The following is a 134,374-nucleotide window of genomic DNA, read 5'->3' as shown; positions in this document are numbered from 1 at the left end:
TTACAAATGTGGGCTGCTTTTTCCACCCATCTCTTGGTGGGTTGGATTTTTGTCTTTTTCTGAGATGTGTTTTTTAATGATTAAACATGATTACTTTGTACACTTGAACAAAGTTTCTGTTGTACTGTACAGCAAAAATCAAGAAAAGGGCACATTACTATGCCATGAGGTTTGGTGTACTTGCAACTTTTTTTGTTCTGTGGTTTTATATCACTGAACTTAATTATTGAAGAAAGTTCCAACTGTGTTGCAACATCTTCAGTTTGAGTATGGGCTGCATCTGACATGACAGATCAGCTGACTTCAACATTTTGCTGCTGTCCAGTAACTGGTTGCAATACCCTGCTTCGTTATTACTTGATGGCATCTGATAAATTCTCGGAATAACTGGTCAAGAGTAATTATCCCTGGAGCAATACTTGTTTTGATTTCAGTCTTGGATGAGTTTGAGGTTGGTATATTGTGACTTTGTGGGTACTTGGTTAGTAGCTGAGCTCATAAGTGAGTTGACAAGTGCAGTTCGCCCATTGGAAAAGTTGATTTTAACACGGTGGTTTCCTAAGATGGACAGTGATGAAAATTTGGTGACTCTCCTTGTAAGTTGGGGTCTTGGACTTTTTTTAAACTGTAGAAGATAGCTTTGCAGTTACTAAGCAAACTGGCTGTTCTCTGCTGATTGTTCATTCTTTAACTTTGATGGGGAGAAATGCTCTAATTAGAGCTCTGAGAGTTGACTCAGGGCCTCTATGGCTCCCACTTGCTCCAATGGTAATCCCCCGTCTTTCTTTAATGATAAGGGACTTGATTGAACTGAAGATCCATATTTGGGTTCTTGGTATATTCTCTGGAGTTTTTGGCTCATCACCTTCATTGTGTATACTAGCATGACAGCTTAGGTTGGAGTGTGAAGAATGTGGGATGGAATTGCAGTTAAAGCCAGGCTACTGGAACACTAAACCATTATATCTGCCCTTGATCACAACTCCTATCTGTAGCAAAGGAGCTTGTAGTGTTAGTTTGCAGTGTCTTTTAGAAATTTACAAGAGTAATATCTTGCAGAAATACTCAATATTGAATTTTTTAAATGACATGTTTCAGTTGGTAAGTGTATATTTAATGCCATTTCTTAGTATGAACAATTTTGGAGGATTGGTTCATTTCTTTTTCAATATTTTAGTTTCTGGGACATTAGCACTGAACTGTCCTTTGATGTGATAAGTTAAATGTGACTTGTTTTATGTCCACATCTCCACCTCAATGCCTGTCGTGCTCTCTTCATTCTTAGTTACATTATCAACAGGATGTGGGTTCAATTCCAATTTTTGTTCTGTCCCAAGAGTACATCTGTAGCCCCTGGATTCTGACTTGGGGCCATTTAAGGAAGATTTTTGACAAGTAAAACTTTGGGCTGCTCTTCCTTCTGGGGCCTCTTGTTTTCCTTTATAACCTCCAGATGCCTCTTGGCAAGCTCAAAACAAGTGACCCCAGGTGTTAAACCAGATCATCAAGAGACCATTCCAATCTGAAAATAGGAATTTGGGTAACACCCAGTAAAGCATGGAAGAGTCCTCTCAGAACCTAATGGAAACCCTTGAGTGTTAGCTGTCAGGAAGCTTATATGAACCTGCTTCTCACTTTCTACATTGCTTATAGCCATCACTGGAGATAGTGAATTTTTGAGTTTGACTGAGTATGTAATGAACTGACCCAAAAGTGTAGATACGTATAGCACCCTGGACTGCAAGTCCATGTTGGGCAGTGCTTTAGGGCTCAGGCCCTTTGGAAGAAGCATTAAAGGTAGCAATGGGATTTGAAGGAACAGAAAAGACAGGCAAGTCTGGGACAACACTCCCACTCATGCCAAGAATTTCTCTTTGCTCTAAGAGTACCAAAGACCTCTCCTTGAACTAGAATAACACCAGGAATCTTGGGTGGATCTGGGATCTCACCCAGGGCCTCACCATGACCTCAGTCAGCCCCAGGATATTCCCATTCAAATGGGATACTACCAAAGGCCTGTCCTAGGATAGAGGTGGTATCAAACTTCCTGTTAATTTGTGGCAGCTTTGGAGGTCTCTGATGTGGTTTTAGCACCAAGGGTCACTTGTTTTGAACTTCCCAAGAAAAATTTCATTACAGTAGTAGATACAGACCCACCAAGAGCCAAGGAGTTCTAAAGTTAAATTCAGGTATAACCTTAAGACTGAACGTGACTGCTGTTCCACATCCACTTTTAACAGGATCCAGACAAGAATTGGATTGACTTGAGAGTCTACTTGTGAACATAACTCTAACTGAATGCTGGGGGTTTCCTTGAGATGTAACTTTGGGGCTTGCTCTTTGAGGCAAAGCACCGGACTGTGTCCTGAGCAAATATTTTTGGGGAACCACTGGTATTATGTAATGTCTCTTCAGAGAATAGTTCTTCACAGCATGTCCCTTTCAGTGGCCCAGGAAGGATCTCAGCTGTAGTGCCACTGTGATTAGGGATACCGATTTTCGGAATGCTCACCGCTTTGGGACAAATACTGAGTTGTCCCTTGGCTCTCACCTTTAATTAAAAAGGGATTTCGTATACCAGTTACCTTCTCTGGAAATTCTGGAAGGACTTGGTTGTCTTGGGTTGGGACCAAATTATTTTGTGTGCTTTAACTCCCAAATCAAGGAGTATCTTAGTCACAATCATGTTTTCCTAAACCCCTCAAAAGTGGAACCATTTGGTTTCCAAAAAAATTCTTCAATATTTAAAAATTTGGCTATTACCTATGGGGGTAGGGAGAGTCACCTGCTACGAGGTGCTTCCTAGTGCCATTGTAAACCCATTACAGGTTAAGGACTCTGGGCTCTGAAACTCTTGGTCCCACCCAAATTCACGCATGCTGCTTCAACTCTTGTCAGAAGGCTTCTGACTGGCATGGGCGGTTTAAATTGAAAAGAAAAATCGATGTTGAATGAATTGCTTTAATTTTCCAGGGCTTGGTCTTGACCGATGCCACACTTCTGTTGGCTGTCTTGGTGGTCTTTAGTAGTTGGCCATTTTTCTTTGGTTTACATATTTATTCCTGACAAACTTGGAAGGCCTTGCATGGTGGGATCAATACATAGCTGCAGAGTAGGAAAACAAGGCACAGGAAACGGTCATTGTTCCTTTGGAAAGTCACTTCTGAAAATAATCTGGATGCGCTGCTCTTGAGCTCAGTCACAAGGTTTTGTTCGCTGGCCAGAACACACTCCCAGGGCAGCGCACTGCCTCCAGCTCCAAGCCTGCACCAGTTCTCAGGCAAGTTTTCCAACTCAGGCTCCTCTATGCAACTTTGGAGGAAAGGGCCTCTTGACAGCAATGGAAAGGCACGTGGGCAGGTCTGGCAGGATGCTTACCTGCTCCTAGCAGAGTCAAGGCACGAGCCCCATAGGTGGGAGTCACTTCCCAAGGATGCACAGTGGAGAAAAGCAGATAAGCCGCATTACTTGGGCGAGACGGGGTGTGCCAAAGGGGCAGACTCAGGAGTTAGAGGTTAGGGGCTGCTCGCACAGAGCGGTGCAGGAGCAGACTGCACAGCCACTCCCCACCGGGTCAGCCCCACCTGCCCCGCACCAAGCAGCACTGTCTCCCCAGGACAGACCTCGGGGAATCTCTTTATTCCTTAAATGCCTTTGACAGAAGTCTTCCAAAAGAGATCTAAAAGGACTCTATTCATAAAATGTATTGGTTCTTCCCAGGGACTGACTACTGCGGGGTGAAAAAGTTAGACTTTGCTGTGGGACTTCCCAAGAACAGATAAAGATGGAACTAGATATCTCAGAGGCTTATTGAAGGGGGCTGGAGGGGGAAATGGCCATAGAGGAAGATAGAGGCATCTCAAAGGCTAGTACCCATGAGGTCACAATGCAAGTCTCATCTTTTGAGAGGGTGGAAGGAAAATAAGCAGGGCCTTAAATGTCTGTGCATCTCTAAGAATGCTTTGGAAAGGCTAATGGAGACCTAAAACAAGGGCACCTATGAAGAGTCCAGTATCACACAAGATTAGGCCTGTCTTAATAGCTCTGTGAACATTCATTGGTCAGGAACAACTGAAGGGAAGGGAGCTTAGACAATGCCATGTATTTCTAGAGCATGGAGTGCAGTAACGGAGGCCATTCAATATTCTGTCCACATTCAGATCTGAAAGGCATGTTTTCATGGCCACCACAGTCGATTCTTGCACTGCATGGATCTCCTTGAAACAGATGTGGGGAGCATCTCCTTCATAGCTCCAGTGGGCCTCCCTTTCTGAAGGGAAACTTAAGGTTAGAACAAATGATAGGTCATTTTCCATGAAGCTTTAGGCCAGTTCTTCCCCTCATTCCTTTGCTAGTCAATTCATCTCACCCTCGACTATCACCATTGCAAATCTTGGTGGCTTCCCTAGTGGGGTGATGCCAATCCTTTATTCCTGAGGGGACTGATATTTTAATCATACCCTTATCCAGGGAATGATCCACATGTATGCCCATAGTCACAATGGGTCAAGGAAGTACCAGAAAACGCCCAAGTGGATCACCTGGCTTCATATATTTTACGTATCTCTTCCTTCATACATTGTATAAAGGCAACATGCCCTTGTTCATCAAGATCAATTACTTTTGCCATTATGGCAACTCCTCACCTGTGATCCCTGAGCGTAACAGTCCAAGGTATACAGATGGCAGCTGTGAGTTGTAACTCAATGGGACCTTCAGTCTCTCACCCAGAGTGAACTGGCTTTGGGAACCAGAATCTCCTCAGGAAGTTCTCAATGAAGTGGGATACCACCAGAGGCCTCTCCTAGGACAGAGGTGATATCAGAAACTTGATTTTCAGTAGCTTCAAAGGTCTCTGGTTTAGCACCAAGGGTCACTTATTTTGAGCCTACCAAAAGGAATTTTGTTACAGAAGAGACCTAGAACTTGCCAAGAGTAAAGCATTTCATAAGGTGGTTATACCTGAATTGAACCTTCAGAAAGATTGGAGGTGGAAGAGCCATCAGGTTCACTCTTAGTGGGATCTAGATAAGAATCGGATAACTTAAGAGATTCTACTTGTGAATCCAACCCAACTCTTCTAACTGAATGCTGGGGTTTCCTTGAGAGGTAACTTTGGGGCTTGTTCTTTGGGGCAAAAGACCACAGTGTCCTGAGCAAATATTTTTGGGAAATCCCTGGTATCATTCAATGTCTCTTCAGAGAATAGTTCTTCACCATAGCATTTCCCTTCAAGTGACCCAGGAAGGATCTCAGCTGCAGGCTCACTGGGTAAGGGATACTGCCTCTTGAATCCTCAGGTCTTTGGGACCAAGACTGAGTTGTCTCTTGGCTCTTAACTTTTTAATTAGGGATTTTGCACACCAATTAGTCTCTACATCGAGAAGGACTTGGTTCTAATGCAAGATACCCAAACCATTCCTTGAGGGCTTTACTCGCAAATCAGGGAGTATCTTATAATCACATTCATGTTGCTTTTTCCAAACCCTCAAACTGGAAGCTTTGTGGATTTGGCTATGACCAGTGGGGACTGGGAGGGTTGACTGCTAAGAGGCACTTCACAGTGCCATTGTAAATCTATTGTATGTTATAGACCCTGGGTTCTGACAAAGAACCTCAGTGCTATCCAAACTCATACATGCTGCTCCAGCTGTTTCAGAAGGTTTCTGACTGGATGGGTGGTTCAGGTTGTTTTGTTCTCATCTTTCTTGAATGAATAGCTTTAATTTTCCAGGGCTTCAAGTCTTGACCAATGCCACATTTTTGTTGGCTGCCTTGGTGGTCTTTTATAGCTGGTAATTTTTGGTTTACATCTTCCTTCCTCAATCTAAAAGGCCCTGCATGGTGTGAATGAGACATAGCTATAGAGTAGGAAAAAAATAACCACAGGAAACAGTCATTGGTTCTCTGGAAATTCTCACTTCTGAGAATTTGGATGCACTGCTCTTGAGCTCAGTCACACGAGGTTCTGGTTGCTAGCTGGGTCACACTCCCAGGTCAATGCATGGCTTCCAGCTCCAAGCCTGCACAAGCCCTCCTGCAAACATTCCAACTCGTGCTCATCCCCACAACTTAGGAGCCCAGGCCTTAGAGGGTGTGAGGGGTGTGGGCTCATGCAGTCAAGGCCCATGTCCCCGAGGTGGGGAGCTGCTTTCCAAAGGTCCACAGTGGAGAGGCAGTTAGGGCTGCATGCCTTGGGTGGGCCGGGAGAGGGGCAGACCCTGGAGCAGAGGGGCCAGTGGCTGCCTACATAAAGCTGCACAGGAGCAAACTGCAGCCACTCCATGTCAGGTTAGCACCCTGGAGTAGCAGTGTGTCCCCAGGACAGACATCAGGGAGTCCCTTTTCTTCCTAACTCCTTTGAAGTCTTTGGAAACAGATCTCAAAGTACTCTAACCTTCCAAGGGACTGACTGCTGTGGGTGTAAATTTGAAGTCTTCTCTGTGGGACTTAGTATAACTGTTAGAATGGGTCTCCCCAAGAATAGATAACAATGGAAATCTGTATCTCAGAGGCCTATCGAAGGGGACTGGATGGAAAATATACATAAAGGAGGAATGCAGAGGGAATCTCAAGAGAGGCGAGGAGCCATGAGGTGTAACAATGCCAGTCTCATCTTAGGGAGGCTGCAAAACTAAACTCGAGGAGACGTTAAGAAAAAAACATGAGATGTCTGCATCTCTAAATGATTTTTTGGAAAGGTTAATGGAGACCTTGAACAAGGGCACCTATGAAGATTCCAGTATCTCACAAGACCAGGCCTGTATTAATAGCTCTGTGCTCATTGACTGGTCAAACAACTGAAGGGAAGGGAGCTTAGACAATGCAATGTATTTCTAAATCGGAGTGCAGTAACTGAGGCCATTCAATATGCTGTCTGCATTCAAATCTGAAAGGCATGTTTTCATGGCCACTACAGTCCATTCTTGCATAGCAGGGATCTCCCTGAAACAGATGTGGGGAGCATCTTGATAGCTCTAGTGGGCCTCCCTTTCCAAAGGGAAACTTAAGGTTAGTAGAACAAACAATGGGCTATTTTCTGTAGTTTCAGACCACAGCTCTTCCCCTCAGTCCTTTGCTACTCAATTCTTCTCACCCTCAACTATCACCATAGCAAATCTTGGTGGCTTCCCTAGTGGGGTGACCCCAACCCTTTACTCCTGGGGAACTGACACTTGAATTACACCCTTATCCGGTGAATGATCCACATGGTATGCCCATAGTCAGTGGGTCGAGGAAGTACCAGAAGAGGTACACAAGGATCACCTGGCTTCATATCTTACATGGCTTTTCCATCAAACATTGCAACCCTCTCTTCCTGCTGATCAAGTTCAATTGCTTTTTCCAGTACGGCAACTTGTCCACAAGTGTTGACCCCTGGGCATACATAAGTAGTCCAAGGTATCCTGATAGCAGCTGTTAGAGCTCAATGGGACCTTGAGTCCCTTGCCCAGAGCAAATCTGCTTTGGGAACCAGAATCTCCAACCCTGCAGAGCCAAGACTTGCAGAGATGGGAAGTGAGTCTCCCAGTGTACTATTAAGAATGACTATATATAGGATAATTCCTGTTTTTACCCAGTGGCTGCTGGCATATGGTACTTCTATTGGAATAAAGAGGGTCAATATAGTTCTGAACTGCCACTAAAGTGGCCTCCTTGAGGAGAAATATATGTGGGCTTCAGGAACCATACATAGGGGCGTCTGCTTCCCCTGATGCCATTCTGTAACCCCTAATTCTAGTTCTGAGCTGAACAGTGAAGGCTAGCTAACGTCAACTGGAAGAATCACTTCATCTATTTGATTCAGTGCCTCCTCTGATAGATATCTTTTAAAGATCAAGAATCTTCTAATCTGGTCTTTCTAATCCCCTGAGCACATGAAGGCCATAAGCCACTGCCCAAGAATTTAGAAAAATTCTCATCTTGGTCCACATTTTCTTCCACAGAAATGGGATAACCAGGTTTAACAAGTTTCACTGAGACGGCTTCTCCATTCTCCTGAAACATCCTGGATACAGCTGTAATGCACATGCCGTGCATCTTAGATCACAGCTTGCCAACCCATCTGTAAATGGGCTCTAACTTCAGTTGGTCATGTGGCACTACTCCATAGGGCCACTGACCAGATGTGAGGAAGGAGGACTAGTTACAAACGTTGTGGGTGCCCTGAGTCTGGGCTACCTGCTCATGCAGCTTATGCATGCCAGTTCTGTCAGGCTTGGTCCCAAATGAACGGCTTCCATCTTACAGACCTGGACACGTCCAGTGGTAGTCTACGGTATGGTAGGTCAGAAAAACTTTCATATTAAGCTGTTTAGAATGGATGACCTCTTGGTACCTAGGATCAGAGCCCAGTAAAATACCAGAAGCTATTTCTCAAAAGATGTACAATCATTTTGCTGTGGACAATACTAATTACAAAATACCAGGAATTTCTATAGCGACAATTCCATAAGCTGCATCTTGCATCTCCTCCTACCACTGACACTACCAACACTTGTGTCAGTTCCTAAGGCTTAAGTGGCAGTGACGCTGGCACCACAGCCTGGACCTGCTGTACGGTTCATTCCTGCTCTGGGCCCTCTTAAAGTTGGAGGCCTTCTATGACTTGTCATGTATGGGCCAGGGCAGGATTCAAAGGTGACAAATGTTATCTGCAGAATCCAAAGAGGACCACTCATTGTGCCCTCTCTGGGAAAGCAGATGCAAGATGAAGGCTGCTGCTTTCCTCTAGAGATGTTCAGTGTAACCCTGGACCTAGTGAGATACGTAGGACATGATGGGTCCTAAAAATTCTTTAGATTTGTCTCTACCCTTGGAGCATGTATCTTACGAAGGCCTTTACGAAGTACCTCTCATTCTTTTGGCACAATCAACATGATACCATTGGATCACTAATGTTTTCTGGGATGTACAGGCAGTCCAGGTCTTGGGACTATACTACGGCACAGGACAGAGTTCATTTGCCCCAGGCAAACTGTATGAGTCCTATTTTCTATCCCTATGAATATGAACTTTCTGATTATCTTAACTGGAATAAAGCAATACAACTGCCAAGTTCTATCACACATTCAGAAAACTTTATTTTGGTGGGGAGGGCAGTTTCAGAACAAAGTCTGTGGTAGTTATTTAACCTGGCATAGTAATTTTAAATGACTAGAAAAATCAGTGAGTGGGTCTGGAACCAGGAGACAGACATTTTAAAGTTGGGGACTGTATTCTAGATATTAGTCTACATAGTAGAAGAATCATGATTATACTTCCAAATTCTGAATATCATCAATGCTGCCTCAAACTGTTGAGTAATCCTCAGTGTCTAGTTATTTCCCTGAAGTACAGTTACCTGAGTAAATTATCCCAGGTACCATTGAAGACCTGGGAAAATCATGGTATATGAAAGATTTCTCATGCTTTTCTACTTACAGATTCAGGTATCTCTCAATGAGTTCTTGATCTAGAAACTGACACAAGGTTGGGAATTGAGCATGACATTGAGACTTCTAGTGATTATCTCAGCCTTCTGACCCTCCATTTTTGTCTTGTTAAAGTGGTGAGCAGAGCCTTTCTGGCTGCATATCTAATTAGGTCCTTGGGGACAATACTTAAGTCTCCACAAGTCTCTGGGTCAAGCCCCCTTAGGTGTCCCCTGTGACCCTGCCAGATCTCACTGAACTGCAGCCTGACTTATCAGAGTTAAATGTTACCACCTGGCCTCACTATAGCCCCCTTTATCACCATGGATATTGATAAGCTTATGTCTGACTGCTGCCATGTGTTCTGATCTGAAGAAAGCCATCACTGCACAACTTAATAGTGTTGGTGTCCACGTCATCAAATCATTTGTGATGGCCTTAGTGAACACTTCATTCTGGGTTCTCCCATTGAACAAAATCCTCTGGACCTTCTACAAACTATGTCATATGTCATTTCTCCCTTCTTCCTCTACCTTCTTCCAGGGCAATCTAAGTCTTTGGTTTTGCTGAGCACTAGCCATCACTACTTGGCAGGCTTACAAGAGCTGCCCTATTGAAACGGAATTCCCCAGCCCCCATCGCAGGACAGATGACAAGCGTGTGGCTCCTCTTTTCAACTGTCATGCACATGTAAATAGCTTGCAGGAGGGGAAGCATACAGACATGCAGCCACAGGGCACAGTGCTCCAGCCCCACAGCAGCATGCAGGGCAGGAACCTGTGACTCCCAAAGCCCAAGTGGACATGTTACACTGCATTCTTTTAGTCTTGCCATCTGCAGATGGCTTAAGCATTAAACAGCTCAGTGAACCCTCTGCCTTTCTGCAAGGGCAGAGGGCCAGTGTGACAGCTTCCTGTGTCCTGAGCCTCTTGTCTGGCTTCCAAGAAAAATTGGGTTACACAGGAATTTGAAAGACCAATGTGGGGGTTTTGAGTGGTGGATGTGGCTCTTAGTGGGATGGGTGGGGAGCTGGACAGGAAACACAGTGAGAAAATCTTCCCCTGCAGTTTTGCCAGGCAGTTGCCAATCCTCTGACCAACCCCAGCAAAATTCCTCCCAGTTCATATACTCCTTGTCTCTTTGCCATGCTGTTCTGTTCTTCAGCTTTTCTGTTCATCTTGTCAGCTCATCTGCTCATTGGCTCATATGTTTGTAGAGCCTGGGGTCTGGGGCTTATATGGGTACCGGAAGCACATCTGCCATTAGCACATCTGCCATTAGCACATCTGCCATTAGCACATCTGCCTCAAGCACATCTGCCTCAAGCACATCTGCCTCAAGCACATCTGCCTCAAGCACATCTGCCTCAAGCACATCTGCCATGAGAATATGGATAATGACCAATCTTAACTACTTTCTACTGACAAGTGGTGGTGGTAGTTAAGGGAAAATGGCAGTTAGATTCCTCTCAGAGGCTTACTAAAGGGTCCTTGGTAAAAAGGAGCCATTATCTGAGGCTCCAGTTGCCTGACCATTCGAAGTTTGACAGCCAAGCAAGAGAAAGTTAAGTATGCATGAATTAAATATGTTACACAAGGAAATCATGCCAAAGATCGTGGAAACAAAGTGAAATACACTAACATTGTACCCTGAGCTGTTTCACCCTGGAGAAAGTAATTAAACTTCATAAGGAGTGTTTAAACTTCAGAAGAGGTAACTGTTCTTGGCATATCTGTAACCATTAATGAGTGTACCCTAGGCATTTTGGGGGTTGTAGGCTTGCACAGTGGCCATAAAATCGGCTTGGTTTTTTTCTTTATTGTTGAAGACTTAGGGTAGACACGTTCCAGAGGATCTCTAAAGTACTGTCTGGTCCCAAGTCCTATTTCTGCAGTGTCTTCCTGATATCGGAGGCTGCCTAAGTAATAAATGTATTCTTCATAATTAGTAGTTTCTCCACTGAATCAGGAGGTAGATAGGTGTGCTTTCCCAAGTGCCCATTTGCCTTTCCAAGTGGGCAGTGAGATTTTTATTTAATTCCTGGTCTATCTTATTAAATCCTGGTCTACCAACAGTTGAGACTTGGTCCTAGTTTTACAAAAGCCCTCCATTATGCACACCTGAAAATATCTCCTTTTCCAGTCTCTAGTCTCATCATTGGAATTCTATGCAGAGACTTTTGCTGGTGTCACTTTTCTTCCATTTGGATAAAGTTTTTCCCACTCCCTGATGCTATGTGATACAAAGCTCATCCCCAAATTTTCCTGCCTGGCAGAGCAGCTTGCTTCTCAGTGTCCATCAGGGTTTTATTTTAAGGTAACATTTTTTTCAGGAGTGCTTAAATGCTTGGGTTAAATTCCAAAAAGCCTGTCAGGGTTGTCTGAATATTTGCCAAGATCCCCTTAATTTACTTTAAGTTCTGTAGAGAGGAAGACCTGGACCTTAATGGAGCCAAATTCACCAGGCATCTGTTGGAGGGGCAAGAGTGAGACTGGGGCTTGTCTAATGTGAGGATTTCTAGGAGGGGGCAGGAGGGACTGAAGCTGGATAAGGAAGGTGGGCATGGAGCTGGCTCCTCTGCTGGTGGTGCCCCGAATGTGTGTTTTGGGATGGCCCCTTGTGGCCTTTCCTTAGATGGCACACAGGAGGGCTGCATTAACCCTACATGGTTGGCAAAGCTCTACATTACCCTGCAACACATAGAAAGGCTGTACATGTGGAGCCTCAGACCATCTGTCCTCATTCCTATATAAAAAGGTCCAACTTCCTGATAGTATAACTACAGAGGCCAAGCCAGCCCTTTATAATTTGGCCAAACCTTTATGCAGAGGGGTATGAGGCATATTTCCTCCAGATACTGAGGGTTAAAGCAGTCTGCATGGTTCAGGATACACTCCAGAGGAGTATGAGCTGGGGTGGTAAAGAACTGCTTGCCCATTCTGGAATAAAAGGAAATAGAGGCCTTCCTCATTCCCCTTCTTTCAGCAAAAACTGGAGGTGTGAGGAAGAAAGACATTCCTCTTGTCACCAAGTCCCAGTGACGCTTGACAAAGGCCTCCATGGGTGCTATTTCAACCTACAACAGTGAAGCAGGGAGCACCAAGAGAATAGAAATTATCCACCCTTACCTGTGCCTCTACTTTCCCTCCTGTCTGTGACCTTTGTTTTCTGAGCCTTGTCTGTCATGGATCATGGTCTCCTTTCATGAAGCAGGTGTTTAGTCATCAGGCATTTGTTCTGCCTATTTACATTGCCTGTCACCTGGCTTTGGATTCCTCAGATCAGGTTTCCTTTCTAGAGCTTCAGCCTGAAGCCTGGAATTGAGTTTGGGACAAAAGATTTTGGGGGCTTCCATGTGGGTCCCAAATGGGCCCTGCCAAATTTGCAATTAGCCAGCCGAGGTCACTCCTGCATTTTTAAATCATAAGCAGAGTGCTAGGGAAAGGAATCTTCACTTGGAGAAAGAGGGGGAATGGGGAAGGGAGAAAAACACAGCTTAAGAGGCAAAAAGGGGCAGTCTGGGGAAAGAACCTCCATGCAGGGTCCCAGTGACAGCTGCAGTTTTCTCTTGCCCTTGTGGGCGTTGGGCATGGCTTGAGTGTGCTGCCAGACAGAGGCACCTGAACTGGGAGGGAAGGTATCATGCACCATGTGCACCTGCAGCTGTTTTGATGAGGCTGGGGATGGCACCTCTGAGGAGAGACCACTTGGTTCTGAACTGAACGTTTTGGCTGAGTCAAATGCCATCATTTATCATTGCTGTAGTCTGAGACAAAACAATTAACATTAAAGAAGAAATCGCCATTTCAAACTGTGAAATAAAAGATAGTATAACAAAGTCTAGGTCTTGACCAGTGAAGTTCCGTCTTGGAGTCTTGCAGCAAAAGAATAACTTTGGCTGCCCCAGGGCTTTACTCCAGTCCCCTGTGACAGCTAGACCACTGAAGGGAAAGGAAGCCAATATTCCCTTAACTTACAAGGAAAGAGTTGGCAGGGTATGAAAAGGATCTGACAGTTCTGTTTCAGCTTGCTATTTTTGTAATCCAGACAAGCCTCCAGAGGAAACAGTTCCCTGACCCCATGTCAGGTTGTGTGACAAGAGTGTGGCTCATGTGTTTGGAGGCTGTGTGTGCTTAACCCCCTTGTGGGAGTGGGAGCACCCCTGGGCTCCAGCCCCATAGCAGTGCCTGGAACTCCCAAAGTCCACGTGAGCATGTGTTAAAATGTGCTCAGTGGAATGGGTGGGACACTGGAAAGGGGACCACAATTTACTGGATGAGCTGAAGTATCTAACTTACAGGTCAGTCACAAGGGAAAGTCTTAGACTGCTAAAAATGAAACCTCCAGAGGGGGAACGGACCTTCCAGAGGGTGGCAACAATGATTTTTGAGAAGTGAAAGCTGACCAAAGCTCAGTTTATGTGTATGTGAAGCCTAAATCAAGACAGGAGCTTTTTCTGTTTGGCCGACTTGGCCCCTCTCTCCTTCACTTATTTAATTTCAAACAAATTTTTCCTGGCTTCATGAGAAAGCATTCTAAAAGCATTGTAGCTAGCAACATTCACAATGCTGCAGAACATTGAATCAGCTTTTCAAAAATCTCAGGGCAGAGAAATAAGAAGGTAAATTGCTAGAATTAGAGTCCAACAAAGTAGGAACCCAGTTTTGTTCCCACAGTGAGGTAATTACTTTAGGACGTCCATTCATGATACTTACAATGATGTAATGGAAATATTCCAGGTGATATTTTCATACTTGATTTGGAAAACTGCAACAAACATCACAAATCCCAGTAGTCCAAAAAACTGATGTTGCAAATTGAGATTGCTAAGAAACCTATAGAGACAGATCAATTTGAATTGCTGCATACGTTACCATGGATTATTCTGAAGGTAATTTGCTATTTAAAAAACTCCTGAGGGTAGTTTTTATTCAAATTTACTATGTCATAGGTGGTGATTCAAAGAAAAACAGCTGACAGATTTTGCAGGCATTCAGTAAGTGTAGACTCAATGAATAGATGAGTGGATGCATAAAGACCCATGAAACTGTATCCATTAAATTTGGCGAAGAAATTTCTAGAGGAAGCTAAGGCCTAAAATCTTAATCTCACAAGGGCGTATCTGATAGTCTTATAGTATTAAACAACTTACTGAAGCAGCTGAACTATAAACACTTACTTACATACTTAACTGTATAAGAAACCTTAGGCTCACAAATTGTACGTTTAAAAAAAATCTAAGTCACACAATAAAACAAGTCAATGAATTACCCTATTTTACATTTCCACAAGCAGAAATCTACTTGTACACGATGATCTATCGGTGAACATTTTGTTGACAATCCCTTATTCCTTAAATTGGTCAAAAGCTCAAAAGAGATTTTGCACCACATATTTTAAGTTACAATGAGTCTTTCTCTAGAGAGCCTGCTGGAACTCTACTTTTGAAACAAAATTGTAAATGTTAGCAGTTGTGGGCTTTCTATGGCATTTCCAAGGGAGAAGCACGGTTAGGTTTTCCATACTCCCCAGGAATCTGACACTTGGAATGTTACAGCACCTCTGCACCTTAACAGAACCAAGTGTTTCATTGAAAGTTCTCCTTGTTCTAAACAGGTTTGGGTGGTCCTCTGTTATGCAATGCAATGAGTCAGTAAAGGAATAGGGGGGGAAAAAGGGAAGACTAAACTTGATGCCTGTTTTCCTGTTACCTAGAACATATGCAATTATCAGAACAGCCAAATTATTTTCCCAACTCTAATATGCTATAAGGAAATAGCTCTTAATGGACAGAGGCATGTTATAGTACCATTCCTCTTGTATGACTTGGGCTTGGGGAGGCATCTGATGGTAGTAGGAAATTTGTTTTCACAATACTTTGACAAGAGTTTTTTGTAATCCTGTATCAGCCTTCAGTACAAATATCTGTCCACTCAATTTTTGTATTTTATCACCTTGAGACATGAGAAGCATTAGACTCTGCTGAAACCTCTCCCGTCCCATCATCTCCTTTTGGAAATACCTCTCATGGGTTATAGTGAGAATCGTGGGATGAAACTAAACTGAGGTGGTTCAAGTCAGAAGAGACCACTCTTCTCTAGTTCCAAAGGAAATGTTAATATTGGTGATATACTTCCTAGTATCATAATTGACAACTATTCACAACCTATTTTATATACTGCAAGTTTCCAATACATGAATATGAAAGGACAGGTAAAACCATATGATTAGAATACATACTGCAGTTAAAATGGAACTCTATACAGCAAGGATAAATAACTTCTGTATGCAAATATGCATCTTAGACTACATCATTTCAAGTTACCTTTAAAAACAATGTGCTTTTAAAAATATTTACAATTTATGAACAGCCTCCAACCATTACTAACAATGATTTATTTTACAAGAAATACTTAAACATTTTAAGTCCAAAAGAGTGTGCCGATTCTCTAGCAATGATTGGAAGATGTTGGAACAATGGCACCACAAAATAGTTCAGCTTATTTTTAGTGGGTGCATGTGGTTAAACACCAGAAGCTGTGTAGAGTTAATACTGTCTTGATTTTACTAGGTTCATATTCTATGATGTAAAATCTTAAAGACTTTTCATAGTAAACAGACCTAACTGAATGATTCTCTCAAGGTTAATGCCTAACTGAAACATTTACGTATCGAAAAATGATGAAACTCTTATTTTGCTTAAAATATGTGCCTAACAATTGTCAAAATACAGCCAGTTAAGAATACCCACTCCATTTGTTAATATTTTTACATCAAGTGAAACGGATGAGAGGAAGACATGGTAAATGACAACATGCCTTTGTTAGTGCAGTGGTTTTCTTTCCCCAAGTGCTGTTAGTCATTAAGGGGAGAGAAGCCTTCAGACCCAATGGATATAGGGCCCTGCAACGTGTGTGAGAGCATAAGGGGACATGGTGACAACATTGTCATGGGTTAATGTTAATGCTTTATGAGAAGAAACTTGGTTGAATTCCTTCACTGGACAGCTCCATATCTTTATGAGCTGCCTGGTACTTCTGCTGAGGTCTTCATTTTCTTAGCTTCTTTAACCCCAAACTTAATCTTGTTTAGTTCAAAACAGTGTTGGGGCTTACTCAGGTTTTTGTGCTGCAAGAAAGGTAGGTTGCATAATTGATTGGATTATTCAAAGAGTGGTAACCTGCAGCTCTTACCAAGTTGACTAAATCAAGATCGAGCTGTGAACAGGTGCAATGGTCACTCCACCAATATTTGCATACAAAAATATGTGCTCACTGACCAATACTCAGCAATGTGGGGCAATTTCTCCGCAGGTGACAAGTGGTCATCAGCTAGGGGCTCCTCTGCTTCAGGATGCTGCTCCTCTTGCATTGGAGAACAGGCAAGGTCTTGAAGTTAGAAAAGAGGGCTGCTAGTTTGGCTGATGAGACCTTAGTGGCTCAGTCACACCAGTAGGAGGCCCAGAATTAATGAGGGGCTCTGTCAGAGGCAGAGGGGGTGGGGAGAGGAGTGACTTCAAGCTCTGAAATGAGGGCCTTCTGTGGCAGCTGCACTGGCACTGCTGAGTGTTCCCAAGGGTATCCTGCAGTGGGGAGTGCTGCTGCTGCTTAAAACACACACGAGGCCGTGGCATTATTCTGCAATGGAGTTGGTGTGGCTGAAGCAGTCTTCGGGGACTAGGAGAAGCCTGGAGATGCCTCTTCAACTGGGTGAAAAGCAGATGGCATCAGCGAATAGGTTTTGGTGTTGTCTGAACCTTTTAAGGTAAAGTGGGGATCACTATCACTTTGTGCTTCAGGTTGTGTGGTCTGTTTTACTCCCTAAGGTGGGTGGTGACGAAGCCTTACTGTTGAGTTATTCTGCTTGATTTGGGGAACAGGTTTCTTCTCCACTGCCCTTCTGTGCAAGAACCTCTGTGACCACAGCACACTTCGTACAAGAATGGGTAACAGGCTGACAAACACATTCCATTTTTGTGGCAGGTTGCCAGGACCTCAATGGCCCCAGATTTGATCTCAGCTTCCATTCATTCCTTGGAGCCAAACTCATCTGTGTCTGAAAGTTGATAAAGAGGTAGCACATGGAGCTGCTCTTCTTGAGGAATAACACCCAAAGATCAGTTATCTTCACGAGTTAAAGTACAAACCACTGTGCTTCCATTAATCATGTTGTGAATGTCCCTGTGGGGATGGGCACAGAAGTCCAGGCAAGGGGTGACCCCAGAGAAGGGATGACCTTCCTTGCTGCCAAGCTGACATTCTCTGGCAACATTTTGATATTCCACCTGATTCTGGAAGATTTAGGTAAGCTACTGGAGCCCCCTGCTTGTAAATTGGGGCTAACCATGTAGCCAAACTAGAAGTTTGGTAGAAGCCCAAGCCCCAGAAGATTGAGAATTGTTGCAAGTTCTCCCTTAAACACACAAACCCTTGAAGACAACTTACAGCCATCCGAGTACATTCTCCATGAACAGCCAAAAGAGAATAAAACTCCACAAGTCTCGAGCTTGTCCCTTCTTTACCAGTGTAAACTGTTTCTATCCTTACTGTATTGCCTTTTTGAGCATACCTAATCTCCGTGACTTCCCTGACAGCAGAAATGCATGGTCCTGCCCCAAGGTAGATATAATACGGGCCTCTGTCTTGATCGAGTAATATGAAAAGACAGTTGCAGGTGGGTGGTTCAGAATCCTTAGATATAGACACTAGGTTTTTGCAGTGTTAAAGTTTATGGCATAATTACTGAAATTTTTCTGTGCATTGCCCACTGTGGACAACTCTGATGTTCCAACACTGAACAGACTTCCTCTTCACTTTTGGTAGAAACCAATGTAATTCCACCTGAACACACTACATTTACATTCCCGAGTTAGTGCTGACTCCAGTAAGGGTGTTGGATGAGAGATACTAGGCAATGATGGCAATTGCTGATGCATGAGTTGCTCCTTAACCTGCTGAAACCGTATTTGGTCATTGCCAGCCATCACGTTAGCACACTGGCTAGGTGCAGAGGAGGGCTGGGTCAAAGGATGGGCTTTCTGGTTGGCATTCACCATTAACTGTATCTAAGAATTAGAAGCTTTCAGTGAATGCCTTCCTGTTGGATTCTGTTCTAAGGTATAATAAGCCGAGTGAATCCAATGGTTCACCATTTCCTCTGCTGTTTCAGGATATCTAATTTTATCTGAGTAGAGGAAATTCTGTTTTGGGTTGTATAATGAACCTAATTTGAGCCACTGCTTCCTATATTTTGATTCAGGAAGAAACTTTCCCAAATACAGTAGGAAAATCATGTGGACAAAATAGCCCACAATTATGTGACATTTGGATAATGTTGGAAGATCAAATTGCCATAAGTATTGGACAAGGTTGCCCACTTCTGATTTTCTTGATTACAACTGTGGACTCTTTTCCCAATCTCCTGATGGGGTGGATTTTTTCTTCTCTGGGCTGTGTTCTTCTGCTTTAATGAAGTACGATTTTGTAGTCTTAAAGGTGGTTTCTGTTGTATTGTGCTCTTCTCCTGACGGTGGTTTTGCTCTTACATTGCAACAAGGCTGTTGGTATACTTGTAAAACCACAGGATAAAATTTGCATGATTGAACTCTTATGGAAGCAAGCTGTTAGAACTGTGTTGCAAAGTCTTCAATGGAAGTATGGGCTGCATCCTGATGGGGTACATCATCTGAGTCCAGATTTTTGCTGCTGTCCAGTGACTGGTTACAGGAACTTCATTATTTCTTGGTGTCAACATGCAAATTCTCAGAACAACTGTCAAGAGTAATTATCCCTGGACCCACACTTATATTGGTGTCAGTCTTGGATAAGTTTGATATAAAAAAATGAATTTGACTTTTGAATATTCTTGTGACTTTATGGATGCCTGTGTTAGTAGCTAAGCTGACAGGTGATTTAGATAGCATAGTTTGCCCATTGGGAACCATGGTGCGTGAACTTTGTTTTCCCAAAGATGGACGGTGATGGTTTGACCCTCCATGTAAATTTTGGTCTTGGGAGTCTTAGTATAGAGGATAGCTTTGAAGTTATTAAGCAAACTGGCTGTTGTCTCCTCTGAACTGACTTAATTGGTATTCTTCATCCTTGTGACTTTGGCTACCACTTGCTCCAGTGTTAATCTCCTATCCATTAATGATAAGAGACTTGGTTGAACTGGATATCCATATTTTGGTTGTTTACTTGGCATATCCTCGGTTTTTGGTTGAGCACCTTCATTGTGTATCCTAGCATGACACCTTCTGTTGGAGTGTGAAGAATGTGGGATGGAATTGCAGTTAGAGCCAGGCTACTGTAATGCTAAAACATGACTTCTCCCCTTGAGATGATCACAATTCGTATCAGTAGCAACTGACCTCACAGCGTTGTTAGTCTGCAGTGTCTTTTAGGAATTTATAAGAATTGTTTTTAATGTCCTGCCTAATTCTTCAATAGTGAATTTTTAAATGACACATTTGTTTCGGTGGGTAAATAGTGTACTGTTTAATGCTATTTCTTAGTTTGTACAATTTTGGAGGTTTGGTTCATTTGTCAACCTCAGTTTTTTGATGTTTCAGCTTCTGGGACATTAGCACTGAAATCTTTGACATGGTCAGTTAAATTGATTTTTCTTGTGTGTCCACTTCTCCACCTCAAGGCCTGTCATGCTTGCTTTACTAGTTTCCTTTTCAAAAGGATGCGGGTTCCATTCCGATTTTTGTTCTTCCCCATGTCACATCTAATCTAGTTCATGCGTTCTGACTTGGGGCCATTTACTGATTTGTCATCAAAATCTGCCTTTAAAATCTTGGGCTGCTTTTCCCTCTGGCCACTTGTTTTCCTTGATAATCTCCAGATTCCTCCTGACAAGCTAAAAGCAAGTGACCCTTGGTGCTAAATCAGATCATCAAGAGACCCTTCAAAGCTGTAAATAGGAAGTTGAGCAACACCCAGTGAAGCATGGAAGAGTCCTCTCTTGGGGGGTAATGGGAACCCCTTAGTTTTAGCTGGCAGGAAGCTTATATGAACCTGCTTCTCAGTTTCTACATGGCTTATAGCCATTACTGGAGGTGATGAATTTGAGTTTGACTGAGGAGTGTAATGAGCAAAAAGGCAAAACTATGTATAGCACTCTGGACTGCAAGTCCATATGAGGCAGTGCTTTGGGGACCAGGCCATTGGGAAGGTGCATTAAGGTAGCAATTGGATTTGAGGAACAGAAAGGAAGACAGGCACATCTAGGACAACACTCCTACTCATACAAAGTTTCTTGTTGCTCTAAAATAGTATCAAAGGCCTCTCCTTGGACTGGAATAGCACCAGAAATCTCTGGAGGATCTGGAGTCTCACTCTGGGCCTCACCATGACCTGGATCAGCCCCTAAAATTTCCAATTGATGTGGGATATGACCAAACACCTGTCCTAGGACCGAGGTGGTATCAGCAACTTCATGTTGATTTGCCGTAACTCTGAAGGTCACTTGATCTGGTTTAGGACCAAGGGTCACTTGTTTTGAGCCTTCTAAGAAGAATTTTATTAGAGCTAGAAGTTGCCCCACAACGAGCTAAGCAGTTAATAAGGTTACATATGAATTAAACCTTAGACTGAAGGTGAGGTAGCAATCACATTCATTATTACTGGGATTTAGGTAAGAGTCAGATAACTTAGATTCTACTCGTGAGCCCAAGTCTTCTAACCGAATGCTGGGATTTTCTTGAGAGGTAACTTTGGAGCTTGTTCTTTGGGGCAAAGGAGCACACAGTCACAAGCAGACATTTTGGGAGAACCACTGGTATCATTCAATGTCTCTTCAGAAACAGTCCTTCAACATGACATGTCCCTTCTAGTAGCCCCTGAAGGATCTCAGCTGCAGGGTCACTGTGGGTTGGGATACTGATTTTGGAATCCTCTACTCTTTGTGACCAAGTCTTGTCTCTTGGCTCTTGCCTTTTAAAGAGGGATTTTGCACACCAATATTAGTCTCTATATTGGGAAGGACTAGGTTCCAATGCGAGACACCCAAATCATTGAGTGCTTTACTCGCAAATCGTGGAGTATCTTACAATCACAATCATGTTGCTTTTCTAAAATCTTAGGAAGTGGAACATTTTTGGTTTTGGCTATGACCAGTGGTAGTTGGGAGAGACCTGCTAAGAGGTGCTTTGTTAGCACCATTGTAAACCCATTTCAAGTTAAGGACTCTGAGTTCTGCCAAAGAACCTCAGTCCTACCCAAATTTATGCATGCTGCTCCAGCTCTTTCAGAAGGCTTCTCTGGCATAGGTGGTTTAGGTTATGGTTTTTTCCTCACCTTTCTTGAATTGTTTTAATTTTCCCGGCCTTACAGTATTGACTGATGCCATATTTTTGTTGGCTGCCTTGGTAGTCTACAATATAGCTGCCTGTTTTTCTTTGTTTACATCTTCCTGACTAATCTGGATGGCCTTGTTTGGTGAGATTGAGACATAGCTACAGAGTAAGAATGAAAAAGCAGAGAAGTCATTGGTCCTTTGGAAAGTCTCACTTCTGAGGAGAATCTGGATGCACTGCTCTTGCCCTCAGTCACCAAACGTTTTGGTCACTGGCCAGGTCACACGTGTAGGGCAGCACGTGCAAGACCCCCAGCTCCAAGCCTGCAGCAGCCCGAACCAGCCCTTAGGCAAACCTTCCGACTGGTGCTCATCCCCACAACTTTGGAGCTGGGAGTCCCCACAGGCAGGAGGATAGTGGGCAGTTCAGGGAGAAGCCTATGTACTCCAAGCACAGTCAAGGCCCAAGCCTCAGAGGTGGGGAGTTGCTTCCCAAAGGTCCACAGTAGAGAGGCTGGTAGGGCTGCAAGACTTTGTTGGGAAGAGCTGTGCGTTGTGGGGGAAGCCTATGCACAAAAAAGCGCAGGAGCAGATTGTGCGGCCACTCCCTGCCAGGTCAGCCTCAGAGCAGCATAGTCTCCCCAGGACAGACCTCAGGGGGTCCCTTATTCCTCCTCAATTGGCTTTGAGAGAAGTCTTTGAAAAGAGATCTAAAATGACTCTATTCCTAAAAGGTATTGATTCTTTCCAGGGATCCACTGCTGTGGGAAAAATCTCAACTTTTCTGAGACTTGCCATAATTGTGTTAGCATGGGTCTTACCAAGAACAGATAAAGAATGGAATTAGATATCTCAGAGGCTTATTTAAAGGAGGCTGGAGGGAAAATACCCATAAAAAGATGGAAAGGAAGGTCAAGAGAGGCTAGGAGCCATGAGGTCACAATATAACTCATCTTTGGGAAGGTGGAAGGAAAACAAGGAGGGTCTTGGATATCTGCATCTCTAAAAGTTTTGGAAATATTAATAAAGACCTTGAACAAGGGCGCCTCTAGAGTCCAGTATCTCAAAAGATTAGGCCTGTCTTAATAGCTGTGCTCATTCACTGGTCAGAAACAGAAGTGGAGCCTGACAATGCCATGTATTTCTAGAGCACAGAGCACAGTGACAGGCCATCCAATGTGGTGCCTGCATTCAAATCTGAAAAGCATGTTTTCACGGCCAACACAGTCCAGTCTTGGACTGCATGGATCTCCTTGAAACATGTGGGGGGAGCATCTCCTTCATAGCTCCAGTGGGCTTCCCTTCTTGAAGGGAAACTTAAGATTAGTAGAACAAACTACAGGCCATTTTCTATGAAGTTATAGGCCACAGCTCTTCCCCTCATTCCTTTGCTACTCAATTCTTCTCTCCCTCAACTATCACCATGGCAAATCTTAGTGGCATACCTAGTGGGGTGACCCCAGTTTATTCCTGAGGGGACTGGGACTGACACTTTAATCATAACCTTATCTGGGGAATGATTCACATGTGTGTCCATAGTCACAATGGGTCAAGGAAGTGCCAGAAAATGCCCAAGTGGATCACCTGGCTTCACGTATTTTCCACCTCTTTCATGCATTGTATAAAGGCAACACTCTTCCTGCTAATCGAGATCAATTTTGCCAGTATGGCAACTCCTCACCTGTTGGTCCCTGGGCATAGTAATCCAAGGTATCCTGATGGCAACTGAGTTGTAGCTCAGAGGGACCTTGAGTCCCTCCCCCAGAGTGAACCGGCTTTGGAAACCAGAATCTCCCCAGGAAGTTCCCTTTGAAGTACGATAGCACCAGAGACCTGTCCTAGGACAGAGGTGGTATCAGAAATTTCCTGCTGATTTTTTTTTTTCAGCTTTGAAGTTCTCTTGATCTGCTTTGCACCAAAGATCACGTGTTTTGAGGCTGCCAAGAGGAATTTTATTACAGAAGTAAGAGACCTAGAACCCATCAACAGCCAAGCAGGTGATAAGATTATACCTGAATTGAACCTTAAACTGGAGGTTGGGTAGTGATCATGTTCACTCTTAATGGGATCTAGGGAAGAATGAGATAGCTTAAGAGATTCTACTCTTCTAATTGAATGCTGGGATTTCCTTGAGAGGTAACTTTGGGACTTGTTCTATAGAGCAAAGGAACACAGACTGTCCTGAGCAAACAGACATCATTCGATGTCTCTTCAGTGAACAGTCCTTCATAGCGTTTCCCTTCCAGTGGCCCAGGAATGATTTCAGCTGCAGGGCCAATATGGGTATGGACACTGATTCTTGAATCCTCAGCTGTCTGGGACCAAGACTGAGTTTGTCTCTTGGCTCTTCTTACCTTTGAATTAAAAAGGATTTTGCACACCAATTAGTCTCTATCAGGAGGGCTTGGTTTCAATGAAGACACAATAATCTTTTGAGTGCTTATTGCCAAATCAGGGAGTATCTTATCGCAATCACGTTGCTTTTCTAAACACTTAGAAAGTGGAAACTTTTTGGATTTGGCTATGACCAGTTGAGGGGTTTGGAGAGTCACCAGCTAAGACAGGCTCTTCATAATGCCATTGTAAACCCATTGTGGGTTACAGATTCTGGGTTCTGACACAGAACCTCAGTCCTATCCAAACTCTTGACAGAAGAAGGCTTCTGACTGGCATGGGTAGTTTAGGTAAAGTTTGGTTTTTTTTTCTCATCTTTCTTGAATTAATTGCTTTAATTTACCAGGGATTAAAGTCTTGACAGGTGCCACATTTTTGTTGGCTGCCTTGGTGGGCTTCCATAGTTGGTCGTTTTCTTTAACATCTTCCTTCCTGACTAATCTGGAAGGTCTTACATGCTGGGATTGAGACATAGCTACAGAGTAGGAAAAAATGAAAGCAAGGAAAGTCACTGGTCCTTTGGAAAGTCTCACATCTGAGGAGAATCTGGATGCACTGTTCTTGAGCTCAGTCACACAAGATTTTGGTTGCTGGCCAGGTCACACTCCCAGGGCAGTGCATGGCTTCAGCTCCAAGCCTGCACCAACCCTTGGGCAAACTTTCCAACTGGTGCTCATCACCACAACTTTGGAACCTGGGGACCCAGAGGGTGTGAGGGGTGCAGGCAGGTCGTTAGGAAGCCTACTGGCTCCCAGCACAGTCAAGGCCCATGCCCCTGAGGTGGGGAGCCGCATCCCAAAGGTCCACAGTGGAGAGATGCAAGTAGGGTTGCATGTCTTGGGTGGACCAGGAGTGTATCCTAGGGTGGCAAACCCGGGAGTAGAGGGGGCCAGTGGCTGCCTGCACAAGGCTGTGCAAGAGCAGACTGCACAGCCACTCCATGCCAGGTCAGCCCCCTAGAGCAGCAGCTGTGTCCCCGGACAGACCTCAGGGAGTCCCTTCATTTAAGTCCTTTAACAGAAATCTTGAAAAATATCTCAAAAGACACTACTTATAACATGTGTTACCTCTTCCCAAGGACTGACTGCTGTCGGCATGAAATTGAATACTTCTCTGTGGGACTTAACATAATTGTGTTAGAGTGGGTCTTCCCAAGAACAGATAAAGATGGATTTAGTTATATCAGAAGCTTATTGAATTGGGCTGGAGGGAAAATGTCCATAAAGGAAGATGGAGAGGAGGATCTCAAAGGCTAGGACCTGTGAGTTCACAATACAAGTCTCCTTTTTGGGATGCTGGAAAATAAAAGCAGTTAATTCAAGGACATGTGAAGAAAAACAGATGCCTGCATTTCTAAATGTTTTGGAATGCTTAATGGAGACCTCGAACAAGGGAACCTATATGGAGTCCAGTATCTCGCAAGTTTAGGCCTGTTCTAATAGGTCTGTATTTTCATTGGTCAGAAACAACCAAAGGGAACTGGAGCCTAGACAATGCCATGTATTCCTAGAGCTCAGTGACTGACACCATCAAATATGCTGTCTGCATTCAAATCTGAAAGGCATGTTTTCATGGCCACCACAGTCCATTCTTGCATTGCATGGATCTCCTTGAAACAGATGTTGGGAGCATCTCCCTCATAGCTCCAGTGGGCCTCCCTTGCTGAAGGGAAAACTGACAGGAAGGTTAGTAGAACTCTACAGTGTTTTTCTCTGAAGTTTTGGGCTACAACTCGTCCCCTCACTTCTTGGCTACTCAATTCTTCTCACCCTCAACTATCACCATTGCAAATCTTGGTGGCTTCCTTCATGGGGTGACCCCAATTCTTTATTCCTGAGGGGACTGACACTTTAATGATATGCTTATCTGGGCAATGAATCAAATGTATGCCCAAGGTTACAATGGGTCAAAAGAAGGCACCAAAAAATATCTGAGTGAATCAACTGGCTTCACATGTTTTACCCATCTCTCCCTTCAGACATTGTATAAAGGCAAGATTCTCTTCCTGCTAATCACAATAATTACTTTTGCCAGTATGGCGACTCCTCTTCACCTGATGATCTCTGGGTGTAGTAGACCAAGGTATCTGAATGACAGCCTTTAGCTGTAGTTTAATGGAACGTTGAGTCTTTTATCCAGAGGAAACTTGATTTGGGAACCTGAATCTCAAACCCTGAAGACCCAAGACTTCCAGAGATGGGAAGTCAGTCTTATAGTGAACTACTAGAAATAACTATACATAGGATATTCTGTTTATATCCCTGGCTTCTAGAATATGGTACTTCTATTGGAGACCCAGCTCAATAGAGATACCTAATTAAACACACAATGTATTCTGAAGGGTGACATTCTGCTTCTGTGAAGTGTTTGAGATGCTGCTCTAGTTGTGTTCTTAGAAGGTATGCTCAATAGTCTAAGGAAAGCTGCTTCTGGTAGTTGAGATAATGTTATACCAGTGAATCCCATGGTCATTAGCCCCATTCTACCCTGCACATGCTTTGCTGTGAAACATGTCAGCTCCTTGGCTCCTCTGCTGTGTCGGGTCGCTTGCCTGCAGATAAGGAATTCTGGAAGCCATCAAATCACTAATGGCCAAGGCTCTGTGGACAAGAAAAGCAAACACATGGCCAAAACAAATACATAACTGCAAGTAGAAACCACAGGCCATCCTAGAATAGAGGCTCAATGTAGTTCTGAACTGCCACTAAGTGGCCTCCTTGAGGAGCAATACATCTGGGCTTCAAGAACTATACATAGGATCTTCTGCCACTGATGCCATTCTATAACCCATCATTCTGAGCTGAACAATGAATGCTAGCTAACTCCAACTGGCAGAATCACTTCATCTACTTGAATGTTCAGTGCCTCCTCTTGTAGGTCTTTTAAAGAGACTAAAATTGTAACTTTGCTGTGACTCCCATGTACTCATATTTAGGCCCCTCTCCCAGTCCTTGCTTCTAATCATCTAGTCCCTTTCTAAGCCCCTGACCACATAAGAGGCCATTGGCCACTGACAAGGCATTTAGAGAAATTCACATCTTGGGCCACTTTTCTTCCACAGGAAGTAGATAAGCATGTATAACAGGTCTTAAAGACTGTTTCTCCACTCTTGAAACTGCCCCCGATACAGCTATAATGCACAAGCCATGCATCTTAGACCATAGCTTGCCAACCCATCTGTAAACAGGCTCTAGCTTCAGTTGGTCATATGGCTGTACTCTACAGGGCCACTGATGGGATATGAGGAAGGAAGACTGGTGCAAATACTGTGGGTGCCCTGAGTCTGAGCCACCTGCTCGTGCAGCTTACACTCTGGTTCTGTCAGGCTTGGTCTCAGATTAACGTCTTCCATCTTAAACCTGGACAGGTCCAGTGGAAGTCTATGGAGTTGTAGATCAGACAAACCCATTTTATAATAGGCTGTTTTGAATACATGATTACTTGATACCCCATAACCACAGCCCAGTAAAATGCCAGGAGCTATTTCTCAAAAGATCTACAATCACTGTAGTCAGGACTAACTGTAAAATACCAGGGATCTCTATAGTGATAATTCCATAAGCTTTATTCTGCATCTCTTCCTACCACTGGCACCTCTAACACTTGTCTGTCAGTTCCTATGTTTTAAGTAGCAGTGATGCTTGCACCAAAGCCTGGCCCTGCTGTAGCAATCATTCCTGCTCTGGGACCTATTAAAGTTGGAAGCCTTCTATGAGTCGTGATATATGGACCATGGCAGGATACAAAGATGACAGATGTCAGCTCCAGAATCCAAAGAGGCCTACTATTAAGTGTGCCCTCCTCTTTGAGATAGCGGATGCAAGATGAAGTTGTCTTTACTCTGGATGTTGATTGTAACTCTGGACCTAATTAAATACTTCTGACATGATGGGTGCTAAAAATTCTTTGTATTTGTGTCTACACTCTGGAGCATGTGTTTTACTAACACCTTACAAAGCATTCTTTTGGCAGAATCAACTTACCATTGGATAACCATGATCTCTGAGATGTTCAGGCAGTCCAAGTCTTTTAGGACTATGGCAGATGAGAGTAAATGTGCCCAAGGCAAACTGTATGAGTCTTTTTATCCCATGTGAATATGAACTTTCTGATCCTTACACTTAGAACAGAACGCGATACAACTGCCACGTTCTCTATCATGCATTCAAAAAGCTTTCTATTTTAGTGGGGAGGGCGGTTTCAGAACAAAGTCCCTATGGCAGTTAAGCAACCTGGAATAGTAATTTAAGGGACTAGAAAAACAACCAGTCAGTGGGTCTGTGCATCCAGGATACTGGACTGTTGAAAGCAAGAGGCTCTATTCTAGATACTTGACTATGTAGTTATAGAGGAACCATGACTATACTTCCAATTTCTGGATATCAGTGTTGACTCAAACTGTTTAGTAATTCTATTTCCCCAATGTACAGTTGTCTGAGGGAATTCACATGTGCCTCACGGGGACCTGAGATAATTGTGGTACATAATGAGGGCTTTTACAGGGCTCTTCTAAGGATTCAGGTATCTCTTCAAAAAGTTCTTAATGTAGAAATTGACAAGAGTTTGGGAACTGGCCCTAACATTGACATTATCTCAGCCTTCTGATCCTCCATTTTTGTCTTACTCATAAGTGGTGAGCAGAGCCTTGCTGGCTGCAAATCTAATTTGGTCCTTGGGGGACAATATGTAATCTCCACAGCTCTCCGGGCAAGCCCCCTTAGTGTCCCCTCTGACCTTTCTGGCTCTTAGAGAACTGCGGCTTTGACTTCTTGATGTTAAATGTTACCACCTGGTCTCACTATAGCTTCCTTATCCCCATAGGTAGTGATAAGCCTACATCTGTGACTAGCTCTGCTGCCATGTGTGTGGCCTAAGGAAAACCACTGCACAACTTAGTAGTGTTGGTGTTCATGTCATGAGATCATTTCATGGCCTTGGTGAATACTGTCTTCTGGTTTCTCCCATTGGACATAATCTTGATTTTTTGCCCTTATGTCTATTAAAATACCTTCCCTTCCCTCTTTCTTCCAGGACAATTTAAGTATATAGCTTTGCTGAGCACTGGCCATCAATACTTCTCAGGCTTATAAGCACCACCCTAGTGAGAGTTTCCCTGCCCCATCACAGGTCATGTGACGGGTGTGGCTCATGTGTTAAACTATCATGCACTTAAACACCTTACAGGATGAGGAGCATGCAGATGGGCAGGGAGGACCCTGTGCTCCAGCCCACAGCAGCATGCAGGGCTGCCTTTTGGCAAAGGCAGAGAGGGCCAGTGTGACAGCTTGCTGTATCCTGAGCTCTTGTCTGGCATCTAGAAAGAAAGTTATAAACTTGAAAGATGAATGTGGGATGTTTGAGTGGTGGATGAGGCTCCCAGTGGGATGGGTGAGGAGCTGGAAAAGGAATGGTGTGAGAAGATGGCCTCACCCTGGAGTTTGGCCATCCAGTGATCAATCTCTTCTGACTGCCCCTGCCAAACTGTATTCATATGCTCCTTTTCTCTTTGCCACTCTGTTCATCTCCTTGTCTGTTGATCTGTTCATCTCCTCTGTGGAGCCTGGGGTCTGGGGCTGGTGGGTACAAGATAGAGGAGTATGGCAGGCCAAAAGGCAACTTTGAGGCATGAAAATGGGAATACCTGTTCCCACTTTATGGCCACAGGTTTCCAGGTTGAGAGAGGGGCCTTTGCTGAGAAACTGCCCTCTTCTAGCCAGTATTTCACTGATTATGGGATGAATATCCACGCAGGGCCCCAAAGCAGCTGCAGTTTTTCCCTGCCCTTTGTGGACATTGTGCATGGCTTCTGCATGCCACTGGACACAGGCACCTGAGCTGAGGGAAGGCACCATGCACCACATGCACCTGCGACTGTTGGGATGGGGCTGGGGATGGCACCTCTGAGACCACATGGTTCTGAACTGTACCTTTTGGCTGAACTAAAGCCATCATTTAATTTCATTGCTGCAGTGTGTAGCAAAACCATTAACATTTAAAAGAAATGTGAGCCACTGCGAACTGTGAAAGAGATACCATAAGAAAGTCTAGTCTTGGCCAATGGAGTTCAGTCTTGGAGTCTTCCAGCAAAAGATGCCTTTGGTTGCCCCAGGGCTTTACTCCAGTCCCATGTGACAGCTAGACCTCTGAAGGGAAACAAAGCCAACATTCCTTTAACTTACAAGAAAGTTGGCAGGGTATGGAAAAGAGATCTGACAGTTCTGTTTTAACTTGCTGTTTTTTGTAGAGCAGACAAGCCCCCAGAAGAAAGAGTTCCCTGACCCCCATTGCGAGACATGTGACAAAGCTGTGGCTCGTGTTTGGATACTGTGTGTGCTCAAACCCCTTATGGGAGTAGGAGCAACCCTGGGCTCCAGCCCCACAGCAGTGGGCAAGGTGGGAGCCTGCAACTCCTGAAGCCCAAGTGAGCATGTGTTAGTGTGCCCAGTGGGGTGGGTGGGAAGCTGGAAAGAGGACAGATCAGAATTGACTACTAGATGAGCTGAAGTGTCTAATTTGCAGGCCAAAGTCATCAGGGAGAGACTTGATGTGGTAAAGATGGGACCTTCAGAGGGTGAATGGTACCTTCCAGATGGTGGAAAGTGATTTTTGAAAAACAAAAGCTGACTAAAGCTCAGTTTGTATGTGGTGCCCAAAGGCATAGACAGGAGCTGTTTCTATTTGGCCATCTTGGCCCCCACTCCTTCATTTTTTTTAGAACACATTCCACTTAAGATGGAACTCTGTACAAAAGGATGAATTTCTCTTGTATGCAATTAGGCACAAATAGACATGATTCTTAAAATTTCAAGTTACTTTTAAAAACAAAGTGCTTTAAAACACGTTTACAACTTAGGAATAGCCTCAAGATTACTAACAACTTATTTTACACAGGAGAAATATTTTAAGAGAAAACATTTCATAAGTGTATTTCAAAAGAATATGCCGATTTCTAGCAGTGACTAAAAGATGTTGGAGCAATGTCACCATGAAATAATTCAGCTTACTTTTAACTGGGTATGTGTGGTTAAGCCCCAGAAGCTGTGTAGTTAACACTGTCTTGATTTTACATCATAGAACATGAACCTGTTGAAAACCCTCTAAAAATGCTTGTTTCTTAGTAAACAGACTTAATTTAAAGCTCCAAACTGAGTGATTCTGTCAGTTAATGCCTAATTGAAATGTTTCTTTATGTACTTAAAATTATAAAACTTACTTTGCTTAATGTGTACCTTCTACCAATTTTGAAAATGCAGTTGGGAATAAGCACTCTGTTTATTTCATCTCAGACTTGAAACAGGTGAGATGAAGATATAGTAAACAACAGGACTTTATTTTTTGTGTGTATATACATCTTTTTTACTGCATTTTAGGTTTTGGGGGTACATGTAAGAACATGCAAGATTGTTGCATAGGTACACACATGGCAGTGTGGTTTGCTGCCTTCCTTCCCCTCACCTGTATCTGTCATTTCTCCCCATGCTATCTCTTCCCACCTCCCCACCCCCCGTCCCTCCATTTCCCCCTAACGGACCCCAGTGTTTAGTGCTCCCCTCCCTGTGTCCATGTGTTCTCATTGTTCTACACCCGCCTGAGTGAGAACATGCGGTGTTTGATTTTCTGCTCTTGTGAACATGACTTTCTTTAAACAGCACCTTGAAAAAATGCACTGCACTAGCCAAAGGCATTACGAGGGGGAGAAAAGCCTTCAGACACAACAGTTGCAGGACCTTGCAACGTGTGAGCATAAGGGGAGTTGGTGACAACTTTGTCATGGGTTAATGTTAATGCCTTATGGGTAGAAATTTGGTTTAATTCATTTGCCTCAGAACAGTTCTGGACCTTCATTAGCTGCCAGGTCTTTCTGCTCTGAGGCCTTCATTTTCTTCTTAGCTTCTTTAGCCTCAACCTTAATCTTGTTTAGTTCAACACCGTGTTGGGGCTTATTCGGGTTTTCAAGCTGCTAACAAGACAAGGGGGAGAGGCAGATTGGATTACTATGGTTGAGATGATCAGTGGGAGTGGTAGAGTGCAGCTCTCCTCGGGCATGTATAATCAAAAACAAGCCCTGAGCAGGTGCAATGCCCAATCCAATATTTGCATTCAAAAAGATGTGCTCATTGACCAATAGTCTTCAATGTGGGGCAGTTTCTCCTCGGCAGGTGACAAGGGGTCATCAGATAGGGGCTCCTCTGATAGAGGCTCATCTGCTTCAGAATGCTGCTCATCTTCCTTTGGAGAAGAGGCAAGGTCTTGAGCAGAGGTGAGGAAGGAGGGCTGCTGGTTTGGCTGATGAGACATTAGTGGCTCAGTCATGCAAGTGGGAGGCTCAGAATTAACAAGGGGGGCTCCACAGGAGCATACAGGGCAGGGAGAGGAGCAACTTTGACAAGCTGTGAAATGCCTGCTGCATTGGCACTGAGTCTTTCCGAAGGTGTTGTGCAGTGGAGAGTGCTGCTGCTTAAAATCCACACGAGGCTGTTGGATTATTCAATGGAGTTGGTGTGGCTGAAGCAGTCTTAGGGGACCAGCAGAATCCTGGAGATGGTTTTGCTGGGTGAGAAGATGGCATCAGCAAATAACTTTTAGAGTTGTCTGAACTTTTTCAGGTAAAATTGGGATTGACTTTACTGCAGGTGGCATGGTCTGTTTTACTCCCTAAGGTTGGCAGGGGCAAAGCCTTACTTTTGAGTTACTTTTCTCCTTCATTTGGGGAACAGGTTTCTTCTCCACTGCCCTTATGTTACATGCAAGAACCTCCATCATGATAGCCCTCTTGTTCCCAGAAGGGGGAACAGGCTGAAACACTTTTTTCAGCAGGGTGCCAGGACCTCGATGACCCCACATTTGATCTTGGCCTCCATTCCTTCTTTTAAGCCAAATTCACCTGTGTCTGAAAGTTTAGAAACAGGGTAGCACCTGGAGCTGCTCATCTTGAGGAATAAGAGTGGTTATCTCCTTGAGTTAAAGCATAAGCCACCGTGCTTCCATTCATGTTAATGTCCCTGTCGGGGTGGGCACCATAATTTGAGGCAAGTGATGATCCCAGAGAAGGGATAACCTTTTTTGCTGCCAAGCCAACATTCTGGGGCAACATTATCGTATTTCACCTGATTCTGGTAAGCTGCTGGAGCATACTGCTTATAAATTGGAGCTAATTATGTGGTCAAACTCTAAGTTTAATCTTCAAGGTTTTTTCATGTAAGGAAGAGCTTGGATCAATTCCAACTCTTCTGGCACTTGGGTGTCTACCAAACTTACCAAGCCATTAAAGAACACACTCCATGAATGGACAAAATGAAGCTCCACAAGTCTCTGGATCAATTCCTTGAAATGTACCCTCAAAAGTAGTACCTGTACATCTTCCATCAGTAGGATGCCCATTGTATGACATTAGACTTTTCTCTGAATGGCTGCTCTTCTCTCTGTCCTCAATTCTATATCCCTCCTCCTCTGTACTTCCTTAGCCCATTTCCAATAAGGCACTGAATATGCCACAGATTCATGAACTCTTAAGATTTCCATATTCTAGTCCTAGAAGCTGTGAACATGTCTTGGCCATGAGAAGGGGGAAGTCAGGGGACAGATGGAATTAACCTTGCCAGTATCAGCTAAGACGCAGAGCTATTTCTGAATTACACAGGAGGTCCTTGGTCATCCAAAGCTGATTCAATTGAGAAAGATGGAGGAAGCAGAATGAGAATCAGATTTCAAGACACAGAGCAGCTGCCCAAGCTTCTGAAGTCAAAAACAGAGCCAAAAGCCAAGAATCATGGGATGCTGAAAAGTGGGGAAGGGTCAAGGTTTGCAGTCTTTTAGGAATTTACAAGAGTAATATCTTGCAGAAATACTCAACATTGAATTTTTAAAATGACATGTTTCAGTTGGTAAATAGTGTGTATATTTAATGCCATTTCTTAGTATGAACAATTTTGGAGGATTGGTTCATTTGAGTTTTTCAACTTATCAGCTTCTGGGACATTAGCACTGAAGTGTCCTTTGATGTGATAAGTTAAATGTGACTTGTTTTATGTCCACTTCACCTCAATGCCTGTCATGCTCTCTTCATTCTTAGTTACACTATCAACAGGATGTGGGTTCAATTCCAATTTTTGTTCTTCCCCATGAGCACATCTGTAGTCCATGGACTCTGACTTGGGGCAATTTAAGGCAGATTTTGACAACAAACAGGTAAAACTTTGGGCTGCTTTTCCATCTGGGGCCTCTTGTTTTCCTTTATAACCTCCAGATGCCTCTTGGCAAGCTCAAAACAAGTGACCTTTGGTGTTAAACCAGATCATCAAGAGACCCTTCAAACCTGAAAATCAATAGGAATTTGGGCAACACCCAGTAAAGTATGGAAGAGTCCTCTCGGAACCTAATGGGAACCCTTGAGTGTTAGCTGTCAGGAAGCTTATATGAACCTGCTTCTCATTTTCTGTATTTATAGCCATTACTGGAGATAGTGAATTTTTCTGAATTTGACTGAGAAGTGTGTCATGAGCCAAAAAGCTAGATATATATACCATCCTGGACTGCAAGTCCATGTGGGACAGTGCTTTGGGGCTCAGGCCATTCAGAAGAAGCATCAAAGGTAGCAATGAGATTTGAAGGAACAGAGAAGACGGGCAAGTCTGGGACAACACTCCCACTCATGCTAAGAATTTCTCTTTGCTCTAAAAGAGTACCAAAGACCTCTCCTTGAACTGGAATAACACCAGGAATCTTGGGTGGATCTGGGATCTCACCCAGGGCCTCACCATGACCTCAGTCAGCCCCAGGATGTTCCCATTCGAATGGGATACTACCAAAGGCCTGTCCTAGGATAGAGGTGGTATCAAACTTCCTGTTAATTTGTGGTAGCTTTGGAGGTCTCTGTGATGTGGTTTTAGCACCAAGGGTCACTTGTTTTAAACCTCCCAAGAAAAACTTCATTACAGTAGTAGATGTAGACCAACCAAGAGCCAAGCAGTTCTAACGTTAAATTCAGGTACAACCTTAAGACTGAATGTGACTGCTGTTCCACATCCACTTTTAACAGGATCCAGACAAGAATTGGATTGACTTGAGAGTCTACTTGTGAACACAACTCTAACTGAATGCTGGGGGTTTCCTTGAGATGTAACTTTGGGGCTTGCTCTTTGAGGCAAAGCACCACAGACTGGGTCCTGAGCAAACATTTTTGGGGAACCACTGGTATTATGTAATCTCTTCAGAGTAGTTCTTCACAGCATGTCCCTTTAAATGGCCCAGGAAGGATCTCAGCTGTAGTGCCACTGTGATTAGGGATACTGATTTTTGGAATGCTCACCTCTTTGGGACAAATACTGAATTATGCCTTGGCTCTCACCTTTAATTAAAAAGGGATTTTGTATACCGGTTACCATCTCTGGATCAGGAAGGGGGAGTTGAAGACTTTCTTGTGGGACTAGCCATAATTGTGAGAATGGGTCTTCCGAAGAACAAATAACGATGGAATTAGGTATCTCGGGCTTATTGAAGGGGGCTGGAGGGGAAAATGGCCATAAAGGAAGATGGAGGCATCTCAAAGTCTAGTAGCCATGAGCTCACAATGCAAGTCTCATCTTTGAGAGGGTGGAAGGAAAATAAGCAGGGTCTTAGATATCTGTGCATCTCTAAGAATGCTTTGGAAAGGCTAATGGAGACCTAAAACAAGGACACCTATGAAGAGTCCAGTATCACACAAGATTAGGCCTGTCTTAATAGCTCTGTGAACATTCATTGGTCAGGAACAACTGAAAGGAAGGGAGCTTAGACAATGCCATGTATTTCTAGAGCACAGTGCAGTAACGGAGGCCATTCAATATACTGTCCGCATTCAAATCTGAAAGGAATGTTTTCATGGCCACCAGTCGATTCTTGCACTGCATGGATCTCCTTGAAACAGATGTGGGGAGCATCTCCTTCATAGCTCCAGTGGGCCTCCCTTTCTGAAGGGAAACTTAAGTTTAGAGCAAATGATAGGCCATTTTCCATGAAGCTTTAGGCCACAGTTCTTCCCCTCATTCCTTTGCTAGTCAATTCATCTCATCCTCAACTATCACCATTGCAAATCTTGTTGGCTTCCCTAGTGGGGTGATGCCAATCCTTTATTCCTGAGGGGGCTAACACTTTAATCATACCCTTATTTGGGGAATGATCCACATGTATGCCCATAGTCACAATGGGTCAAGAAAGTACCACAAGAGGTACACAAGGATCGCCAAGCTTCATATATTTTACATATCTCTTCCTTCATACATTGTATAAAGGCAACATGCCCTTCTTGCTCATCAAGATCAATTACTTTTGCCATTATGGCAACTCCTCACCTGTAATCCCTGGGCGTAACAGTCCAAGGTATACAGATGGCAGCTGTGAGTTGTAACTCAATGGGACCTTCAGTCCCTCACCCAGAGTGAACTGGCTTTGGGAACCAGAATCTCCTCAGGAAGTTCTCAATGAAATGGGATACCACCAGAGGCCTCTCCTAGGACAGAGGTGATATCAGAAACCACCTGAGCTGGGAGGGGGGCTTGCATGTGGATCCCAAATGGGCCCTGCCAAATTTGCAATTAGCCAGCAGGGGTCACTTCATTTTTAAATCATAAGCGGAGTGCTGGGGAAAGGAATCTTCACTTAGAGAAGTGTGGTTGGGGAATGGGGGAGAAAAACACAGCTTAAGGGGCAAAAAGGGGTGGTCTGGGGAAAGAACCTCCATGCAGGGTCCCAGTGACAGCTGCAGTTTTCTCTTGCCCTTGTGGGCATTGGGCGTGGCTTGAGTGTGCTGCCAGACAGAGGCACCTGAGCTGGGAGGGAAGGTATCATGCACCATGTGCACCTGCAGCTGTTTTGATGAGGCTGGGGATGGCACCTCTGAGGAGAGACCACTTGGTTCTGAACTGCACGTTTTGGCTGAGTCAAATGCCATCATTTATCATTGCTGCAGTCTGAAGCAAAACCATTAACATTATAAAAGAGAAAGAAAAAGAAGATGGCTGATCACTAACAGCTCGGGATTGTAGCTCCCACTGAAAGCGCAAAGAATGAGAGGACGCCACACCTTCACATGAATTCTTGTTGCTCACGCACCAGGAGATTCCCAGCGGAGGAGCCCCACGGGTCGCCAGCGCGACTCTTGTGACCGGCGAGGCGGTTTTGCCGGCGCCTTGGAGCCACGGTTGTTGGTGCAGAGTCGGAAAAGCACCATCAATCTTAATGCCGCTGATTTGGTCGGTGCAGTGGGTTGCTCAGATTTCGGCGCTGAGAATCAGTAAGTTGGACGTCCACTCAGAAACCTAATTACAAAGACGGTGAACTCAAAGACCACAGATGGATAAATTTATAACGAAGGGAGGAAAACGGCCAAAAAAGGCTGAGAATGCCCAAGATCAGAACGCCTCTCCCTCAGCAGGGGATCACAGTTCCTCATCAGCAATGGAACAATGCTTGATGGAGAACGAGTGTGTTCCAATTAAAGAAGCAGGCTTCAAAATGTGGATAATGAGAAACTTCTGTGAATTAAAAGAACTTGTTTTAACCCAATCTAAAGCAACTAAGAACTTCGAAAAAAGATTTGATGAAATGTTAATAAGAATACACAATTTAGAGAGGAATATAAGTGAATTGATGGAGCTGAAAAACACAATAGGAGAACTTCGTGAAGTATGCACAAGTTTTAACAGCCAAATTGATCAAGCAGAAGAAAGGATATCAGAGGTCAAAGACCAACTCAATGAAATAAAACAAGACAAGATTAGAGGAAAAAGGATAAAAAGGAACGAGCAAAGTCTCCAAGAAATATGGGACTATGTGAAAAGACCTAATCTACGCTTGATAGGTGTACCTGAATGTGACGAAGAGAATGAATCCAAGCTGGAAAATACGCTTCAGGACATTATTCAGGAAAATTTTCCCAGCCATTCAAACTGTGAAATAAGATACTATAACAAAGTCTAGGGGTCTTGGCCAGTGAAGTTCCGTCTTGGAGTCTTGCAGCAAAAGAATAACTTTGGCTGCCCCAGGGCTTTACTCCAGTCCCCTGTGACAGCTAGACCACTGAAGGGAAAGGAAGCCAATATTCCTTTAACTTACACGAAAGAGTTGGCAGGGTATGAAAAGGATCTGACAGTTCTGTGCTTCAGCTTGCTATTTTTTGTAACCCAGACAAGCCCCCAGAGGAAACGGTTCCCTGACCCCCATGTCAGGATATGTGACAATGATGTGGCTCATCTGCTTGGAGGCTGTGTGTGCTTAACCCCCTTTTGGGAGTGTGTTAACTCCCTTTTGGGAGCACCCCTGGGCTCCAGCCCCATAGCAGTATCTGAGGTTGGAAGCCTGCAACTCCCAAAGCCCACATGAGCATGTGTTAAAATGTGCTCAGTGGAATGGGTGGGACGCTGGAAGGAGACCACAATTTACTGGATGAGCTGAAGTGTCTAATTTACAGGTCAGTCACAAGACAAAGTCTTAGACTGTTCAAGAGGGAACTTCTGGAGGGGGAACGGACCTTCCAGAGGGTGACAACAATGTGATTTTTGAAAAGTGAAAGCTGACAAAAGCTCAGTTTATGTGTATGTGAAGCCTAAATCAAGACAGGAGCTTTTTCTATTCGGCCAACTTGGCCCCTCTCTCCTTCACTCCTTTTTTTTAAATTTCAAACAAATTTTTCCCTGCTTCATGAAAGAGCATTCTAAAAGCATTGTAGCTAGCAACATTCACAATGCTGCAGAACATTGAATCGGCTTTTCAAAAATCTCAGGGCAGAGAAATAAGAAGGTAAATTGCTAGAATTAGAGTCCAACAAAGTAGGAACCCAGTTTTGTTCCCACAGTGGGGTAATTACTTTAGGGTAATTACTTTAGGATGTCCATTCATGATACTTACAATGATGTAATGGAAATATTCCAGGTGATATTTTCATACACTTGTTTTGGCAAACTGCAACAAGCATCACAAATCCCAGTAGTCCCAAAAACTAACACTGATGTTGCAAATTGAGATTGCTAAGAAACCTATAGAGACGGATCAATTTGAATTGCTGCGTATGTTACCATGGATTATTTTGAAGGTGATTTACTATTTTAAAAATTTCCTGAGGGTAGTTTTTATTCAAGTTTACTATGTCACAGGTGGTGATTCAAAGAAAAACGGGTGACAGATTTTTGTAGGTGTTCAACAGCTGTAGATTCAAAGAATGAATAGATGAGTGGATGCATAAAGACCCATGAAGCTTTATCCATTAAATTTGGTGAAATTATTTCTAGTGAAAGCTAAAGCCTAAAATCTAAATCTCTCAAGGGCATATCTGATAGTCTCATAGCATTAAATAACTTATGAAGCAGTTGAACCACAATCATTTATATACTTATCTGTATAAGAAACCTTAGATTTTTTTAAACATGCATATTTTGTGAGCCTAAGTCACACAAAATAAAACAAGTCAATGAATTACCCTATTTTACATTTTCACAAGCAGAAATCTTGTACACAATGGTCTATCAATGAACATTTTTACAATTCCTTCTTACTCCTTAGATTGGTCAAAAGCTCAAAAGAGATTTTGCACCATATATTTTAATAAGTTACAACGAGTCTTTCTGTAGAGAGCCTACTGGAACTGTTTGCTTTTGAAACAAAATTGTAAATGTTAGCAGTTGTGGGCTTTCTATGGCAGTTCCAACGGAGAAGCACAGTTAGGTTTTCCATACTCCCCAGGAATCTGACACTTGGAATGTTACAGCACCTCTGCACCTTAACAGAACCAAGTGTTTCATTGAAAGTTCTCCTTGTTCTAAACAGGTTTGGGTGGTCCTCTGTTATGCAATGCAATGAGTCAGTAAAGTAATAGGGGGAAAAAAAGGGAAGACTAAACTTGATGCCTGTTTTCCTGTTACCTAGAACTTACGCAGTTATCAGAACAGGTGAGTTATTTTCCCAACTCTAATATGCTATAAGGAAATAGCTCTTAATGGACAGAGGCATATTATAGTACCATTCCTCTTGTATGACTTGGGCTTGGGGAGGCATTTGATGGTAGTAGAAAATTTGTTTCCACAATATTTCGGCAAGAATTTTCTTGTAAACCTGTATCAGCCTTCAGTACAAATATCTGTCCACTCAATCTTTGTACTTTATCACCTTGAGACATGAGAAGCATTAGACTCTGCTGAAACCTCTCCCGTCCCATCATCTCCTTTTGGAAATACCTCTCATGGGTTATAGTGAGAATCGTGGGATGAAACTAAACGGAGGTGGCTCAACAAGTCAGAAAAGACCACTCTTCTCTAGTTCCAAAGGAAATGTTAATATTGGTGATACGCTTCCTAGTATCATACCTGACAACTACTCACAATCTATTTTATATACTGCAAATTTCTAACACTTGAATGTGAAAGGACACAGTAAAAACACAAACCATGTGATTAGAATACATACTGCAGTTAAAATGGAACTCTATACAGCAAAGATAAATAACTTCTGTATGCAAATATGCATCTTAGGCTACATCATTTCAAGTTACCTTTAAAAACAGTGTCCTTTTAAAATATTCACAATTTATGAACAGCCTCCAACCGTTACTAGCAATGATTTATTTTACAAGAAATACTTCAAGAGAAAGCATTTTAAGTTCAAAAGTGTGCCAATTCTCTAGCAATGATTGGAAGATGTTGGAACAATGGCACCACAAAATAGTTCACCTTATTTTTAGTAGGTGCATGTAGTTAAACACCAGAAGCTGTGTAGAGTTAATACTGTCTTGATTTTACCAGGTTCATGTTCTATTATGTAAAATCTTAAAAATTTGTTTCATAGTAAACAGACCTAAAAAACTGATTCTCTCAACGTTAATACCTAACTGAAACATTTACATATTTAAAATGATGAAACTCTTATTTTTCTTAGAATATGTGCCTAGCAATTGTCAAAGCAGTCAGTTAAGAATACCCACTCCACTTGTTAACATTTTTACCTCAGGCGAAACAGACGAGAGGAAGACATAGTAAATGACAACATGCCTTTGCTAGTGCAGTGGCTTTTTCCCCAAGTGCTGTTAAAGTCATTAAAGGGAGAGAAGCCTTCGGACCCAATGGATATAGGGCCCTGCAACGTGTGTGAGCATAAGGGACACGGTGACATTGTCATGGTTTAATGTTAGAAGAAATTTGGTTGAATGCCTTCACTGGACAGTTCCATATCTTCATGAGCTGAGCTGCCTGGTATTTCTGCTGAGGTCTTCATTTTCATCTTAGCTTCTTTAACTCCAAACTTTTTTCTTACTGCATTTTAGGTTTGGGGGTACATTTGAAGAACATGCAAGATAGTTGCATAGGTACATACGCCAAACTTAATCTCGTTTAATTCAAAACAGTGTTGGGGCTTATTCAGGTTTTTGTGGCTGCAAAAAAAAGGCAGGTTGGATAATTATGATTGAGGTATTCAAAGAGTGGTAGCCTGCAGCTCTTACCAAGTTCACTAAATCAAGATTGAGCTGTGAACAGGTGCAATGGTCACTCCACCAATATTTGCATCCAAAAAGATGTGCTCACTGACCAATACTCATCAATGAGGGGCAATTTCTCCTCAGCAGGTGACAAGTGGTCATCAGCTAGGGGCTCCTTTGCTTCAGGATGCTGCTACTCTTGCATTGGAGAACAGGCAAGGTCTTGAGAGGTTAGGAAATAGGGCTGCTAGTTTGGCTGATGAGACCTTAGTGGCTCAGTCACACCAGTAGGAGGCCCAGAATTAATGAGGGTCTCTGTGACAGAGGCAGAGGGGGTGGGGAGAGGAGTGACTTCAAGCTGTGAAATATGAGAGCCTTCTGCAGCAGCTGCACTGGCACTGCTGAGTGTTCCCAAGGGTATCCTGCAATGGGGAGTGCTGCTGCTGCTTAAAACGCACATGAGGCCATGGCATTATTCTGCAATGGAGTTGGTGTGGCTGAAGCAGTCTTCGGGGACTAGGAGAAGCCTGGAGATGCCTCTTCAACTGGGTGAAAAGGCAGATGGCATCAGCGAATAGGTTTTGCTGTTGTCTGAACCTTTTAAGGTAAAGTGGGGATCACTATCACTTTGTGCTTCAGGTTGTGTGGTCTGTTTTACTCCCTAAGGTGGGTGGTGACCAAGCCTTACTGTTTGAGTTATTCTGCTTGATTTGGGGAACAGGTTTCTTCTCCACTGCCCTTCTGTGCAAGAACCTCTGTGACCACAGCACACTTCGTACAAGAATGGGTAACAGGCTGACAAACACATTCCATTTTTGTGGCAGGGTGCCAGGACCTCAATGGCCCCAGATTTGATCTTAGCTTCCATTCATTCCTTGGAGCCAAACTCATCTGTGTCTGAAAGTTGATAAAGAGGTAGCACATGGAGCTGCTCTTCTTGATGAATAACAACCAAAGATCAGTTATCTTCACAAGTTAAAGTACAAACCACTGTGCTTCCATTAATCATGTTGTGAGTGTCCCTGTGGGGATGGGCACAGAAGTCCAGGCAAGGGGTGACCCCAGAGAAGGGATGACCTTCCTTGCTGCCAAGCTGACATTCTCTGGCAACATTTTGATATTCCACCTGATTCTGAAAAATTTAGGTAAGCTACTGGAGCACCCTGCTTGTAAATTGGAGCTGACCATGTAGCCAAATTATAAGTTTGGTAGAAACCCAAGCCCTAAAAGATTTAGAATTGTTGCAAGTTCTCCCTTTAAACACACAAAAGAAACCCTTGACGATAACTTACAGCCATCCAAGTTCATTCTCTTTTGGCTGTTCATGGAGAATGTAACTCCACAAGTCTCTGGATCATATTCTTTGATATGTACAGGTACGATTTTCATTGAGGGTACATCTTTAGTCAGTAGAATGCCCATTGTATGACTTGAGATTCTCTGAGCTCTGTAAAGCAGTCAGCCATTGGAAAAGGAATGCCATCTCATACCATGAGTACAACCATCACAGCAGTCAGTGATGGCCTGTATGCTGCTGGACCAAACAAAGAATTCTTAATCACTGCTTCTTAAAACTCAGCAACTAGACACCCATGACAGCTTGTCCCTTCTTTACCAGTGTAAACTGTTTCTATCCATACTGTTTCCTTTTTGAGCATACCTAATCTCCGTGACTTCCCTGACAGCAGAAATGCATGGTCCTGCCCCAAGGTAGATATAATATGGGCCTTTGTCTTGATCGAGTAATACCAAAAGACAGTTGCAGGTGGGTGGTTCAGAATCCTTAGATATAGACACTAGGTTTTTGTAGTGCTAAAATTTATGGCATAATTACCGAAATTTTTCTGTGCATTGCCCACTGTGGACAACTCTGATGTTCCAACACTGAACAGACTTCCTCTTCACTTTTGGTAGAAACCAATGTAATTCCACCTGAACACACTACATTTACATTCCCGAGTTAGTGCTGACTCCAGTAAGGGTGTTGGATGAGAGATACCAGGCAATGTTGGCAATTGCTGATGCATGAGTTGCTCCTTAACCTGCTGAAACCGTATTTGGTCATTGCCAGCCATCACGTTAGCACACTGGCTAGGTGCAGAGGAGGGCTGGGTCAAAGGATGGGCTTTCTGGTTGGCATTCACCATTAACTGTATCTAAGAATTAGAAGCTTTCAGTGAATGCCTTCCTGTTGGATTCTGTTCTAAGGTATAATAAGCCGAGTGAATCCAATGGTTCACCATTTCCTCTGCTGTTTCAGGATATCTAATTTTATCTGAGTAGAGGAAATTCTGTTTTGGGTTGTATAATGAACCTAATTTGAGCCACTGCTTCCTATATTTTGATTCAGGAAGAAACTTTCCCAAATACAGTAGGAAAATCATGTGGACAAAATAGCCCACAATTATGTGACATTTGGATAATGTTGGAAGATCAAATTGCCATAAGTATTGGACAACGTTGCCCACTTCTGATTTTCTTGATTACAACTGTGGACTCTTTTCCCAATCTCCTGATGGGGTGGATTTTTTCTTCTCTGGGCTGTGTTCTTCTGCTTTAATGAAGTACGATTTTGTAGTCTTAAAGGTGGTTTCTGTTGTATTGTGCTCTTCTCCTGACGGTGGTTTTGCTCTATTACATTGCAACAAGGCTGTTGGTATACTTGTAAAACCACAGGATAAAATTTGCATGATTGAACTCTTATGGAAGCAAGCTGTTAGAACTGTGTTGCAAAGTCTTCAATGGAAGTATGGGCTGCATCCTGATGGGGTACATCATCTGAGTCCAGATTTTTGCTGCTGTTCAGTGACTGGTTATAGGAACTTGCTTCATTATTTCTTGGTGTCAACATGCAAATTCTCAGAACAACTGTCAAGAGTAATTATCCCTGGACCCACACTTATATTGGTGTCAGTCTTGGATAAGTTTGGTGTTGATATAAAAAATGAATTTGACTTTTGAATATTCTTGTGACTTTATGGATGCCTGTGTTAGTAGCTAAGCTGACAGGTGATTTAGATAGCATAGTTTGCCCATTGGGAACCATGGTGTGTGAACTTTGTTTTCCCAAAGATGGACGGTGATGGTTTGACCCTCCATGTAAATTTTGGTCTTGGGAGTCTTAGTATAGAGGATAGCTTTGAAGTTATTAAGCAAACTGGCTGTTGTCTCCTCTGAACTGACTTAGTTGGTATTCTTCATCCTTGTGACTTTGGCTACCACTTGCTCCAGTGTTAATCTCCTATCCATTAATGATAAGAGACTTGGTTGAACTGGATATCCATATTTTGGTTGTTTACTTGGCATATCCTCGGTTTTTGGTTGAGCACTTTCATTGTGTATCCTAGCATGACAACTTCTGTTGGAGTGTGAAGAATGTGGGATGGAATTGCAGTTAGAGCCAGCCTACTGCAATGCTAAAACATGACTTCTCCCCTTGAGATGATCAAAATTCGTATCGGTAGTAACTGACCTCACAGCATTGTTAGTCTGCAGTGTCTTTTAGGAATTTATAAGAATTTTTAATGTCCTGCCTAATTCTTCAGTATTGAATTTTTTAAATGACACACTTGTTTCGGTGGGAAAATAGTGTACATGTTTAATGCTATTTCTTAGTTTGTACAATTTTGGAGGTTTGGTTCATTTGTCAACCTCAGTTTTTTGGTGTTTCAGCTTCTGGGACATTAGCACTGAAATCTTTGACATGGTCAGTTAAATTGATTTTTCTTGTGTGTCCACTTCTCCACCTCAAGGCCTGTCATGCTTGCTTTACTAGTTTCCTTTTCAAAAGGATGCGGGTTCCATTCCGATTTTTGTTCTTCCCCATGTCACATCTAATCTAGTTCATGCGTTCTGACTTGGAGCCATTTACTGATTTGTCATCAAAATCTGCCTTTAAAATCTTGGGCTGCTTTTCCCTCTGGGGCCACTTGTTTTCCTTGATAATCTCCAGATTCCTCCTGACAAGCTAAAAGCAAGTGACCCTTGGTGCTAAATCAGATCATCAAGAGACCCTTCAAAGCTGTAAATAGGAAGTTGAGCAACACCCAGTGAAGCATGGAAGAGTCCTCTCTTGGGTAATGGGAACCCCTTAGTTTTAGCTGGCCGGGAGCTTATATGAACCTGCTTCTCAGTTTCTATATGGCTTATAGCCATTACTGGAGGTGATGAATTTGTCCGAGTTTGAGGAGTATAATGAGCAAAAAGGCAAAACTACGTATAGCACTCTGGACTGCAAGTCCATATGAGGCAGTGCTTTGGGGACCGGGCCATTGGGAAGGTGCATTAAGGTAGCAATTGGATTTGAAGGAATAAAAAGGAAGATGGGCACATCTAGGACAACACTCCCACTCATACAAAGTTTCTTGTTGCTCTAAAATAGTATCAAAGGCCTCTCCTTGGACTGGAATAGCACCAGAAATCTCTGGAGGATCTGGAGTCTCACTCTGGGCCTCGCCATGACCTGGATCAGCCCCTAAAATTTCCAATTGATGTGGGATATCACCAAACACCTGTCCTAGGACCGAGGTGGTATCAGCAACTTCATGTTGATTTGCCGTAACTCTGAAGGTCCGTTGATCTGGTTTAGGACCAAGGGTCACTTGTTTTGAGCCTTCCAAGAAGAATTTTATTAGAGCTAGAAGTTGCTCCACAACGAGCCAAGCAGTTAATAAGGTTACATATGAATTAAACCTTAGAAAGACTGAAGGTGAGGTAGCAATCACATTCATTATTACTGGGATTTAGGTAAGAGTCAGATAACTTGGATTCTATTCATGAGCCCAAGTCTTCTGAGCGCTGGGACTTTCTTGAGAGGTAACTTTGGGGCTTGTTCTTTGGGGCAAAGGAGCACACAGTCACAAGCAGACATTTTGGGAGAACCACTGGTACATTCAATGTCTCTTCAGAAACAGTCCTTCAACATGACATGTCCCTTCCAGTAGCCCCTGAAGGATCTCAGCTACAGGGTCACTGTGGGGGTGGGGATACTGATTTTGGAAACTTCTACTCCTTGGGACCAAGACTGAGTTGTCTCTTGGCTCTTAACTTTTAAAGAGGGATTTTGCACACCAATATTAGTCTCTATATTGGGAAGGATTTGGTTCCAATACAAGACACCCGAATCATTGAGTGCTGTACTCACAAATCAGTATTGTATAAGAACAATCATGTTGCTTTTCTAAACCCTTAGGAAGTGGAACATTTTTGGATTTGGCTATGACCAGTGGGGGTTGGGAGAGTGACCTGCTAAGAGGTGCTTTGTAGCACCATTGTAAACCCAGTTCAGGTTAAGAACTCTGAGTTCTGACAACCTCAGTCCTACCCAAATTCATGCGTGATGCTCCAGCTTTCCAAAGGCTTCTGACGGGCATAGGTGGTTTAGGTTCTGTTTTTTTTCCCCTCACTTTTCTTGGATTGTTCTAATTTTCCCGGCGATACAGTATTGACTGATGGCACATTTTCGTTGGCTGCCTTGGTAGTCTATCATACAGTTGGCTGTTTTTCTTTGTTTTCATCTTCCTGACTAATCTGGACGGCCTTGCTTGGTGAGATTGAGACATAGCTACAGAGTAAGAAAAAATGAAAAAACAGAAGTCACTGGTCCTTTGGAAAGTCTCACTTCTGAGGAGAATCTGGATGCACTGCTCTTGCCCTCAGTCACCAAAGGTTTTGGTCACTGGCCGGGTCACACGTGCAGGGCAGCATGTGCAAGGCCCCCAGCTCCAATCCTGCAGCAGCCCGAACCAGCCCTTAGGCAAACCTTCCAACTGGTGCTCATCTCCACAACTTTGGAGCTTGGGTTCCCCACAGGCAGGAGTGTGGGCAGTTCAGGGAGAAGCCTATGTACTCCAAGCACAGTCAAGGCCCAAGCCTCAGAGGTGGGGAGTTGCTTCCCAAAGGTCCACAGTAGAGAGGCTGGTAGGGTTGCAAGACTTGGTTGGGAAGGGCTTTGTGTTGTGGGGGAAGGCTATGCACATAAAGAAGCTCAGGAGCAGATTGTGCGGCCACTCCATGCCAGGTCAGCCCCAGAGCATCAGTCTCCCCAGGACAGACCTCAGGGGGTCCCTTATTCCTCCTCAATTGGCTTTGAGAGAAGTATTTGAAAAGTGATGTAAAATGACTCTACTCTTAAAAAGTATCAGTTCTTTCCAGGGATCCACTGCTGTGGGAAAAATATCGACTTTCCTGTGAGACTTGCCATAATTGTGTTAGCATGGATCTTCCCAAGAAAAGATAGATGGGATTAGATATCTCAGAGGCTTATTTAAAGGGGGCTGGAGGGGAAAAGGCCATAAAAGATGTAAAGGAATGTGAAGAGAGGCTAGGAGCCATGAGGTCACAACGTACCTCTCATCTTTGGGAGGGTGGAAGGAAAACAAGGAGGGTCTTAGATGTCTGTGCGTCTCTAAGAAAGTTTTGGAAATACTAAGAGACCTTGAACAAGGGCACCTATAGAGTCCAGTATCTCAAAAGATTAGGCCTGTCTTAATAGCTGTGCTCGTTCACTGGTCAGAAACAGGAGTGGAGCCTGACAATGCCATGTATTTCTAGAGCACAGAGCACAGTGACTGAGGCCATCCAATGTGCTGCCTGCATTCAAATCTGAAAGGCATGTTTTCACGGCCAACACAGTCCAGTCTTGGACTGCATGGATCTCCTTGAAACGTGGGGGGAGCATCTCCTTCGTAGCTCCCTCTTTGAAGGGAAACTTAAGGTTAGTAGAACAAACTACAGGCCACTTTCTATGAAGTTATAGGCCACAGCTCTTCCCCCTCATTCCTTCGCTACTCAATTCTTCTCTCCCTCAACTATCACCATGGCAAATCTTAGTGGCATACCTAGTGGGGTGACCCCAGTTGTTTATTCCTGAGGGGACTGACACTTTAATCATAACCTTATCTGGGGAATGATTCACATGTGTGTCCATAGTCACAATGGGTCAAGGACGTGCCAGAAAATGCCCAACTGGATCACCTGGCTTCACGTATTTTCTATCTTTCATACATTGTATCGAGGCAACACTCTTCCTGCTAATCAAGATCAATTAATTTTGCCAGTATGGCAACTCCTCACCTGTTGGTCCCTGGGCATAGTAGTCCAAGGTATCCTGGTGGCAACTGAGTTGTAGCTCAGAGGGACCTTGAGTCCCTCCCCCAGAGTGAACCGGCTTTGGAAACCAGAATCTCCCAGCAAGTTCCCTTTGAAGTGTGATAGCACCAGAGACCTGTCCTAGGACAGAAGTGGTATCAAACTTCCTGTTGATTTTTTTTCAGCCTTGAAGTTCTCTTGATGATCTGCTTTGCACCAAAGATCACTTGTTTTGAGGTTGCCAAGAGGAATTTTATTACAGAAGTAAGAGACCTAGAACCCATCAACAGCCAAGCAGGTGATAAGATTATACCCGAATTGAACCTTAGAAAGACTGGACGTTGGGTAGTGATCATGTTCACTCTTCATGGGATCTAGGGAAGAATAAGATAGCTTAAGAGATTCTACTCGTGAACCCAACTCTTCTAACTGAATGCTGGGATTTCCTTGAGAGGTAACTTTGGGGCTTATTCTATGGGGCAAAGGACCACAGACTGTCCTGAACAAACATTTTCAGGGAACCTCTGGTATCATTCAATGTCTCTTCAAAGAACAGTCCTTCACCACAGCATGTCCCTTCCAGTGGTCCAGGAAGGATCTCAGCTGCAGGGCCAATTTGGGTAGGGATGCTGATTCTTGAATCCTCAGCTGTCTGGGACCAAGACTGAGTTTGTCTCTTGGCTCTTCTTACCTTTGAATTAAAAAGGATTTTGCACACCAATTAGTCTCTATCAGGAGGGCTTGGTTTCAATGAAGACACAATAATCTTTTGAGTGCTTATTGCCAAATCAGGGAGTATCTTATCGCAATCACGTTGCTTTTCCAAACACTTAGAAATTTGAAACTTTTTGGATTTGGCTATGACCAGTGGGGGGTTTGGAGAGTCACCAGCTAAGACAGGCTCTTCATAATGCCATTGTAAACCCATTGTGGGTTATAGATTCTGCGTTCTGACACAGAACCTCGGTCCTATCCAAACTCTTGACAGAAGGCTTCTGACTGGCATGGGTGGTTTAGGTAAAGTTTGTTTTTTTTCCTCATCTTTCTTGAATTAATTGCTTTAATTTACCAGGGATTAAAGTCTTGACAGGTGCCACATTTTTGTTGGCTGCCTTGGTGGTCTTCCATAGTTGGTCGTTTTCTTTAACATCTTCCTTCCTGACTAATCTGGAAGGTCTTACATGCTGGGATTGAGACATAGCCACAGAGTAGGAAAAAATGAAAGCACAGGAAAGTTACTGGTCCTTTGGAAAGTCTCACATCTGAGGAGAATCTGGATGCACTGTTCTTGAGCTCAGTCGCACAAGATTTTGGTTGCTGGCCAGGTCACACTCCCAGGGCAGTGCATGGCTTCAGCTCCAAGCCTGCACCAACCCTTGGGCAAACTTTCCAACTGGTGCTCATCACCACAACTTTGGAACCTGGGGCCCCAGAGGGTGTGAGGTGTGCGGGCAGGTCGTTAGGAAGCCTACTGGCTCCCAGCACAGTCAAGGCCCATGACCCTGAGGTGGGGAGCCGCATCCCATAGGTCCACAGTGGAGAGATGCAGGTAGGGTTGAATGTCTTGGGTGGACCCAGGGGGGTATCCTAGGGTGGCAAACCCAGCAGTAGAGGGGCCAACGGCTGCCTGCACAGCCACCCCATGCCTGGTCACCCCCCTAGAGCAACAGCTGTGTCCCCAGGACAGACCTCTGGGAGTCTTCATTTTTTTTAGTCCTTTAACAAATTTTGAAAAAGATACCTCAAAAGACACTACTTACAACAGGTATTAACTCTTCCCAAGGATGCTGTCAGCATAAAATTGAAGACTTCTCTGTGGGACTTAACATAATTGTGTTAGAGTGGGTCTTCCCAAGAACAGATAAAGATGGAATTAGTTCTATCAGAAGCTCGTTGAATTGAGCTGAAGGGAAAATGTCCATAAAGGAAGATGGAGAGAGGGATCTCAAAGGCTAGGATCTGTGAGTTAACATTGCAAGTCTCCTTTTTGGGAGGCTGGAAAATTAAAGCAGTTAATTCAAGGACATGTGAAGAAAAACAGATGCCTGCATTTCTAAATGTTTTGGAATGCTTAATGGAGACCTCGAACAAGGGAACCTATGTGGAGTCCAGTATCTCGCAAGTTTAGGCCTGTTCTAATAGGTCTGTATTTTCATTGGTCAGAAACAACCAAAGAGAACTGGAGCCTAGACAATGCCATGTATTCCTAGAGCTCAGTGACTGACACCATCAAATATGCTGTCTGTATTCAAATCTGAAAGGCATGTTTTCATGGCCACCACAGTCCATTCTTGCATTGCATGGATCTCCTTGAAACAGATGTTGGGAGCATCTCCCTCATAGCTCCAGTGGGCCTCCCTTGCTGAAGGGAAAACTGACAGGAAGGTTAGTAGAACTCTACAGTGTTTTTCTCTGAAGTTTTGGGCTACAACTCTTCCCCTCACTTCTTGGCTACTCAATTCTTCTCACCCTCAACTATCACCATTGCAAATCTTGGTGGCTTCCTTCATGGGGTGACCCCAATTCTTTATTCCTGAGGGGACTGACACTTTAATGATATGCTTATCTGGGCAATGAATCAAATGTATGCCCAAGGTTACAATGGGTCAAAAGAAGGCACCAAAAAATATCTGAGTGAATCAACTGGCTTCACATGTTTTACCCATCTCTCCCTTCAGACATTGTATAAAGGCAAGATTCTCTTCCTGCTAATCACAATAATTACTTTTGCCAGTATGGCGACTCCTCTTCACCTGATGATCTCTGGGTGTAGTAGACCAAGGTATCTGAATGACAGCCTTTAGCTGTAGTTTAATGGAACGTTGAGTCTTTTATCCAGAGGAAACTTGATTTGGGAACCTGAATCTCAAACCCTGAAGACCCAAGACTTCCAGAGATGGGAAGTCAGTCTTATAGTGAACTACTAGAAATAACTATACATAGGATATTCTGTTTATATCCCTGGCTTCTAGAATATGGTACTTCTATTGGAGACCCAGCTCAATAGAGATACCTAATTAAACACACAATGTATTCTGAAGGGTGACATTCTGCTTCTGTGAAGTGTTTGAGATGCTGCTCTAGTTGTGTTCTTAGAAGGTATGCTCAATAGTCTAAGGAAAGCTGCTTCTGGTAGTTGAGATAATGTTATACCAGTGAATCCCATGGTCATTAGCCCCATTCTACCCTGCACATGCTTTGCTGTGAAACATGTCAGCTCCTTGGCTCCTCTGCTGTGTCGGGTCGCTTGCCTGCAGATAAGGAATTCTGGAAGCCATCAAATCACTAATGGCCAAGGCTCTGGACAAGAAAAGCAAACACATGGCCAAAACAAATACATAACTGCAAGTAGAAACCACAGGCCATCCTAGAATAGAGGCTCAATGTAGTTCTGAACTGCCACTAAGTGGCCTCCTTGAGGAGCAATACATCTGGGCTTCAAGAACTATACATAGGATCTTCTGCCACTGATGCCATTCTATAACCCATCATTCTGAGCTGAACAATGAAGGCTAGCTAACTCCAACTGGCAGAATCACTTCATCTACTTGAATGTTCAGTGCCTCCTCTTGTAGGTCTTTTAAAGAGACTAAAATTGTAACTTTGCTGTGACTCCCATGTACTCATATTTAGGCCCCTCTCCCAGTCCTTGCTTCTAATCATCTAGTCCCTTTCTAAGCCCCTGACCACATAAGAGGCCATTGGCCACTGACAAGGCATTTAGAGAAATTCACATCTTGGGCCACTTTTCTTCCACAGGAAGTAGATAAGCATGTATAACAGGTCTTAAAGACTGTTTCTCCACTCTTGAAACTGCCCCCGATACAGCTATAATGCACAAGCCATGCATCTTAGACCATAGCTTGCCAACCCATCTGTAAACAGGCTCTAGCTTCAGTTGGTCATATGGCTGTACTCTGCAGGGCCACTGATGGGATATGAGGAAGGAAGACTGGTGCAAATACTGTGGGTGCCCTGAGTCTGAGCCACCTGCTCGTGCAGCTTACACTCTGGTTCTGTCAGGCTTGGTCTCAGATTAACCTCTTCCATGTTATAAACCTGGACAGGTCCAGTGGAAGTCTATGGAGTTGTAGATCAGACAAACCCATTTTATAATAGGCTGTTTTGAATACATGATTACTTGGTACCCCATAACCACAGCCCAGTAAAATGCCAGGAGCTATTTCTCAAAAGATCGACAATTACTGTAGTCAAGACTAACTGCAAAATACCAGGGATCTCTATAGTGATAATTCCATAAGCTTTATTCTGCGTCTCTTCCTACCACTGGCACCTCCAACACTTTTCTGTCAGTTCCTAAGGTTTAAGTAGCAGTGATGCTTGCACCAAAGCCTGCTGTAGCATTTATTCCTGTTCTGGGCCCTCTTAAAGTTGGAAGCCTTCTGACTTTTCATATATGGACCTGGGCAGGATTCAAAGATGACAAATGTTATCTCCAGAATCCAAAGAGGCCTATCCATTGTGCCCTCTTTGAGATAGCAGATGCAAGATGAAGGCTTTTTCTTTAATCTGGAGATGTTGATTGTAACTCTGGACCTAATTAAATACTTCTGACATGATGGGTCCTAAAAATTCTTTGCATTTGTCTACTCTCTGGAGCATGTACCTTACTAAGACCTTACAAAGCACCTCGTGTCATTTTGGCACAATCAACATGATACTGTTGGATCACTGATGTGCTCTGGGATGATCAGGTAGTCCATGTCTTTTTGGACTATACTGTGGCACACAACAAAGTAAATGTGCCCAAGGAAAACTGTATGAGTCTTAATTTCTATCCCATATGAACATGAACATTCTGATCATCTTACACTTGGAATAGAAAGCAATACAACTGCCAACTTTATCATGCATTCAAAAAGCTTTTTATTTTAGGTGGAGAGACCAGTTTCAGAACAGTCGATATGTCAGTTAAACAACCCAGAATAGTAATTTAAGGGACTAGAAAAATAACCAGTGAGTAGGTCTGTGGATCCAGGATACTGGAGACTGTTTAAAGCAGGGCTCTATTCTAGGTTTTAGTCTATGTAATAAATAAAGGAACGATAATTACACTTCCAGTTTCTGCATATCAATGTTGACTCAGACTGTTGAGTAATCTTCAGTCTGGTTATTCCTTCCCCAATGTACAGTTGCCTGAGTAAGTTATTACAGGTTCCTTGAACTGAGATAATTAAGGTATATAATGGGGGCTCTTTCACAGCTATTCTGCTTAAGGATTCAGGTACCTCTTCAATGAGTTCTTGATCTGGAAACTGACACAAGTTTGGGAATTGAGACTGACATTGACTTCACTAGTGATTATCTCAGGCTCCTGACCATCCATTTTTTGTCTTGCTCCTAAGTGGTGAGCAGAGCCTTGCTGGCTGCATATCTAATATCAGTCTTTGGTGAACAATACTTAACAATCTCCACAAGTCTCTCTGGGTCAAGCCCCCCTCTGACCTTTCTGGCTCTTAGAGAACTACAGACTTCTGAATTCTTGATGTTAAATGTTACTGCCTGGCCTCACTAAAGCTTCCTTATCCCATAGGTAGTGATAAGCCTATGTCTGTGACTACCTCTGTGACTTTCCTCTGGCCTGAGGAAAACCATCACTGCACTACTTAGTGTTGGTGTTCATGTCATCAGATCATTTATGATGGCCTTGGTGAATATTGTCTTCTGGTTTCTCCCACTGGAAATGATGTACTCCCCTTATGTCTATTACAATATGTTCCCTTCACCCTTCTATCCTCCAGGGAAAGTATTTTGCTTTGCTGAGCAGTGGCCATCACTACTTCTCAGGCTTACAAGAGCTACCCTAGTTGAAGAGTTCCCCGGCCCTCATCACAAGACATGTGATGGGTGTGGCTCATGTGTTCAACTGTCATATATAAACACCTTACACTGTGAAGACAATGCAGATGGGCAGGGAGGACCCTGTGCTCCAGCCCCACAGCAGCATGCAGGGCAGGAATCTGTGACTCCCAAAGCTCAAGTGGACATGCTACAATGTGTTATTTTATCCTTGCCATCTGCAGACAGCTTAGGTGTTAAACAACTTGGTGGACCCTGTGCCTTTTTGCAAGGGCAGAGGGCCAGTGTGACGGCTTGCTTGTATCCTGAGCTCTTGTCTGGCATCCAGACAAATAGTTAGACACAAACTGGAAGGATAAATGTGGGAGGTTTGAGTGGTGGATGTGGCTCTCAGCAGGATGGCTGGGGAGCTGGAAAGGGGATGGAGTAGAAAATCTTCCCACAGAGTTTGGCCATCCAGTTGCCAACTCTTCCCTAACTGCCCCCGCCAAGCTCATGAGTTCATATGCTCCTTTTCTCTTTGCCACACTGTTCTGTTCTTCTGTACATCATCTGCTCATCTGTTTGTGGAGTCTGGGATCTGGGGCTTATATGGGCACAGGATAGGGAAGCATGGCAGGATGAAAAGCAACTTTGAGGCATGAAAATGGGAATAGGCATTCCCATTTAGGGACACAGGTATTCAGGCTGCAGAGAGTGGGACCTTTGCTGAGGAACTGCCTTCTAGCCACTATCTCCCAGTCTGTATTCCCCTCTGAAGAGGCATATTAGAATATGGATAATGATCAGTCTTAGCTACTTCCTGTTTGATAGGTTGTGGTGGAATTTAAGGGAAAACAGATTCCTCTCAGGTTTATTTAAGGGTCTCTGGCAAAAGAAAGCCATTGTTTGAGACTCCAGTTGCCTCACCATTTGGAGTGAGGTGTGCTGAAACCCCTTATGGGAGTGGGAGAACCCCTGGGCTCCAGTCCCACAGCAGGGAGGTGAGAGTCTGCATCTCCCGAAGCCTATGTAAGCATGTGTCACAATGTGCTCAGTCAGATGGATGGGAAGATGGAAAGAGGATGATCCAGAATTGACTACTAGATGAGCTGAAGTGTCTAATTTGCAGGCCAAAGTCACCAGGGAGAGACTTGATGTGGTAAAGATATGGGGCCTTCAGAGGGTGAATGGTACCTTCCAGAGGGTGGAAACAGTGATTTTTGAAAAACAAAAGCTGACTAAAGCTGTTTGTGTATGTGGTGCCCAAAGGCAAACACCAGAGCTGTTTCCATCAGGCCATCTTGGCCTCTCCCTCCTTTACTCCTTTTCTCAGAACACATATTCCAGTTAATAAGATGGAACTCTATACAAAAGGATAAATGATTTCTTGTACACAAATATGCACATACAATACACAATAGGATTCTTATATTTCAAGTTCATTTTAAAAATAAAGGGCTTCTAAAATACACATTTACAGTTAGCCTCCAACAATTGACTACTAGCAACAATGATATTTTACACAGGAGAAATATTTTAGGAGAAAACCTTTCATAAGTTTATTTCAAAAGAATATGCCAACTTTCTAGTAATGACTGGAAGATGTCGGAGCACTAGCACCATGAAATAATAACTCTGCTTATTTTTAACTGGGTGCATGTGGTTAAACACCAGAAGCTGTGTAGAGTTAACACTGCCTTAATTTTACATCACAGAATGTGAACCTGATAAAACCCTCTAAAAATGACTTGTTTCTTAGTAAACAGACTTAATTTGAAGCACCAAACCAAGTGATCAAGGTTAATGCCTCACTGAAACATTTCTTTATGTATTTAAAACTATAAAACTCTTATGTTGCTTAAAATGTGCGCCTTCTACCAATTGTCAAAATAGTCAGTTAGGAATAACCACCTCATATCTTTGTATCTCAGGCTTTAAACTGGTGAGATGAAGATACAGTAAATGACGTGACTTTCTTTAAACAGCACCTTGAAAAACACTGTACTAGCAAAGGCATTAAGAAGGGGAAATGCCTTCAGACACAATAGTTACAGGACCCTGGAATGTGAGCATAAAGGGACACAGTGACAACTGTCATGGTTAATAATGCTTTATGTGAATTGAACCAAATTTCTCTTCAGAGGATAGTTCTGGACCTTCATTAGCTGCCTGATCTTTCTGTTCTGAGGCCTTCATTTTCTTCTTAGCTTCTTTAGCCTCAAACTTAATCTTGTTTAGTTCCAAACCATGTTGGGGCTTATTCAGGTTTTTATGCTGTTAACAAGACGAGGGGGAGAGGTGGGTTGGGATGCTCAATGGCAGTGATGGAGCACAGCTCTCCCCAGACACACACAATCAAAACCAAGCCCTGAGCAGGTGCAATGGCCACACCACCAATATTTGCATCCAAAAAGCTGTGCTCACTGTCTGACCAATACTTAGCAATGTGGGGCAATATATACTCAGCAGGTGAAAAGGGGTCAGTCATCAGATACGGGCTTCTCTGATAAAAGCTCATCTGCTTCAGAATGCTACTCATCCTCTTCCATTGGAGAAGAGGCAAGGTCTTGGAGAGGTGAGGAAGGAGGGCTGCTGGTTTGGCTGATAAGTTAGTGGTTCAGTCACACACACCACTGGCAGGCTCAATTAACAAAGGGCTCTGCCCCACAGAGTGGGGAAAGGAGCGACTTTGCCAAGCGAGGAAATGCCAGGGCCTTCTGCAGCAGCTGCATTGACACTGAGTCTTCCCAAAGCATTGTGCAGTGGGGGAAGTGCTGCTGCTTAAAACCCACACGAGGCTGTTGGATTATCTAATGTAGTTGGTGTGGTTGAAGCAGTCTCTGGGGGAAAAGGAGGGGCCTGGAGAGATGGATCTTTACTGGGTGAGAAGATGGCATCAGCGAATAGGTTTTACTGATGTCTTAACTTCAGGTAAAATGGGGATCAGTTTTACTGTTTCCTTCAGGTTGCATGGTCTCAGCTTTATCCACAGACCTTATGTGCGAGAACTTCCGTCATGATTGCAGCTGCCTTCTTCCCAGAATGGGGAACAGGCTGAGTGAAACACGTTTTGTTTTTTTGTTTTGTGGTGGGTGCCAGGACCTCGATGGCCCCAGATTTAATTCTGGCTTCCACTCCTTCCTTGGAGCTAAACTCATCAGTATCTGAAAGTGTATAAAGAGGTAGCACATGGAGCTGCTCATCTTGAGGAATAACACCCAAAGAGCCTTTATCTCTTTGAGTTAAAATACAAACCACCGTGCTTCCACTATTTGTGTTGTGAATGTCCCTGTGGGGGTGGGCACAGAAGTTGAGGCAAGTGGTGACCCAGAGAAGGGACAACATTTCTTGCCCTTTCTTGGCCTTCTTGTCCTTTTTTGACCAAGCCAACATTCTTGGGCAACATTTTCATATTCCACCAGATTCTGATAAGCTGGAGCATACTGCTTATAAATTGGAACTAATTTAGTGGCCAAACTCTGCAAGTTATCTTCAAGGTTTTGTGTAAGGGAGTGCTTGGATTAATTACAAATCTTCTGGGGCTTGGGCTTCTACCAAACTTGATTAAAGTACATTCTCCATGAACAGGCGAGAGAATGAAGCTCTGCAAGTCTCTGGATCAATTCTTAAGCTTGTACAGGTACAACTTTCATTGCAGGTGCATCTTCCATCGGGTAGGATGCCGACTGTATGACATCAGATTTTCTGTGAGCTCTGTATAGCTAATCCTCTTTTGGAAGAGGGATGCCATCCCATACCCTGATGAGCACCACCAACCCAGCAGTTGGACAGTGGTGACCTGTATGCTGCTAGACCAAATAGAACTATTATCACTGCTGCTGCTTAAAACCCACTTAACAATTGGAAACCGATGAGAGCTTGTCCCTTCTTTACCAGTGTACACTATTTCTGTCTTTATTGCATTTCCTTTTTGACCATGCCTATTCTTCATGACTTCCCTGACAGCAGCAACACTCGGTACTGCCCCAAGGTATTTATAATCTGGGCCTCTTTTTGTATAACCTGATCAAGACAGTTGAAGGTGAGCAGTTGAAAATCTTAAGTTATAGACACTAGGGTTTTTGTATGGTTAACAAAGTTCATGGCATATCAAAATTTTCCCGGGTACTGTCTACTGTGGACAACTGATGTTTCAACACTGGATGAACAGACTTCCTCTTCTCTTTTGGTAGAAACCAATGTAAATTCCACCTGAACACACTACATTTACATTCCTGAGAGTTACTTCTGACTTCAGTAAAGGGTGTTCAATGAGAGATACCAGGCAGTGTTGGCAGTCTCTGATGCATGAGTTCCTCCTTAACCTGCTGAAACTGAATTTGGTCATTACCAGCCAACACATTAGCACAGTGGTTAGGTGAAGAGGTCTGGATCAAAAGATGGACTTTCTGATTGGCATTCACTGTTAACTACCTGAGAATTACAAGCTTTACCAGTGAATGCCTTCCCATTTGATTCTGTTTCAAAATGAAATAAGCTGAGTGAATTGAATGGTTAAACCTTAATCTTTTCCTGTGTTGATTCAGGATATCTCTAATTTTATCTAAGTGAGTAGGGGGAATAGTTTTTTGGGCTGTACAATAGACCCCATTTGAGCCAGTACTATATTTTGGTTGGAAAATAAATTTTCCCAAATGCAGTAGGAAAATCATGTGGACAAAATTGCTTAATCTTGAATTTCGTTGCTATCCAAATGTTGCCTATTGTGCCACACATAAGACAACTTTTTCCACTTCTGATCGTCATCTTGATACCTTACAACTGTAGGCTTTTTTGGCCGACCTCTCGATGGGATGGGTTTTGTCTTTTTCTGGGATGTGGTCTTTTGCTTTGTTAATGATGAACCATGATTTTACACACTTGAAAGTGGTTTGTTGTACTGTACACCAGAAATACACTTGCGAGAAGAGCACATTACATGCCACAAGCCTTGTTGGTATACTTACAACTCTTTTGTCCTGTGGTTTTATATAATCGAACTTAGTTATTGAAGCAAGTTCTGTCAACTGTTGCAATGTCTGCTTCCATTTGGGTGTGGGCTGCTTCCTGACATACATCAGCAGAGTCCAAATTTTTGCTGCTAAGTGTCTGGTTACAATGACCCACTTCATTATTTCGTGGTGGCAACTGATGAAAATTCTTGGAAGAACTTTATAGAGAATTATCCCTGGAGCAATTGATGTCAGTCTTGGATGAGTTTGATTTGGTATAAAAAGGGAAGAATGAATTTTTGACTTCTAAATATTCATGTGACTTTGTGGATGCTTGGTTAGTAGCTGAGCTCATAGGTGAGTTGGAAAGTGGAGTTTTCCCATTAAAAACCACTGTGTTGCATGAACTTTGTTTTTCCAAATATGGATAGAGTGATCAAGGTTTGATGACTCCTTGTAAGTTTGGGTCTTGGAGGTCTTTTTTTTAAACAGTGTAGAGGATAGCTTTGCAGCTATGAAGCAAACTTGCTGTTGACTGCTATAATTCTTCACCCTTCTGACTTTGGGGAAAAATTCTCTGAAGGAAGAAACTTGGTTGAACTGGAGATCTATCTTTTGGATTTTTACCTGGAATACACTCAGGAGTTTTTGGTTGATTGCCTTCATTGTATATACTAGCATGATGACTAATGTTGGAGTGTAAAAAATGTGGAATGGAATTTCAGTTAAAGCCAGGCTGCTGGAACACTAAAACATGACTTCTCCCCTTGATGATCACAACTCATATCAGTAGCAATGGAGTTTATAGCATTGTTAGGCTTTTCAGTGCTTTTAGGAATTTGTAAGACTTGTTTTCCAATGTGGTGTTGAATTCTTCAATACTGAATTTTTAAATGACACATTTGTTTCAGTTAGTAAATAGTGTACATGCTTATTGCCATTTTTTAGTTTGTACAAACAATTTTGCAGGTTTGGGTCATTTCTTTTCAACCTCAGCTTTTCTATTTGTTGGCTTCTGAAACATTAACACTGAAAACTCCATTGATGTGATCAGTTAAGTGTGACTTCTTGTTTTCTGTCCACTTCACCTTGATGCTGTCATACTTTCTTCATTCTTAGATTTTCAGGATGCAGGTTCTGTTCCAATTTTTGTACGACCTGACCACATTTACTGTAGTCCATGGATTCTGACCTAGGGCCATTTACTGGTTCGTTGTCAAAATGTGCCTTTAAAACTTGGGGCTTCTTTTCCCTCTGGAGCCTCTTGTCTTCCTTTGTAACTTCCAGATTCCTCTTTGCAGGCTCAACACGAGCAACACGTGGTGCTAAACCAGATCAAGAGATCCTTCAAAGCTACTGCAAATCAGCGGGAAGTTGGGCAACAACCAGTGAAGCATGGAAGAGTCCTCACTCTGGGGCTAATGGGAACCCCTCAGTGTTAGCTGGCAGAAAGCTTGTATGAACCTTTCTATATTCTACATTTTCTACGTTGCTTATATGTACCCATTACTGGAGTTAGTAAATTTGTCTCTAAGTTAGATGGAGTATTAAAGATAGCAATTGGATTTGAAGAAACAGGAATGAAGACAGGCAAGTCTGGGATAACAGCCCCACTAATACCAAGAGTTTCTTGTTGCTCTAAAAGAGTACAGAAGACCCCTCCTCGGACTGAAATAGCACCAGGAATCTCAGATCTGGGGTCTTGCCCAGGGCTTCAGCATGACCTGGGTCAGCCCCAGGAAGTTCCCATTGAAGTGAGATAGCATCAAAGGCCTGTCCTAGGACAGAGGTGATACCAGAAACTTCCTGTTGATTAGCAGTAACCTCTTGGCTCTTACATTTAAAGAGATTTTGTTATACCACTTAGTCTCTAGATCAGGAAGGACATGAGTGTCTTGTCTTGGAACCAGATCATTATCTGAGTGCTTTACTCCCAAATCAGGATCTTATAATCACAATCACGTGGCTTTTCTAAACCCTTAGAAAGTGGAACCTTTTTGGATTTGGCTATGACCAGTGGGGCTGGGAGAGTTGCCTGCAATAGGTGCTTCATAGCGCCATTGTAAGCCCATTGCAGGTTAAGGACTCTGGGCTTTGACATTCTCAGTCCTATTAAAATTCATACGTGCTGCTGCAGCTCTTGTCAGAAGGCTTCTGACTGGCATGGTTGGTTTGCATTCTGGCTTTTTTCTTAACATCTCCTCAATTATTTGCTTTAATTTTCCAGGGCTTAAAACCTTGACCAATGCCACATTTTTGTTGGCTGCTTAGGTGTCTTTCATAGTTGACTATTTTGCTTTTTGCTTACATCTTCCTGACTAATCTGGAAGGACTTGCATGGCTGGATCGACACATAGGTACGGAGCAGGAAAAGATTAAAGCACAGAAAAGTCATTGGTCCTTTGGAAAGTCACACTCCTGAGGAGACTCTGGATGCACTGCCTTTGAGCCCAGTCACACAAGGTTTTGGTCGCTGGCCAGGTCATGCTCCCAGGGCAGTGCATGGCTTCCAGCTCCAAGCCTGCACCAGCTCTCAGGGAAAATTTCCAACTCACTCATGCCAACAACGTTGGAGCCCGGGGCCCCACAGGGCTTGAATGGCACAGGCAGGTCATGAGAAAGCCTACTGGTTCCCAGCACAGTCAAGGCCCAAGCCCCCGAATAGGCAGCTGCTTCCCAAAGGTCCAGAGTAGAGAGATGCAGGGAGGGCTGTATGTCTTGGGTGGGGCAAGAGGGTACCCCATGGGGGCAGACCTGGGAGTAGAGGGGCCAGTGTCTGTCTGCACAAAGTTGCACAGGAGCAGCCTGTGGGGTCATTCCCTTCCAAGCCACCGGAGCAGCAGTGTGTCCCCAGAACAGATCTCAGGGAGTCTTTATTCCTTAGGTTCTTTAACAGAAGTCTTTGAAAAGAAGTCTTAAAGGACACTAATCATAACAGGTTTTAGTTCTTCCCAAAGACAGACTGCTGTGGGCATAAAGTTGAAAATTTCTGTGGGACTTAACAGAAGTGTGTTAGAATAGGTCATCCCAGAACAAAAAAAATGGAATTAGATATGAGGCTTATTAAAGGGGGCTGGAAGGCAAATGCCCACAAAGGAAGAGGGAGAAGAATCTCGAGAGAGGCTAGGAGCCATGAGATCACAATGCAAGTCCCATCTTTGGGAGGCTGGAAAATTAAAACAATTTCAAGGAGATATTAAAGAAAATCATAGATGTCTCTGCATCTCCAAGAATGTTTTTGGAAAGGTTATTGGAGACCTTGAACAAGGGCACCTATAAGAAATCCAGTATCTGACAAGACTAGGGTTATCTTAATGGCTCTGTACTCATTCATTGGTCAGAAACGAAGGAAATGGAGGCTAGACAATGCCATGTATTTCCAGAGCAGTGACTGAGACCATCAAATATGCTGTATGCTTTCAAATCTGAAAGGCATCTCTTTGTGGCTACCACAGTCCATTCTTGCACTGCATGGAACTCCTAACAGATGATGGGATCATCTACTTCATAGCTTCAGTGGGCTCACTTTGCTGAAGGGGGAAACTTGGAGGAAGCATAGAACAAACTACTGTCCTTTTCTCTGAAGTTTTAGGCCACAGCTCTACCCCTCATTCCTTTGATACTCAATTCTTCTCACCCTCAACTATCACCATTGCAAATCTTGGTGACTTTCCCAGTGGGGTGACCGCAATCCTTTATTCCTGAGGGACTGACACTTTAATCATACCCTTCTCTGGGGAATGATCCACATGTATGCCAATAGTCACAATGGGTCAAGGAAGCACCAGAAAATGTCCAAGTGGATCACCTGGCTCCACATATTTTACCCATCTCTTCCTTCATACATTGTATGAAGGGAAGATTCTCTTCCTGCTAATCATGATCAATTACTTTTGACAGTATGGCAACTCCTCATTTGATGTCTGGGTATAGTAGACCAAGGTATCTGAATGACAGCCATTAGTTGTAGTTTAATGGAACCTTGAGAATTTTACCCAGAGTAAACCTGCTTTGGGACAAGAATCTCCAGCCCTGAATAGCTAAGACTTTCAGAGATGGGACGTCAGTCTCCTAGTGGACTATTAGAAATGGCTATACTTAAGATGTTCCTGTTTGTTACCCCTTGACTTCTAGTATATGGTACTTCTCCTACTGGAGACCCAGCTCAATAGAGATCTCTATTTTGAAGGCTGACATTCTGCTTCTTTGAAGTGTTTCTGAGATGCTGCTTTAGTTACATTTTTAGAAGGTATTCTCAATATTCTGAGGACAGCTGCTTCTGGTAGTTGAGATAATGTTATGCTACTAATGAATCCCATGATCAGCACTATTCTATCCTGCACATGTTTTGCCATGTAACATATCTTCTCCATTGATCCTGTGCTGTTTCGGGTCTCTTGCCTGTGGATAAGGAATTCTGGACACCAACGAAGTAGTCCCAGTGGCCAAGGCTCTGTGGACAGGAAAAGCAAACCCATGCCCAAAATGAAAACATAACTGGAAGTAGAAACCACTGGCCCTCCCAGAATAAAGAAGCTTAATGTTCTGAAGTGCCACTAAGTTCTGAATTGCTCCTTGAGCAATACTTGAGGGCTTCAGGAACCATACATGGGATCTTCTGCCACTGATGCCATTCCATAACCCATCATTCTAGTTGTGAGCTGAACAATGAAGACTAGCTAACTTCAACTGGCAGAATCACTTCATCTACTTGAATGTTCAGTGCTTCTTTCGGTAGATGTCTTTTAACAATACAAGCATCTTCACAATTTGGGCATGATTCCCTTATACTCAGTTATGCTCCTTTCCCAGTCCCTCTTGCTTCTAATCACCTAGTCCCTTTCTAAACCCCAGATCACACAGAAGGCCATTGGCCACTGCCCAGGGATTTAGAGAAATTCTCACCTTGGCCTACTTTTCTTCCATAGGAAGTGGATGACCAGGTATAACAAGTTCACTAAAGACTCCTTCACCACTCTCTTGAAACTGCCCGGATATGGCTGTAATGCACAGGTCATACATCTTAATTCATAGCTTGCCAACCCATCTGTAAACAGGATCTAGCTTCAGTCATATGAACCTATTCCATAGGGCCACTGATGGGATGAGAGGAAGGAGGACTGCTGCAAATATTGTGGGTGCCCCGAGTCTGAGCTACCAGTTCATGCAACTTATGCTCTCTGGTTCTGTCGGGCTTGGTCCCACAATAACCACTTCCACTTTACAAACCTGGACGAGTCCAGTGGGAAGGCTATGGTATTGTAGGTCAGACAAACACGTTTCAGAATAGGCTATTTTGAATGCATGATCACTTTGTACCCCATGAACACAGCCCAGCAAAATGCCAGGAGCTATTTCTCAAAAGATCTACAATCGTTTTGCTATAGATGTGACTCATCTCAAAATGCCAGGGATCTCTATAGTGATAATTCCAGAAGCTTTATTCTGCATCTCTTCCTGCCACTGGTAACTCCAACCCTTGTCTGTCAGTTCCTAAGGCTTGAGTGGCAGTGACGCTGGCACCACAGCCTGGACCTGCTGTAGCACTCATTCCTGCTCTGGGTCCTCTTAAAGTTGGGAGCCTTCTATGACTCTTCATATTGGCCAGGCCAGGATTCCTAGGTGACAAAGGTTATCTCAAGAATTCAAAGAGGCCTACTATTCCTTGTGCCCTCCTCTTTGAGATAGAAGACACCAGATGAAGTGCCTTCTTTATTCTGGAAATGTTCAATGTAACCTTGGACCTAATTAAATACTTCTGACATGAGTCCTAAAATTCTTTGGATTTGTCTCTACCCTCTGGAGCACGTGTCTTACTAAGGACTTTACAAAGTATCTCGTGTTCTTTTGGCACAATCAACATGATACCATTGGATCACTGATGTTCTCTGGGATGTTTAGGCAGTCCAATGTCCCGACCTGCAGGACAACAACAGGAGCCCGAAGGGAGGGAGTGGGGATGGATGGGCAGGAGACCCGAAGAATGGAGACAAGACAGGAGTCTGATCAAGTCTCGTTTATTGTTGCTGAGCTCACAGCTTAAATAGGCCAGGCAGGGAGGCGGGGCAAAGGAAGCTTGCAGTTGGGAAATTCCGGCCTTATGAGCAGGAAACAGAAACTGAAACATTCAGCCGACAAACAGAAACTGAAACTGAAACATTCAGCGGAGAAAACAAAGACTGAAACTTGTCAACAGGAAAACAGGAACTGAAACTTAACTTGTGCAAACCTCAACAGATCACAAAATAGCGGCTATTGCTGCCCACAGTCCAAGTCTAGTAGGACTATTTGGCAGATGACAGTTAATGTGCCTCAGGCAAACTGAGTCTTATTTTCTATCCTGTATGAATATGAACTTTCTGATCATATAACTGAAATAGAAAGCAAGAAACTTGGCAAGTTCTCTCTCATGCATTCAAAAAGCTTTCTATTTGGGTGGAGAGGGCAGGTTCAGAACAAAATCCCCATATGATAGTTTTAAACAACCTGGAATAGTAATTTAAATGACAAAAATAATCAGTGTGGGTCTCTGCATCCAGGATACATGGAAACTGTTTAAAGCAGAGACTCTATTCTAGATAATTAGTCTTTGTAGTAAATAGAGGAACCATGACTATACTTCCAATTTCTGGATATCAATGTTGACTCAAACTGTTTAGTAACCCTCAAAGTCTAGTTATTCCCTCCCCAGTGTACAGTTGCCTGAGTAGATTTATCACAGGTGCCTTGAGGAGGAACTGAGATAATCATGGTATATGATGGGGGCCTTTTCAGGGCTTTTCTACTTAAGGATTCAGGTACCTCTTCAAGGAGTTCTAGATATAGAAACTGACACGAGTTTGGGAATTGAACCTAACATTGACTTCACTAGTGATAATCTCAACCTCCTGATCCACCATCTTGTCTTGCTCATAAGTGGTGAGCAGAGCCTTGCTGGCTGCATATCTAATCTGGTCCTTGGGGGACAATACTTAGCAATCTCCACAACTCTCTCTGGGCAAGCCCCCTTAGTGTCCCCTCTGACCTTTCTGGCTCTTAGAGAACTGCAGCCTTCTAACTTCTTGATGTTAAATGTTACCACCTGACCTCAGTATAGCTTTTTATCCCTATAGGTATTGATCAGCCTATGTCTGACTACCTCTGCTGCCATGTGTTCTGACCTGAGGAAAACCATCACTGCATTACTTAGTAGTGTTGGTGTTCATGTCATCAGATCATTTGGCCTTGGTGAATAATGTCTTCTGGCTTCTCCCATTGGACATATTCTTGATTTTCTTTCCTTCTCTCTACTATAATATGTTCCCTTCCCTCTTTCTGTCTTCCAGGGAAATCTAAGTTTACTTGCTGAGCAGTGGCCATCACTATTTCTCAGGTTTACAAGAGCCACCCTAGTGAAAGAGTTCCCCTGCCCTCACCACAGGATATGTGATGGGCGTGGCTCATCTGTTCAACTATCATGCACACTTAAACACCTTACAGGAGGAAGGGAGCATGCTGATGGGTAGGCCAGGATCCTTGCTCCAGCCCAATAGCAGAATCCTATGCTCCAGCCCCACAGCAGCATGCAGGGCAGAAACCTGACGCCCAAAGCTCAAGTGGACTTGTTACAATGCATTATTTTACCCTTGCCAGCTGCAGACAGTTTAAGCATTAAACAGCTCAGTGGACCCTCTGCCTTTTTTGCAAGCACAGAGGGATAGTGTGACAGCTTGCCATAACCTGAGCTCTTGTCGGGCATCCAGAAAATGGTTGCACACAACTTGAAGGAATGGGAGGTCCGAGTGGTGGATGTGGCTCCCAGTAGTATGGCTACGGAGCTGGAAAGGGGATGCAGTGGGAAAGTAATCCTCCCCTGGAATCTGGCCATCCAGTGGCCAATCTCTTCTCTGACTGCCCCCTCCAAACTCTTGAGTTCATATGCTCCTTTTCTCTTTGCCATGCTCTTCTGTTCTTTTCTGTACATCTTGTCTGCTCATCTGCTGATCTGTTTGTGGAGTCTGGGATCTGGGGCTTATGGGTACAGGATAGGGAAGCATGGCAGGCCAAAAAGCAACTTTGAGGCATGAAAATGAAAATGACTTTTCTCGTTTAGGAACACTGGTATTCAGGCTGGAGAGTGGGACACTTGCTGAGGAACTATCCTCTTCTAGCCACTAGTTCCCTGTCTCTTGTCTGCATTATATTCCTTTCTGAAGAGATACATCTAACTGCCATTAGAATATGGATAACGACCGATCTTAGCTACTCCGTTTGACAGCTGGTGGAATTTAAGGAAAAGCATATTCCTCAGAGGTTTATTTAAGGGTCTCTGGCAAAAGAAAGCCATTGTCTGAGACTCCAGTTGCCTTACCATTAGGAGTTTGGCCATCAGGCAAGAGAAAGTTTTATAAGGTTAAGTATGCATGGATTAAACGTGTGTATTATACAAGAAAAATTCTAGTGCCAAAGATGATGGCAGAAAGTGAAACATACTAACATTGTACCCTGAGCTGTTTCACCCTTGTGAAAGAAATTAAACCTCATACAGGAGTGGTTAAACTTGAGAAGAGGTAACTGTTCTATTGGGAGCACATCTGCCAGGAGCTCTCAACCTGCAAGAGGATTCCAACTTGGTTAGCGGGGTGCGTGGAAGACAAAGAATGACAGACAGATGGGGTCTGGAGGGTTGAAAAGCATATGCTTTACCAGGGAGTTTATTCATGCTCAGGGTCAGTATATATACATTTCTTAGGTATGTGCCTATGTGAGACAAAGGGGTACAGAAAGTCTTAAAACAAGTTACAACATCATAAGAACAATGGAAAGGTCACATACACAATTAACCAGAACAGGTAGTCACACTATCTCGGGGCAAGTCATTTAACCAGAACAGGTGGTCACACTATCTCATCCAGGGGTAAGTCTTTTGTCTTCTGGAAAAAGTCGGCAAAGTCGTAGGCATGTCTTTGAAGAAAACTCAATTATCGTACACAATGCATCTCATGACTGCATGGCCATCTGGTGATTGCCCACAAGTTTAACTTCGGTTAAAGTTTAAAAAAAAAAAAAAAAAAAAGACTTGGGTTAAAGTCTTTCTGTTCCTGCTTTCCGAATAGCTCGACTCCCTCAACTGGAGACACTGTCTGGGCTCAAGCTCTGTATTGTGGGACCCATTTTCTGGGGTCCTCACACCAGAGCGTTCCCCACACTGTTCTTGCCACATATATAGCAATTAATAGATGCACCTTGGGAATTCTGGGGTTTGTGGACTCTCATCGTGGCCATAAAAGCTGCTTCTGCTTTTATGTGTCTCCCTGTCTTGTAAAAGACTAAGGTAGCCACTTTGAAAATGTCCTCTACTGTCTGGTCCCGGGGTCCATTTCTGCAATGTCCTCCTGATACCAGGGGCTGTCTGAGTAACAAATTTATCCTTCATAACTCCTCAACTGAATCAGATTGCTGTGCTTTACCAAGGGCCCTTGTAGCCTTTCCAGAAAGTTTTATTAAATTCCTGGTCTATCATGGTCTATTTCATTAGATTCATGGTCTATCTATAACTAAGTCTTGGTCTTAGTTCTGCATAAGTCCTCCATTATGCACACTTAAAAATATCTGCTCTTCCAGTCTCCTCTCTAGTTATTGGAATCCAATCCAGGGTCATCTGTTGGTACTGCTTTCCTTCCAGTTGGATAGTTTGCCTTTCTATCTGATGCTAAAATACAAAGCTCATCCCCAAATTTTTCTGCCACTGGCAGAGCAGCTTGCTTCTCGCTGTCCATCAGGGTTTGATTTCAGAGTAACATTTTTTGGGGGGAAAGCTTAAATATTTGGCTTACATTCTAAAAAGCCTCTTCCTCTTTCACTCCCCCACCCCCATTAATCTATAAAGAATGTCAGGGTTATCTGAAAACTTGCCAGGATCCCCTTAATTTGCCTTAATTTCTGTAGAGAGAAAATAGGACCTGGACCTTAGTGGAGCCAAATTCACCAGCCATCTGTTGGAGGGGCAAGAGTGAGCCTGGGGCTTGTCTAATGTGAGGATTTCTAGGAGGGGGCAGGAGAGACTGAAGCTGGATAGGGAGGTTGGCATGGACCTGCAGGAGCAGGACTGGAGGGAGCTGGCTTCTCTGTTGGGGGTGCCTCTGGAATTCATTTCCTTAGTTTTTTGGGACTGCCCCTTTATGACCTATCCTTAGATGGCAAACAGGAGGGCTGCATTAGCCCTACATTGTTGGCAAAGCTCTACATTACCTGCAAGGTATACAAAAGCTGTGCATATGGATCCTCAGATCATCTGTCCTCATGCCTATATAAAAAGGTCCAACTGCCCAATAGTATTGAAATAAATGACCCCTGAGGCCAAGCCAGTCCTTTATAATTTGGCCAATCCTTTGTGCAGAGGGTTATGAGGCATTTTGTTCTCCAAATACTGAGGGTTAAAGCAGTCTCCATGGTTGAGGATACACACCAGAGGGAGTGTAAGCTGGGGGTGGTGAAGAGAGCTGGTTGCCCATTCTGAAAGTAAGGGAAATAGAGGTATTGCTCATTTCCCTTCTTTCAGCAAAAATGGGGTAAAGAAAATAGAAATGCCTTTCTTCTTCACACCCAAAGTCCCAGTTACCCTAGACAGATGCCACCCATGGGTACCCCTGCAACCATGAAGCAGGGAGCACCTAGGGAATAGGAATTATCCATTCTTACCTGTGTCTTTATTTTCCCTGCTGTCAGCAACCTTTGAGTTTCCTGGGCCTTATCTATGCCATGGAGCACGTCCTCCTTCCCTGAAGCAGGGGTTTAGTTGGCAGGCATTTGTTCTACCTATTTACCTGGTGCCTGTCACCTAGGTTTATATTCCTCAGATCTGGTTTTCCTTTCTAGGGCCTCAGCCTGAAGCCTGGAATTGTTTGAGACAAAATATTTCAGGGGCCTGCATGTGTCTAAGTTTCAAATGAGCCCTACCATATTTGCAATTACTACCTAGCAAGGGCCAGTATACTTTTTTTCTATCATAAGCAGAGTGTTGGGGAAAGGAACCCTCTCTTAAGTAGGAAGAGAAAGAAAATGGGGAAGGGAAAGAAGCACAGCTTAAGGGGCAAAAGGGGGAGGTCTGGGGGAAGAACCTCCACGCAGGGCCCCAGAGGCAGCTGCAGTTTTCTCCTGGCCTTTGTGAGCATTGTGTGTGCCTTGCACTTGCTGCTGGATACACAGAGGCCTCTGAGCTGGGAGGGAAGGTACCACGCACCACATGTACCTGCAGCTGTTGGGATGAGGCTGGGGATGGCACCTCTAAGATACCACATGGTTCAGAACTGTACCTTTTGGCTGAACTAAAGCCATCATTTAGTATCATTGCTGCATTCTGTAGCAAAACCACTAAAAGATGAAATAGCCATTTCAAACCATGAAAGAAGAGATAGTCTGGGGGTCTTGGCCAATGGAGTTCAGTCTTGGAGTCTTCCAGCAAAAGATGCCCTTGGTTTTCCCAAGGCTTTACTCCAGTGCCATGTGACAGCTAGACCTCTGCGAAGGGGAAGCAAAGCCAATATTCCTTAACTTACAAGAACGAGTTGGCAGGGTCACAAAAACCCAGTTCTGTGTTTCAACTTGATCTTTTTTGTACAGCAGACAAGCCCTCAGAGGAAAGTTTCCTGACCCCCATTGCAGGACATGTGACAAGGGTGTGGCCCATCTGTTTGGATGCTGTGTGCTCAAACCCCTTATGGGAGTGGGAGCACCCCTGGGCTCCAGCCCCATAGAGGGTCCAAGGTGGGAAACTGCAACTCCCGAAGCCCAAGTGAGCATGTGTTAGTGTGCTCAGTAGGATGGGTGGGAAGCTGGAAAGAGGATTGACCAGAATTGACTACTGGATGAGCTGAAGTGTCTAACTTGCAGGCCAAAGTCACCAGGGAGAGACTTGATGTGGTAAAGATAGGGGGCCTTCAGAGGGTGAATAGTACCTTCCAGAGGGTGGAAACGGTGATTTTTGGAAAACGAAAGCTGACTAAAGCTCAGTTTATGTGTTTGTGGTGCCCAAAGGCAAACACCAGAGCTGTTTCCATCAGGCCAACTTGGCCTCTCCCTCCTTTACTCCTTTTTTCAGAACACATATTCCAGTTAATAAGATGGGGTTGTATACAAATGGATAAATGATTTCTTGTATGCAAATATGCACAAACAATACACAATAGGATTCTTTCAAGTTCATTTTAAAAGTAAAATGCTTCTAAAATAGTTAAGTCTCCAATAATCACTAACAACAATGATTTTACACAGGAGAAATATTTTGGGAGAAAACATTTCATGGGTTTATTTCAAAAGAACATGCCAACTTTCTAGTAATGATTAGAAGATGTTGGAACATGCCGGGCGCGGTGGCTCAAGCCTGTAATCCCAGCACTTTGGGAGGCCGAGGCGGGTGGATCACAAGGTCGAGAGATCGAGACCATCCTGGTCAACATGGTGAAACCCCGTCTCTAAAAAAAAAAAGTGCAAAAAATTAGCTGGGCATGGTGGCACGTGCCTGTAATCCCAGCTACTCAGGAGGCTGAGGCAGGAGAATTGCCTGAGCCCAGGAGGCAGAGGTTGCGGTGAGCCGAGATCGCGCCATTGCACTCCAGCCTGGGTAACAAGGGCGAAACTCCGTCCCAAAAAAAAAAAAAAGATGTTGGAACAATGGCACCATGAAATAATAATTCAGCTTATTTTTAACTGGGTGCATGTGGTTAAACACCAGAAGCTGTGTAGAGTTAGCACTGTGTCTTAATTTTACATCACACAGCACGAACCTGATAAAATCCTCTAAAAATGGCTCTTGCCTCACATTAAGTCTGTTTACTAAGAAACACCCAAACTGAGTGATTCTATCAAAGCTAATGCCTCATTGAAACATTTCTTTATATCTTTAAGACTATAAAACTATTAGGTTGCTTAAAATGTGACTATTTTGACAATTGGTAGAAGGTACATAGTTGGGAATAACCACCCCATTTATTTGTATCTCAGACTTGAACCTGGTGAGATGAAGATATGGTAAACGACAACAGGACTTTCTTTAAACAGCACCTTGAAAAAATGCACTGCACTAGCAAAGGCATTAAAAGGGGGGACAAAAACCTTCAGACACAATAGTTACAGGACCCCACAATGTGGGAGAGCATAAGAGGACACGGTGACATTATAATGGGTTAATGTTAATGCTTTATAAGAAGAAATTTGATTCAATTTATTCACTTCAGAGAACCATTCTCAACCTCCATTAGCTGCCGGGTCTTTCTGCTGTGAGGCCTTCATTTTCTTCCTCTTAGCTTTTGTTAACCTCAACCTTAATCTTGCTTAGTTCAACACCATGTTGGGGCTTATTCAGGTTTTTGTTCTGGTAACAGACAAGGGAGAGGTGGGTTGGATGATTACGGTTGGGATGCTCAATGGCAGTGGTAGAGTGCAGCTCTCCCCAGACACATAAAATCAAAAGCAAGCCCTGAGCAGGTGCAATGGCCACACCACCAATATTTGCATCCAAAAAGCTGTGTTCACTGTCTGACTGATACTTATCAATGTGGGGCAATTTCTACTCAGCAGGTGACAAGGGTCATTAGATATGGGCTTCTCTGACAGAAGCTCATTTGCTTCAAAATGCTGCTCATCTTCCATTGGAGAAGACCCAAGGACCTGGAGAGGTGAGGAAGGAGGGCTGCTGGTTTGGCTGATAAATAAGTGGTTCAGTCACACCACTGGCAGGCTCAGAATTAACAAAGGGCTCTGTCACAGACACAGAGGGTGGAGAGAGGAGAGACTGCCAAGCTATGAAATGCTAGGGCCTTCTACAGCAGCTGCATTGACACCACTGAGTCTTCCCAAAGCATTGTGCAGTAGAGAGTGTGGCTTCTGAACCCACATGAGGCTGTTGGATTAGATAATGTAGTTGGTGTGGCTGAAGCAGTCTTTGGGGACAAGGAGAAGCCTGGAGATGGCTCTTTACTGGGTGAGAAAATGGCATCAGTAAATAGGTTTTAGTTTTGTCTGAACTTTTTCAGGTAAAATGGGGATCAGTTTTACTGTTTCCTTCAGGTTGCATGGTCTCACCTTTACTCCCTAAGGTTGGCAATGGCAAAGCCTTAGTGTTTGTTGTTGAGTTAATCTTCTGCTTGATTAGGGGAAAAGGTTTCTTCTCCACTGACCTTAGGTGCAAGAACTTCCATCATGATCATAGCTTTCTACTTTCCAGAATGGGGAACAGGCTGAGTGAAACACGTTTTTGTTAGAGTGGGGTGCTAGGACCTTGACCCCAGATTTAATCCTGGCTTCCATTCCTTTCTTGGAGCTAAATTCATCTGTGACTGAAAGTGTGTAAAGAGGTAGCACATGGAGCTGCTCATCTTAAGGAATAACACCCAAAGAGCCTTTACCTCTTTGAGTTAAAATACAAACCACCGTGCTTCCATTATTCATGTTGTGAATGTCCCTTTGGGGGTGGGCACAGAAGTTAAGTTCAGGCAAATGGTGACCCAGAGAAAGGACAACATTTTTTGCCCTTTCTTGGCCTTTTTGCCCTTTTTTGCCCAAGCCAACATTCTTGGACAACATTTTCATATTCCACCAGATTCTGATAAGCTACTGGAGCATACTGCTTATAAATCGGAGCTAATTTTGTGGCCAAACTCTGCAAGTTATCTTCAAGGTTTTGTGTAAGGGAGTGCTTCGATTAATTATAAGCCTTCTGGGGCTTGGGCTACTACCAAACCCAATTAAAGTACATTCTCCATGAACAGATGAGAGAATGAAGCTCCACAGTCTCTGGATGAATTCTTTGACATGTACAGGTACAATTTTCATTGCAGGTGCATCTTCCATCAGGTAGGATGCCAACTGTATGACATTAGATTTTCTGTGAGCTCTGTATAGCTGATTGGCTTTTGGAAGAGGGGTGCCATCCCAAACCATGATGAGCCACCACCAACACAGCAGTTGGACAGTGGTGACCTGTATGCTGTGGGACCAAATACAGAACTACTATTACTGCTTCTGCTTAAAACCCATGTAACAATTGGAAACTGATGAGAGCTTGTCCCTTCTTTACTGGTGTACACTATTTCTACCTTTATTCCATTTCCTTTTTGACCATGCCCATTCTCCATGATTTCCCTGACAGCAGCAACACTGGGTCCTGCCCCAATGTGTAGAATATGGGCCTGTGTCTTTTTGCATAACTTTATCAAGACAATTGAAGGTGAGCAGTTAAAAATTGTAAGTTATAGACACTAGGGTTTTGTATGGTTAGTAAAGAAGTTCATGGCATAATTTTCCTTTGTACTGTATACTATGGACAACTCTGATGTTTCAACAGTGGATGAACAGACTTCCTCTTCACTTTTGGTAGAAAACAATGTAAATTTCACCTGAATACACCACATTTACATTCCTGAGTTAGTGCTGACTTCAGTAAAGAGTGTTCAATGAGAGATACAAGGCAGTGTTGGCAGTCTCTGATGCATGAGTTGCTCCTTAACCTGCTGAAACTGAATTTGTTCATCACCAGCCAACACATTAGCACAGTGGTTAGGTGAAGAAGACTGGGTCAAAAGATGGGCTTTCTGAGTGGCATTCACCGTTAACTACCTGAGAATTATAAGCTTTATCAATGAATGCCTTCCTGTTGGATTCTGTTTTGAGATGAAATAAGCTGAGTGAATAGAACAGTTCAAACTTAATCTTTTCCTATGTTGATTCAGGATGTCTCTAACTTTATCTGTGAGTGGGGAAGAAGTTTTGGGTTGTACAATGGACCTCGTTCGAGCAAGTAATTAAGCATATTTTGGTTGGAAAATATTCCCAAATGCAGAAAAATCATGTGGACAAAATTTCCCAAATTCTTGAATTTTGTTGCTATCCAAATGTCACACATTGTGCCACACATAAGACAACTTTTCCCACTTCTGATCGTCATCTTGATACCTTGCAATTGTGGGCTTTTTCAGCTGCTCTCTTGATGCAGTGGATTTTTCTTTCTGGAATGTGGTCTTTTGCTTTGTTAATGATGAATCGTGATGTTGTACTCCTGACAGTGGTTTCTGTTGTACTGTACACAAAAAATACACTTGGGAGAAAGGCACATTACATGCCACAAGGCTTGTTGGTGTACTTGCAACTTTTTTTTCCTGTGGTTTTATATAATCGAACTTAGTTTTTGAAGCAAGTTCTGTCTACTGTGTTGCAATGTCTGCTTTCATTTGAGTACGGGCTGCTTCCTGACATCAGCAGAGTCCACATTTTTGCTGTCAAGTGTTGTTACAATAACCCACTTCATTATTTCTTGGTGGCAACTAAATTCTTGGAACAACTTTCAGGAGTAATTACCCCTGTAGCAATACTTGTCTTGATGTCAGTCTTGGATGAGTTTGATTTGATATAAAGAGGAAAAATGAACTTTCGACTTCTAAATATTCATGTGACTTTGGATGCTTGGTTAGTGGCTGAGCTGATAGGTGAGTTGGAAAGTGTAGTTTGCCCATTGAAAACCACTGTTGCATGAACTTTGTTTCTCCAAAGATGGACAGTGATGAAGGTTTGGTGACTCCTTTTAAGTTTGGGGTCTAGGAGGTCTTTTTAACTATTGAGGAGAGCTTTGCAGCTATGATGCAAACTGGCTGTTTACTATAATTTTTCATCCTTCTAACTTTGGGGAGGAATTCTCTGAAGGAGCTTCTGAGAGTTTAGTCAGGGACTCTATGATTACCACTTGCTCCAACGTTAATCTAGCTGAGATAAGAGACTTGGTTGAACTGGAGATCCATCTTTCGGATTTTTACTTGGAATACTCCCAGGAATTTTTGGTTGATTGCCTTCATTGTGTATACTAGCATGACGACTTAGGTTGGAGTGTAAAGAATGTGGAATGGAATTTCGGTTAAAGCCAGGCTGCTGGAACACTAAAACATGACTTCTCCCCTTGAGATGATTACAACTCACATCAGTAGCAATGGAGTTCATAGCATTGTTATGCTTTTCAGTGTCTTTTAGGAATTTGTAAGACTTGTTTTCCAATGTGTTGCTGAATTCTTCAACACTGAATTTTTTTAAATGACACATTTGTTTCAGTTAGTAAATAGTGTACATACTTATTGCCATTTCTTAGTTTGTACAAACAATTTTGCAGGTATGGGTCATTTCTTTTCAACCTCAGCCTTTCTATTTGTCGGCTTCTGAAACATTAACACTGAAATCTCCTTTGATGTGATCAGTTAAATGTCATTTACTTTTTTTAGCTGGTTTTTAAATTCAGCAGTATTTTTGTAGTTTGCAGCATACACATCTTAATTTTTCAACTTTTAGAATCGGGGAGTACATGTGCAGGATTGGCACAGGGGTATATTGCAGGATGCTGAGGTCTGGGGTATGACTGAACCCATCACCCATATATTGAGCATAGTACCCAATGGTTTTTCAGCTCTTTTCCCCATCCTTCTGTCCCCTCATAGTCCCCAGTGTTTACTCTCTTCATCTTTATGTCCGTGTGTACCCAGTGTTTAGCTCCCACTTACATGTGAGAACATGTGATACTTGGTTTTCTGTTTGTTAGTTCCCCTATGATTTCTTGTTTTGTGTCCAGTTCACCTCAATGCTGTCACGCTTTCTTCATTCTTAGATTTTCAACAAGGTGTGGGTTCCATTCCAATTTTTGTTGTTCCACCTGACCACAGTCCATGGATTCTGACCTAGGGCCATTTACTAGTTTGGTGTCAAAATGTGCCTTTAAAACTTGGGACTTCTTTTCCCTCTGGAGCCTCTTGTCTTCCTTTGTAACTTCCAGATTCCTCTTTGCAGGCTCAACACGAGCAACACGTTGTGCTAAACCAGATCAAGAGATCCTTCAAAGTTGCCACAAATCAACAGGAAGTTGGGTAGCAACCAGTGAAGCATGGAAGAGTCCTCACTCTGGAGCTAATGGGAACTCCTCAGTGTTAGCTGGCAGAAAGCTTGTATGAACCTTTCTATATTCTACATTTTCTACGTTGCTTATATGTACCCATTACTGGAGTTAGTAAATTTGTCTCTAAGTTGGATGGAGTATTAAAGGTAACAATTGGATTTGAAGAAACAGGAATGAAGACAGGCAAGTCTGGGATAACAGCCCCACTAATACCAAGAGTTTCTTGTTGCTCTAAAAGAGTACAGAAGACCCCTCCTCGGACTGAAATAGCACCAGGAATCTCAGATCTGGGGTCTTGCCCAGGGCTTCAGCATGACCTGGGTCAGCCCCAGGAAGTTCCCATTGAAGTGAGATAGCATCAAAGGCCTGTCCTAGGACAGAGGTGATACCAGAAACTTCCTGTTGATTAGCAGTAACCTCTTGGCTCTTACATTTAAAGAGATTTTGTTATGCCACTTAGTCTCTAGATCAGGAAGGACATGAGTGTCTTGTCTTGGAACCAGATCATTATCCGAGTGCTTTACTCCCAAATCAGGATCTTATAATCACAATCACGTGGCTTTTCTAAACCCTTAGAAAGTGAAACCTTTTTGGATTTGGCTATGACCAGTAGGGCTGGGAGAGTTGCCTGCAAGAGGTGCTTCATAGCACCATTGTAAGCCCATTGCAGGTTAAGGACTCTGGGCTTTGACATTCTCAGTCCTATTAAAATTCATACGTGCTGCTGCAGCTCTTGTCAGAAGGCTTCTGACTGGCATGGTTGGTTTGCATTCTGGCTTTTTTCTTAACATCTCCTCAATTATTTGCTTTAATTTTCCAGGGCTTAAAACCTTGACCAATGCCACATTTTTGTTGGCTGCTTAGGTGTCTTGCATAGTTGACTATTTTGCTTCTTGTTTACATCTTCCTGACTAACCTGGAAGGACTTGCGTGGCTGGATCAAGACATAGGTACGGAGCAGGAAAAAATGAAAGCACAGAAAAGTCAATTGGTCCTTTGGAAAGTCGCACTTCTGAGGAGACTCTGGATGCACTGCCTTTGAGCCCAGTCACACAAGGTTTTGGTCGCTGGCCAGGTCACGCTCCCAGGGCAGTGCATGGCTTCCAGCTCCAAGCCTGCACCAGCTCTCAGGCAAAATTTCCAACTCACTCATGCCAACAACGTTGGAGCCCGGGGCCCCACAGGGCTTGAATGGCACAGGCAGGTCATGAGAAAGCCTACTGGTTCCCAGCACAGTCAAGGCCCAAGCCCCTGAATAGGCAGCCACTTCCCAAAGGTCGAGTGCAGAGTTGCAGGGAAGGCTGCATGTCTTGGGTGGGGCAAGAGGATAGCAGTGGGCAGAGCCAGGAGTAGAGGGGCCAGTGTCTGTCTGCACAAAGTTGCACAGGAGCAGCCTGCAATGTCATTCCCCCACAAGCCATCGGAACAGCAGTGTGTCCCTAGAACAGATCTCGGGGGTCTCTTTATTCCTTAGGTTCTTTGACAGAAGTTTTGAAAAGAGATCTTAAAGGACACTAGTCATGACGAGTATTAGTTCTTCCCAAAGACCGACTGCTGTGGGCATAAAGTTGAAGATTTCTGTGGGACTTAACAGAAGGGTGTTAGAATGGGTCATTCCAGGACAAAGATGGAATTAGATATGTGAGGCTTATTGAAGGGGTCTAGAGGGGAAATGGCCATAAATGAAGAGAAAGAGGCTAGGGGCCGTGAAATCACTATGCAAGTCCCATCTTTTGGGAGGCTGGAGAGCTAAAACAGATTTGAGGAGATGTTAAGGAAAAAAAACTTAGATGTCTGTGCATCTCCAAGAATGTTTCTGGAAAGGTTAATGGAGACCTTGAAAAAGGGTACCTATGAGAAGTCCAGTATTTGACAAGACTAGGCTTATCTTAATTGCTCTGTACTCATTCATTGGTCAGAAACAAAAGTGAAGGCTAGACAATGCCATGTATTTCCAGAGCACAGTGACTGAGACCATCAAATATGCTGTCTGCTTTCAAATCTGAAAGGCATCTTTCTGTGGCTACCACAGTCCATTTTTGCACTGCATGGAACTCCTAACAGATGATGGGAGCCATCTTCATAGCTTCAATGGGCCCACTTTGCTGAAAAGGGAAACTTAGAGGAAGCTTAGAACAAACTGTCCTTTTCTCTGAAGTTTTAGGCCACAGCTCTACCCCTCATTCCTTTGCTACTCAGTAGTTCTCACACTCAACTATCACCATTGCAAATCTTGGTGACTTTCCTAGTGGGGTGACAGCAATCCTTTATTCCTGAGGGACTGACACTTTAATCGTACCCTTCTCTGGGCAATGATCCACATGTATGCCAATAGTCACAATGGGTCAAGGAAGCACCAGAAAATGTCCAAGTGGATCACCTGGCTTCACATGTTTTACCTATCTCTTCCTTCATACATTGTATAAAGGCAAGATTCTCTTCCTGCCAATCACTATCAATTACTTTTGACAGTATGGCAACTCCTCATCACCTGATCCTGGGGTGTAGTAGCTGTCATTCAGATACCTTGGTCTGTTAGTTGTAGTTTAATGAAACCTTTAGTCTTACCCAGAGTAAACCTGCTTTGGGAACCAGAATCTCCAACCCTGAATAGCTAAGACTTCCAGAGATGGGACATCAGTCTCCTAGTGGACTATTAGAAATGACTGTACATAAGATATTCCTGTTTTTACCCCTTGGCTTCTGGTATGACACTTCTCCTATTGGAGACCCAGCTCAATAGAGATCTCTATCTCTATTCTGAAGGCTGACATTCTGCTTCTTGAAGTGTTTCTGAGATGCTGCTTTAGTTACATTTTTAGAAGGTATTCTCAATATTCTGAGGACAGCTGCTTCTGGTAGTTAATGTTATACTACTAATGAATCCGATAGTCATCAGCCCTATTCTACCCTGCACATGCTTTGCTGTGTAACATGTCTTCTCCATTGATCCTGTGCTGTGTCGGGTCTCTTGCCTGTAGATAAGGAATTTTGGAAACCAACAAAGTAGTCCTAATGGCCAAGGCTTTGTGGACAGGACAAGCAAACCCATGCCCAAAACAAACATAACTGGAAGTAGAAACCACTGGCTCTCCCAGAATAAAGAGGCTTAATGTAGTTCTGAAGTGCCACTAAGTTCTGAATTGCTCCTTGAGCAATACACCAGGGCTTCAGGAACCATACATGGGATCTTCTGCCACTGATGCCATTCTATAACCCATCATTCTAGTTCTGAGCTGAACAATGAAGGCTAATTTCAACTGGCAGATCACTTAAGCTAATTGAATGTTCAGTGTCTCTTTTGGTAGATGTCTTTAAAAAAAAAAAGGAATCTTGCTTTGTTGCCCAGGTTAGAATGCAGTCTAAAAAAATTGGGTATTGGAAAACCTCTTTTATGGCAATAACTGTGCTTAACAATGGAGACAAGAAGGAACAAGGGAGGACAATAACAAACAGCCAACCAATAGTTCATTTAAACCTGTGAAATGCTGTGCAATTAGTGAGGAGTGATTTACTTCCAATTATGTAGTCACTTTTAGAGTAGGTGTGATGTGGTACTGATAAGAATGTATGTTTTGTGGATTTGGGGTGGAGCGTTCCGTAAATGTTAAGTTTACTTGTTCCGGGTCTCAGTTCAAGTCCTGGATATCCTTGTGAACTTTCTGTCTCGTTGATCTGTCTAATATTGACAATGTGATATTAAAGTCTCTCACTATTGTTTCGCGGGAGTCTAAGTCTCTTTATAAGTCATTAAGAACTTGCCTTATGTATCTGGGTGCTCCTGTATTGGGTGTGTATATATTTAGGATCGTTAGCTCTTGTTGCATTGATCCTTTTACCATTATGTAATGTCCTCCTTTGCCTCTTTTGATGTTTGTTGCTTTAAAGTCTATTTTATCAGAGGTGAGAATTGCAACTCCTGCTTTTTATTTATTTTGCTCTCCATTTGGTTGGTAAATCTTCCTCCATCCCTTTGAGTCTTCGTGTATCCTTGCATGTGAGATGGGTCTGGATGCAGCATACCGATGGGTTTTGGCTTTTTATCCAATTTGCCTGTCTATCTTTTGGGGCATTTAATCGATTTAAATTTAGGATTAATAATGAGTTTAACACTGCCATTTGATGCTGGCTGGCTGTTTTGCCATTAGTTGGTGTAGATTCTTATGTTGATGCTCTTTACCTTTTGGTATATTTTTGGAATGGCTGATACTGGTTTTCTTTCTATGTGTAGTGCTTGTTTCAGAAGCTCCTGTAAAGCAGGCCTGGTGGTGATGAAATCTCTGAGTACTTGCTTGTTGACAAAATATGTTATTTTTCCTTCACTTATGAAGCTTAGTTTAGCTGGATATGAAATTCTGGGTTGAAAGTTCTGTTCTTTAAGGATGTTGAATATTGGCCCCCACTCTCTTCTGGCTTGTAGGGTTTCTGCTGAGAGGTCTGCTGTGAGTCTGATAAGCTTCCCTTTGTGGGTAACCTGATCTTTCTCTCTGGCTGCCCTTAGCATTTTCTCCTTCATTTCAACCCTGGTGAATCTGACAATTAAGTGCCTTGGGGTTGCTGCTCTTGAGGAATATCTTTGTGGTGGTCTCTGTATTACCTGGAGTTGAATATTGTCCTGCCTTGCCAGGTTGGGAAAGTTTTCCTGAATAATATCCTGAAGAATATTTTCCAACTTGGATTCATTCTCTTCGTCGCATTCAGGTACACCTATCAAATGTAGATTAGGTCTTTTCACATAGTCTCACGTTTCTTGGAGATTTTGCTCATTCCTTTTTACCCCTTTTTCTCTAATCTTGTCTTCTCATTAAGTTGGTCTTCTACCCCTGATATTCTTTCTTCTCCTTGGTCAATTCGACTGTTAAAACTTGTGCATACTTCACAAAGTTCTCGTATTGTGTTTTTCAGCTCCATTAATTCACTTACATTCCTCTCTAAATTGCGTATTCTCGTTAGCATTTCATCAAACCTTTATTCGAGGTTCTTAGTTTCTTTGCATTGGGTCAGAACATGTTCTTTTAGCTCACAAGTTTCTTATCCACCTTCTGAAGCCTGATTCTGACAATTCATCACTAATTCTCCATCAGGCCTTGTTCCCTTGCTGATGAGGAGCTGCGATCCCCTGAAGGAGGAGAGGCATTCTGATTGCAGATGTTTTCAGCCTTGTTGCGTTGGTTTCTTCCCATCTTTGTGGATTTATCTACCTGTCGTCTTTGTAATTGCTGACTTTCAGATTGAGCCTCTGAGTGGACATCCAGCTTGGTGGTGGTGGTGTGTTTGTTTTCCTTTGGCAGATGCCCCTCCCCAACAAAGCTAGACCTTCCCTGGTTCAGCTGTGCTTGCTGTGAAACTCTCAACTGTCAGCATTTCCAATTGCTGTTTTTTTGTGGGGTTGGGACCAGCTGAGCCTGATCACCTGGCTCCCCGCCTCAGAGCTCACTGTTTTTTCTGTACCTAACTGAACAGTCCATTATCTCCCAGGTGCCCCAGTCACCCACTGAAAAGGCACTGGGATCTGTGCAATTTCCCATGTGATAATGCACTGGCTGAAATAGCAGAGCTGAGATTCATGGCACTTTTCTGCCTGAGAATCTCCCTGTCTGGCTCCTGGCTTCAGTCCCTTTTCAATCAGCTGAATGGGCAACTCTGCCTTTTTGGAGCTCCAAACACCAACTAAAAGGGCATCCAGTCCTGCATACTCTGCACTGAGAACTGCTGCCCCAGGATGCCAGCAAAACAGCCAAGCTGGCCAAAAGAGTCTCACTGGTGACCCATGGGGCTCCTATGCTGGGAATCTCCTGGTCCATAGCAACAAAAATTTGGAAGTCTGACATCCACTGACTCCCTGCGCCTTCACTTGGAGCTGCAATCCTGAGCTGCTGCTAATCAGCCATCTTAGATTTCTCTCCCATAGATGTCTTTTAACAATACAAGCATCTTCACAATTTGGGCGTGACTCTCATGCTTATATTTATGCCCCTCCACCAGTCCCTCTTGCTTCTAATCATCTAGTCCCCTTCTAAGCCCCACATCACACAGAAGGCCATTGGCCACTGCCCAGGGATTTAGAGAAATTCTCACCTTGGCCTACTTTTCTTCCATAGGAAGTGGATGACCAGGTATAACAAGTTCACTAAAGACTCCTTCACCACTCTCTTGAAACTGCCCCGGATATGGCTGTAATGCACAGGTCATGCATCTTAATTCATAGCTTGCCAACCCATCTGTAAACAGGCTCTAGCTTCAGTCATATGAACCTATTCCATAGGGCCACTGATGGGATGTGAGGAAGGGAGGACTGCTGCAAATATTGTGGGTGCCCTGAGTCTGAGCTACCAGCTCATGCAACTTATGTTCTCTGGTTCTGTCGGGCTTGGTCCCAGAATAACCACTTCCACTTTACAAACCTGGACAAGTCCAGTGGGAAGGCTATGGTATTGTAGGTCAGACAAACATTTCAGAATAGGCTATTTTGAATGCATGATCACTTTGTACACCATGAACACAGCCCAGCAAAATGCCGGGAGCTATTTCTCAAGATCTACAACTATTTTGCTATAGATGTGACTCATCTCAAAATACCAGGGATCTCTATAGTGATAATTCCAGAAGCTTTATTCTGCATCTCTTCCTGCCACTGGTAACTCCAACCCTTGCCTGTCAGTTCCTAAGGCTTGAGTGGCAGTGACGCTGGCACCACAGCCTGGACCTGCTGTAGCACTCATTCCTGCTCTGGGTCCTCTTAAAGTTGGGAGCCTTCTATGACTCTTCATATTGGCCAGGCCAGGATTCCTAGGTGACAAAGGTTATCTCAAGAATTCAAAGAGGCCTACTATTCCTTGTGCCCTCCTCTTTGAGATAGAAGACACCAGATGAAGGCTTTTTCTTTATTCTGAAAATGTCCAATGTAACCTTGGACCTAATTAAATACTTCTGACATGAGTCCCAAAATTCTCTGGATTTGTCTCTACCCTCTGGAGCACGTGTCTTACTAAGGACTTTACAAAGTATCTCGTGTTCTTTTGGCACAATCAACATGATACCATTGGATCACTGATGTTCTCTGGAATGTTCAGGAAGTCCAAGTCTTGTAGGACTATATGGCAGATGACAGTTAATGTGCCTGAGGCAAACTGTATGAGTCTTATTTTCTCTCCTGTATGAATATGAACTTTCTGATCATCTTATAACTGAAATAGCAAACTTGGCAAGTTCTCTCATGCATTCAAAAAGCTTTCTATTTGGGTGGAGAGGGCAGGTTCAGAACAAAATCCCCATATGATAGTTTTAAACAACCTGGAATAGTAATTTAAATGACAAGAAAAATAACCAGTGTGGGTCTCTGCATCCAGGATACATGGAAACTGTTTAAAGCAGAGACTCTATTCTAGATATTTAGTCTTTGTAGTAAATAGAGGAACCATGACTATACTTCCAATTTCTGGATATTAATGTTGACTCAAACTGTTTAGTAATCCTCAAAGTCTAGTTATTCCCTCCCCACTGTACAGTTGCCTGAGTAGATTATCACAGTGCCTTGAGGAGGAACTGAGATAATCATGGTATATGATGGGGGCCTTTTCAGGGCTTTTCTACTTAAGGATTCAGGTACCTCTTCAAGGAGTTCTAGATATAGAAACTGACACGAGTTTGGGAATTGAACCTAACATTGACTTCAGTAGTGATTATTTCAGCTGCCTGATCCTCCATTTTTGTCTTGCTCATAAGTGGTGAGCAGAGCCTTGCTGGCTGAAAATCTGATTTGGTCCTTGGGGGACAATACTTAACAATCTTCACAACTCTCTCTGGGCAAGCCCCCTTAATGTCCCCTCTGACCTTTCTGGCTCTTGGAGAACTGCGGCCTTCTGACTTGATGTTAAATGTTACCACCTGGTCTCACTATAGCTTTTTATCACCACAGGTATTGATCACCCTTTACCTGTGATTACCTCTGCTACCACGTGTTCTGGCCTGAGGAAAACCATCACTACACTACTTAGTAGTGTTGGTGTTTATGACATCAGATCATTTATTGATGGCCTTGGTGAATGTCTTCTGGATTATCCCATTGGAGATCATCTTGATCTTCTACCCTTATGTCTATTATATGTTCTCTTCCCTCTGTCTTAAGAGAGAATTCTATGTTTTATGCTTGCTGAGCAGTGGCCATCACTATTTCTCAGGTTTACAAGAGTCACTCTAGTGAAAGAGTTGCCCCGCCACCATCACAGGACATATGACGTGTGTGGCTCCTCTGTTCAACTGTCATGCACACTTAAACACCTTACAGGAGGAAGGGAGCATGCTGATGGGTAGGGCAGGATCCTATGCTCCAGCCCTACAGCAGCATGCAGGGCAGAAACCTGACTCCCGAAGCTCAAGTGGACTTGCTACAATGCATTATTGTACTCTTGCCATCTGCAGACAGCTTTAGCATTAAACAACTCAGTGGACCCTCTGCCTTTCTTGCAAGGGTAGAACGCCAGTGTGACAGCTTGCCATATCCTGGGCTCTTGTCTGACATCCAGAAAAGTTGCACACAAACTTGAAGGATGAATGGGAGGTTTGAGTGGTGGATGTGGCTCCCAGTGGTATGGCTAGGGAGCTGGAAAGGGGATGCAGTGAGAAAATCTTCCCCTGGAATTTGGCCATCCAGTGGCCAATCTCTTCTGACTACCCCCACCAAACTCCTGAGTTCATATGCTCCTTTTCTCTTTGCTGCTGTTCTGTTCACGTCCATGTCTGCTCATCTGTTCATCTGCTCATCATTTGTGGAGCCTGGTGTCTGGGGTTTATGTGAGTAGGGGGTTATGGCAGGCTAAAAGGCAACTTTGAGGCATGAAAATGGGAATACCTGTTCCCATTTAGGGACACTAGCTTTCAGGCTGAAGAGAATGGGGCCTTTGCTCAGGAATAGCCCTCTTATAGCCAGCATTTCCCTGTCTCTTGTCTGTATTCCCCTTTGAAGATGCACACGTAGCTGCCATTAGAATATGGATAACGACCAATCTTAGCTACTTCCTGCTTGACAGGTGGTGGAACTTAAGGGAAAACAGTCACATTCCTCCCAGAGGTTTATTTAAGGGTCCTTGACAATAGAAAGACATTGTCTGAGACTCCAGTTACCTAACCATTTGGAGTTTGGCCGCAAGGCAAGAGAAATTGTTTTATAAGGTTAAGTATGCAGGGGTTATACATGGGTATTATACAAGGAAAGAATCTAGTGCCAAAGATATGACAATAAGTGAAATATACTGCCATTGTACCCTGAGCTGTTCACCCTGATGAAAGAAATTAAACTTCATACGGGAGTGTTTAAAACTTGAAGAGGTAACTGTTCTTGCTTCATCTGCAGCAATTAGTAAATACACCTTGGGAATTCTGGAGTTTGTCGGATGGCATGGTGGCCATAAAAGCTGCTTCTGCTCTTTTGTGTCTCCCTATGTTTATTGTGAAAGACTGAGGTAGCCACTTTCCTGAGGTTCTTTAAAGTACTGTCTGGTCCTAGGGCCCATTTCTGCAATGTCCTCCCAATATCGGGGGCTGCCTGAGTAATAAATTTATCCTTCCTAATTCCTCAACTGAATCAGGATATTGCGGTGCTTTCAAGGGCCCTTCTATCCTTTCCAAAAAAGATTTTTGTTAAATTCCTGGTCTATCATGGTCTATTTCATCAAATTCCTGGTCTATATATAATCGAGGCTTGATCCTAGTTCTACATAAGCCCTCCATTATGCACACCTGAAAAGGTCTCCTCTTCCAGTCTCCTCTAGTCATTGGAATCCCATCCAGGGTCATTTGCTGTTGCCACTTTTCTTCCAGTTGGATAAAGTTTGCCCTTCTCCCTGATGTGATACAAAACTCATCCCCAGATTTTTCTCCCGCTGGCGGAGCAGCTTGCTTTTCAGTGTCCATCAGAGTTTGATTTCAGAGTAACACTTTTAAAAGGGCTTAAATATTTGGGTTACATTCTAAAAACCCTCTCTCTCTCTTTCTCTCTCCATACATAATAATCTATATAAAGACTCTCAGGGATATCTGAAAACTTGCTGAGATTTCCTTTAATTTCTGTGGAGAGAATAGGACCTGGACCTTACTGGAGCCAAATTCACCAGCCATCTGTTGGAGGGGCAAGAGTGAGCCTGGGGCTTGTCTATTGTGGGGATTTCTAGGAGGGGCAGGAGAGAAACCAAAGCTGAATAGGGAGGTTGACATGGACCTAGAGAAGCAGGGCTGGAGGGAGCTGGCTCCTTGACTGGGTGCCTCTGGAATTCATTCCTTTAGTTTTTTGGGATTGCCACTTGTGACCTTTCCTTAGATGGCAAACAGGAGGGCTGCATTAGCCCTACAATGCTTTAAATTGTCCTGCAAGGTATACAAAATCTGTACATATGGAGCCTCAGACCATCTGTCCTCGTGCCTATATAATAAAGTCCAACTGCCTAATACTATTGAAATAAATGACTCCTGAGGCTCAGCCAGTCCTTTATAATTTGGCCAAACCTTTGTGCAGAGGGCTATGAGGCATTTTGTTCTCCAGGTATTGAGAGTTAAAGCAGTCTCCATGGTTCAGGATACACTCCAGAGGAGTAAAAGCTGGGGGTGGTAAAGAGAGCTGGTTGCCCATTCTGAAAGTAAGGGAAATGGAGGTATTCCTCATTTCCCTTCTTTCACCAAAAGCTTGTGGTATAAGAAGGCATTCCCTCTTTTGTCCCCAAGTCCCAGTGACCCTAGACAGATGCCACCCATGCATACCACTGCAACCTGCAACTGTGAAGCAGGGAGCACCTAGAGAATAGGAATTATCCACTGTGTCTGTATTTTTCCTGCTGTTTTTTTAAGTTGCTATTTTTTGTACAGCAGACAAGCTCTCAGAGGAAACAGTTCCCTGACCCCCATTGCAGGATATGTGACAAGGGTATGGCTCTGTTTAGATGCTGTGTACTCAAACCCCTTATGGGAGTGGGAGCACCCCTGGGCTCCAGCCCCATAGCAGTGTCTGAGGTGGGAGCCTGCAACTCCCAAAGCCCAACTGAGCATATATTAGTGTGCTCAGTAGAATGGGTGGGAAGCTAGAAAGAGGATGGATCAGAATTGACTACTGGTTGAGCTGAAGTGTCTAACTTGCAGCCAAAGTCACCAGAGAGAGACTTGCTGTGGTAAAGATGGGACCTTCAGAGGGTGAATAGTACCTTCCAGATGGTAGAAACAGTGATTTTTGAAAAACAAAAGCTGACTAAAGCTCAGTTTATGTGTATGTGGTGCCCAAAGGCAAAGATCAGAGCCGTTTCTATTTGGCCATCTTGGCCCCTCCCTCCTTTATTTCTTTTTTTAGAACACACATTCCAGTTATTAAGATGGAACTCTATACAAAAGGATAAATTATTTCTCCTTATGCAAATATGCACAAACCATAGACAATAGGATTCTTGTACTATATTCAAGTTGCCTTTAAAAACAGGAAGTGCTTTTAAAATGTTTACAATGATTAACACAGGAGAAATATTTTAAGAGGAAACATTTCATAAGTTTATTTCAAAAGAATGTCAATTTTCTAGTAGTGAATGGAAGATGTTAGAGCATTGGTAACATTAAATAATTCAACTTATTTTTAACTGATTTCATGTGTTTAAACATCAGAAGCTGTATAGTTAACACTGTATTGATTTTATATCATAGAAGATAAACCTGATCAAATCCTCTAAAAATGACTCTTGTTTCTTAGTAAACAGACTTAAAGCACCAAACAGTGATCCTATCAAGGTTAATTTCTAACTGAAACATTTAATACTTTACACAAAAATAAGAGTTTTATAGTATGTATTGTCTAATTGTGAAAATTTGGGAATAACCACCCTGTTTATATATCAGACTTGAAACGGATGAGATGAAGATATAGTAAATGACAACATGACTGTCTTTTAACAGCACCTTGAAACAAATGCACTGCAATAGCAAAGTCATTAAAAGGTGGGGGAGAAAAGCCTTCAGACACAATAGTTACAGGACCCCGCAATGTGTGAGAGCATAAGGGGACATGGTGACAACATTGACATGGGTTAATGTTAATGCCTTATGAGAAGAAATTTGGTTTAATTCATTTGCCTCAGAACAGTTCTGGACCTTCACTAGCTGCCAGGTCTTTCTGCTCTGAGGCCTTCATTTTCTTATTCTTAGCTGCTTTAGCCTCAACCTTAAGCTTGTTTAGTTCAATGCCATGTTGGGGCTTATTCAGGTTTTCATGCTGGTAACAAGACAAGGGAGTGGCAGGTAGGATTACTATGGTTGAGATGCTCAATGGGAGTGGTAGAGTGCAGCTCTCCTCAGGCACAAACAAACAAATCCAAGCCCTGAGCAGGTGCAATAGCCAATCCACCAGTATTTGCATCGAAAAAGATGTGCTCATTTTCTGAACAATACTAATCAACGTGAGGCAATTTCTCCTCAGCAGGTGACAAGGGATCATCAGATAGGAGCTCCCCTGATAGAGGCTCATCTGCTTCAGAATGCTGCTCATCTTCCATTGGGGAAGGGGCAAGGTCTTGAGCAGAGGTGAGGAAGGAGAGCTGCTGGTTTGGCTGATGAGACATTAGTGGCTCAGTCACACCAGTGGGAGGCTCAGAATTAAAAAGGGTCTCCATAGGAGCAGACAGGGAAGGGAGAGGAGCAACTTTGCCAAGCTGTGAAATGCCAGGGCCCTCTGCAGCAGCTGCATTGGCACCACTGAGTCTTCCTGAAGGCATTGTGCAGTGGGGAGTGCTGCTTAAAACCCACATGAGGCTGTTGGATTATTCTTCAGTGGAGTTAGTGTGGCTGAGCAGTCTTTGGGGACCAGGAGAAGCCTGGAGATGGCTCTTTTATTGGGCAAGAAGAAGATGGCATCAGTGAAAAGGTTTAGTGTTGACTGAACTTTCTCAGGTAAAAGGAATTGGTTTTATTGCAGGTTGCATGGTCTTTTACTCCCTAAGGTTGGCAGTGGCAAAGCCTTACTGTTGAGTTATTTTTCTGCTTGATTTGGAATAGCTTTCTTCTCCGCTGCCCTTATGTTATGTGCAAAAACCTCCATTATTATTGTAGCCCTCTTCCCAAAACGGGTAACAGGCTGAGTGAAAGACATTTTTTTTTGCCTTGGAGTGCCAGGACCTCGATGGCCCCAGATTTGATCTTGGCTTCCATTCCTTCCTTGGAGCCAAACTCATCTGTCTGAAAGTTTATAAAGAGGTAGCACATAGAGCTGTTCAACTTGAGGGATAACATACAAAGAGTGGTTATCTTCTTGAATGGAAGCACTGTGGTTTGTACTTTAACTCGTGAATGTCCCTGTGAGGGTGGGCACAGAAGTTCATGCAAGCGGTGACTCCAGAGAAGGGATGACCATTTTTGCCACCAAGCCAACATTCTTGGGCAACGTTTTCATACTCCACCTGGTTCTGGTAAGCTACTGGAGCATACTGCCTATAAATTGGAGCTAATAGTGTGGCCAAACTGTTACCTTCAAGGTTTTTTCATGTAATGAAGAGCTGGGATCAATTCTAAATCTTCTGGGTCTTGGGCTTCTACCAAAGTTACAGCCATTAAAGTACATGTTCCATGAACAGCCAAAAGAGAATGAAGCTCCACAAGTATCTGAATCAATTCCTTGACATGTACAGGTACAATTTTCATTGAGGGTGCATCTTCCGTCGGTAGGATGCCCACTGTATGATAGATTTTCCATGAGCACTGTGTATAGTTGATCGGCTTTTGAAAGAGGAATGCCATCCCATGCCATGAGCACCACCATCACAGTAGTTGGACAGTGGTGACCTGTATGCTGCTGGACCAAACAAACTATTCATCACTGCTGCTTCTTAAAACCCACTTAGCATTTGATACCCATGAGAGCTTGTCCCTTGTTTACTGGTGTACAATACTATTTCTATCCTTATTGCATTTCCTTTTAGAACAAATCCTATTCTCCATGATTTCCCTGACTGCAGAAACACTTGGTCCTGCCCCAAGGTGTGTATAATATGGGCCTGTTTCTTTTTGTATAATTAAATCAAGACAGTTGCAGGTGGGCAGTTCAAAATCTTTATAGACATTAGGCTTTTTTTTAAGTTCAGTAAAGTTCATGACATAATCATTGAAATTTTTTCTGTGCACTGTTCACTATGGACAACTCTGATGTTCTAACACTGGATGAGCAGACTTCCTCTTCACTTTTGGTAGAAACCAGTGTAATTCCACCCGAACACACCACATATACATTCCTGAGAGTTAGTGCCAATTCCAGTAAGAGTGTTTCATGAGAGATACCAGGCAATGTTGGCAGTCTCTGATGCATGAGTTGCTCCTTAACCTGCTGAAACTGTATCTGCTTACTGCCAGCTATCACGTTAGCACACTGGTTAAGTGGAGAGGAGGGCTGGGTCAAAGGATGGGCTTTCTGATGGGCATTCATCATTAAAGCTTATAATTCTCACGTATCATCAGTGAATATCTTCCCACTGGATTCCATTTTGAGATGAAGTAAGCTGAGTGAATCAAAAGGTTAACACTTCATCTTTTCCTCTGCTGACTCAGGATATCTCCGTAATTTTATGAGTGGAGAAAATACGTTTGGGTTGTATAATGGACCTCATTTGAGCCAGTGGTTTCCACAATTTGGTTGAGGAAGAAATTTTCTCAAATACAGTAGGAACATTGTGTGGACAAAATTTTGAAATTTCAATGCTATCCAAATGTCACATATTGTGCTATACATATGTGACAATGTTTCCTACTTCTGATCATTTTCTTAATGACTTAAAACTCTGGACTCCGTTTTCCACCCGATGTCTTAATGGGTTGGATTTTTATCTTTTTCGGGGATGTGTTCTTTGCTTTGTTAATGATGAACCATGACTTTGTACACTTGAAGGTGGTTTCTGTTGTATTGTACAGCAAAATACAGTCGGGAGTAGGCACAATACATGCCACAAGGCTTGTGGGTATACTTGCAACTTTTCGTACTGCAGTTTCACGTAATTGAACTTTGGCAAGCTGTCCCAACTGTGCTGCAACATCTTCAATTTGAGTAAGGGCTGCATCCTGATATGAGAGATCAGCTAAGTCAAAAATTCTGCTGTACAGTAACTGGTTACAATACCCTACTTGATTATTTCTTGGTGGCAACTGATAAAAATTCTTGGAACAACTGTCAAGAGTAATTATCTCTGGAGCAATACTTGTTTTGGTTTCAGTCTTGGATGAGTTTGAGGTTGGTATAAAAATTTGACTTTGGAATATTCATGTGACTTTGTGGATGCTTGGTTAGTAGCTGAGCTGATATGTGAGTTGGAAAGCATAGTAGTTTGCCCATTGGAAAAAAGTTCATTTAACACAGTGGTTTCCTAAGATAGACACTGATGAAAATTTTGTGACTCTCCTTGTAAGTTTGTGTCTTGAGGTCTATTCTTAGAATGTAGAGGATAGCTTTGCAGCTATTAAGCAAACTGGCTATTCTCTGCTGATTCGTCATCCTTCTGACTTTGATGGGGAGGAATTCTCTGATGGGGCTTCTGAGTTGAGTCAGGGCCTCTATGGCCCTCACTTGCTCCAATGTTAATCTCTATCTTTCATTAATGATAAGACAGTTTGAACTGGAGATCAATCTTTTGGTTCTTTACTTTATATATTCTCAGGAGTTATGGGTTGATCACCTTTGTTGTGTATACTAGCTTGATGACTTATGGTGGAGTGTGAAGAATGTGGGTTGGAGTTGCAGTTAAAGCCAGGCTACTGGAACACTAAAAGATGACTTCTGCCCTTTGAGATGATCACAACTCATATCAGTAGCAACGGAGCTCATAGCATTGTTACAATTTTCAGTGTCTTTTAGGAGTTTATAAGAATTGTTCTTAATGTCTTGCCAAAATCTTTAATATTGAATTTTTTTAAATGACACATTTGTTTCAGTTGGTAGATAGTGTACACTTAATGCCATTTCTTACAGTTTGTATGAACAATTTTGGAGGTTTGGTTCATTGTCAACTTCAGAATTTTTCAATTTTTCAGCTTCTGGGACATTAGCACTGAAATGTACTTTGTGATAAGTTGAATGTGATTTCTTGTTTTATGTCCACATCTCCACCTCGATGCCTGTCATGCTTTCTTCATTCTTAGTTACATTATCAATAGGAAGTGGGCTCAATTTCAATTTTTGATCTTCCCATGAGCATATCTACTGTACATAGATTCTGACTTGGAGCCATTTAAAGGCAATTTTGACAACAAACCATTAAACCTTTGAGCTACTTTTCCTTCTGGGGTCTCTTGGTTTTCTTTATAGCCTCCAAATGCCTCTTGGCAGGCTCAAAACAACTGACTCTTGGTGCTAAACCAGATCATCAAGAGACCTTTGAAATCTGAAAATCAACAAGAAATTGGGCAACACCCAGTGAAGCATGGAAGAGTCCTGTCTCAGAACCTAATGGGAACCCTTGAGTGTTAGCTGTCAGGAAGCTTATATGAACCTGCTTCTCATTTTCTGTATTGCTTATAGCCATTACTTGAGATAGTGAATTTTTCTGAGTTTGACTGAGAAGTGTGTCATGAGCCAAAAAGCTAGATATGTATACCATCCTGGACTGCAAGTCCATGTGGGACAGTGCTTTGAGGCTCAGGCCATTTGGAAGAAGCATTAAAGGTAGCAATGAGATTTGAAGGAACAGAAAAGACAGGCAAGTCTGGGACAACACCCCCACTCATGACAAGAATTTCTTGTTGCTCTAAAAGAGTACCAAAGACCTCTCCTTGAACTGGAATAGCACCAGAAATCTCGAGTGGATCTGGGGCCTCACCCAGGACCTCATCATGACCTGGGTCATCCCCAGGAAGTTCCCATTGGAGTGGGATAGCACCAAAGGCTGTCTTAGAAGAGAGGTGATAACAAACTTCCTGTTGACTTGCAGTAGTTTTGAAGGTCTCTTGATCTGGTTTTAGCACCAAGGGGCACTTATTTTTAGCCTGCAAAAAAAAAAAAAAAAATTATGGTAGGAGATAGACTCACCAAGAGATAAGCAGTTTCTGAAGTTCCATTCAGGTATAACCTTAAGACTGAAATGATTGCTACTCCACATCCATTTTTAACAGAATCCAGGTAAGAACTGCATAACTAAAGAGATTCTACTTGTGAACCCAACTCTTCTAACTGAATGCTGGGGTTTCCTTCAGAGGTAACTTTGGGGCTTGCTCTTTAAGACAAAGGACCACAACGCTGTCCTGAACATAAATTTTGGGGAACCACTGGTATCATTCAATGTCTCTTCAGAGAATAGTTCTTTACCACTGCATGTCCCTTTCAGTGATACAAGAAGGATCCCATCTGCAGGGCCACTGTGATTAGAAATACTGATTTTTGGAATCCTCAACTCTTTGGGACCAAGACTGAATTGTCTCTTGGCTCTTAGCTTTAAAGAGGGATTTTGTACATCAGTTAGTTTCTAGATCAGGAAAGACTTGGGTGTCTTTCACTGGAACCAAGTCATTTTGAGTGTTTTACTCCCAAATCAGGGAATATTTTATAATCACAATCACATTGCTTTTCTAAATGCTTCAAAAGTGGAATGTTTTGGTCTCCACTGTCTTGCAAAAATCTTTAAGAATTTGGCTATTACCGATGGGGGTTGGGAGAGTCACCTGCTAAGAGGTGTTTCATAGCACCATTGTAAACCCATTGCAGGTTAAGGATTCCAGTTCTGAAAAAGAACCTCAGTCCTATCCAAATTCATGCGTGCTGCTTCAGCTCTTGTCAGAGGCTTCTGACTGGCATGGGTGGTTTAGGTTGTTTTTTTAACGTCTTTCTTAAATTAATTGCTTTAATTTTCCAGGACTTAGTCTTGACTGATGCCACATTTTGGCTGTCTTGGTGGTCTTTAGTAGTTGGCCATTTTTCTTTGATTTACATCTTTATTCCTGACTAATTCAGAAGGTCTTGCATGGCGGGATCAGGACATAGTTATTACAGAGTAGGAAAAAATGAACGGGCACAAGAAAGTCATTGGTCCTTAAAGTCTCACTTCTGAAAAGAGTCTGAGCTCTTGAGCTGAGTCACACAAGGTTTCCTTCACTGGCCGGGACCCACTCCCAGGGCAGTGCACTGCCCCCAGCTCCAAGCCTTCACCAGGCCTCAGGCGAATTTTCCAACTCATACTCCTCCCTACAACTTTGGAGGCAGGGCCCCTTGAACACAAGGAAGCAAAGAATGCGGACAGGTGTGGGAAGATGCCTACCTGCTCCCAGCACAGTCAAGGCCTGAGCCCCATAGTTGGGGAGCCACTTCCCAAGGGTACACATTGGAGGGAGGCAGATAAAGCTGTATGACTTGGTGAGAAGTGGGTGTGCCAAACGGGCAGATCCAGGAGTAGGAGGATTAGAGGCTGCTCACACAAAACAGCATGGGAGCAGACTGTGTGGCCACTCCCCACCAGGTCAGCCCCCCCCACCCCAGAGCAGCACTGTCTCCCCAGGACAGACCTCAGGAAGTCCCTTTATTCCTTTTCAAATGTCTTTGACAGAAGTCTTTGAAAAGAGATCTCAATGGACTCTACTCATAAACAGTATAAGTTCTTCCCAGGGACCAACTGTTGTGGGCATAAAGTTGAAGACTTTCCTGTGGGACTTGCCGTAATTGTGTTAGCACGAGTCTTCCCAAGAACAAAGATGGAACTAGATATCTCAGAGGCTTTATTGAAGGGGACTAGAGGGAAAATGGCCATAAAGATGGGGAGAGAGGGATCTCAAGATGCTAGGAGCCATGAGGTCACAATGCAAGCCTCATCTTTGGGAGGGTAGAAGGAAAATAAAGGTTTTATATGTCTGTGCATCTCCAAGAAAGTTTTGGAAAGGTTAATGGAGACCTCGAACAATGGTGCCTATGAAGAGTACAGTATCTCACAAGATTAGGCCTGTCTTAATAGTTATATGCTGATTCATTGGTTAGAAACAACCAAAGGGAAATGGAGCGCAGACAAATCCGTGTATTTCTAGAGCACAGAGCATGGTGACTGAGGCCATCCAATATACTGTCTACATCGAAATCTGAAAGGCATATTTTCATGGCCACTATAGTCCATTCTTGCACTGCATGGATCTCCTTGAAACAGATGTGGAGAGCAACTCCTTCATAGCTCCAGTGGGCCTCCCTTTCTGAAAGGAAACTTAAGGTTAGTAGAACAAACTACAGGCATTTTATCTGAAGTTTTACACCACAGCTCTTCCCCTCATTTCTTTGCTACTCAATTCTTCTCACCCACAACTATCACAATGGCAAATCTTGGTGGCTTACCTAGTGGGGTGACCCCAATCCTTTATTCCTGAGGGGACTGACACTTTAATCAAGGAAGCACCAGAAAATGTCCAAGTGGATCACCTGGCTTCACATATTTTACATCTCTTTCATACGTTGCAACCCTCTCTTCCTGCTAATCAAGCTCAATTACTTGTTCCAGTATGGCAATTCATCCACAAGTGTTGACCCCTGGGTATAGTAATCCAAGGTATCCTGATAGCAGCTGTTAGAGCTCAATGGGACCTTGAGTCCCTTGCCCAGAATGAATCTGCTTTGGTAACCAGAATTTCCAACCCTAAAGAGCCAAGACTTCCAGAGATGGGAAGTCAGTCTCCTAGTGGACTATTAGAAATGACTATATATATGATACTGCTATTTTTACCCAGTGGCTGCTAGTATGCGGTACTTCTATTGGAGACCCAGCACCATATTGATCTCTAAACACACATAATGTATTCTGAAGGCTGACATTCTGTTAAGCGTTTTCTGAGATGCTGCTTTAGTTTTTATTCTTAGATGGTATCCTCAATATCCTGAGGAAAACTGCTTCCAGTAGTTGAGATGTTACACTATTAGTGAATCCCATGGTCATCAGCCCTATTCTGTCCTGCATATCCTTTGCTGTGAAACATGTCTTTGATCATGTACTGTGTTGGTTCTCTTGCCTGTAGATAAGTGATTTTGGAAGCCATCAAAGTTGTCTTAATGGCCAAGGCTTTGTGGACAAGGAAGGTTAAACCCATGGCCAAAACAAACATAATTATAAAAAGAAACTACTGGCCATCCCAGAATAAAGAGGCTCAACATTGTTCTGAACTGCCACTAAGCGGCCTCCTTGAGGAGCAATCCATCAGGCTTTAGGAACCATACATAAGGTCATCTGTTGCCACTGATGTCATTCTATAACCCACTATAACCCCCAATTCCAGTTCTGAGCTGAACAATGAAGACTAGCTAACTTCAACTGGAAGAATCACTTCATCTATTTGATGGTTCAGTGCCTCTTCTGGTAGATATCTTTCAAAAATACAAGAATCTTCACAATTTTGGTCTGATTCCCATATACTCATATTTATGCCCCTCTCCTAGTCCTTCTTGTTTCTAATCATCTAGTCTCTTTCTAAGCCCCTGACCAGACAGAAGGCATTGGCCACTGTCTAGGGATTTAGAGAAATTGTCATCTTGGGCCACTTTTTCTTCCACAGAAACTGGATAAACAGGATAAAAAGTCTCACTAATTGAAGACTGCTTCTCCATTCTCTTGAAGTTGCTCCTGTAGATGGCTATAATGCATGTGCCATGCATCTTAGACCACAGCTTGCCAGTGCTACTTGAAACAGGCTGTAGCTTCAGTTGGTCATGTGGCACTACTCCACAGAGCCATGACCGGATGTGAGGAAGGACTGGTGCAAATGTTGTGGGTTCCCTGAATCTCTACTACCTGTTCATGCAACGTATGCTCTCTGGTTCTTTCAGGCTTAGTCCCCGATTAACCACTTCCATCTTATAGACCTGGACAGGTCCAGTGGTAGTTTATGGTGTGGTAGGTCAGACAAACCATTTCATAATAGGCTGTTTAGAATGGATGATCACTTGGTACCTCATGACCAGAGCCCGGTAAAGTACCAGGAGCTATTTCTCAAAATACAATTGTTTTGCTATAGACAAGACTAATGTAAAAATACCAGCGATGGCTATAATTTCATAAGCTGCGTCCTGCATCTCTTCCTACCACTGGCACCTGCAACCCTTGTCTGTCAGTTCCTAAGGCTTACATGGCAGTGACGCTTGCAGCACAGCCTGGACCTGCTGTAGCACCCATTCCTGCTCTGGGTCCTCTTAAAGTTGGAGGCCTTTTATGACTCTTCACATACAGGCCAGGGCAGGATTCCTAGGTGACAGATGTTCTCTCCAGAATCCAAAGAGGCCTATTACTCATTGTGCCCTCCTCTTTAGGATAGCGGATGCAAAATGAAGGCTGCTGCTTTACTCTGGCGATGTTCAGTGTAACCCTGGACCTAATTAAATAGTTCTGACATGATGCATCCTGAAACCTTTTTAGATTTGTCTCTAACATCCGGAGCATGTGTCTTACTAAGGCCTTTAGAAAGCACCTTGTGTTCTTTTGGCACAATCCATGTGATATACCATTGGATCACTGCTTTCTGGAATGTTCAGGCAGTCTGTCTTTTAGGACTATACTATGACACAGGACAGTGTTAATGTGCCCAAGGCAAACTGAGTCATATTTTCTATTCCATATGAATATGAACCTTCTGATAATTATATAACTGGAATAGAAAGCAATACAACTGCAAAGTTCTCTATCATGTATTCAAAAAGCTTTCTATTTCGGTAGAGAGGGCAATTTCAGAACAAAGGGTGTATGGTAGTTAAACAACGTGGAATAGTAACTTTAAAATAGTAACTAAGTGACTAGAAAAATAACCAGTGAGCGGGTTGGTCTGTGGATCCCAGAAACATGGAAACTGTTTAAAGTGGGGGCTCTATTCCAGATACTAGAATAGAGCTCTATGTAGTAGGGCTACATAGCCCTACTATGGTGGGGCTATGGGTCCTAGAAGCCCTAGTATGTAGGGCTATGTAGGTCTAGTTCCAGCAGCCCTATGGTTCCTCTGTGTAGTAAATAGAGGAACCATGACTATCCTTCCAATTTCTGGATATCGGGGTTGACTCAAACTGTTCAGTAATCCTTAGTGTCCAGTTATTCTTTCTCCAAAGTACAGTTGCCTGAATAAATTATCACAGGTACCTGTGAGGAGGAACTGGGAGAATCATGATATATAATGGGGGCATTTTCAGGGCTTTTCTACTTAAGGATTCAGGTACCTCTTCAATGAGTTACTGATCTAGAAACTGACACAAGTTTGGGAATTGGGCCTGACATTGATTTCACTAGTGATTATCTCAGCCTTCTGATCCTCCATTTTTGACTTGTTCATAAGTGCTGGGTAGAGCCTTACTGGCTGCAAATCTAATTTGGTCCTTAGGGGAAAATATTTATTCTTCACACCTCTCTGTGTCAAGCCCCCTTAGTGTACCCTGTGACCTTGCCAGCTCTTACTGAACTGCAGCCTTCTGACTTCTCAGGGTTAAATGTTACCACCTGGCCTCACTATCACCCTCTTATCACCATAGGTATTGATAAGCCTATCTGACTGCTGCCTTGTGTTCTGATCTGAAGAAAGCCATCACTGCACTACTTAACAGTGTTGGTGTCCATGTCATCAGATCATTTGTGATGGCCTTGGTGAATACTGTCCTTGGGTTCTGCCATTGGACATAATCCTCTGGATCTTCTGCCCTTACATGTCTATTACATATCATGTTCCCGTTTCTCCTCTTTTTTCAGGGCAATCTACGTATTTTGCTTTGCTGAGCACTGGCAATCACTACTTCTCAGGCTTACAAGAGCCACCCTAGTGAAACAGTTCAGCCCCCATCGCAGCACATGTGACGGGGGTGTGGCTCATCTTTTCAACTGTCATGCACAGTTAAACACCTTACAGGAGGGAGGCATGCAGATGGGCAGGTGCAGGACCCAGCACTCCAGCCACACAGCAGCATGCAGGGCAGGAACCAGTGACTCCTGAAGCCCAAGTGGATGTACTGGAAAAGGGATGAAGTGAGAAGATAATCTTCCACTGGAGTTTGACCACCCAGTGGCCAATCTTCTATCTGACCACCCCCAGCAAAAGTCCTCACAGTTCATATGCTCTTTTCTCTTTGCCATGCTGTTCTGTTCTCTGTTCATCTTGTTGTCTGCTCATCTGCTAATTGGTTCATCTCTTTGTGGAGCCTGGGGTCTGGGGCTTATATGGGTACAGGATAGGGGGCCATAGCAGGCCAAAAGGCAACTTTGGGGCATGAAAATAGGAATGTCTGTTCCCATTATAGGGCTGCAGGATTCCAGGCTTAAGAGTGGGGCCTTTGCTGAGGAATTGCCTCTTGTACCCATTATTTCCCCGTCTCTTCTGTCTCATTTCCCCTTCTGAAGAGGCACATCTGCCATTAGAATATGGATAATGACCAGTCTTAGCTACATCCTGCTGAGAAGTGGTGTTAAAGGGAAAACAGTAGATTCCTCCCAGAAGTTTATTAAAGGGTTGCCAGCAAAAGGGAGCCATTGTCCCAGGCTCCAGTTACCTGACCATTTGGAGATTGGCCACCAGGCAAGAGAAATAAAGTTCTATAAGGTTAAATTTGCATGGAATAAACATGTATTATACAAGGAAAGAATCTAGTGCCCAAGATTATGGAAACAAAGTGAAATATACAAACAACATTGTACCCTGAGCTGTTTCACCCTGGTGAAAGAAATTAAACCTCACACAGCCGTGGTTAAACTTTAGAAGAGGTAACTGTTCTTGACACATTTATAGCCATTAATAGTAGGTGCACCTTAGGAATTCTGGGGTTTGTGGGGCTTGCATGATGGCCACAAAAGCTGCTTCTGCTTTGTCTATCTTTATTGTAAAAGACTGAATGTAGCCACTGTCCAGAGGTTTTCTAAAGTACTGTCTGGTGTCAGAGCCCATTTCTTCAGTGTTCTCCTGATATTGGGGGCTGTTTAAATAATTTTTCCTTCATAATTGTTTATCAACTGAATTAGGAGATAGAGAGGTGTGCTTTACCAAGGACCCTTTAAGCATTTCCTAGAGGGCAGTGATATTTTTATGAAATTCCTGGTTTATCTATAACTGAGGTGTGGTTCTAGTTCTACATAAGCCCTCCATTATGTACACCTGAAAATGTCTCCTCTTCCAGTCTCCCATCTCGTCATTGGAAGCCCATCCAGGGTCATTTGCTGCTACCTTTTTTATTCCAGTTGGATAAAGTTTGCCCCCTCTCTGATTCTATATGTGACACAAAGCTCATCCCCAAATTTTTCTGCCACTTGCAGAACAGTTTGCTTCTCAGTGTTCATCAGGGTTTGATTTCAAAGTGACATTTTTTTCCAGGAGTGCTTAAACACTTGGGTTAATTGCCAAAAAACCTCTATATATGTCAGGGTTATCTGAAAATTTGCCAAGATCCCCCTAATTTGCTTTAATTTCTATAGAGAGGAGGACCTGGACCTTACTGGAGCCAAATTCACCAGGCATCTGTTGGAGGGGCAAGAGTGAGCCTGGGGCTTGTCTAATGTGAGGATTTCTAGGAGAGAGACTGAAGCGGGATACGCAGAGGTTGGCATGGACCCTGGAGGAGCAGGGCTGGAGGGAGCTAGCTTCTCTGTTGAAGGTGCCTCTGGAATTCATTTTAGTTTTTTGAAATTGCCTCCCGTGACCTTTCCTTAGATGGCTGTACATATGGAGCCTCAGACCATCTGTCCTCATGCCTATATGAAAAGGTCCAACTGCCCAATAGTAAGGAAATGACTCCTGAGGCCAAGCCAGTCCTCTATAATTTGGCCAAACCTTTGTACAGAGGGCTATGAGTCATTTTGTTCTCCAGGTATTGAGGGTTAAAGCAGTCTCCATGGTTCAGGATACACACCAGAGGGAGTATAAGCTGGGGGTGGTAAAGAGAGCTGGTTGATCATTCTGAAAGAAAGGGAAATAGAGGCATTCCTTATTTCCCTTCTTTCAGCAAAAACTTGGGGTGTGAGGAGGAAAGGCATTCCTTTTATTTTGTCCCCAAGTCCCAGCAACCCTAGACGGAACGGATGACACCCATACGGACCACTGCAACCTGCAACCGTGAAGCAGGGAGCACCTAGAGAATAAGAATTCTCCACCCTTCCCTGTGCTGTTATTTTCCCTAGTCAGCAAGCTATGAGTTTTCTGGGCCTTCTCTATGCCAAGGAACATGGCCTTCTCCATGAAGCAGGGTTTTAGTCGGCAGGCATTTGTTCTGCTTAATTTCATTGTGCCTTTCACTTGGCTTTGGATTCCTCAGATCTGGTTTTCCTTTCTAGAGCCTCTGCCTGAAGCCTGGAATTGAGTTTCAGACAAAATATTTCAGGGGCTTGCATGTCTGTTTGTTTCAAATAAGCCCTGCTGTCTTTGCAATTAGCCAACAGGGGTCACTCAATTTTTTTTTTTTTTTTTAACCATGAGCAGAGCATTGGGGAAAGGAACCCTCTCTTACAGAAGTGAAGGGAAGAAAATGGGGAAGGGAAATAGCTTAAGGGGCAAAAGCGGGGAGCTCTAGAGGAATAACCTCCATGCAGGGCCCCAGTGGCAGCTGCAGTTTTCTCCTGCCCTTGTGGGCATTGGGCTTGGCTTGAGTGTGCTGCTGGACACAGAGGCACCTGAGCTGAGAAGGAAGGCACCATGCATCACATGCACCTGTGACTATTAGGATGGGACCTGGTATGGCACCTCTAAGAGACCACATGGTTCTGAACTGTACCTTTTAGCTGAGTCAAATGCCATCGTTTAATATTATTGCTGAAGTCTGTAGCAAAACCATTAACATTAAAAAGAAATAGGAGCCATTTCAAATGGTGAAAGAAGAGATACCATAACAAAGTCTAGGGGTCTTGGTCAGTGGAGTTCAGTCTTGGAATCTTCCAGCAAAAGATGCCTTGGGTTGTCCCAGGGCTTTACTGCAGTCCCATGTGACAGACCTCTGAAAAGAAACGAAGCCAATATTCCTTTTACTTACAGGAAAGAATTAACAGGGTCATGGCAAAGAGATCTGACAGTTCTATGTTTAACTTGCTCTTTTTTGTATAGCAGACATGCCCCCAGATAAAACACTTCCCTGACCCGCATATCAGGACATGTGACAAGGGTGTGGCTCATCTGTTTGGAGGCTGTGTGTGCTCAAACCCCTTATGGGAGTGGAAGCACCGCTGGGCTCCAGCCCCATAGCAGTGTCTGAGGTGAGAGCCTGCAACTCCCAAAGCCCAAGTGAGCATGTGTTACAGTGTGCTCTGTGGGATGGGTGGGAAGTTGGAAATGGGACCAGAGTTAACTATCGGTAAGTTGAAGTGTCTAATTTGCAGGCCAAAGTCACAAGGCAGAGACCTAGGGTGGTAAAAATGGGACATTCAGAAGGTGGAAACAAAGTGATATTTGAAAAATGAAAGCTGACTAAAGCTCAGTTTATGTGTATGAGATAAAGGCAAGCACTGGAGCTATTTCTGTTCAGCTGTCTTGGTCCCTCACTCTGTTTTTCATTCAGATAAACTTATTTGCTTGCTTTGTGAGAAAGAGCATTCTAAAAGCAGTGTCACCGGTACACAATCACAATACTGCAGAACATTGAATAAGCTTTTGAAAAACTGCAGGGCAGAAAATGAGATGGTAAATTGTTAAAATTAGCAAAGACTCCAACAAAGCAGGAATCCAATTTGGTTCCACAGTGGTGTAATCGGTTTAAGAAGTTCATGATAATTACAACAAGGGAAAGAAAATATTTCAGTTGATACTAGATACTTTCACATAGTTGGTAAACTGCAACAAGCATCAGAAATCCCAAGTCCCAAAAATTAAATGTACTGAGTTTAGATTAAGAAACCTATTGAGACAGGTCAATTTGAATTACTGAGTATGTTACCATGGATTATTCTGAAGATAATTTGCTATTTTGAAATATTTGAGGGTAGCTCTTATTCAAGTGTACTATGTCATAGGTGGTGATTCAAAGAAAAAGTGACAGATTTTGCAGGCATTCAATAAGTGTAGACTGGAAGAATGAATAGATGAGCAAATGCGTAAAGAGCCACAGAACTTTATCCATTAAATCTGGTGAAATAATTTCTAGTGGGAGCTAAGGCCTAAAATCTAAAACATAATCTCTCAAGGGTATATTCCTGATAGTCGATAGTCAAATACTAGTAAATATCTTACTGAAGCAGCTGAAGCAGTAAACAATCATTTATATACTTAAATGTGTAAGAAACCTTAGGCCCACAAAAATGCACATGTTTTAAAATGGAAATCTAAGGCACACAAAATACTAAAACATGTCAATGAACTACCCTATTACACATTTTTACAAGCAGTAATCTACTTGTACACGATGTTCTATCAATGGACATTTTATTTACAATCCCTTCATATTCCTTTACTTGGATGAGTCAAAAGCTCAAAACAGATACTTTGTACCATATATAAATAAGTTGCAATGAATGTTACTTTAGAGAGCCTGCTGGAACGGTTTGCTTTTGCCCCAAAATTCTAAGTGTTAGTGGTTGTGGGATTCCTGCGGCAGTTCCAAGGGAGAAGCACCATTAGGTTTTCCGTACTCCCCAGGAATCTGACACTGAATGTTACAGCACTGCTGCATTTTAACAGAATCGAGTATTTTATTGAAAGTTCTCCTTGTTCTAAACATGTTGTTTGTGTGATCCTTTTTGTTTTGCAATACAATGAGTCAAAGTAATGGGGAAAAAATGGAATGACTAAAAAACTTTTTTCCTGTTACTTAGAACATCAGCAATTATCAGAAGTTATTTTCCCAACTCTAATACACTAAGATAAATCAGTTAGCTCTTAAAGGACAAAGCCGTGTTTATAGTACCATTCCTCTTGTTTGATTAGGGTTGGGGAGGCATTTGATTAAGCAGAGATACTTTGAAAACAAATTCCCGACAAACTTTTCTAATTCTATATTAGATTTCAGTATGAATATCTACTTAATTTTTGTATTCTATCACCTTGAGGCATTAGAAGCATTTAACTCTTGTGAAACCTGTCCTGTCCCATCATCTCCTTTTGGAAACACACCTCATAGATTATACCGAGAAATGTGGGATGACACTAAAGTGAGGTTGTTCAATAAGTCAAGAGACCACTCTGACCTAGTTCCAAAGAAAATGTTAATGTTGGTGATAGGCTTTCTAATTCCATAATTAGCAACTTCTCATTAACTATATACTGCAAGTTGCTAATAGTTGAATGTGAAAGGACACAGTAAAAATACAAACCATACACATGATTAGAATACATACTGCACTTAAGAGAAACTCTGCAGAGCAAGGATAAATGATTTCTCTCATATGCAAATAAGCACAAACAGTAGACAATAGAATCCTTAAATTATTTCAAGCTACTTGTAAAAATAGAAAGTGCTTATAAAATATATTTACAATTTATGAACAGCCTCCAACCATTACTAACAACAATGATTTATTTTACACAGGAGAAATATTTTGAGAAAACATTTCATAAGCTTATTTCAAAAGCATATGCCAATTTTCTAGCAATGATTGGAAGATGTTGGAACAACGGCACCATGAAATAATAATTCCACTTATTTTTAACTGTGTGGATGTGGTTAAGCACCAGAAGCTGTGTAGAGTTAATACTGTCTTAATTTTACATCATAGAACATGAGCCTGTTAAAATCCCCTAAAAATGACTCTTGTTTCGTAGTAAACAGAGCTGCACACCACCACTCTTATTGAGCTTCCCAGCCATCTCTCCCTTGTCTTGTTACCAGCACAAAAATCTGAATAAACCCCAACGTCGTCTTGGTAACATAGTCTACTCAGGTTAATGCCTAAATGAAACATTTCTTTTATGTATTTAAAACTGTAAAATTTTCATTTTTGCTTAAAATGTGCACCTTCTACCAATTGTCAAAATAGTTAAGAACACCCACCCCACTTGTTACTATTTTTTACCTCAGACTTGAAATGGGTGACATGAAGACATAGTAAATGACAACATGACTTTGTTTTAACAGCACCTTGAGAAAGTGCACTGCACTAGCAAAGGGATTAAGAGGGGGAGAAAAGCCTTCAGACCCAATGGTTATGGGGCCCTGCAACGTGTGTGAGAGCATAAGGGGAAATGGTGACAATACTGTCATGAGTTAATGTTAATTCTTCGAAGTGAATGAATTGAACCAAATTCTTTCTCATAGGAGACAATTCTGGACCTTAATTAGCTGCCTGGTCTGTCTGCTCTGAGGCCTTTATTTTCTTACTATTAGCTTCTTTAGCCTCAAACTTAATCTTGTTAAAAACCGTGTTGGGGTTTATTCAGGTTTTTGTGCTGATAAGACAAGGGAGACATGGTTGGGATGCTCAACAAGAATGGTAGAGCGCAGCTTTTGCCGGTCACACTCAAAACCAAGCCGTTAGCAGGTGCGACAGCCACTCCACCAATATTTGCATCCAAAAAGATGTGTGCTCATTGTCTGACCAATACTTATCAATGTGAAGCAATTTTTCCTCAGCCGTTGACAAGGGGTCATCAGATACGGGCTCCTCTGATAGAGGTTCATCTGTTTCAGAATGTTACTCATCTTGTTCCATTGGAGAGGAGGCAAGATCTTGAGGGGAGGGGAGGAATGAGGGCTGCTGGTTTGGCTGATGAGACATGAGCAGCTCAGTCACACCAGAAGGCTCAGAATAATGAAGGGCTGTGTCACAGGAGCAGACAGAAGAAGAGCAACTTCACCAAGCTGTGAAATGCCAGGGTCTTCAGCAGCTGCATTGGCACCACTGAGTCTTCCCAAAGGCATGCAGTGGGGAGTGCTGCTGCTTTCCAATAAACCCACGAGAGACTGTTTAATCATTCTTCAATGGAGTTGGTGTGGCTGAAGCAACCTTTGGGGACCAGGAGAAGCCTTGAGATGCCTCTATCACTGAGTGAGAAGCAGATGGCATCAGTGAATTGGTTTTAGTGTTGTCTGAACCTTTTAAGATAAAGTGGGAATCGGTTTCACTGTGTACTCCAGATTGCATGATCTCAGTTTGACTCCCTAAAGTGGCAGTGATAAACCCTGTTTGTTGTTGCTCTTCCGCTTGATTCGGGGAATAGGTTTTTTCTCCACTGCCCTTATGTGCAACAATCTCCGTCATCTTTGCAGCCCTCTTCTTCCCAGAATGGGGAATAGGCTGAGTGAAACACATTCTTTTTTCTGGTGAGTTTCAGGACCTCAATGGTCCCAGATTTAATCTTGGTTTCCATTCCTTCCTTGGAGCCAAACTCACCTGTGTCTGAAAGTTTATAAAGATGTAGCACATGAAGCTGCTCATCTTGAGGAATGACACCCAAAGAGCAGTTATCTCCTCGAGTTAAAGTACAAACCACGGTGCTTCCATTATTCATGTGTGAATGTCCCTGTGGAGGTGGGCACAGAAGTCCAGGCAAGCAGTGACCCCATGGGAGGGATTACCTTCCTTGCTGCTAAGCTGACATTCTCAGGCAACATTTTTATATTCCACCTGATTTTAGTGAGCTACTGGAGCATACTGCTTATGCATTAGAGCTAATAGTGTATCCAAACTGTTACCTTCAAAGCTTTTTTTGTGTAAGGGAGAGCTTGGATCAATTCTAAATCTTCTGGGGCTTGGGCTTCTACCAAACTTAGTCGTTAAAGTACATACTCAACAAACAGCCCAAAGAGAAAGAAGCTCCACAAGGTATCCGTATATGTCAAGGAATCTGGAGACAATTTTCATTGAGGGTGCATCTTCGGTCAGTAGGAAGACCATTGTATGACTTTAGATTCTGAGCTCTGTATAGTCGGTCGGGATGCCATCCCATACGATGATAAGCACCATTATAACAGTAGTTGGACAGTCATTACCTGTATGCTGCTGGACCAAAGAACTTTTTCTTCAACTGCTAAGTGGGTTTTAAGAAAAAGTAGTGATAGATACCCACGAGAGCTCTTCCCTTCTTTACCAGTGTACACTATTTCTATCCTCACTGTATTTCCTTTTTGACCATACCTATTCTCCATGATTTCCCTGACAGCAGCAACACTTGGTCCTGCCCCAAGGTGTGTATAATATGGGCCTGTGTCTTTTTGTATAACTCGATCAAGACAGTTGCAGGTGGGCAGTTCAGAATCTTTATGGACACTAAGTTTTTTATACAGTTAGTAAAGAAATTTGTGGCATAATCATGGACATTTTTCTGCACACTGTCTGAAAAATGCTGATGTTCCCACACTGGATAAACAGACTTCCTCTTCACTTTTAGTAGAAACCAATGTAATTCCACCTGAACATACTACATTTACATTCCAGAGTTAGTGCTGACTCGACTAAGGGTGTTTCATGGGAGATATCGGGCAATGTTGGCAGTCTCTGATGCATGAGTTGCTCCTTAACCTGCTAAAACCGTATTCGGTCATTGCCAGGTGTCATGTTAGCACATTGATTAGGTGGAGAGGAGGGGTAGGTCGAAGGATGTGCTTTCTGATTAGCATTCACCTTTAATTGTACCTGAGAACTATAAGTTTTATCAGTGAATGCTTTCCCATTGGATTCCATTTTAAGATGAAATAAGCTGAGTGAATCCAATGGTTTAACCTTGATCTTTTCCTCTTGATTCAGGATATCTCTAATTTTATCTGAGTGTAGGAAATACTGTTTTGGGTTGTATAATGGACTTCATTTGAGCTAGTGGTTTCCATAATTTGACTGAGGAAGAAATTTTCCCAAATAAAGGAGGAAAATCATGTGGACAAAATATTGAAATTTCAATGCTATCAAAATGTCAAATTGTGCTGTACGTAAAGGACGTTTCCCACTTCTGATCTTTTTCTTGATAACTTTCAACTGTGGGCTGCTTTTTCCACCAATCTCTTGATGGGGTGGATTTTCTTTTTCTGGGATGTGTTTTTACTTTGTTAATGATGAAGCTTGATTATTTTGTAATTTGAAGGTGGTTTCTGTTGTACAGCAAGAACACAATTATTTTTGGATAAATGTGCCCTTGTTGCATGCAATGTGCCTATTTTAGCCTTTGGGCTCATGACATACTCTTCAGTCATCAAACTCAGAAAAATTCATTACCTCCTATAATGGCTATAAGCAATATAGAAAATGGGAAGGGCACATTACATGTGACAAGGCTTGTGGGTATACTTCCAACTTTCTTGTCCTGTGGATTTATATTGACAAGTTGTCCTGACCGTGTTACAGGTCATCTTCAATTTGACTATGGGCTGCATCCTGGCATAGATCAGCTGAGTCCAAATTCTTGCTGCTGTCTAGTAACAGGTTACAATACTATACTTCAATTATTTCTTGGTGGCAACTGATGCAAATTCTTGAAACAACTGTCAAGAGTAATTATCCCTGGAGAAATACTTGTATTGGTGTCAGTCCTGCATCAGTTTTATTTCAGTATGAAAAGAGAAAATTTGTGATTTTTGAATATTCATGTGACTTTGTGGATGCTTGGTTAGTAGCTGAGCTGTTACGTGCGTTGGAAAGTGTAGTTTGTCCATTGAAAACCACCATGTTGCATGAACTGTTTGTTCCAAAGATGGACAGTGATGAAGGTTTGACTCCTTGGAAGTTTGGGTCTTGGAGGTCTTTTTTTTTTTTTTTTTTACAGTGTAGAGGATAGCTTTGCAGCTATTAAGCAAGCAAACTTGCTGTTTCCTTCTGACTTTTCATCCTTCTCTGACTTTGATAGGGAGGAATTCTGAGTTGAGTCAGGGCCTCAATGACTCCCACTTGCTCCAATGTTAATCTCTTATCTTTTATTAATAAGAGACTTGGTTAAACTGGAGATTCATCTTTTGGTTTTCTACCTAGTATATTCTCCAGAGTTATTGGTTGATCACCTTCATTGTGTATACTAGCATGACAACTTTGGAGGGTGAAGAATGAGGGATGGAATTTCAGTTAAAGCCAGGCTAGTGGAACACTAAAACACTACTTATCCCCTTGAGATGATCACAACTCATATCAGTAGCAAAGGTGCTTGTAGCATGTTACAGTTTGCAGTGTCTTTTTTTTTTTTTATTGCATTTTAGGTTTTGGGGTAGATGTGATGAACACGCAAGATTGTTGCATAGGTACACACATGGCAGTGTGGTTTGCTGCCTTCCGTCCCCTCACCTGTATCTGTCATTTCTCCCCATGCTATCTCTTCCCACCTCCCCACCCCACCTTAGGACTTTGTAAGAATTGTTTTCCAATGTCTTGCTGAATTCTTCAATACTGAATTTTTTAAATGACACCTTTGTTTCAGTGGGTGTAAATAGTGTACATGTTTAATGCCATTTCTTAAAGTTTGTACAAACAATTTTGCAGGTTTGTTTTATCTCACTTGAGTTTTTCGACTTTTCAGCTTCTGGGACATTAACATTGAAATTTCCTTTGACATGATCAGTTAAATGTGATTTTTGTGTTCACTTCCCCACGTCGATGCCTGTCATGCTTTCTTCATTCTTAGTTACATTTTTAACAGGATGTGGGTTCAATTCCAATTTTTCTTTCCCATAAGCACATCTATTGTAGTCCATGAATTCTGACTTGGGGCCATTACTTGGGCCCATTTACTCCTTGTCAAAATCTACCTTTAAAACTTGGGGCTGCTTTTTCCTTTGGGGCCTCTTGTTTTCCTTTATAACCTCCAGATTCCTCTTGGCAGGCTTGAAACAAGCAACTCTTGATGCTAAACCAGATCATCAAGAGACCTTTAAGGCTTCTGCAAATCAGCAGGAAGTTGGGCAACAGCCAGTGAAGCATGGAAGAGTCCTCTCTCAGGGGCTAATAGCTGTGAGTGATCAGTCAGAACCAAATCATTTTCTGAGTGCTTTACTCCCAAATCAGGGAGTATCTTATAATTTTTTTTTCTTTTTATAGATATTCAAATATCTATAGTTACAATTTTTAATTTTATATTTTAAAAACGGGACACATACCCACAATTGCCTACAGTATTCTGGTTTGTAGCCTGGGAGGAAAATACCATCCCACATAGTCTAGGTATGTAGGCTGTACTGCCTAGGACTGTTAAGTACACTATGAAATGTGTACCATGGGCGGGGCAATTTCATTCTCAGAATATATCCCTGTCATGGACACATGTACTTCACAAAACTACATTAGAGTTGTCAAGGTAACTAGGCAACAAGCTTGCCTACCTCTCATTTTCTACATTGCTTGTAATTGAGTAGTGTGTAATGAGCCTAAAGGCAAAAATCTGTATAGCACCCTGGATTGCAAATCCATATGAGACAGTGCTTTGGGGCTCAGGCCATTTGTAAGGAGCATTAAAGGTAGCAATTGGATTTAAAGGAACAGAAAGGAAGACGGGCAAGTCTCGGACAACACCCCCACTCATACCAAGAGTTTCTTGTCGGTCTAAAAGAGTACTGAAGATGCCTCCTTGGACTGAAATAGCACCAGGAGTCTCGGGTGGATCTGGGGTCTAACCCAGGGCCTCACCACGACCTGGGTCATCCCCAGGAAGTTCCCATTGAAATGGGATAGCACCAAAGGCTTGTCTTAGAGAGGTGGTATCAGAAGTATACTGTTGATTTGCAGTAGCTTTGAAGGTATCTTGATCTGGTTTAGCACCAAGGGTCACTTGTTTTGAGCCTGCCAAGTGGAATTTTATTACAGAGGTAGGAGATGTACACCCACCAAGAGCCAAGGAGTTAATAAGGTTATACCGGAATTGAATCTTTGGAGGTGAGGTAGCAATCATGTTCACTTTTAATGAGATCCAGGTAAGAACTGGGTAAGCTCAGGAGTAGAATCTAAGTTAACTCTTCTAACTGAATGCAGGGGTTTCTTTGAGGTAACTTTGGGGGTTGCTCTTTGGGGCAAAGGAGCACACAGTGTGTCCTGAGCAAACAATTTTGGGGAACTAGTATCATTCCATGTCTCTTCAGAGAATAGTTCTTTACCACAGCATGTCCCTTCCAGTGGAGCAGGAAGGGTCTCAGCTGCAAGGCCTCTTTGGGTAGGGATACTGATTTTTTGAATCCTCACCTCTTTGTAACCAAGACTGCGTTGTCTCTTGGCTCTTAACTTTTTATTAAAGAGGAATTTTGCCCACCAATTAGTCTATATCAGAAAGGGCCTGGGTGTCTTGCATTGGAAACAATTCATTTTCTGAGTGCTTTACTCCCAAATCAGGGAGTATCTTGTCATAATTATGTTGCTTTTCTAAACCCTTAGAAAGTGGAACCTTTTTGGATTTGGCTATGACCAGTGGGGGTTGGGAGAGTCACCTGCTAAGAGGTGCTTCATAGCGCCATTGTAAACCCATTGCAGGTTAAGGACGCTCTGGGTTCTGACAAAGAACCTCAGTCCTATCCAAACTCATGTGTGCTGCCCCAGCTCTTGTCAGGCTTCTGACCGGCATAGGTGGTTTCGGATCTTTTTTTAACATCTTTCTTGAATTAATTGCTTTAATTTTCCATGGCTCAGTCTTGACCAATGCCACATTCTTATTGGCTGCCTTGGTTGTCTTTCGTAGTTGGCTGTTTTTCTTGTTTACATCCTTTCTCCTGATCTGGAAGGCCTTGCATGGTGGGATCAAGAGATAGCTACAGAGTAGAAAAAAAATCATAGGGCACAGGGAAGAGTCATTTGTCCTTTGGAAAGCCTCAGTTCTGAGGAGTATCTGCATGCACTGCTGTTGAGCTCAGTCACACTCCTAGGGTAGCACATGGCTTCCAGCTCCAAGCCTGTACCAGTCCTCAGGAAACCTTTCCAAATCCCTCTCACTCCACAACTTTAGAGCCTGGGGCCTCCACAGGTGGGAGGGGTGTGGACAGGTCAGGAGGAAGACTACAGGCTCCCAGCACAGTCAAGTCCTGAGCCCCTGGGGTGGGGAGCCGCTTCCCACAGGTCTACAGTGGAGATATGCAGGTAGGGCTGCATTTCTTGGATGGGCCAGGAGGGTGTCCTGGTTTGGCAAACCCAGGAACAGAGGGGCCAACAGCTGCCTGCCCAAAGCAGTACAGGAATGGACTGCACAGCCACTCCCTGCCAGGTCAACCCCCAGGGCAGCAGTGCATCCCCAGGACAGACCTCAAGGAGTCCCTTTATTCCTTTTTAAGTGGCTTTGACAGAAGTCTTTGAAAAGAGATCTCAGAGGACTCTACTCATAACAGGTATTAGTTCTTCCCAAGGACCAACTGCTGTGGGCATAAAATTGAAGACTTTCCTGTGGGACTTTTCATAATTGGGTTAGAATAGGTCTTCCGAAGAACAGTTAAAGGTAGAATTAGGTATCTCAGAGGCCTATTGCAGGGGGCTGGAGGGAAAATGGCCATAGAGGAAGATGGAGAGAGAGGGATCTCAAGAGGCTAGGAGCCATAAGGTCACAATGTAAGACTCACCTTTGGGAAGCTGGAAAATTAAAGAAGTTAATTCAAGAAAGATGTTCAAGAAAAAAAACCTTAGCTGTCTGTGCATCTAAGAATGTTTTGGGAAACATTAATGGAGACCTTGAATAAGGGCATCTATGAGGAGTCCAGTATCTCACAAGATGAGGCCTGTCTTAATAGCTCTGTGCTCATTCATTGGTCAGAAACAACTGAGGGGAAGTGGAGCCTAGACAATGCCGTGTATTTCTAGAGCACAGTGACTGAGGCTATCCCATATACTGTCAGCATTCAAATCTGAAAGGCATGTTTTCACGGCCACCACAGTCCATTCTTGTACTGCATGGATCTCCTTCTAACAGATGTGGGGAGCATCTCCTTCATAGCTCCAGCAAGCCTCCCTTGCTGAAGTAGAAACATAGAGGAAGGTTAGTAGAATAAACAGCCCTTTTCTCTCAAGTTTTAGGCTACAACTCTTCCCCTCATTTCTTTGCTACTCAATTCTTCTCACCCTCAACTATGGCCATTGCAAATCTTGGTGGCTTTCCTAGTGGGGTGACCCCAATCCTTTATTCCTGAGAGGACTATTTAATTGTACCCTTATCTGGTAAATGATCCACATATATGCCAGTAGTCACAATTGGTCAAGGAAGCACCAGAAAATGTCCAAGTGGATCACCTGGCTTCACATATTTTACATATCTATCTTCATATACATTATATAAAGGCAACCTTCTCTTCCTGCTAATCAAGGTCAATTACTTTTGCCAGTATGGCAAATCCTCCTCACCTGTTGATCCTTGGGCATAATAGTCCAAGGTATCCTGATGGCAGCTTTAAGTTGTAGCTCAATGGGACCTTCAGTCCCTTACCCAGAATGAACCTGCTTTGGAAACCAGAATCTCCAATCCTGCAGAGCCAACACTTCCAGAGATGGGAAGTCGGTCTCCCAGTGGACTATTAAGGATGACTATATGGGATATTCCTGTTTTTACCCTTGAGTTCTGGTTTATGGTACTTCTATTGGAGATTCAGCAGCACATGGATCTCTAAATACACATAATGTATTTTAAAGGCTGACATTCTGCTACTGTGAAGTGTTTTTCTGAGATGCTGTTTTAGTTCTGTTCTGAGAAGGTATCCTCAATATCCTGAGGACAGTTGCTTCTGGTAGTTGAGATAATGTTATACTAGTGAATCCCATGGTCGTCAGCCCTATTCCATCCTGCATATGATTTCCTGTGAAACATGTCCACTCCTTTGATCCTGTGCTGTGTCAGGTCTCTTGCCTGCAGATAAGGAATTTTGGAAGCCATCAAATCACTAATGGCCAAGGCTCTGTGGACAAGAAAAGCAAATACATGCCCAAAACAAATATATAACTGAGTAGAAACCACTGGCCATCCCAGAATAAAGAGGCTCAATGTAGATCTGAACTGCCACTAAGTGGCCTCCTTGAGCAACACATCTGGGCTTCAGGAACCATACATAGGATCTTCTGCTGCCACTGATGCTATTCTATAGCCCATCATCCTAGTTCTGAGCTGAACAATGAAGGCTAGCTAACTTCGACTGGCAGAATCCCTTTCTCTACTTGATTGTTCAGTGCCTCATGGGGTAGATGTCTTTTAAAAATAAAAGAATCTTCACAATTTGGACCTGACTCCTCCCATATACTCATATTTATGCCTCTCTCCCAGTCCTTCTTAATTCTAATCATCTGGTCTCTTTCTGAGCCCCTGACCTGACAGAAGGCCATTGGCCACTGCCCAGGGATTTAGAAAAAAAATCTCATTTCGGGCCACTTTTTCTTCCACAGGAAGTGATAACCAGGTATAACAAGTCTCACTAATTGAAGACTGCTTCTCCGTTCCCTTGAAAGTGCCCTCAATATGGCTGTAATGTACATGCCATGCATCTTAGAACATAGCTTACCAACCCATCTGTAAACAGGCTCTAACTTCAGTTGGTCATGTGGCACTACTCCGTAGGGCCACTGACCGAATGTGAGGAAGGAGGACTGGTGCCAATGTTGTGGGTGCCCTGAGTCTGGGCTACCTGCTCATGCGGCTTATGCTCTCTGGTTCTGTCAGGCTTGGTTCCAGATTTACCACTTCCATCTTGTGGACATGGACAGGTCCAGTAGAAACCTACAGTGTTATAAGTCAGACAAACGCATTTCATAATAGGCTGTTTTGAATGCATGATCACTTGGTACCCCATGACCACCGCCTGGTAAAATAGGAATGATTTCTCAAAAGATCTACAATTGTTTTGCTGATAGGCAAGACTAATTTCAAAATACCCGGGATCTCTATAGTGATAATTCCATAAGCCTCATCCTGCGTCTCTTCCTACCACTGGCACCTCCAACACTTGTCTGTCGGTTCCTGAGGTTTAAGTAGTAGTGATGCTTGTACCAAAGCCTGGACCTGCTGTAGCACCCATTCCTGCTGTGGACCCTCTTAAAGTTGGAAGCCTTCTATGACTTTTCATACATGGGCCAGGGAAGGATTCCTAGGTGATAAGTGTTATCTCCAGGATCCAAAGAGGCCTACTACTCATTGTGCCCTCCTCTTTGGGATAGCAGATGCAAAATGAAGGCTTTTTCTTTACTCTGGAAACATTCAATGTAATCCTCGACCCAATTAAATACTTAACGACATGATGGGTTCTAAAAATTCTTTGCATTTGTCTCGACCCTCTGAAGCATGTATCTTACTAAGACCTTTACAAAGTGCCTTTTTCATTTGGCACAATCAAACGATACCATTGGATCACTGATGTTCTCTGGGATGTTCAGGCAGACCATGTCTTTTAGGACTATACTATGGCACATGACAGTGTGCCTGAGGCAAACTGTAGGAGTTCTACTTTCTATCTTGTATAAATATGAACTTTCTGATCGTCATGTAACTGGAATAGAAAGCAATAAAACTGCGAAGTTCTCTATCATGCATTCAAAAAGCTTTCTATTTTGGTGGGGAGGGTGGTTTAAGAAAAGTTTATATTATTAAACATCCCAAAATAGTAATTTAAGTGACTAGAAAAATAACCAATGAATAGGTCTGTGGACTCAGGATACATGGAGACTGTTTATAGTAGGGACTCTATTCTATATATTAGTCTATGTAGTAAATGGAAGAACCATGACTGTACTTCTGATTTCTGGATATCAATGTCAACTCAAATTGTTCAGTAATCTTCAATGTCTAGTTACTCTTTCCCCAAAGTACAGTTTCCTGAATAATCAGATACCTTTGAGGAGGAACTGAGATAATCATGGCATATAATGGGGGGCTTTTTCAGGGCTTTTCTACTTAAGGATTCAGGTACCACTTCAGTGAGTCCTAGATCTAGAAACTGACACAAGTTTGGGAATTGGGCCTGACATTGAATTCACTAGTGATTATCCCAGCCTCCTGATCCTCCATTTTTGTCTTGCTCATAAATGGTGAGCAGAGCCTTGCTGGCCACATATCTAACTTGGTCCTTGGTGGACAATACTTAATCTCCAACTCTTGCTGGGTCAAGCTCCCTTAGTGTCTCCTGTGACCTTGCCAGCTCTTACAGAACTGCATCCTTCTTCATGTTAAATGTTAACACCTGGCTTCACTATAGCTTCCTTATCCCCATGGGTATTAATAAGACTGTGACTACCTCTGCTGCCATGTGTTCTGGCCTGAAGAAAACCATCACTGCACTACTTAGTAGTGTTGGTGTCCATGTCATCAGATCATTTATGATGGGAACACTGTCCTCTGGGTTCTCCCATTGGACACAATCTTCTGGCTCTTCTGCCCTTATATGTCTATCATAACATGTTCCCTTCCCTCTTCCTCTATCTTCTTCCAGATAAATCTAAGTATTTTGCTTTGCTGAGCACTGGCCATCACTACTTCTCAGGCTTACAAGAGCCACCCTCATGAAGCAAATCTCCCCAGCCCCCATCCCAAGACATGGGACAGGGGTGTGGCTCATCTTTTCAACTACCATGCACACGTAAACACCTTACAGGATGAGGAGCATGCAGATGGGCAGCACAGGACCCAGTGCTCCAGCCCTACAGCAGCATGTAGGGCAGGAACCTGCAACTCCCGAAGCCCAAGTGTATGTGCTACAATGCGTTTTTTTATCCTTGCTATCCGCAGACAGCTTAAGTGTTAAACAGCTCAGTGGACCCTGTGCCTTTTTGCAAGAGCAGAGGGCCAGTGTAACAGCTTTCCATATCCTGATCTCTTGTCTGGCATCCAGAAAAAATTGGATTACACACAAACTTGAAGGATAAATGTGGGGGTTTTGAGTGGTGGATGCGGTTTTCAGCTGGATGGTTGGAGCTGGAAAGGGGATGGAATGGGAAGATAATCTTCCCCTGGAGTTTGGCTATCCAGTGGCCAATCTCTTCTCTGACTACCTCCACCAAACTCCTGAGTTCATATGTTTCTTTTCTCTTTGCCATACTGTTCTGTTCTTCTGCTCTTCTGTTCATTTTGTCTGCTTATATGTTCATCTGCTCATCTGTTTGTAAAGCTGGAGTTCTGGGGCTTATGTGGGTATAGTATAAGGGGACATGGCAGGCCAAAAGGCTACTTTGAGGCATGGAAATGGGAATATCTGTTTCTGTATTATGGCCACAGGTTTCCAGCCTGGACAGAATGGTGCCTTTGCTGAGGAACTGCCCTCTTCTACCCAGTATTTTCCTGTCTCTTGTCTGTATCATTTTTCCCTCTGAAGAGGCTTATCTAACTGCAATTAGAATATGGATAATAACCAATGTTAGCTACTTTCTGCTTGACAAGTGGTAGAGTTTAAGGAAAAACAGTCAAATTCCTCCCAGAGATTTATTTAAGGCTCCCTGGCAAGAGAGCCGTTGTCTGAGATTTCAGTTGCTTGATCATTTGGAGTTTGGCTGCCAGGCAAGAGAAATAGTTTTATAAGGTTAAGTATGCATGGGTTAAACATGTGTATGATACAAGGAAATAATCTACTGCCAAAGATTATGAAAATAAGTGAAATATATTAACATGGTACCCTGAGCTCTTTCACCCTGGTGAAAGAAATTAAACCTCATATAGGAGTAGTTAAACTTTAGAAGAGGTAACAGTTCTTGACACATCTGTAGCAATTAATAGGTATGCCTTGGGAATTCTGGGGTTTGTGGTCTTGCATGGTGGCCATAAACGCTGCTTCTGCTTTTTTGTCTCCCTATCTTTATTGTGAAAGGCTGAGGTAGCTACTCTCCAGAGGTTCTCTAAAGTACTGTCTGGTCCCAGGGCCCATTTCTGGAATGTCCTCCTGATAACAGGGGCTGCCTGAGTAATAAATTTATCCTTCCTAATTCCTCAACTGAATCAGGAGATAGCCTTTCTAGCCTTTGCAAAAAGATAGACCATGATAGACCAGGTATTTAATGAAATTGATTTTTATTAAATTACTGGTCTGTCTATAATTGAGGCCTCATCCTAGTTCTACATAAGCCCTCCATGATGCACACCTGAATGTCTCAGCTTCCAGTCTCCTCTAGTCATTGGAATCCCATCAAGGGTCATTTGCTGGTATGGCTTTTCTTCCAGGTGGATGAAGTTTGCCCTCCTCCCTGATGTTATGTGACACAAAGCTCATCCCCAAATTTTTCTGCCACTGGCAGAGCAGCTTGCTTCTCAGTGTCCATCAGGGTTTGATTTCAAATAACTTTTTCAGGAGAGCTTAAATACTTTGGTTATATTCTAAAAAGCCTGGGTGTGTGTGTGTGTGTCTCTCTCTCTCCTTCCTCCCTCATATGTATATGTATAATATATATAGAGAGAGAATGTCAGTTATCAGTAAACTTGCCAAGATACCCTTAATCTTCTTTCATTTCTATAGAGAATAGGACCTGGACCTTACTGGAGCCAAATTCACCAGCCATCTGTTGGAGGGGCAAGAGTGAGCCTGGGGCTTGTCTAAAGTGAGGATTTCTAGGAGGGGGCAGGTGAGAGACTGAAGCTGGATAGGGAGATTGGCATGGACCTGCAGGAGCAGGACTGGAGGGAGCTGGCTTCTCTGGGGGTGCCTCTGGAATTCATTTATTAGTTTTTTGGGGTGTCCCCTTGTGACCTTTCCTCAGAATGCAAACAGGAGGGCTGCATTAGCCCTACACTATTGACAAAGCTCTACATTACCTGCAAGGTATACAAAAGCTGTACATATGGAGCCTCAGATCATCTGTCCTCATGCCTATATAAAAAGGTCCAACTGCCCAACGGTATTGAAATAAATGACCCCTGAGGCCAAGCCAGTCCTTCATAATTAGGCCAAACCTTTGTGCAGAGGGTTATGAGGCATTTTGTTCTCCAGGTATTGAGTGTTAAAGCAGTCTCCATGGTTCAGGATACACTCGAGTGAAGAGAACTGGTTGCCTGTTCTGAAAGAGAAATGGAGGCATTCCTCATCTCCTTTCTTTCAGCCAAAATATAGGGTGTGAGGAAAAAAGGCATTTCTATTCTTTTGATTTTTTTTGTCCCCAAGTCCCAGTGACCCCAGACAAATGCCACCCGCGGGTGCCATTGCAACCTGCAACCGTGAAACAGATCACCTAGAGAATAAGAATTTTCCATCCTTACTTGTGCCTTTGTTTTCTCTGCTGTTGGCAACTTTTGACTTTCCTGGGCCTTATCCATGCCATGGAGCACGTCCTCCTTCCATGAAGCAGGGGTTTAGTCGATAGGAATATGTTCTGCCTGTTTACAATGTGCCTGTGCCTGTCCACCTGGCTTTGGATTCCTTAGGTTTGTTTTTTTCTTTCTAGGGCTTCAGTCTGAAGCCTGGAATCGAGTTTAGGACAAAATATTTCAGAGACTGCATTTATCTGTTAGTCTCAAATGAGTCCTGCCAAATTTGCAATTATTAGCCAGCAGGGGTCATTCCTTCATTTTTTTCTATCACAAGCAGAGTGCTGGGGAAAGGAACCCTCTCACTTAGAGAAGGAGGGGGAAAAAGAAAATGGGTATGGGAAAGAAACACAGCATAAGGGGCAAAAAAGGGAGATCTGGGGGAAGAACCTCCATGCAGGGTCCAAGAGGCAGCTGCAGTTTTCTCCTGCCCTTTGTGGGCATTGGGCGTGGCTTGAGTGTGCTGCCGGACACACACACAGGCACCTGAGCTGAGAGGGAAGGTATCACACACCACATGCACCTGCAGCTGTTAGGATGGGCCGTGGATGGCACCTCTAAGATACCACATGGCTCAGAACTGTAACTTTTGGCTGAGCCAAATGCCATCATTTAATGTCATTGCTGTAGTCTGTAGCAAAACCATTAACATTTATTAAAAAAAAAAAAAAGCCATTTCAAACCCTGAAAGGAGAGATATCATAACAAAGTCTAGGGGTCTTGGCCAATGGAGTTCAGTCTTGGAGTCTTCCAGCAAAAGATGCCTTTGGTTGCCCCAGGGCCTTACTTCAGTCCCATGTGACAGCTATACCTCTCACAGGAAGCAAAGCCAATATTCGTTTTACTTACAGGAAAGGGTTGGCAGGATCATGGAAAGAGACAGATCTGACAGTTCTTTAACTTGCTATTTTTTGTATAGCAGACAGGCCCCCAGAGGAAGCAGAGTTCCCTGACACCTATATCAGGACATGTGATAAGGGTGTGACTCATCTGTTTGGATGCTGTGTATGCTCGAACCCCTTATGGGATTGGGAGCACCCCTGGGCTCCAGCTTCGAGGCAGTGTCTGGCATAGGAACCTGCAACTCTCAAAGCCCAAGTGAGCATGTGTTAGTGTGTTCAGTGGGATAGGTGGGACGCTGGAAAGGGGATCAGAATTGACTACTGGATGAGCTGAAGTGTCTAACTTTCAGGCCAAAGTCAAGGCAGAAACTTGGAATGGTAAAGATGGATCCTCCAGAGAGTGAATGATACTTTCCAGAGGGCGACTTTGGAAAAACGAAAGCTGACCAACGCTCAGTTTATGTGGTGCCCAAGTCAAAAATGGGAGGTGTTTCTATTTTGCCATCTTGGCCCTTCATTCCTTTTTTTTTAATTTCAAACAAATTTATTTCCTCTTTGTGAGAAAGAGCATCCTAAAAGCAGTGTAGCCAGTACACAATAACAATGCTGCAGAACATTGAATAAGCTTTTTAAAAATCACAGGGCAGAAAATGAGATGGTAAATGGTTAAAAGTAGGAGTCCAACGAAGTAGGAATCCAATTTGGTTCCCTCAGTGTGGTAATCAGTTTAGGAAGTCCATGATAATTACAACAATGGAATGGAAGCATTTCAGTCGATATTAGATATTTTCATATACTTGTTGTGGTAACCTGCAAGAAGCATCACAAATCCCAATAGTCCCAAAAATTAACATTGATCTCTCAAGTTTAGATTAAGAAACCTATTAAGAGATACATCAATTTGAATTACTGCATACATTACCATGGATTATTCTGAAATATTTATTTTTAAAATATTCCTGAGGGGGTTTTTTCAAGTTTACTGTGTCACAGGTGGTGATGCAAAGACAGGTGACAGATTATGCATCCACTCGTCTATTCATTGTCTGAGCCTATACTTATCAATGACTATCCAATAAGTTTAGGATGCATAAAGAACCATAAAACTTTATTCATTAAATCTGGTGAAGAAATAATTTCTAGTAGGGGCTAAGGCCTAAAATCTAAAACATAATCTCAGTATTCCTGATAATCTAATGCTAGTGAACATCTTACTGAAGCAGCTGAAGCAATAAACAATCACCTATTTACATACTTCCATGTATAAGGAACCTTAGGCTCACAAAAATGTGCACGTTTTAAAATGGAAATCTAAGGCACACAAAATACTGAAGTTAATGAATTACCTTATTACATTTCAACAAGCAGAAATCTGTACACAATGTTCTATCAATGGACATTTTGCTTACAATCCCTTCATATTCCTTTGGATTAGTCAAAAGCTCAAAGCAGATACTTTGTACTATATTTTATCTTAATAAGTTACAATTGTTACTTTAGAGAGCCTGCTGGACTGTTTGCTTTTGCACCAAAATAGTTAGCGGTTGTGGGCTTCCTAGGGCATTTCCAAGGGAGAAGCACCATCAGGTTCTCTATACTCCCCAGGAATCTGACACTTTCAGTGTTACAGCACCTCTGCGTTTTAACATAATCAAGGATTTCACTGAAAGTTCTCCTTGTTCTATGCATGTTGTTTGGGTAATCCTTTTTGTTATGCAATACAATCAGTCAAAGTAATAGGAAAAAATGGAAAGACTAAACTTGATGCCTATTTTCCTGTTACCTAGAACACAGGCAATTATCAGAAAAGATTATTTTCCCAACTCTAATATGCTAAGATAAGCAAATGAATTAGCTCTTAATGGACAAAGTCATGTTTACAGTACCATTCCTCTTGTTTGACTTGGATTTGGGGAGGCATTTCATAGTAGGGAATTTCTTTTTAAAATATTTCAAGAATTTCTCTAATTCTGTCAGATGTCAGTACAAATGCCTGTCTACTTGATTTTTGTATTTTATCACCTTGAGATATTAGAAGCATTTGACTCTCCTGAAACCTATTCTGTCCCATCATCTCCTTTTGGAAATACCTCTCACGTATTAGAAAGGTAGAATGAGCCGGGCACGGTGGCTCAAGCCTGTAATCCCAGCACTTTGGGAGGCCGAGGCGGGTGGATCACGAGGTCAAGAGATCGAGACCATCCTGGTCAACATGGTGAAACCCGTCTCTACTAAAGATACAAAAAATTAGCTGGGCATGGTGGCACGTGCCTGTAATCCCAGCTACTCAGGAGGCTGAGGCAGGAGAATTGCCTGAACCCAGGAGGCGGAGGTTGCGGTGAGCCGAGATGGCGCCATTGCACTCCAGCCTGGATAACGAGCGAAACTCCGTCTCAAAAAAAAAAAAAAAAAAAAGGTAGAATGAAACTTAAGATAGGTTGCTCAATAAGTCGGAAGAGACCAATCTAGTTCCAAAGAAAATGTTAATATTGGTAATGCACTTTCTAGTTCCATAATTAAGAAGTTCTGAATCTGTTACATACTGGAAGTTGCTAATATTTGAATGTAAAAGGACACCGTTAAAAGAACAAACCATATACATGATCAGAATACATACTGCAGTTAATAAGATGGAACTCTATACAGAAGGATAAATGACTTCTCTAGTATGCAACTATGCACAATAGACAATAGGATTCGTATATTTCAGGTTACTTTTAAATATAGAAGGTGCTTTTAAAATACATTTACAAGTTATGAACAGCCTCCAACCATTGCTAACAATGATTTATTTTACACAGGAGAAATATTTTGAGAAAACATTTCATAAGTTTATTTCAAGAGAATATGCCAATATTTTAGCAATAATTGAAAGATGTTGGGACAATTGCACCATGAAATAATTCAGCTTATCTTTAACTGTGAATGTGGTTAAGCACCAGAAACTGTGTAGAGTTAACACTGTGTCTTGATTTTACATCATAGAACATGAACCTGTTAAAATTTCCTAAACATGACTTATTTCATAGTAAACAGTTAATTTAAAAGCTCTAAACTAAGTGATTCTACCAAGGTTGCCTAACTAATATTTCTTTATGTATTTAAAATGATAAAACTCTTATCTTTGCTTAAAATGTGCACCTTCTACCAATTGTCAAAATAGTCAGAAATACCCACATTTGTTTTTTTATCTCAGACTTGAAATGGGTGAGATGAAAATACACTAAATGACAACATGACTTTTAATAGCACCTTGAAAAAATGCACTGAACTAGCAAGGCATTAAAAGGGGGAGAAAAACCTTCAGACCCAATGGTTATAGGGCCCCACAGCATGTGTGAGAACATAAGGGGACGTGATGACAACATTGTCATGGGTTAATGTTAATGCTTTATGAGAAGAAATTTGGTTCAATTCATTTACTTCTGAGGACAGTTCTGGACCTTCATTAGCTGCCTGGTGTTTCTGTTCTGAGGCCTTCATTTTCTTATTAGCTTCTTTAGCCTCAAACTTTTGTTTAGTTCAAAACCATGTTGGGGTTTATTCAGGTTTTTGTGCTGGTAACAAGACAAGGGAGAGGCAGGTTGGATGATTATGGTTGGGATGCTCAACGGGAGTGTTAACATGCAGCTCTCACCAGGCACATGCAATCAAAACCGAACCATGAGCAGATGCTATGGCCACTCCACCAGTATTTGCATCCAAAAAGAGGTGCTCACTGACCACTACTCATCAATGTGGAGCAGTTCCTCCTCAGCAGGTGACAAGGGGTTATCAGATAGGGGCTCCTCTGATAGAGGCTCATCTGCTTCAGAATGCTGCTCATCTTCCATTGGAGAAGAGGCAAGGTCTTGAAAGATGGAGGGCTGCTGGTTTGGCTGAGATGTTAGTGGTTCAGTCATACCAGTGGAAAGCTCAGATTAACAAGAAGCTCTGTCACAGGAGCAGACAGCGTGGGAGAGTAGCAACGTCACCAAGCTGTCAATTGCCAGGGACTTCTGCAGCAGCTGCATTGGCACCACTGAGCCTTCCCGAAGGCATCGTGCAGTGGGGGGAGTGCTGCTTTCTGAAAACCTGCACAAGACTGCTGCAACATTCTTCAGTGGAGCTGGTGTGGCTGAAGCAATCTTCAGGGACCAGGAGAAGCCTGGAGATGGCTCTTTCACTGGGTGAGAAGCAGATGGCATCAGCTTAGTGTTGCCTGAACTTTTTAAGATAAAATCGGGATTGGTTTCACTTTGTACTTCAGGTTGCATGGTCTGTTTTACTCCCTAAGGTTGGCAGTGACCAAGCCTTACTGTTGGTTGTTGTTGAGTTACTCTGCTTGATTCGGGGAAATAGATTTCTTCTCCACTGCCCTTATGGGCAACAACCTCCATCATCTTCATAGCCCTCTTCTTCCCAGAACGGGAAACAGGCTGAGTGAAACATGTTCTTTTTTTTCTGGCAGGGTGTCAGGACCTAAATGGCCCCAGATTTGATCTTGGCTTCCATTCCTTCCTTGGAGCCAAACTCATCTGTGGCTGAAAGTTGATAAACAGGTAGCACATGAAGCTGCTCATCTTGAGGAATAACACCCAAAGAGCAGTTATCTCCTAGATTTAAAGTACAAACCACCGTGCTTCCATTATTCATGTTGTGAAGGTCCCTGTGGCAGTGGGCACAGAAGTCCAGGCAAGTGGTGACCCCAGAGAAGGGACAGCCTTCCTTGCTGTCAAACTGACATTCTCCCACAACATTTTCATATTCCACCTGATTTTGAAAAATTCTGGTAAGCTACTGGAGCATCCTGCTTGTAAATTGGAACTAATAGTGTAGCCAAACTCTAAGTTGTCTTCAAGGGTTTTTTTCATGTAAGAGAGCTTGAATCAATTTTAAATCTCTTGGGGTTTGGACTTCTACCAAACATTTAGACATTAAAGTACATACTCCATGAACAGCCAAGAGAATTAAGCCTCACAAGTCTCTGGATTAATTCCTTGACATGTACAGGTATGATTTTCACTGAGGATGCATCATCAGTTGATAGGATGCCCGTTGTATGACTTTAGATTCTGTGAGCTCTGTGTATAGCTGGTCAGCAACTGGAAGAGGGATGCCATCCCATAATATGAAGAGCACCACCAGCACAGCATTGGACAGTGGTTACCTGTATGCTTCCGGACCAAAGAACTTTTTCTTAACTGTTTCTTAAAATTCACTTAGCAATTGGACATCCATAAGACCTTTTCCCTTCTTTACCGGTATACACTATTTCTGTCCTTACTGCATTTCCTTTTTGACCATACCTATTCTCCATGATTTCCCTGACAGCAGCAACACTTGGTCCTTCCCCAAGGTGTATATAATATGGACCTGTGTCTTTTTGTATAACTCAATCAAGACAGTTGCAGGTGGGCGGTTCAGAATATTTAGTTATAGACACTAGGTTTTCGTAGGGTTAGTAAAGAATTTCATGGTATAATCACTGACATTTTTCTGTGCACTGTCCACTGTGGACAACTCAGATATTCTAACACTGGATGAACAATTCCTCTTCACTTGGTAAAAACCAATGTAATTCCACCTCAACGTACTACATTTGCATTCCAGAGAGTTAGTGCTGACTCCGCTAAGGGTGTTTCATGAGAGATACCGGGCAATGTTGGCAGTCTCTGATGCACGAGTTGCTCCTTAACCTGCTGAAGCCGTATTTGGTCATTGCCAGCCGTCATATTAGCATACTAGTTAGAAGGAGAGGAGAGCTGGGTCAAAGGATGTGCTTTCTGATTGGAATTCACTGTTAACTGTACCTGAGAATTATAAGCTTTATCAGGGAACACCTTCCCATTGGATTTCGTTTCAAGATGAAATAAGCTGAGTGAATCCGAAGGTTCAATCTTCATCTTGTCCTCTGTTGATTCAGGATCTCTCTGTAATTTTATCTGAGTGAGTGTAGGAAATACTGTTTTGGGCTAGATAATGGCCTTGTTTGAGTCAGTGGTTTCCATAATTTGGTTGAGGAAGAAATTTTCTCAAATACAGTAGGAAAATCATGTTGACAAAATTGCCCAAAATTATGTGACATTTGGATAGCTTTAATTTCAAATTGTGCCATACATACAGAACAACGTTTCCCGCTTCTGATCATTTTATTGATAACTTAAAACCGTGGGATGCTTTTTTCACCAATCTCTTGATAGAGTGGATTTTGTCTTTTTCTGGGTCGTGTTCTTTTGCTTTGTTAGTGATAAGCCATGATTATTTTATATACTTGTAGGTGGTTTTGTATTGAGCCCTTCTCCTGATTGTATTTTTGCTGCACATTACATGCCACAAGGCTTGTGGTGTACTTGCAATTTTTTGTCCTGTGGTTTTATATAATTGAACTTAATTATTGAAGCAAGTTGTATCAACTGTGTTGCAACATCTTCAATTTGAGTGTGGGCTGCATCCTGAAGCAATAGATCATCTAAGTCCGAATTTTGCTGCTGTCCAGTAACTGGTTACAAAATCCCACTTCATTATTTCTTGGAGACAACTAATGCAAATTCTTACAACTGCTCCAATAACCCTGGAGCAAAACTTGATTTGGTTTCAGTCTTGGATGAGTTTGAGGTTGGTATAAAAATGAATTTGTAACTTTTGAATATTCATGTGACTTGATGGATGCTTGGTTAGTAGCTGAGCTGATATGTGAGTTGGAAAGCATAGTAGTTTGCCACTGAAAACCACCGTGTTGCATGGACTTTGTTTTTCCAAATATGGACAGTGATGAAGGTTTGGTGTCTCTTCCTTGGGTCTTAGAGATCTTTTACAGTGCAGAGGATAGCTTTGCAGCTATGAGGCAAACTGGCTGTTGTCTGCTCTAATTCTTCATCCTTCTTACTTTGATGGGAAGGAATTCTCTGATAGGGCTTCGAGTTCAGTCAGGGCCTCTATGGCTACCACTTGCTCCAGTGTTAATCTCCTATCTTTCATTAGCAATAAGACTTGGTTGAACTGGAGATCCGTCTTTTGAGAATATTCCAAGTAAAGAACCAAGAATTTTTGGTTGATCACCTTCATTGTATATACTAGCATGACGACTTATGTTGGAGTATGAATAATGTGGGATGGAATTGCAGTTAAACCAGGCTGCTGAAACACTAAAACATGACTTCTCCCCTTGAGATGATCACAACTCCTATCAGTAGCAACAGAGCTCATAGCGTCGTTACGGTTTGCAGTGTCTTTTAGGAATTTATAATACTTGTTTTCCACTGTCTTGCTGAATTCTTCAATACTGAATTTTTTTAATGACACATTTGTTTCAGTGGGTAAATAGTGTGCATGTTTAATGCCACTTCTTAGTTTGCACAAAAAACTTTGCAGGTTTGGTTTGTTTGTCAATCTCGGTTTTTTTTTTTTTTGCTTTTTTTTTTTCAGCTTCTGGGACATCAGCACTGAAATTTCCTTTGACATCATCAGTTAAATGTGATTTCTTGTTTTGTGTCCACTTCTCCACTTTGATGCCTGTTATGATGCTTTCTTCATTCTTAGGTACATTTTCAACAGGATGTGGACTCAATTCCAATGTTTGTTCTTCCCTATGACCACATCTACAGTAGTCTATGGATTCTGAGTTGGGGCCATTTACTCCTTTGTTGTCAAAATCTACCTTTAAAACTTGGGGCTGCTTTTTCCTTTGGGGCCTCTTGTTTTCCTTTATAACCTCCAGATTCCTCTTGGCAGGCTTGAAACAAGCAACTCTTGATGCTAAAGCAGATCATCAAGAGACCTTTAAGGCTTCTGCAGATCAACAGGAAGTTGGGCAACAGCCAATAAAGCATAGCAGAGTCCTCTCTCAGGGGCTAATGGGAACCACTGAGTGTTAGCTGTCAGGAAGCTTATATGAAACTACTTCTCACTTTGTACTTTCCTTGTAGCCGTTATTGAAGGTAATGAAGTTTTGTGTTTGATCACTGAGGAGTGTGTCCTGAGCCCAAAGGACACACTGTATAGCACCCTGGATTGCAAGTCCATATGAGACAGTGCTTTGGGGCTCGGGCCATTTGGAAGGAGCATTAAAAGTAGCAATTGGATTTGAAGGAACAGGAAGACTGGCAAGTCTGAAACACCCCAACTTATACCAAGAGTTTCTTGTGGCTCTAAAATAATACCAAAGACCTCTCCTCGGAACGGAATAGCACCAGGAAACTTGGGCGGATCTGGGGTCTCACCCAGAGCCTCACCATGACCTGAGTCATCCCCAGGAAGTCCGCATTGAAGTGGGTTAGCACCAAAGACCTGTCATATGACAGAAGTGGTATCAGGAGCTTCCTGTTGATTTGAAGTAGCTTTGAAGGTCTCTTGATGATCTGATTTACCACCAAGGGTCACTTGTTTGGAGCCTGCCAAGTGGAATTTTATTACAGAGGTAGGAGACATACACCCACCAAAAGCCAAGGAGTTAATAAGGTTATACTTGAATTGAATCTTTGACCGGGGGTGGGGTAGCAATCATGTTCACTTTTAATGGGATCCAGGTAAGAATCGGATAACTTGAGATTCTACTCATGAGTTTAACTCTTCTCACTGAATGCAGGTGTTTCCTTGAGAGGTAACCTTGGGGTAACTCTCTGGGACAGAGGAGGACACACTGTCCTAAGCAAACAATTTTGGGGAACCACTAGTATCATTCAATGTCTCTTCACGGAATAGTCCTTCACCACAGCATGTGCCTTCCAGTGGCCCTGTGGGTAGGGATATTGATTTTTGGAATCCTCAACTCTTTGGCACCAAGACTGAGTTGTCTCTTGGCTCTTAACTTTTAAGAGGAATTTTGTACACCAATCAGTCTCTATCAGGAAGGAGTTGGGTGTGTTGCATTTGAACCAACCAAATCATTTTGAGTGCTTTACTTCCCAGTCAGTATCCTATCACAATCATGTTGCTTTTCTAAACCCTTAAAAAGTGGAATCCTTTTGGATTTGGTTGTGACCAGTGGGGGTGGGACAGTCACCTGCTAAGAGGTGCTTCCTAGCGCCATTGTAAACACATTTCAGGTTAAGGGCTCTGGGTTCTCAAAAAGAACCTCAGTCCTATCCAAACTCATGCATGCTGCTCCAGCTCTTTCAGAAAGCTTCTGACTGGCATAGGTGGTTTAGGTTCTGTTTTTTTCTTAACATCTTTCTCGAATTAATTGCTTTAATTTTCCATGGCTTACAGTCTTGACCAATGCCACGTTTTTGTTGGCTGCTTTGGTGGTCTTTTGTAGTTGGCTGTTTTTCTTTTTCTTGTTTACATCTTTTTCCTGACTAATCCGTAAGGCCTTGCATGGCAGGATCTAGACATAGCTACAGAGTAAAAAAATGAAAGGGCACAGGAAACAGTCATTGGTCCTTTGGAAAGTCTCACTTAGGAGAATCTGCATGCACTGCTCTTGGGCACAGTCACATAAGGTTTTGGTTGCTGGCAGGGTCACACTCCCAGGGCAGCACAGGGCCCCCAGCTCCAAGCCTGCACTAGCCCTCAGGCAAACCTTCCAACTCACACTGGTTCCCACAACTTTGGAGCCTAGGGGCACGGGCAGGTCAAGGAAGACTCCTTCTGGCTCCTAGGACAGTGAAGTCCTGAGCCCCCAAGGTGGGGAGCTGCTTCCCAAAAGTCCACAGTGGAGAGAGGCAGGTAGAACTGCATATGTTGGGTGGGGCAGAGGGGTGTCCCAGAAGGCAGACTTGGGAGTAGAGGGGCCAGAGGCTGCCTGCACAAATCTGCACCAGAGTAGACTGCACAGCCACTCCCTGCCAAGTCAGCCCCTAGACTAGTACTGTCACCCCAGGACAGACCTCAGGGAGTCCCTTTATTCCTCCTTAATTGGCTTTGAGAGAAGTCTTTGAAAAGAGATCTCAAAGGACTCTACTCATAAAAGGTATTCATTCTTCCCAAGGACCCACTCCTGTGGGGGAGAAAAGACTTCTCTGTGGGACTTGCCATAATTGTGTTAGCATGGGTCTTCCCAAGAACAGATAAAGATGGAACTAGATATCTCAGAGGCTTATTGAAGGGGGCTGGAGAAAAATGGCCATAAAGGAAGATGGGGAGAGAGAGGGATCTCGAGAGAGGCTAGGAGCCATGAGGTCACAGTGCAAGTCTCCTTTTTGGGAGGGTGGAAGGAAAATAAGGAGGGTCTGAAATGTCTGTGCATCTCTAAGAAAGTTTTGGAAAGGTTAATGGAGACCTTGAACAAGGGCACCTATGAGGAATCCAGTATCTCATCAGATTAAGCCTGTTCTAATAGCTCTGTGCTCATTAATTGGTCAGAAACAACCAAAGGGAAGTGGAGACTAAAAAATGCCATGTATTTCTAGAGCACAGTGACTGAGGCCATGCAATATGCTGTCTGCATTCAACCGTAAAAGCATGTTTTCACGGCCATCACAGTCCTTTCTTGCATTACATGCACGGTCTTTCCTTGCACTGCATGGATCTCCTTCAAACAGATGTGAGGAACATCTCCTTCATAGCTCCAGTGGGCCTTCCTTGCTGAAGAGGATACTTAGAGGAAGGTTAATAGAACAAACAACAGCCCTTTTCTCTGAAGTAGTTTTAGGACACGACTCTTCCTTTCATTCCTTTGTTACTCAATTCTTGTCACCCTCAACTATTGCCATGGCAAATCTTGGTGGCTTCCCTAGTGGGGTGACCCCAATCCTTTATTCCTGAGAGGACTATTTAATCGTACCTTTATCTGGGGAATGATCCACATATATGCCCATAGTCCCAATTGGTCAAGGAAGCACCAGAAAATGTCCAGGTGGATCACATGGCTTCACATACTTTACATATCTATCTTCATATACATTGTATAAAGGCAACCCTCTCTTCCTGCTAATCAAGATCAATTACTTTTGCCAGGATAGCAACTTCTCACCTTTTGGTCCCTGGGCATAGTAGTGCAAGGTATCCTGATGGCAGCTGTGAGTTGTAACTCAGTGGGACCTTGAGTCCCTTGCACACAGTGAACCTGCTTTGGGAACCAGAATCTCCAACACTGCAGAGCCAAGATTTCCAGAAATGGGAAGTCAATCTCCTAGTAGACTATCAGAAATGACTAAGATAGTCCTGCTTTTACCCCTTGGGTTCTGGTATATGGTACTTCTCCTATTGGAGATGCAGCACAATATAGATCTCTAAGCACATGTAATGTTTTCTGAAGGCTGACATTCTGCTTCAGTGAGATGCTGCTTTAGTTGTGTTTTTAGCAGGTATCCTTAATATCCTGAGGCCAGCTGCTTCTGTTAATATTATACTACCAGTGAATCCCATGGTCATCAGCCCTAGTCTATCTTGCATATCCTTTGCTGTGAATCATGTCTATTCCTTTGATCCTGTGCCATGTGGGGTCTCTTGCCTGTAGATAAGGGATTTGGAAGTCATCAACATAGTACTAATGGCCAAGGCTCTGTGGACAAGAAAGGCAAACCCACGCCCAAAATAAATACATAACTGGAAGTAGAAACCACTGGCCCTCCCAGAATGTAGAAGCTCAATGTAGATCTGAACTGCCACTAAGTGGCCTCCTTGAGCAGCAATACATCTGGGCTTCAGGAACCATAAATAGGATCTTCTGCCACTGATGCCATTCTACAACCCATCATTCCAGTTCTGAGCTGAACAATGAAGGCTAGCTAACTTCAACTAGCGGAATCACTTCATCTACTTGAATGTTCAGTGCCTCATGGGGTAGATGTCTTTTAAAGATACAAGAATCTTCACAATTTGGGCCTGATTCACACATACTCAAATTTATGCCTCTCTCCCAGTCTTTCTTGCTTTTAATCATCTGGTCTCCTTCTAAGCCCCTGACCAGCTAGAAGGCAGTTGGCCACTACACAGAAATTTAAAGAGATTCTTATCCTGGGCCACTTTTTCTTCAATAAGTGGTAATACTACTTGATACCTGGTTATCCACTTCCTGTGGAAGAAACCGATAATTGATAAACTTGTTATCAATTAGTGATAGCAAGTTTCACTAATTGAAGACTGCTTCTCCACTCTAACTGCCCCTGGATATGGCTGTAATGTACGTGCCATGCATCTTAGACCATGGCTTGCCAAGCCATCTGGAATCGGGCTCGAGCTTTTTTCGTCTAAGGTCTTTACTGTACAAAGCGCCTCGTGTTCATTTGGCACAATCAACATGATACCATTGGATCACTGAGATATGCTCTGGGATGTTCAGGCAGTCCATTTCTTTTAGGACTATACTATGACACATGACAGTAGAGTTAATGTGCCCAAGGCAAACTATGAGTACTATTTTCTATCCTGTATGAATATGAACTTTCATCACATAACTGGAATAGAAAGCAATAAACTGCCAAGTTCTCTATCATGCATTCAAAAAGCTTTCTATTTTGGTGGGGATGGCAGTTTCAGAACAAAGTCTTGTATGGTCATTATTTAAACAACGTGGTATAGTAATTTAAGTCTCAATGTCTAAAAACATAGCCAGTGAATGGATCTGTGGAACCAGGCTCTATTCTAGATATTAGTCTATGTAGTAAATATAGTAACCATGACTGTACTTCTGATTTCTGGATATCAATGTCAACTCAAACTGTTCAGTAATCATCAATGTCTAGTTTTTTCCCCAAAGTACAGTTGCCTGAGTAGATTATCACAGGTGACTTTGAGGAAGAACAGAGATAATCATGGCATATGATGGGGCTTTTTCAGGGCTTTTCTACTTAAGGATTCAGGTACCTCTTCAATGAGTTCTAGATATAAAAACTGACACAAGTTTGGGAATTGGGCCTGACATTGACTTCACTAGTGATTATCTCAGCCTTCTGATCCTCCATTTTTGCCATGTTCATAAGTGGTGAGAAAAGCCTGCTGGCTGCATATCTAACTTGGTCCTTACGGGAAAATACTTAATCTCCACTACTATCTGCGTCAAGCCACATCTGTAGCAATTAATAGGTATTCCTTGGGAATTCCAGGGTTTGTGGCCTTGCATGGTGGCCATAAAAGCTGCTTCTGCTTTTTTTGCCTCCCTATCTTAATTGTAAAAGACTGAGGTGTAGACACTTTGAAGAGGTCCTCTAAAGTACTGTCTGGTTCCGGGGCCCATTGCTGCAATGTCCTTCTGATTTCAGGGGCTGCCTGAGTAATTTATCCTTCATAATTAGTTGTTCCTCCACTGAATCGGGAGATAGAGAGCTGTGCTTTACCAAGAACCTTCCTAGCCTTTCCAAGAAGGCAGTGAGATTTTTATTAAACTCCTGGTCCATCATGGT

The 134,374-nt window shown here is 43.0% G+C and overlaps 16 pseudogenes; all 16 read right to left on the bottom strand.

Moving 5' to 3' along the window:
* Positions 1-1,491: 1,491 nt before the first annotated feature.
* LOC141579913 (methylcytosine dioxygenase TET1-like) lies at positions 1,492-4,494 on the bottom strand (annotated as a pseudogene).
* A 462-nt stretch (positions 4,495-4,956) lies between these two features.
* LOC141579887 (methylcytosine dioxygenase TET1-like) lies at positions 4,957-5,859 on the bottom strand (annotated as a pseudogene).
* Positions 5,860-16,293: 10,434 nt separating this feature from the next.
* On the bottom strand, positions 16,294-18,468 carry LOC141579905 (methylcytosine dioxygenase TET1 pseudogene; annotated as a pseudogene).
* A 1,831-nt stretch (positions 18,469-20,299) lies between these two features.
* LOC101052304 (methylcytosine dioxygenase TET1-like) lies at positions 20,300-24,580 on the bottom strand (annotated as a pseudogene).
* A 7,198-nt stretch (positions 24,581-31,778) lies between these two features.
* On the bottom strand, positions 31,779-43,694 carry LOC141579934 (methylcytosine dioxygenase TET1 pseudogene; annotated as a pseudogene).
* Positions 32,918-36,034, bottom strand: LOC120364549 (methylcytosine dioxygenase TET1-like; annotated as a pseudogene).
* A 1,843-nt stretch (positions 43,695-45,537) lies between the features above and the next one.
* On the bottom strand, positions 45,538-47,108 carry LOC101052629 (methylcytosine dioxygenase TET1-like; annotated as a pseudogene).
* A 9,365-nt stretch (positions 47,109-56,473) lies between these two features.
* On the bottom strand, positions 56,474-60,671 carry LOC104650699 (methylcytosine dioxygenase TET1 pseudogene; annotated as a pseudogene).
* Positions 60,672-61,168: 497 nt separating this feature from the next.
* On the bottom strand, positions 61,169-61,745 carry LOC141579893 (methylcytosine dioxygenase TET1-like; annotated as a pseudogene).
* Positions 61,746-72,624: 10,879 nt separating this feature from the next.
* LOC141579919 (methylcytosine dioxygenase TET1 pseudogene) lies at positions 72,625-73,952 on the bottom strand (annotated as a pseudogene).
* Positions 73,953-76,029: 2,077 nt separating this feature from the next.
* Positions 76,030-78,243, bottom strand: LOC101052957 (methylcytosine dioxygenase TET1-like; annotated as a pseudogene).
* Positions 78,244-89,292: 11,049 nt separating this feature from the next.
* Positions 89,293-91,792, bottom strand: LOC101053278 (methylcytosine dioxygenase TET1-like; annotated as a pseudogene).
* A 1,870-nt stretch (positions 91,793-93,662) lies between these two features.
* Positions 93,663-95,395, bottom strand: LOC141584949 (methylcytosine dioxygenase TET1-like; annotated as a pseudogene).
* A 10,924-nt stretch (positions 95,396-106,319) lies between these two features.
* LOC101053586 (methylcytosine dioxygenase TET1-like) lies at positions 106,320-110,845 on the bottom strand (annotated as a pseudogene).
* Positions 110,846-111,431: 586 nt separating this feature from the next.
* On the bottom strand, positions 111,432-116,429 carry LOC141579918 (methylcytosine dioxygenase TET1-like; annotated as a pseudogene).
* Positions 116,430-124,412: 7,983 nt separating this feature from the next.
* LOC101053916 (methylcytosine dioxygenase TET1 pseudogene) lies at positions 124,413-130,424 on the bottom strand (annotated as a pseudogene).
* Between the last annotated feature and the right edge of the window lie 3,950 nt (positions 130,425-134,374).

The sequence above is a fragment of the Saimiri boliviensis genome, chromosome 6 (assembly GCF_048565385.1).
Source record: "Saimiri boliviensis isolate mSaiBol1 chromosome 6, mSaiBol1.pri, whole genome shotgun sequence".
NCBI classification, from domain to species: Eukaryota; Metazoa; Chordata; class Mammalia; order Primates; family Cebidae; genus Saimiri; species Saimiri boliviensis.
This window is presented reverse-complemented; position numbering and strand designations above follow the sequence as displayed.